The 130644-nt window shown below is 62.3% G+C and overlaps 12 protein-coding genes across 16 annotated transcripts in view; 5 read left to right on the top strand and 7 right to left on the bottom strand.

The window, feature by feature from the left end:
• The first annotated feature begins 3786 nt into the window (after positions 1 to 3786).
• MRPL4 (mitochondrial ribosomal protein L4) lies at positions 3787 to 7286 on the top strand. The gene is made up of 9 exons (XM_004595735.2): positions 3787 to 3876; positions 3974 to 4025; positions 4207 to 4357; positions 5102 to 5153; positions 5568 to 5685; positions 6401 to 6507; positions 6611 to 6720; positions 6816 to 6892; positions 7049 to 7286. The coding sequence occupies exons 1-9, from the start codon at positions 3814 to 3816 to the stop codon at positions 7249 to 7251; spliced, it is 933 nt and encodes a 310-aa protein (XP_004595792.2). The 5' UTR covers positions 3787 to 3813; the 3' UTR covers positions 7252 to 7286.
• A 3639-nt stretch (positions 7287 to 10925) lies between these two features.
• Positions 10926 to 19300, top strand: ICAM1 (intercellular adhesion molecule 1). Its single transcript, XM_058657745.1, has 7 exons — positions 10926 to 11348; positions 12934 to 13197; positions 16676 to 16984; positions 17246 to 17536; positions 17760 to 18014; positions 18107 to 18358; positions 18710 to 19300. Exons 1-7 carry the CDS (start codon positions 11270 to 11272, stop codon positions 18883 to 18885), a joined length of 1626 nt encoding a protein of 541 aa, XP_058513728.1. The 5' UTR covers positions 10926 to 11269; the 3' UTR covers positions 18886 to 19300.
• An 809-nt stretch (positions 19301 to 20109) lies between these two features.
• Positions 20110 to 21228, top strand: ICAM4 (intercellular adhesion molecule 4 (Landsteiner-Wiener blood group)). The gene is made up of 3 exons (XM_004595737.2): positions 20110 to 20434; positions 20536 to 20841; positions 21007 to 21228. Exons 1-3 carry the CDS (start codon positions 20110 to 20112, stop codon positions 21123 to 21125), a joined length of 750 nt encoding a protein of 249 aa, XP_004595794.2. The 3' UTR covers positions 21126 to 21228.
• Positions 21229 to 22352: 1124 nt separating this feature from the next.
• Positions 22353 to 28593, top strand: ICAM5 (intercellular adhesion molecule 5). Its single transcript, XM_004595496.2, has 11 exons — positions 22353 to 22805; positions 23622 to 23891; positions 24085 to 24405; positions 24559 to 24846; positions 25026 to 25280; positions 25383 to 25631; positions 25868 to 26110; positions 26196 to 26474; positions 26570 to 26809; positions 27470 to 27736; positions 28241 to 28593. Exons 1-11 carry the CDS (start codon positions 22439 to 22441, stop codon positions 28498 to 28500), a joined length of 3039 nt encoding a protein of 1012 aa, XP_004595553.2. The 5' UTR covers positions 22353 to 22438; the 3' UTR covers positions 28501 to 28593.
• A 1630-nt stretch (positions 28594 to 30223) lies between these two features.
• On the bottom strand, positions 30224 to 33296 carry ZGLP1 (zinc finger GATA like protein 1). Of its 3 annotated transcripts, none has more exons than XM_058657840.1 (6): positions 33134 to 33296; positions 32916 to 33010; positions 32098 to 32403; positions 31050 to 31174; positions 30646 to 30739; positions 30224 to 30468 (listed from the first exon to the last, which is right to left on the bottom strand). In XM_058657840.1, the coding sequence occupies exons 1-6, from the start codon at positions 33293 to 33295 to the stop codon at positions 30345 to 30347; spliced, it is 906 nt and encodes a 301-aa protein (XP_058513823.1). In that variant the 5' UTR covers position 33296; the 3' UTR covers positions 30224 to 30344. The 3 variants fall into 3 exon arrangements, with proteins under 3 accessions (XP_058513823.1, XP_058513822.1, XP_058513824.1); XM_058657839.1 differs by having other exon boundaries at positions 33110 to 33296; XM_058657841.1 differs by lacking the exon at positions 33134 to 33296 and having other exon boundaries at positions 32916 to 33046.
• Positions 33297 to 33358: 62 nt separating this feature from the next.
• FDX2 (ferredoxin 2) lies at positions 33359 to 36645 on the bottom strand. The gene is made up of 5 exons (XM_004595497.2): positions 36498 to 36645; positions 36369 to 36420; positions 35616 to 35722; positions 33874 to 33961; positions 33359 to 33778 (listed from the first exon to the last, which is right to left on the bottom strand). The coding sequence occupies exons 1-5, from the start codon at positions 36643 to 36645 to the stop codon at positions 33622 to 33624; spliced, it is 552 nt and encodes a 183-aa protein (XP_004595554.2). The 3' UTR covers positions 33359 to 33621.
• Positions 36646 to 37506: 861 nt separating this feature from the next.
• RAVER1 (ribonucleoprotein, PTB binding 1) lies at positions 37507 to 48664 on the bottom strand. Of its 2 annotated transcripts, none has more exons than XM_058658055.1 (13): positions 48326 to 48664; positions 46970 to 47036; positions 44771 to 45240; positions 42706 to 42897; positions 41871 to 42000; positions 41687 to 41781; positions 40164 to 40233; positions 39772 to 39983; positions 39382 to 39675; positions 38315 to 38389; positions 37990 to 38133; positions 37745 to 37840; positions 37507 to 37657 (listed from the first exon to the last, which is right to left on the bottom strand). In XM_058658055.1, the coding sequence occupies exons 1-13, from the start codon at positions 48542 to 48544 to the stop codon at positions 37511 to 37513; spliced, it is 2211 nt and encodes a 736-aa protein (XP_058514038.1). In that variant the 5' UTR covers positions 48545 to 48664; the 3' UTR covers positions 37507 to 37510. The 2 variants fall into 2 exon arrangements, with proteins under 2 accessions (XP_058514038.1, XP_004595555.2); XM_004595498.3 differs by having other exon boundaries at positions 40164 to 40236; positions 48326 to 48663.
• Positions 48665 to 48941: 277 nt separating this feature from the next.
• Positions 48942 to 52908, bottom strand: ICAM3 (intercellular adhesion molecule 3). Its single transcript, XM_058657610.1, has 6 exons — positions 52836 to 52908; positions 51944 to 52210; positions 50702 to 51010; positions 50143 to 50457; positions 49735 to 49989; positions 48942 to 49642 (listed from the first exon to the last, which is right to left on the bottom strand). Exons 1-6 carry the CDS (start codon positions 52906 to 52908, stop codon positions 48942 to 48944), a joined length of 1920 nt encoding a protein of 639 aa, XP_058513593.1.
• A 2195-nt stretch (positions 52909 to 55103) lies between these two features.
• On the bottom strand, positions 55104 to 67240 carry TYK2 (tyrosine kinase 2). 2 transcript variants are annotated; one of them, XM_058657897.1, is made up of 24 exons: positions 67134 to 67240; positions 66210 to 66420; positions 64468 to 64591; positions 63536 to 63683; positions 63063 to 63226; positions 62575 to 62941; positions 62284 to 62481; positions 62033 to 62190; positions 60889 to 60997; positions 60608 to 60803; positions 60403 to 60506; positions 60117 to 60293; positions 59922 to 60009; positions 59595 to 59722; positions 58345 to 58480; positions 58092 to 58246; positions 57395 to 57545; positions 57222 to 57319; positions 56771 to 56963; positions 56551 to 56669; positions 56013 to 56185; positions 55745 to 55862; positions 55346 to 55456; positions 55104 to 55252 (listed from the first exon to the last, which is right to left on the bottom strand). In XM_058657897.1, the coding sequence occupies exons 2-24, from the start codon at positions 66403 to 66405 to the stop codon at positions 55118 to 55120; spliced, it is 3546 nt and encodes a 1181-aa protein (XP_058513880.1). In that variant the 5' UTR covers positions 66406 to 66420; positions 67134 to 67240; the 3' UTR covers positions 55104 to 55117. The 2 variants fall into 2 exon arrangements, with proteins under 2 accessions (XP_058513880.1, XP_058513879.1); XM_058657896.1 differs by having other exon boundaries at positions 57222 to 57545.
• Positions 67241 to 72288: 5048 nt separating this feature from the next.
• CDC37 (cell division cycle 37, HSP90 cochaperone) lies at positions 72289 to 80036 on the bottom strand. Its single transcript, XM_058657719.1, has 8 exons — positions 79823 to 80036; positions 73898 to 74173; positions 73478 to 73586; positions 73237 to 73352; positions 73039 to 73161; positions 72769 to 72951; positions 72607 to 72678; positions 72289 to 72512 (listed from the first exon to the last, which is right to left on the bottom strand). The coding sequence occupies exons 1-8, from the start codon at positions 79922 to 79924 to the stop codon at positions 72354 to 72356; spliced, it is 1140 nt and encodes a 379-aa protein (XP_058513702.1). The 5' UTR covers positions 79925 to 80036; the 3' UTR covers positions 72289 to 72353.
• Positions 80037 to 90213: 10177 nt separating this feature from the next.
• Positions 90214 to 116718, top strand: PDE4A (phosphodiesterase 4A). Its single transcript, XM_004595741.2, has 15 exons — positions 90214 to 90527; positions 105114 to 105305; positions 105634 to 105670; positions 105777 to 105847; positions 106401 to 106450; positions 106611 to 106723; positions 111013 to 111106; positions 112528 to 112748; positions 113434 to 113532; positions 113622 to 113786; positions 113989 to 114088; positions 114184 to 114338; positions 114458 to 114580; positions 114821 to 115003; positions 116053 to 116718. The coding sequence occupies exons 1-15, from the start codon at positions 90229 to 90231 to the stop codon at positions 116716 to 116718; spliced, it is 2568 nt and encodes an 855-aa protein (XP_004595798.2). The 5' UTR covers positions 90214 to 90228.
• Positions 116719 to 126555: 9837 nt separating this feature from the next.
• KEAP1 (kelch like ECH associated protein 1) overlaps positions 126556 to 130644 on the bottom strand; it is a 6247-nt gene continuing 2158 nt past the window's right edge. Inside the window, exons 3-6 of the mRNA XM_058658036.1 lie at positions 128795 to 129480; positions 127313 to 127518; positions 126880 to 127056; positions 126556 to 126772 (exon numbers count right to left, since the gene is read on the bottom strand). Of these exons, the coding sequence (XP_058514019.1) occupies positions 126606 to 126772; positions 126880 to 127056; positions 127313 to 127518; positions 128795 to 129480 (1236 nt within the window). The 3' untranslated portion in view covers positions 126556 to 126605. The remainder of the gene's footprint in view (positions 126773 to 126879; positions 127057 to 127312; positions 127519 to 128794; positions 129481 to 130644) is intronic.

The following is a 130644-nucleotide window of genomic DNA, read 5'->3' on the forward strand; positions in this document are numbered from 1 at the left end:
CTGGAGCAGGAGAGCCGGGGAAGGTGGGGGGCCTGGTCCTGGAAGAAGAAGTGGGAGAAAGGAGCGGTGCACAAGCCCCGAGGTGGGAGGTGATGCCAGGTTCTGGCAGGAGGCCAATCTCCCAGCCTACCCAGCAGGGGAGGTGGGCGAGAGGGCAGAGCTCCAGGCCCCTAGTGGGCTGTGAGAAGGAGGAAGTCATCTGACCCAGCGGCTCCAGCAGCGCTCCCCGGGGGTCCAGGAGCCTGAGGAGACAGAGGCCGGGGGCAGGAGGAAGGAGAAGCCGATTTGCCCACACAGCTCAGGGGGCGGGAGGGGTGGGGCCGCTGCTGGGGCAAGGCAGGTTAGGCCACTGCTGGCGGCGATGGAATCTCAAGGGCCTGCATGCTGGTGCGGCTCCCTGTGAAGGCACCTGGGAAGGCAGCAGAATCAAGGGCTTGGGCCTCTGCACCCACGGATTGACTTGCTTGAATGAGGGAGGAGGACGGGCGAGCCCCTGCACCCCCGATTCACTCCCAAATGGCTCTGTGTCTAGCTGTAGAGTCAGGGGGCTAGCTCGCTCTGATAAGCCAGGTGTGCACGACAGTCAGTGGCGGTTTCACTGGCTGCACTGGCATTGCCGTGTTGCAGGGCGTGTGTGCTGGGCCGGTGGGGACAGGCTCCTCCTCCAAGGACTCAGTGTTGGAAGGAAGCAGGGCATGGAGAGTGGGGGGAATGTCGCAACAACAGCACAAAGAAAGGGTCAGCTTTCTCCTGGTCACTGCAAAGCCCCCTTCCCCCAAAACAGAGGTGCTTTTTTCTCTGGCAAAGCCCCCGGAGGCCCTCAAGCCTCAGTTGTGCCTGCCAGCCCTGAGAAGCCCCCTCTGAGTTGAGGGTTCCCGCAGACCCGGTATATGCACCCACCACCCAGAAAGACAAAGTTTATGCCTCAAGTGGCTGCTACCGCCAGGGCCACTTCAACCTGAAGCCAGGAGCCAGGAAGTGTCCGTCTGGGTCTCCCCTGTGGCTGGCAGGGAGCCTGGTAATGGGGCCATGGCCTGCTGTCTTCCCAGGCCGTTAGCAGGGAGCGGGAGGGGAAGTGGAGCAGCCAGGACTCAAACCGCTACCATATGCGATTGCGCTGGGGTCTCAGCACTGCACACTGCTGGTCCCGGGGCCCACAGCCGAAGGGTGTCCCCGACGGCATGCAGCAAGTGCCGTTGCATCATTTGCTGCATAAACTCTCCCATCCAAGTGCAAACCTGCCTGTCCCACGACAGATGCTGGGTGCTTCTAGAAGAGAGCCTGGGGGCGGGGTGAGCAAGCGGGGACAGTAGTGGGAAGACATGCCCTTGTCTGTAGTTTGCCCAGAGGTGGGCGTGACCTATGAAACGGGTAGGGAAAAAAAAAAGCATAGGTCAGAATGTTCTAAAATTGCAAAGAGATTGGCCCAGGAATACATGCTGGAAAAAAAGGAAATTGTGCAAGCATCACTAACCATCAGAGAAATGCAAATACAAGCCCCACGGTGACGGGCAGGTGGGTGGCTCCCTCGCCTCACTCCACCTGGAGAGTCCTGCTGAGGGGAAAGAGGAACTGGTGGGGACACGCACAGCGCGGACAGGGAAGCATGTAAATCAAGCCGACATGATGACATCAGAATGAAAGTCACCCCCACCTGCCAGAATATTAAAAGCAGGGGCAAGCACGTGGCTGTGCCGTTGGGACACCTGCCTCACACAGGAGAGTCCAGGTCAAGGCGCGCATCCCCAGTCACGTGCACGCCCCAGAAGGCAGCAGGGGACAGCTCAAATCCTTGGATCCCTGCCACCCACCTGGGAGACCCAGCTGGAGCTGCTGGCTGTCCCCTTGGCCACCGCAGGCACTTGGGAGTGACCCAGCACATGGAAGCTCTCTCCCTGTCCCACAAATAAGTTCAGGAAAAAAGAAAAATGGGGGCCAGCATAGTGGCTCAAAAGGCTAATTCTGTGCCCCTTGGGTCCGGCATCCTATAGAGGTACCGGTTCGTGTCCCAGCTGCTCCACTTCCCATCCAGCTCCCTGCCTGTGGCCTGGGAAAGCAGTGGAGGACGGCCCAAAGCCTTGGGACCCTGCACCCGTGTGGGAGACCTGGAAGAAGCTCCTGGCTCCTGGCTCCAGATCGGTTCAGCACCAGCTGTTGCGGTCACTTGGGGAGTGAATCATCGGATGGAAGATCTTCCTCTCTGTCCTCCTCCCTATATATCTGACTTTCCAATATAAATAAATAAATTTTTAAAAAATAATTTCCCAACACAAAGAGAGGATGTTTATCCAAGAAGAGGCAAAATGAAGGAAGGATTCATGTCCCATCCATATCTCTATCACTATTTTATATAATCTGTGTCATGTCTATAACCTATCATCTACATCATCTACATTTATATAGAAGCTGAATCATTTATGTCATCTGTATCTATATAAATGAGATAACCTATAATTTATATCTATATGATATAGCTCTACAAGCTGCATAACGAACATCATCTGTATATGTATATAAGCTCTTCGTAGCTATAGAGTCTGTGTGTTCAGCTCCCCGGTTACCACGCCCTGGACAGGGGCTGGCTGTGGGACGCAGTGGTCAGCCCAGCCCTGGCGTCCTGTCACGGAGGACCCCATTCCAGGTTCCCGCCCACGCCCACCAGCAGTGACCGTGTCTATGCATGAAAGGCTGCCTCTGGGGCCGACATGTGTTCCTGGAATCAACCCTTCCCTGAGGTGAGCCACTAGGGTCCCACGATCATGTGAGTTCGAGTCCCGGCTGCTCCCTGTCCACCCGGGCTGCAGCGGGAGGCAGGTCGAGGGCCTGGGTGCCTGCCACCTGCGTGGGGGCTGCAGAACGGACTCCTGGCTCCTGCTCTCAGCCGCACACAGGCCCAGCTCCTGCAGCCCTCTGGAGAGCGAGCCGACCGGCAGACAGAAGACCGGCCCCCCATCTTGTTTCCTAATGCGACCTGAGTGGTTTGCCCGGGTGCCAGGCCGGGCATGCTTGGCCTCCAGCGGGAGGGACTGCAGGTGGCCGGCTGGCTCTCGGTGCTGTCCACCAGGTGGACCCCTGGACGGCAGTGGCCAGCTGAGGGTTCGTGGCGCCCCCTGGCGGCCCAGCGGGGACACCGGGTAGAAACAACAAAAAAATCCTAAAACTGAGCGTTCTAGAACTCGCCCCGGGCTCTCTCCCCTCCAGAGTCGGGGCCCCCCGAAGGCGAAGGTTCGGGGGACACTTGGTCCTCAGCGGAGGCGATTCCGGGGTGAGGTGGGGAACATCTAGGCGACCCCTAAGAGCGAGGTCCTCCTCAGCACCTGACTCTTTTCTGATTCATGTTTGAAGTTTCCACGCGTAGAACCGGAAAGGCAGGGCGGCCCTCGGCTCCTCCGCAGCCGTGGCCGCCTCACCTGGGGGCGTGGACCGCGAAAACGACGACCCGTGATTGGCTGTAAACCCCTTAGGGCCCGCCTTAGAGCCGCCCCCGGCTCATGCTCATTGGCTAAACCCACAGGCCCTTGGAGAAGGGCAGGTCTCATTGGCTGGACTCCTAAATCAAGGCCTGTGGAGGACGAGGCCTCTTGCCGAGGGGTCGCGTTCCCACCGGTTGCTCCGCACATGGAGACAAGCACCCGGAATTGGCGCTGGGCATCTCGCTGAGGATCCACCGGGATCTACCAGGATCCACCGGGATCCACCGGGATCCGCGCCCCGGGGGAGTCCCGCCCGCCTCGTCCGGGCGGCGCGCGCGTGTGACGTCAGCCGGCGGCGCCGCGCCGGGCCCCGAGGTCCGGTCCTTGGGCTGGCGCGGCCATGGCGCTGTCCGCGATGCTGGCCGGGGCCCGGGCCTGGCTGCGACGCACGCCCGGCGTCCGGGTGAGACCCAGCGGGGACCGGCTGAGCAGAGGGGCCCCGGGCGGGGAGGCCCTGGGGGGACCCCGCGTGCCTCACTGTCGCCCCCCGCTTCGTGCAGGGCCTGACCTCGCTGGCCGGAGCGGAGCAGCCGGCGTGGGGGACGAGCACACGTGAGCGAGCAGCCCCGGGGTCACGGGGGGTGACCCCCGGGGGTGACGGGGGTCGGCTGGGGGCGGTGACCCCCAGGATCACGGGCTGGAGGTGGAGCGGTGGCCCCCGGGGTCGGTGACGGGGTCTGGGCGGGGGCCCCACCCGCGGGCTGACCTGACTGTACCTCCCTGCTGGGTCCAGGTTCGCTGCAGCCCGTGCTACGCACATGCGAGCTGCCGGTCCCCGCGCACCGGCGGCCGGTGCAGGCCTGGGTCGAGTCCCTGCGGGGCTACGAGCAGGAGCGCGTGGGGCTGGCCGACCTGCACCCTGACGTGTTCGCTCTGACGCCCAGGTGAGCGGGTGGCAGGGGTGCGTGCTGCGCGGCTGGGACAAATCGCGGTGTTGTGGCTGTTAGCCTGCCCGGCCCAGCCTCGCTGCAACCTCTGAGTAATGACTTAATTCTGTTGCATCCTAAGACACATGGAATGCTGGATTACCATTCCTGTTCCAGATTTATTTTGAGTGGGAAGGCAGATTTGCAGAGAGGAGGAGAGACAGAAAGAACTTCCATCCGCTGGTTCACTCCCCAAGTGGTTGCCACGGCACCAGCGTGGGAGACCTGGAGGAAGCTCCTGGCTCCTGGCTTCGGATGGGCTCAGCTCCAGCCATTGTGGCCACTTGGGGAGTGAATTAGCATCCTTCTAAGTAAAATAAAATAAATCCTTTAAAACAGCAAGAAAAACACACATGGAGAAGACAGCCTTGGTGTGCCCGACCACCAGCCTGGTGCCGATGGCGTGGCACAGGGCATCCCTGTGTGGCATCCATGCCCTGACCAAGCCACCTCACCCTGCGCTCGGCATCTGTTTGCCATCATTGTTCGGTGACACGTGGTGCAGGACTGGTGTGTGTCATGCCCTTGGCACACTGTGCCCCAAGGCCGTGGGGCAGGCCGTGCCGTGGCCTCCCTGAGGGGCAGCATATGGGCAGCGCTGGGAGCAGGAGGGAGGGCCAGCCCCCGCCGGCCACAGCCGGGGCAAGGGCAGGTGCAAGCGGGCTGGTGGGTGTGCGGCCTCAGGTCTCTGTCCCCCCCCAGGCTGGACATCCTACACCAGGTGGCCGTCTGGCAGAGGAACTTCAAGAGAATTGTGAGTGAATCCGTGACAGGCGGGCAGGGAAGGCGAGCCAGCAGGGCCAGTGACATCTGTCCCCACCCTGCCCAGGCCTTATTCCCGTCCATTCTGTGGGCACCGTGCCACGTGGGAAGGCAGGCGCGGCGCCTGCTTCCACAAAGCGCACAGTGTGGGGTCAGGGAGTGAGCCAGCAGCTTGCACCCCCCTTATTTTCTGATCCTGGGCGGGTTGTCCCAAGGAAAGGCTGGGGGCGGGGGCAGCCACCTCCTACCCACATGCTTTCCCCGCACCAACCCTTTGTCTCACCGAGCCCTGCCCGTGTGACAGCCCAGTCCCTCCCCAGTGCTCAGCGCTCCTCCTGTGACAGCCCCAACAGACCTCGCAGGGTGGGGGAGCCTGACCCCCAGCACCCACTCCCTGTGCCCACAGAGCTATGCCAAGACCAAGACTAGGGCCGAGGTGCGGGGCGGCGGCCGGAAGCCCTGGGCGCAGAAGGGCAGCGGGCGGGCCCGGCACGGCAGCATTCGCTCCCCGATCTGGAGAGGCGGTGAGTGCGGGTGGGCTACCCAGCACCCACCTTCCCTGTATATCTGAATGGCCTAGACAGATTCCTGCAGCAGCTGGTACTGGGCCAAGCAGGTGCCTACCACCCCGACTTCAGCCCTTCACCCCCACCAACCCCGCCAGGTACAGCGGGAAGAGCAGAGGCAGGGCCTGGTCCCAGGCGTTACAGTTCCTGTGCCCGCCAGGGTTTCCACACTGTACCCCTCGGGCTCTGACCTGGGGCCCAGCCCTGCAACAGCCTGCAGGCATCACTTTACAGTGGGGAGTGTCGGGTAGGACCCACACCTCCTGCAGGAAGCCCTCCATCACCTCTTTCCACAGCCCCTGACGCTGCCCTTGGCCACCCCCCCAGCGCAGCCACCATGCATGTCCTGTGGGTTAGTGAGGGGAATGACCCCTGGCCACCTGTTGTTTTCTCAGGGCAGACCACCAGCACCCTCCCCTGCTTGCTTAGGGTTTCTGTAAGTGCAATGGATCAGGTCCCCCCCAGGCTCTCCACGGTGATCATGCAGCCCAAGGCTGGCTCTTGCAGGCCTCTGAGGCTGGGCCAGTGGGTGGCTAGACCTCTATCCCACGCTGTTACTCTGCCATGCAAATAAGTGAATAAAACCGATAGAAACCAACGTTGGGGCAGCGCAAGAGCCTGCATGGCCCACGGGGCTCGAGCCGCAGCCCCCACAGGAGCCGTGTCCCCGCAGGGGGCATTGCCCACGGCCCACGGGGCCCCACGAGTTACTATTACATGCTGCCTATGAAGCTGCGGGCACTGGGCCTGCGGGCGGCCCTGAGCGTGAAGTTGGCGCAGGTACACAGCTGGTCCGCCCACACAGGGCACACCCTGGAGGGTGGGGAGCCTCTAGGCACCGGTGGGAATTGGGGAGCCCCAGCTGGACCTCTCTCCCTGCCAGGATGACCTGCACATTGTGGACTCCCTGGAGCTGCCCACCGCCGAGCCGCAGTACCTCACCGAGCTGGCCCGCTACCGCCGCTGGGGCCCCTCCGTGCTCCTCGTGGACTTGTGAGGGCCGGGCAGGGGTGGGCGTGGTGGCAGGGGGTGGCAAGATGTTGGCTTCGGCAGCCATGCCCAGCTCAACACAGGACCCCGTGTTGCAGGACTCATGAAGACATGCCCCAGAGCATAGTGGAGGCCACGGCGGCTCTCAAGACCTTCAACCTGGTCCCAGCCGTGGGTGAGCCCCTGCGTCCTCACCACTGCCCCAACCCCCAGGGCCTGCACCTGCAGCTTTGCCCCAGCGGCCATTCTCGGCCTCGGCCAGCAGAGGGCGCCCGTGAGCGGGCAGTTGGCAGCCGGGGTGTTGACCGCTGACCGCAGCCCTGCCCCGCAGGCCTCAACGTGTATAGCATGCTTAAACACCAGAGCCTGGTGCTCACGCTGCCCGCCGTGGCCTTCCTGGAGGACAAGCTGCTGTGGCAAGAGTCGCGCTTCACTCCTCTGTATCCCTTCCGCCTGCCGTACAGCGACTTCCCGGGGCCCCCTCGGCTGGCCGGGCGGGCTGGCCCCGCTGACGCGAGCCCTGGCTCACTCTGACTCTGCTTTCTAAGGAAATAAAGTTTATTTTATAATCCAACAGCAAACGCAGCAGCTCATCAGGTGCCAGGCTTGGCCTGCTAGGTGTGCAGGGCGGCTCATGCCTGGGCACTGGGGCTGACGGACAGGGTGGCAGGAAGGCAGCCGCAGGGCTGCCCATGGAGGCTGCCAGGGTGGCCCTGTCCCCGACACGGCACGGCCCCTCCCGGGCACTGTTATCTCAGTGCAGGGGGCGAGGGGAGCCAGCCTTGCACAAGCAGGTGTCCTGGCCGCCCTGGGATCCCAGCACAGTCCCTGCTAACTACAGAGACAGCTGCCAGGTGGGCTGTTGTAGGTGGTGTCACGGGCTAAGCCTCCACCTGCAGTGGCACATCCCACACAAACACCGGTTCAAGTCCCAGCTCTTCCACTTCGACCCTGCAGCTGTGTGGGAGACTCGGGGAGCTCCGGGCTTTCTGAATTCTGCCTGGCCCAGCTCTCGTGTTTATGCAACGAACCACTCCATAGCAGAGCTCTGTTTTTCTCTCTCTAACTTAAAAAGAGACCCCCTTTTGGGGTGCATCGCTGGCACCCCACCCCTCCATTCCCAGTCCCGACTCTGCGGCAGGCGAAGGCTCGAGTGCCCCAGACCCTGCTGCCCACACCGGAGACCCTCGACAGTGGTGCAAGTTTCCCGCACAGGCATGGCCCCAGTCCCCAGCTGCTGGGCCGGGGTGACACTGTTCTGTCCAGCTCTCAGTAAACAATCTGAAAGAGAAGCAATGCATTTCAAAAGCAGACGCCTTGCCAAAAATGTGCACACACACGCACACACCCCAAGCCAGTGCGGAGTCAGGAGGCATTTACTCACCAGGCAGATTTCACTGAAAACTTGACAGATTATAAAACAGCACGGGGCTGTTTACTTAAAGTCGGCCAGAACCGCCCCCTGTGTGTGTGGGTGGGCGGCCTGGGCACACAGCCCCAGCCGCCTGCTGCCCAGGGCCAAAACACCCCCAGAATGTCCCTCCCGGGATGCCCTGGCTTGCCTGTCCGGTCTGGGCCGTTAACGGGGAGCTGAGTCCTAGCTGGGGGAGCCAGGATTGGAACAATGGGATCCAGTGTATCCTTGGATCCTTTACAGCTGTGCCCACTGAAGGGCAAGCCAGGGGGAGTGGCACAAGGTCCTAGCAGTGACAGACACCAACCCACCGTGCCCACCACGCCCGCCGTCCTGCCTGCCCCCTCAACCCCGGGTAGGGCGGAGGGTCGGCCATGGTGCAGGTGTCGACGTGGAAGTTAAGACGGTGCTTAGAATTCCTGCACCGGCTCCGCTGCTGACGGTGTGGGACAGCGCTGGGGGACGGCTCAGTCCTGGAGAGCTCGCACCCACACCAGAGACCCGGAGAAAGCTCCTGGCTTCAGAGGCCCAGCTCTGCCGCTGTGGCCGTTCAGGGAGTGAACCAGCACATGGTCTTTTTCTCTCCATTAACTTTGCCTTTCCAATAAATATTTTTAAGACTATTAGAGCAAGAAAGAGGGTGCGGCCTGGGATGGGGTGGGGACACTGGGGAGGCTGCAGGCGGAAGCCGTGGCCACAGAAGGCAGGCATCGGTTGTGACAATGAGGATGGACACTGAGGGAATGGCAGGGTGATCACGCAGCCACTGAGTGCGAGGGGCAAGGGCTCCGGCTGCTCCCGCTGTGGGTGTAAGGCCCGCGGCTGGCCTGGCAATGGGCAGGAAGCCGTGCCCTTCCTGCAAGCAGCAGCTAAGAGCGGGCAACAGCTGCCTCCTTTACTGCAGGAAACGCCCAGGGGACCTAGACAGGAGCCCACCTGCCCCCTCCCAGGGCCTCCACCAGGAGCCCACCTGTCCTGCCCCCTCCCAGGACCTCGACAGGAGCCCACCTGCCCCCTCCCAGGGCCTCCAACAGGAGCCCACCTGCACTTCCCGGGCTCAGAGCCTCACCTCACCCTGGACAGCCCAGCAAGTTCCGGGCAGGGCCATCCACATTTCCAGCGCCACTCCCCAGCCTGCCCCTCCGGCCCGTGTGACTCTCCCAGGCGGCAGCCATGGCCAGCCAGCCTAGCCCTGCTCCCAGGGCTCCCACTTCACTCAAAGCACAAAGTCATCCCAGGTGACCCGCACTGCCCACCCCCCAGCTCCCTGCCTGTGGCCTGGGAAAGCAGTGGAGGACGGCCCAGAGCCTGGGGACCCTGCACCTGCGTGGGAGACCTGGAAGAGGCTCTGGGTTCCTGGCTTCGGGTCAGCTCAGCTTTGGACGTTGTAGCCATTTGGGGAGTGAACCAGAGGATGGAAGATCTTTCTGTCTCCTGCCTTCTCTCTGTGTATCTGCCTTTTTCAATAAAAATAAATATTTTAAATTTAAAAAAAAAAACCCTTTTAAGTGAAAGTTCAGACACTGGTGGCACCAGGGGGCGCTCGCCCCCCGCGCACCTGCTGGGTGGGAGGGCCCCGAAAGCTCCCGAGAAAAACCCAAATTCAAAGAACCTGCGGCGTAGGATTTTCCCAACTTAAGCCACCGGAAGGTCGCCGGTCCCACTCTCGGGACTTGGCCCAGGCCGTTCCGGGGCGGGGATTCAGGATCCCCTAGCCCCGTCCTCCCCCCCCCAGCCCAACACAAAAAGATCCCCGTGGAAATTCCTTAGGAACAGCTAGCGCGCGAGACCCCTCCCTTCCCCTTCTGCCGGGAGACCTCCCAGGTTCCGGGCAGGTCTCCATGCCAACGCCAGGCGCGTCCACAACAGGAAGCCTTAGGCGGCGCTGCTCGGTGTCCTGGGAACGGGGGTGTCCAGCACTGGGCATCTGGGGTCACACGCGCCACTCTAGCCAGTGCGCGTGCCCGGGGTTGGAGGCTGCAAGCGCAGCGCCCATGTCGGGGCGAAAGGCCGGAGCAGCAGCACCCCCACCCACACACACCCCCAATCCCATCCCGAGCGCCCCTCCTCGGTCGCTGTCTGCTTCCCCGCAGGGTGCAGGCCCGGAGCAGACCTGCGTCAGGACCACGCGGCTTCGTTCCTTGTTCCGAGGACCACGAAAGACGCCCCAGCAGCGCAGACCAAATGAAAAAGGGGAAGCAAAGTGGGGGAGTAGGGGAATGACGCAGGGCCACTTTTGGGGAAGTCTCAGCGTGGTGTGGGGCATTCTGCATGCAGGGCGCTCCAGCAAGACTCCTGAAAATCCTCCCCTCAGCCCCACTCTAGCAACAGGCTGTTTGGTTAAAGAGGGCTTGGCAGGTGCTGGAATGCCGGGGTTGTTTTCCAACCCTTGCCCCTCACACACACACACTTTCCGGGTGCAGCCTGTTTACCCATGGGTGAGATGGGAACAGCCGGGGCTCCACCTCTCCGAAAAGCCGGACAGGATTCAGTGAAAGGCTGAGCGGACCGGCGCCGAGGCGTCACCTGGGGCTGCTCCGTTTCCCATCCAGGTCCCTGCTGATGAGCGTGGGAAAGCAGCAGAGGATGGTTCAAGTGCTTGAGTGCTTGCACACACCCCCGTGGGAGACCTGGAAGAAGCTTCTGGCTCCTGACTTCAGACCAGCCCAGTCCCGGCCGTTGCGGCCATTTGGGATAGGACCAAGCAGATGGAAGATGTCTTACTGCCTTTTCAATAAATAAATCTTTGAAAAACAAAACCAAGCCCAGATCCCAGCTCTGATTGCATGCAGAGCTAACATGTTGTGACTGGAGACCAGCCCGGCCGGGGTTGGGGATGGGAGTGCGCGCGCCCGGGCAGCCTCGCCGTCGCCCGGCCCCCGCCGCGCCCTCCTTACTCTTGCTAGGAAATTCCGCCGCTCCAGCGGTCAGCGCGCCAGGACCACCCCTCTCGGGGCAAGGCACCCTCTCGGGGCCGGAAATGCCGGAGTCCTCGTTCCGGAGGGGCAGGCCACGAGGTTTCCGGGAAAGAAGCGCCGCCCCCCTTCCCCGGCCCCCTGCGACCCGTGGCTATAAGAGGCGGGGAGGGCGCGCGCTCCACACCTCCCCAAGCCGCTTCCTGGCCTCGGTCCTTCCGCTATGGCTCCCGACGGTGCCCTGCCCGCGCTGCCCGCGCTGCCCGCGCTCCTGGCCCTGCTCGCCGCGCTGCTGCTCCCAGGTGAGGCGCCCACGGGGTGGGCGGGCTGCGCGCCCTGGGCGCAGGTGTGGCGGGGACATCCAGGGAGAACGTGTGCGCCTCCGCCAGGCCAGAGATAAAGAGGCCCGTGGGAGCCGCCGATTACCAAGACAGCGAGCGGCCCGGCGGGTTCGAGCCCCATCTCTGCATGTCCCTCTCACGCCCCCAAGCCCGGGTAGCGTGAAACTGCACAGATTCCGCCGTCCCAAGCCGGAATTCTCGGCTGTGGAATGACTCAGGGGTCGGGGGTGTGTGAGGGCGGTGGTGATGACGATCGCTGGTCACCTGCCTCGCTGGGGATTGGCCCCACGCAACCTCGTTCATCTTGGGGACCCCGGCCTCCCCCCACTCTTTCCCCAAGGCACGTCGGGTTCCTCCTCTTTGGCGCACCCCGGGGAGGGGGGAAATCCAAGGTTACAACTGCTTGGGGGGAATTCCAGCGCTGGCCTGCTTCTGGGGCTGAAAGCTGAGAAGTGGGACGCCCCGTGCGCATTCCTCCCGCGGAAACTCCAGCCTCCCCGCCACCCCACCTTCCCGAGGGTGGAGGTGGGGGGCGGTGACCAGGGTGCAGACGCAGGAGGGATGCGCACACCGGGGCCAGGCGACCCATGCACTCAAGCCTCCTGTCCCCTTGTATAGCTCGGTCTGCTCCGCGCGCCCCGGGGCCTCGCCATTTCCCCCTAGCAATGGGCCATTTCCACAGCTGACTTTCTCCCACGCTTCCCACCCTCCCCCCCACCCGGATCCAGATAAAACGGATCTGAGAACCGGAATCTTGGGGCCCCTACAGGTGGGAGGGGCGGCCTCCGGGAGGGTTTTTTTTTTTTTTTTCCTAATTTGGAGAGTTTGAGGAATTGCAGGGGAACAGCCGCTCTTCCTCCTCGCATGCGCCAGCACAGCTGGGTACCCGCCCCCGCGCTGAAGGTACTGGCACTGTGGCTGAGTAGGTTAAGCTCCATCCATGGCATTGGCATCCATAGGGATGGTGGTTCAAATCCCAGCTGCTCCAGTTCTGATCCCGCTGCCTGGGAAAGCAGTGGAGGACGGCCCAAGTGCTTAGGCTCCTGCACCTGTGTGGGAGACCCCGGCGAAGCTCCCGGCGGCTGCTCAGATCCATCTGGGGAGTGAACCAGCAGACGGAAGATCTCTGTCTCTTCCTTCCTCTCTCTGTAATCCTGCCTTTCCAATAAAAGTAAACCTTAAAAGAAAAACCAAACACCAGATTGGGCCTCTCTGCTTGCAGCCAGCTACCACTGCCTCGACCTTGCAGTGAGGCCCCTGTCTCCAGAGCAGCCGCTGCCTGGTCAGGGTGGGGGCGGGGACTTCCTGACCCTGCGGTCCACCCTCCTCCAGGACACTTGGGGTTCCCTTCCCTTTTCTCGTCTGTCCTGTAGTTTTCTTTCTCTGCCCCCTCTCTGGTCAAAGCCCTCAGCTCACATCCCTTCCTAATTATCTCTGCTGGCTCATGCAGTTTTTGGCGGAGCTCATGGTTACAGTCAGTCAGGGTCATGGTCACATGGCTGATTCCCGATCCTTCTCTCCCTCCCCCCATCTCCCTCCATCGCAGGACCTGGAGGTGCCCAGACATGGGTGTCCCCGCAAGAAGCCACCCTACCCCGAGGAGGCTCCGTAGACCTCAACTGCAGCACGGCCTGCCCCCAGCCCACGGGGCTGGGGCTGGAAACGCCGGTGGACAAGGAGCTGGTGTCCGAGGGCGACACCTGGAAGTTGTTCAAGCTGAAAAATGTTGACCGTGACAGCACTCCGCTCTGCTTCTCCAACTGCCCGGGGCAGGCGCAGACGTCTGCTACTGCCTCCCTCACCGTGTATGGTGAGTGCCAGGGCCTGGGGACCACACGGGGACAGCCCTGGGGAGTCCCATGGTCTTGTGGGAGGCCCTCTTGGAAGGTGTCTGTGTTTTGGGAGGGAATAATTGAGAACATTCGAGAATGTCATCTGAGTGGGCCTTGCTCCTTGTAACACAGGACAAGGCCCTGAATCAAAGGCTTGGGTGGGGGGTGGGGGTGGGGGGACCTGCAAGGGGCGGGTGGTATGGGCTGTGGGGCCACTCGGGCACCCATGGCCTGTGCCACGGGCCTGCTGCCAGCCAGGGTGCCCTGTGAAGGCAGCACATGGAGGCCCGAGTACTTGGATCCCTGCCACCCTCAAGGGGGACCCGCATGGCGCTCCTGGCTTCAGCCTGGCCCAGCTCTGGCCCAGCTCTGGCTGCCGTGGGCATCTGGGGAAGTGACCAGCGGACAGAGGCTCTCTCTCTGCCTTTCAGACCAATAGTCTTAGAAGACCAAGGTTAGGGGTCAGGTATAGTGGTTAGGCATCCCTGGGTTTAGTCCCAGGCCACTTCCAAGTCCGGCTCGCTGCTGACCTGGACTCTGAGAGGCAGCAGGTGCTGGCTCAAGGCCGTGGCTGCTCCCCACCCACCTGGGAGAACGTTCCAGGTTGCTACTGGCTTCCCAGCCCTGGCTCTTGGAGGCATTTCGGAGTGAACCAGGCAATAGATAATTCTCTGTCTCTCTCTGCACCTTCAAATACATTTTTTTTAAAGATGTATTTTATTTTTATTGGAAAGTCACGTATACAGAGAGAAAGATCTTCTGTCTAATGATTCACTCCCCAAGCAGCCACAGTAGCCAGAGCTGTGCTGATCCAAAGCCAGGAACCCAGAGCCTCTTCCAGGTCTCCCACGTGGGTGCAGGGTCCCACTGCTTTCCTCCACTGCTTTCCCAGGACACACGCAGGGAGCTGGATGGGAAGTGGAGCAGCTGGGATTAGAACCAGCGCCCGTATGGGATCCCGGTGTGTGCAAAGCGAGGACCTTAGCTGCTAGTCTACCACACCAGGCCCTCTAAATACATTTTAAATTTTGAAAAATAATATCTGGGGAATGGGGCAGGGTGTCGGATCTCAGGGGAACAGGTGCCTGGGTCCTGGGAACCAGCCCTGGGGTGTGGAAGTGATGAAGGCAGTAATTGATGGGCAGAAACCTGCTGGCAAAGTGAGGGGCGCCTTGGGCACAGGCGGCCAGCCTGAAGGGGGAGGGAGCACAAGGCAGCAGACGCCCTGTCAGGTTGGCAGGGCCCGCCGAGGCAGGGCGCAACACACACCTGCCAGGACTGGCATTGGCCTCGAAGCGACTGTTGGTTGGGAGGTCCTTCAACTTTGGGGCTGAAAACGGGTCGCCAGAGCAGGTCCAAGTTCAGAAACAAGAACAGACACATTAGTAGGGAGCTGGCTCGGAAATGAAGCAGCCAGGATTTGAACCAGAGCTTACAGGTGCTGCTGGCACTCCAGGCTGTGGCCTGACCCACTGTGCCACTTTCGACCTGACCGTGGCCTGTACTAGCCGAGTGACCTTGGGAGTTTTAGGGTTTTTTCATCCCATGGAAGCCCCACCCCCCAGCCGGGGCTGACTAAGCACAAGCTATGCCTGTCCCTGGTCTCCCAGCCTCCCTAGGGGGAGTCAGGGAAAGCCCCAGACATCCCCAGGAGCCCCTGTAAACCCCCCAGGAAACCTCACCGAGCACCCCGTGGGCCTCCTCTGCCTGACAGATAAAAACCCAGGACTCTGGGCTTCAGGCCTGACTATTCCCTGGGAAATTTGGGTACCTCTCCCCGGCCTGAAGGCCCACCAGCGCAGGGGTCGAAGGGGAGGCTTGGTGTAAAGCTGACGTCCCTGGGTCACAGAACCTGCTCTGCCAAGGTGGGGCAGGTCATACCCAGAGGATGAGCTTGAAGGTTGTATAGGAGTTTGTTTAAAACAAACAAACAAAAATTTTTTTTTTCTTAAAAACCAAAAGCCTAGACTTAAGGTGGGGGAGGGCAGGAGAAGCTGCTAGCTTGTAGGGAAGTCTGGATGGAGGTGCCCTGGGTGGCAGCTCCATGCCAGCTGGGCAGCTGAGTGCCCAGGGGAGCCGTGGAGGGCGTGACGCGAGGCCCGGGAAGCCGGGAGGACACGTGGTGGGCGGTGCGTGCAGCCATCCCAAGTGTTGGGCCCTGGCGGTGCCCACCAAGGGAGGGGCCAGACAAGCATTTGAAGAATGGAGCAGCAGGATGTGGAGACGCATTGCAGTTCAGCTTAGAGGCCAAGAAGGAAGGGCAGGGCCCACTTCCCTCGGCTCCCGGCAGTCACGGTCAGGGCAGGGAGCTGCTCTTGGCAGAGGGAGAGTGGTGGCCGGGTCCCTGCGTGGCTGAAGCGCGTGCAGGGTGGGAGGAGGGCAGAGCTGGGCTTAGACTTTGTGTGTGTGTGTGGGGGGGCAGATGCAGAAAGTTGGAGGTTCCAGGAAGTGGTTGGAGGTAAGAGCTGACCTTGAGGTTCCTCTTGAACTTTTTTAAAAAAAAATTTTTTTGAAAGCTTTTTTGAGATAGAATTTACATAGCACCCAATCTGGCGTGTGCTTGTCAGGGCACTCCAGAGTATATTCTTAGCCTTGTATAGCCAGCACCGCAAACGAACTTTACACCATGTCCCTTGCCCTCAGAAAGCAGGCTCACGGCCCCATTGCACAGCTCGGTAAGTGGAGGCTGACAGAAGCAAAGTCCCCCAAGACTGAAAGTAAAGTGGCAGCAAGGCCCTCGAGACTTCACCACCCATACCCCTATCCTGTCTGGGCCTCTGAGAAGGGGCCAGGGCAATGGGAAACATTAGGACCCATCAGGGGAAGCTGGGCAGGGAGGGTTAAAGGTCTATTTACGGAGAGAAGAAATAAAAACATTTTCCATCCGTTGGTTCACTTCCCAAAAGTCCTCAGTGAGTGGAACTGGGGCCGATCAGGAGCCAGGAGCCTCTTCCGGGTCTCCCACACAAATGCAGGACCCAAGGCTTTGGGCCGTCCTCCACTGCTTTCCCAGGCCACAGGCAGGGAGCTGGATGGGAAGTGGAGCAGCAGGAATTAGAACCAGCGCCCACATGGGATCCCGGTGCGTGGACCTTAGCCACTAGGCTGTCGTGCCAGGCCCTATCTGACTTTCTAATAAAAATAAAATCTAAAAGAAAAAAAATTGCACTGAAATGCTTTCCGGGACCCTCCCTTTCTTTGGCACCTCTGTAAGGAGCACCTGCATATTGGCTGGGCCAGGCACCTTAGCTGCCCGCCAACCAGGCTCCTCCCACCCCGACATGATGACTAAAGAATGTGGTGGTTTTCCCAAAGCCCTTGTGGCCTCACCCAAGCTCCTGGCATTCCTGTCTGCTTAGGTGGCAGACATGTGGGGCCACTGGACAGTGTGGCACCGAGGGCGGGGTGGCCGGCCAGCGGGGAGCTCAGGGGACTTCCCTGTTGTGTCACCTGCAGCGTTCCCACAGCACGTGGAGCTGGCGCCGCTGCCCGCCTGGCAGCCCGTGGGGGACAACTTGACTCTGAGCTGCCGGGTGCAGGGTGGGGAGCCCCGGGCGAGGCTCTCGGTGGTGCTGCTGCGCGGGCAGGAGGAGCTGAGCCGGCAGCCAGCGCCCCTGGGGGAGCCCGCGGAGGTCACGGCCACCGTGCAGGCGGGCAGAGAGCACCACGGCGCCAACTTCACGTGCGTGGCGGAGCTGGACCTGCAGCCCCAGGGCGTGGGCTTGTTCAGGAACGCGTCGGAGCCCAGGCAGCTGCGAACTTTCGGTGAGATGGGAGCGGGAGGGATGGTGGGATAGAGGAGGGTTGGAGGAAGCTGCCTTCCCGTGTGAGATGTGGAGTTCCTGGGGGGCTTTGAGACATGAGGGAGAAATAAGATGGCATGCCCCGGGCAAGTGGGGCATGGGCTAGCACGCCCAGAGCCCCTGTACCCATGGGGGTACGGAGGAGGAGGGACATTCCCCTGGAAGCACTGCGTGCCTGTGTGTTTTTGTTCAGCCCCATCTTCTCCTCCCTCGTCCCCACCAGCCCTGCCCCAGATGCCCCCGCACCTGGCCGCCAGCCCCCAAATCCTGGAGGTGGGCTCACAGGGCCGCGTACACTGCTCCCTGGCTGGGCTCTTCCCCGCCTCAGAAGCACAAGTCCAGCTGCAGCTGGGTGGCCGGGAGCTGAACACTACAGTCTCGCACGCCAAGGACTCGGTCAGGGCCACAGCCTCGGTGGAGGTGACGGTGGAGGAGGAAGGCCCCCGGCCACTCGTGTGCACAGTCCTGCTGGGTACCAGGCAACAGGAGGCGAGGACCACCCTGACCGTCTACAGTAAGAAGGGGCAAGGCAGGGAGTGGGGCTTTCCCGAGGAGCCAGTGCTGTGGTCACCTGCAACTCCTGCACCCCACAGGGGCGCCGGTTCGAGTCCTGGCTGCTCCACTTCCCATCCAGCTCCCTGCTCATGGTGGCCCAAAGGCTTGGGTCCCTGGGACCCGTGTGAAAGACCCACAGGAAGCTCCGGGCGCCGCCTGGTTCATCACATGCCCTTCCCCAGGTTTCCCGGCTCCCAACCTGACGCTGAGCCAGCCAGAAGTCTCTGAAGGGACGGAGGTGACCGTGGAGTGTGAGGGCCACCACGGAACCACGGTGACCCTGGACGGTGTCCCTGCCCAGCCGCCATCCCCGCGGGTCCAGCTGCAGCTGAACGCCAGCGCCAACGACCACGGGCGCCACTTCCTGTGTTCCGTGGCCTTGGACGTGGCTGGGCAGGTGCTCCACAAGAACCAGACCCGGGAGCTACGGGTGCTGTGTGAGTCCCGCCCCCGTGAGCTCCCCTAACACCCTTCCCCAGTGCCACAGCTGGGGGGCCCCCATGGGTCTCACCAAGCTGTGTCTGTGCAGATGGCCCCAGACTGGACCAGAGGGACTGCCCGGAGAACTTGACGTGGCCAGAAGGCTCCTGGCAGACCCTGAGATGTCAGGCCCGGGGGAACCCGCTCCCGAATGTCTCCTGCCAACATGAGAGCACCCGAAGTCCTCTGCCAATTGGCAAACCGCAGCCTGTCGAACTGCAGCTGGCTGGCACCTACTGCTGCCGGGCTGTGAGCCCCCACGGGGAGGTCACCCACGTTATCTCCATCCATGTGGTTCCCAGTGAGTGTGTCCCCTGGGTGGGGCAAAAACAGGGAACAAGCAGGACCCTTACCAGCCTGGGGGTGCCGGGGTCTAGAGGGTGAGGCTTGGCTTGGGACACCTTGGGGACTCCATGTCGGAGGGCGTGGTCCCCAGCTGCCTGCTCCTGCACACGCTGGCAGGTAGCAGAGGCTGGCCAAAGTCCTTGGGCCCCTGCGACCCACATGGGAGACCCAGACCGAGCCCCTAGCTCCGGCTTCAGCCCGGCCCTGGCTGTTGGCAGGTATTTGGGGGAAGTGAACTGGCACATGGAAAATCTTTCTCTCATTGTGCCCTTCAATTCCTCTTACCCAATTGCCACCTCCCCTACAGAGCCCCTGCTGCCACCGGTACTCATCATCCTGGTGGTAGTCCTCGCCCTGCTGGGCATCGTGGGCACCGCTGGCTACATCTACAACCGCCAGAGGAAGATTAAGAAGTATAAGCTACAGCAGGCCCAGGAGGCGGCCGCCATGAAGCTAACTGCCGCCCAGCCCTCGCCATCCTGAGCCCAGGCTCTCTGTTCCGGATCAGGGGCTCCGGCAGAGCGGGGAAAGGCCTCCCTACCCCAACATGGACAGAGCAGCCGTCCACCTGCAGAGGCGGACATAGGCCACTAAGCTACAAGCCAGTTCCTCCGGACACCAAGGGGTGGGGGGTAGATCAGTGGCCTCCCAGGTCAAGGTCATGGTTACCTGTGTACCTGGGACTGCCTCAAGCTTCGCACCTGACCAGGTGCAGACCAGGCAGGAGGGAGAAGCTAGGGGCGTGGCAGAGGGCAGGGCCTGGGCCAGCCGGAGGGAGAGTGGAGGGCACGGCCATCCCGGACGTGCGGCGTGAAATGCTGACGCTTGCCCCGGGGCCGTCTGGACACGAGTGGACAACGCTGAAACACACCCCTGTCCTCAACCCTTGACGGCAACTTTATTTATTCACGTCCATGGCTATTTATTCAGTGCCTGTCACAGACTAGCAGGGTGGACCAGGCAGCTGTGACCAGAACTGCCCAGGCGCTCTTGGGCTCACACTCAGGGTGGCCAGGTCCAGGTCCAGCTGTAGTGGCTGTGCAACACGCCTGGCCAAATAAACCACCCGAGTGTGGCTGGGAGCTTCCGTACCATCAGCCAAGCTGCCTCCCCCTGTGCCGCATGAGGGGGCGCTCTCTCTGCTACTAACACACTGGATGGACGTGGCAGTGGGCGCCAACCTGTGGCCCCCAGCTCCGGTGTCGGCCCCTCCTCACCCGCTTTGCACCCACGTCCACCATTGTGTGCTGGTGGAGCTGTGCCGTGGCCAGAACCAGACGTGAGCGGCCACGGAGCCACGGTGTCACGAGGACCTGCACCCACCTGTCTCGCCCGTGTTTGCTGTGTCTTGGGGCTGTGAGACTAGGCAGGGAGGGGGGCACTTAATTCATGTGGTGGGGGAGGGAGCCTATCTCTGGACACCCCGTCTCCCACCTCTACCAATAAAGGCTTTTCTCTTTGTCCCTGTCTGCTGCGTGAAGTCCAGCTGGGAGCCTAGGAGTCCCACCCCTGAGGCTCTGGCTCAAACCTGGGTTTGGGTCAATGGCATGTGGCTTACCTGGGGGGTTAGGACCCCCTCTCCTGAGCCGAGAAAGGGCTCCTGGGGCCCCCTCCATGCCAAGGGCGGAGTTAGGGGCGGGGCTGTGGGGTTCCCTTTCTTATCTCTGCAGCCAGCTGGGGGGAGCCCTGGCACATTGGCCCTAGGCCATGGGGTCTGCGTTGCTCCTGTGGCTGGGGGCCTTTGGCCTGGGAGCCACAGGCACGAGGGAACAGGTGCCCTTCTGGGTGCGACTCAGCCCAGAGCAGGTGGCCGTGCTGTCGGGACACTCCGTGTGGCTCAACTGCAGCACCAGCTGCCCCCTGGTGGAGATGCCCAGCTTGCAAACGCAGTTGCAGCTAGGCCAGACGCTGAGGGGGCCATGCTGGGTGTCCTACGAGCTCCTGGACGTGAGAGCCCGGAACTCCACCGCATCCTGCTCCATCACACGCGCGGGAGAAACGCGGGGGGCCACGGCCAGCATCACCACCTACAGTGAGGGCCCGGGCGAGGGGGAGGGAGATGGGGGAGTGGACAGTGGCCCGAGGGGGTGCGCCCGGAGGACCTGACTGGGTGTGGGTGCCCTCTCCCCACAGAGCCGCCAGGCAGTGTGATCTTGGAGCCCCCGGTCCTGGTGGGCGGCATCTACACTCTGCGTTGCCACATTATACACGTGTTCCCGGTCAACTCCCTGGTGGTGACCCTGAGGCTCGGCGGCCGGGTCATCTCCTACGACAGCCTGGAGTGTTTTGAAGGCCGGCACATGGCCAACGTGACGGTGACCCACCAGTGGCCTGTGAGGCCTCGCGATCTCTGGCAGCCCCTGACCTGTCACTGGAGCCTCCAACTGCCCGGCCGGGTGGTCCTCAGCAGCTCCGCCCCCGTGACACTCGCGGCCATAGGTGAGGTGTCCCTGCGGGGTGGTGGGTGGGGTGCGGGCGGATGGGTTAGGATCCTCCCCGTTCCCAGGCGTGCACCCACACCAAGGTTTGAGTTCCTCCATGGATCTGGCTGTTAATTCTGTTCCCTTTCCTGCTCCTGTCCTCACTCCTGCCCCCACCCCCCAGCTTGGAGCTCCCAGTCCAAAGCTTTGGCTTGCACCTCCGTCACCGCCCTGGGGGGACTCCTCCTCGCCGTGGGAGGGGCCTACCTGCGCAGGTGCCTAGCGAGGAAGTCGCAAATGTAGACTCGGTGCCGGATGACGGATGAGCAGAAAGAACAATTTCAATGAGGGGTTTGGGGGGAAGGAGGGGACCCTGTTCAGATCAATAAAGCTATCCTGAGCCAGCCTCGGTCCTCTCCCCCCCAACACACACACACACCCGAGAGGGCACTCCAAGGAAATAGGTTCTTGTTTGGGGGGTCCCTTTAGCCACTGGTGTTTTTCTCCAAGTCGCTCATCACACTCGCCCCGACTCCGGCGTCTGACTGCTAAGGTCTCCGCAACCGCACGGCCGATGGAGCTGCAAACTCCCGGCCAGGATTATCGCGTCGGCACAGACGCTCAAAGCAAGGGCCCCCCAACCCCAAGCCTGGCCCTGGGCGCGCCTCTTGCTGATTGGCTCCGCCTTCCTCAGCCAGCGCTCTGATTGGATGCCAAGTTTCCTTCCCCACCCAACCCCCAACCCCACCCCACTTCGCGGAAGCCAGCCGTGGAGCAAGCCCCCTCTGGGCCCCCGAGGCAGCTCCTGGCGAGCGCTGGGAGACCCCAGATGGGCAGCTGACAAGGGCATGTTGAGGGACACGGATACGCACGGACGAGGTATCCCTTGTAGGGTCAGCGGGCAGGGCTAAGCCGGAAGGCCCATGCGGTATGCAAGTGGCAGACGCCCCCGGGGCCAGGTGCGCGCATGGCAGGGGTGGTGGGCCATCGGCGTGTGGGGGTCCGGATGCAAGGTCAGAGCCTCAGGGTGAGTGTCGCGGTCGCTCGCGGATGCAGACTCCAAGGCCGGCGCTGGCCACCTTGGCAGGGCCTCGCCCGCCGCCGCGAAGGTGGGCGCTCCTGGGCGGCTGGTGCTCTCGGCAGCCGAGCAGACACATGCCCGCTGCACGCTGGGTAAATACAGCCCCGGAGCCGAGCCGGCTGTAATTTAGCCGCCCGCGAACGCGGCGCGCACGCACACGTGTCTCCGACTCGCTGGCACTTTCGTCTCCGCCCCCCTCCCCCGGCGCGTGCCGGGAGTGGGGAGTTGGTGGTGGGTAGGGAGAGAAGGGGGACCACGGGTATGTCAGCTCCGCTGGGGATCCGAATGAGACGACCCCCTCGTCCTCTCCGCCCTAGTCCTGTCCTTTATCCTGCGCCGGCGCTGGTAGACAAACCTCTCCAAGCCCCCCCAAATCCACTAAGGGGGCGCTGGCGGGTGGAGCTAAGTATAGAGGCGGAGCTCCGAGTCCAGCTGGTTACCCTGGCATCTGAGGCAAGGGTGGGTGGGTGGGGTTTGGAGAAGGGCGATCCAGCATCTACCCGCGCCCCCCGACCTCCGCGCCCGCCCGCCCGCGATGACGCCGGCACAAAACGGGCCTGCCTGCACGCAGCCCCCCGGGGGTCGCTCGCTCCCGCTCGCTCGCCTTCTCCAAGGCCGAGAGCCCAGCGCACGCTCGCCGCCCGCCCCCCGCCGCCCCTGCCGCCGCCCCCTCCTTGGAAACCAAGTTACCAACGTTAAACCAATCCCCGAGCGCAACTCCCCCACACTCCTCCCGCCGCGCCACGCCGCGCCGCGCCGTCCTCCTGCCCAACTCGTCACTCGCGCTCCCCTCGCCTCCGGCAATTTCCCCGCGGCGGCGATGCCAGGGCCTTCGCCAGGGCTGCGCCGGGCGCTACTCGGCCTCTGGTTTGCCTTGGGCCTGGGGATCCTCGGCCTGTCAGGTAAGAGCCCGACCCGGCTCCGGAGGGTGCTGGTGCTGGACCAGGGCGGGGGCGGAGTTCCCAGCCCCCTGCTGGCTCCGCCCTCGCCTCCCACGCTCCTGCCCCTCCACCTGGAGCCTGTCCCCACCCCCCAACACAAACTGAAGACTCCCGGCTCCGGGTCTCCACCCTACTCCCTTCCATCGCCATCCGGGCCGCTCGACTGCACCCAGCCGTGCGCCCTGGAGACCCTGGGTCCTCCGCGGGTACTGCATCTTTTGCACTCACGGATCCGCCATCTCCCCAGCCGTCGTGACTCACACGCGCTGTTCGCGACTCTGGCCAGAGCTGCTTCCACGAGCCCCGGCCACGCGCGTCCTCTCCCCACCATGTTCCTCACCTAGCTTCGGGGTCCTCCTTTATTTTGGACCCAGCCTCATTTCTGTCTTGCCTCCGCCCCAACCTCAGTCTCTCTCCTGGAAGTCGGCCAGGGGAGCCCGGAGAACTGGTCTATGTCCCCAGTCCTCGCGTGTGGGGTCCCTTCCTCCCTGCCTTGCTGTGCGCATGGAAGACACCCCCCCCCCCCCGCATCTTGCCTCTTGCCTTCTTCCTCCCCCATGCATGCCCATCGCCGCATCGGCGGCTTCTTGGAGGCTGGGGCTCTGGGCTCGCATACCCCCAGAGGCACCTGCAGCTGAAGGCTTTGGGAGCGTAACCCCCAAACCCGAGGCTTGGGCAGGGCGCGGGGACTCCTGGGGTCATTCCCGACTGTGGTCCCCTCCCTGCTCGATCCTCCGGAGTTAGCGGCCCAAGCTGAGCCCGCATCTCCCCGGGCAGCGGTCGCGCAGGAGCCCTTCTGGGCGGACCTGCAGCCCCGCGTGGCGCTCGTGGAGCGCGGGGGCTCGCTGTGGCTGAATTGCAGCACCAACTGCCCACGGCCGGAGCGCGGCGGCCTGGAGACCTCGCTGCGCCGGAACGGGACCCAGCGGGGGCTGCGCTGGCTGGCGCGGCAGCTGGTGGACATCCGCGAGCCCGAAACCCAGCCCGTCTGCTTCTTCCGCTGCGCGCGGCGCACGCTCCAGGCTCGTGGGCTCATTCGTACTTTCCGTGAGTTCTGGGTGGCCACGCTCCCACTCCACTACTCTCACTTGCTTCCAGGTCCCGCCCATCCAGGATTCCAGGGCCCGTCCCATCGGGCTCCTCCTTCTGGACCCTTAATGCCTTCTCCTCTCATCCCCGGCTCCCCAAAGCCCCCTCTAAGCCCGGGCGTTTCCAAGAGCCGCGACTCCTTACTCTGCAGAACGCCCGGATCGCGTGGAGCTGATGCCGCTGCCTCCCTGGCAACCTGTGGGCGAGAACTTCACCTTAAGCTGTAGGGTCCCCGGCGCGGGACCTCGCGGGAGCCTCACCCTGACCCTGCTTCGGGGTGCCCAGGAACTAATCCGTCGCAGTTTCGCGGGAGAACCGCCCCGAGCGCGAGGCGCCATACTCACGGCCACGGTCCTGGCGCGGCGGGAGGACCATGGAGCTAATTTCTCGTGCCGGGCGGAGCTGGACCTGCGGCCGCACGGCCTGGGACTGTTTGAAAATAGCTCGGCTCCTAGGCTGCTCCGGACCTACGGTAGGTGCGCTCGCGTGCGCACGCGGGGTGGCCAAGGGGAACGGCAGCGGATTCTTAACTCTGCACACACACCCCCGAGCCCCTCTGTGCCCGGACAGCCACGGGAGCGCTCCCCCGCCCCTAAAGGGTCAGCTCTGTTGTTCTGCCCCCTAGCCCTGTCCCCGGACCCCCCGCGTCTCGTCGCCCCTGCGCTCCTGGAAGTGGGCTCCGAGAGGCTCGTGAGCTGCACCCTGGACGGGCTGTTCCCGGCCTCGGAGGCTGCCGTCCACCTCGCGCTGGGGGACAGGAGGCTGAATCCAGAGGTCACCCTGGAGGCGGATGCTCTCGTGGCCACCGCCATGGCCATGGCTAGCGTGGAGGAGGAGGGCACCAGGCAGCTGGTGTGCGCTGTGACCCTGGGGGGCGAACGGCGGGAGATGCGGGAGAACGTGACCGTCTATAGTAAGAGCTATAAAAGGGAGACGGACGTGAAGGGGTGGGGAGCTGCTCCGGACAGAGCGGAGCGAATTATGGGTGGGGGCGGTTGGAAAGACCCCAGGAGGAGTTTGGGCAGGTGATGGGAGGGCCTTGACCCAGGGAGGCGCTGAGGTCAGGGGATCCGGTCCATGTTCGGCTCCTAGGCTTGCCAGCGCCCCTCCTCACCCTGAGTGAAGCCAGCGCCCCGGAGGGCGAGTTGGTGGAGGTCACATGTACACCTGGGGTTGGAGCGCTGGCCACCCTGGACGGGGTTCCAGCGGCAGAGCCAGGGCAGCCCGTCCAGCTGCAGTTTAATGCTACTGAACATGACGATGGACGCAGCTTCTTTTGCGACGCCACCCTCGACGTGGGCGGGGAGACCCTAAGCAAGAATGCAAGTGCGGAACTCCGTGTCTTATGTGAGTCGCCCCAGCATGCCCATTTCCTGGGTGATGCCCAAGGACCGGGGCGAGCTACTCCCAAGCCAGTGTGTTCCCGCTCCGCTCCCCTCCGCCCCGCAGACGCCCCCAGGCTGGACGACGCAGACTGTCCCAGGAGCTGGACGTGGCCAGAAGGCCCCGAGCAGACGCTGCGCTGCGAGGCGCGCGGAAACCCGGCACCGTCGGTGCACTGCGCGCGGCCCGACGGAGGGGCGGTGCTGGCGCTGGGGCTGCTGGGCCCGGTCACCCGCGCGCTCGCTGGCACTTACCGCTGCACGGCGGCCAACGTCCTGGGCGAGGCAGTCAGGGACGTGACGCTGACCGTGGAGTGTGAGTCTGAGGAAGAGAAGCCTCAAACCAGGATGGGGGGAACGAGAGTGGGTTTTGCCCCTCGGATCTGGTTGGAGGGGTGGGGGACGTGTCCTGTCGCGTGGGATGTGACTTTGGGCAGAACTTTTCCAGGTGGGCGGAGTATGGGGGCAGTGATGGGGGGAGGAAAGGGATTAACAGCGTCAGCCTGAACCCCCAAGTCTCCCGCTGACCCCTCAACACCCGCGCCTCTGCAGACGCGCCGGCGCTGGACAGCGTGGGCTGCCCGGAGCGCGTGACCTGGCTGGAAGGTACCGAGGCCTCGCTGAGCTGCGTGGCGCACGGGGTCCCGCCGCCCAGCGTGAGCTGCGTGCGCTCAGGGGAGCCCGAGCTCATCGAAGGGCTGCTCCTGGTGGCCCGGAAGCACGCGGGCAGCTACCGCTGCGAGGCCGTGAACGCCCGGGGCTCCGCAGCCAAGAATGTGGCGGTCACGGTGGAGTGTGAGTCCTCCCCGCACCCTCGGGGCCACCCCAGCGTCTGCCAGCGCGGCTTCCGTGCGAACCCAATCTCCCGCTGCTTCCCCAGACGGCCCCAGCTTCGAGGAGCATGGCTGTCCCAGCAACTGGACGTGGGTGGAAGGGTCGGAGCAGCTGTTTGCCTGCGCCGTGGAAGGGAAGCCGCAGCCTCGCGTGCAGTGTGTGGGCTCTGAAGGCGCCAGCGAGGGGATGCTACTGCCTCTGGCGCCCCCCGACTCGAGCCCCCGAGGCCTCAGCACCCCCAGGGACCTGGCACCCGGCGTCTACATCTGTAATGCCACCAACCAGCACGGCTCTGCTGTCAAAACCGTGGTCGTGAGCTCGGAGTGTGAGCGGGGCCCAGGCGGGTGCGAGGGGCGGAGGGCGGGGTGTCCAGGGTTCCGGCCCCTCCCTGACGCGCCCCTCCGGCCCCCACCCTGGCAGCGCCGCCGCACATGGATGAATCCACGTGTCCCAGCGACCAGACGTGGCTGGAAGGGGCTGAGGCTGCAGCCCTGGCGTGCGCTGCCCGGGGTCGCCCTTCTCCACGCGTGCGCTGCTCGCGGGAGGGCACGCCACGACCCCCTCGGGCGCGCGTGTCGCGGGAGGACGCGGGCACCTACCTCTGTGTGGCCACCAACACGCACGGCACGGACTCCCGCACCGTCACCGTGGGCGTGGAATGTGAGTAGGCCCCTGGGTCCCCGGAAGGCCGCCTGCACCTTGAGGCCCTAGTTGCAGCTCCACAGGGCTTCTCACTAGGGGTGCGTCATTTTAGTTCCTCACAACCGCCCAGTGTCATTTTTAGAAAAGATTTGTTTGAAAAGCAGAGAGAAAAATAGAAAAAAATCTTCCATCTGCTGACTTGCTCCCTCAGTGGCCCCAAAGGCTGGGGCTGCGCCAGGCTGAAGCCAGGAGCCAGGAGCTTCCTGCAGGTCTCCTGTGGGTGCCAGGCCCCAGCACCTGGGCCCCAGCACGTCCCTCTCCCAGGAGCATTGACAGGGAGCTGGATTGGAAATGGAGCAGCGGGGATTTGGACCAGCTACAGGTGGTGGCTTAACTGGCTATGCCACTGCATTGGCTCCTTGGTTAACTGCTCCCAGGTCTCCCATGTGGGTGCCAGGGACCCAAGCCCTTGTGCCATCACCTGACCCCTCCTCTGGGGTACACATTATTAGCTGTGAGCTGGATGGTGCGAGGTAGAGTAGCTACAAAGCCTTAACATGAAGCATGTTGGGGTAGGAGGCCTCCCCTGCCTGCCTGCCAGCCTCCGGAGGGGTGTCCTAGGCCCTATTGGGGCTGCGGGGCTGCCACGCTGCTCTCTGCTTCCCTCGTGCTCCGCAGACCAGCCGGTGGTGGCTGAGCTCGCAGCCTCCCCTGCTGGAGGCGTGCGCCCTGGCGGGAACTTCACGTTGACCTGCCGCGCAGAGGCCTGGCCTCCGGCCCAGATCAGCTGGCGCGCGCCGCCGGGGGCCCTCAACATCGGCCTCTCCAGCAACAACACCACGCTCAGCGTGGCAGGCGCCATGGGCAGCCACGGCGGCGAGTACGAGTGCTTGGCCACCAACGCGCACGGCCGTCACGCACGGCGCATCACGGTGCGCGTGGCAGGTGAGTGGCCTGGAGAGCTGCGTGGGGGTCGCCCACCAGCACCTGGCTTCCCATGCCCGTGGTGGATCCCAACGGAAGTTGGGGACAACTGATGACCCAGGCTGGGTGTGTCAGGGAATTCTGAAAAATGAAAAAAAAAAGGAATTAAAAAAAAAAGCAACTTGGTGTAAAAGTGGGAAATCCACGCGGGGTGGCTCATCAGAGTCCCCGAACTTTTTGCAACAGCAGGCATGAACTTGGGGTGGGTTCTGCGTGGGGGGAACCTTGTCACTTCCGACAAGGGGGCTTGGGACGTCCACCAGCTAACGCCCCCTCCCCCAACTTCCTGCAACTTGTGGGGGTGGGGTCTTTCTGGAGCGGAGGCTGGTCCGACCTGAGGTTGCACAGGCGCGGAGACCCCTCGCCGCCATGTGGGGGAGGTGCCAGCGGCAGCTCCGGGCCTGGGGGGCACGGGGCTGGGAGGAGCCCCGACTTTGCCCACCCACCCTGGGGGTCTCCCTGCAGGTCCCTGGCTGTGGATCGCCGTGGGCGGCGCGGCGGGGGGCGCGGCGCTGCTGGCCGCGGGGGCCGGCCTGGCTTTCTACGTGCAGTCCACGGCCTGCAAGAAGGGCGAGTACAACGTGCAGGAGGCCGAGAGCTCGGGCGAGGCCGTGTGCCTGAACGGCGCGGGCGGCGCTGGGGGCGGCGAGGGCGGCCCCGAGGCCGGGGAGGCCGAGTCGCCCGCGGGGGGCGAGGTCTTCGCCATCCAGCTCACGTCGGCCTGAACCTGCTCCCCGCCAGCCAGCCTCTCCCCGCGGGCCGGGGGGCGCGCCCTACCCCCACCCCAGGCGCACACCCTGGGGGGCGGGAACAGGAGGGGCTTCTCAGCGCTCTCCTTCTCCATTATTTATTAATTCACCTCGGGGTGGCCAGCCCTATTTTCTACCCACCTCCCCCAATAAAGTTTATAGAAAAGAACTGGCCCTTGGCTGCGTTCTGCTTCCGGACCCGATCATCGATGGCGGGAAGCTGGCTCTGAATTCCAGTCCTAGCCTCCCAGGTGATTCGCACGCCCGCCCCCCCCCTTCCTGTTCTCACCAGCCCCTAGGGCAGGGGTGGGGACCCAAAGCCTTCCTCCTCCTCCTCCTCCTAGTCTCTGGTGACCTGCAGTGCTGTCCCCCAGATCTGGTTACTGGCACCACATGGCCTGGATAGCTGGGACCCACTTCCCCTCAGCCCCCCAACATTAGGAGATGGGGGAGTCCCGGTGGCTGCAGTCACAGGAAGGGGGCAGTGTGTGTGTGTGTGTGTCAGCTATCGGGGAGGCCCCACCTTCCCAGCCCTCCGTGCCTCCACACGCTTGCTCACGGGGTGTCAGCTGCACCCCCACTGTGTATCGTCATCTCGCCCACCCCCGCGCACGGCGCAAGGCAGCATACGGAAGGAACAGCTGGGCCTCCCCCGCCCCTGCCTCAGGAGCCCAAGCGAAGGAAGCCGGCCTGGTAGCTCCCAGCCCTGCTGGCAGCTTGGAGCAGTTTATGAGCTGAGAACAGGAAAAGAAGGCAGGAAACGGCTGGCTGATGCCAAAGGCCGCCTCCCTTCTCCTTAGCCACTCAGCAGAGGCCAGGGAATCAGCATTTCCAAGGCCCAAGCACACCCTCCTGTCCTCCGGTTCACCTCCCACAGGCCCCGAGGGGCTCTGCCCGGGTGGACAAGACACAGCCCAGCGAGGTGAGCCCGCACCGACAGGCTCTCCAGGTTGCACAAGGACCCACAGGCCAGAAGCAGGGGAGCCAGGAACTGCACCCAGGCACGGACATGGGGTAGCACACTCAGCCTACGCCCGGCGCAATGGCTGAGTGGTAAAACCTCGCCTTGCATGCGCCGGGATCCCACATGGGCGCTGGTTCCTATCCCAGTTGCTCCACTTCCCATCCAGCTCCCTGCCTGTGGCCTGGGAAAGCAGTGGAGGACGGCCCAAAGCCTTGGGACCCTGCACCCGTGTGGGGGACAGAGGGAAAGATCTTCCACCTGCTGTTTCACTCTCCAAATGGCCACAATGGCTGGAGCTGAGCTGATCTGAAGCCAGGAGCTCCACCCGGGTCTCCCGCATGGGTGCCAGGCACTGGAGCCATTACCTGCTGTCTTCCAGGGCTGGGCACCAGGAGGCAGCTGGAGGTGGGAACTGAAGATGGGCACCGAGCCCAGGTCAGGCACAGGCACCCTAACTGCTAGGCCCAGCGCTCACTCCTGGGAGAGTTGCTAACTTCCCCATGTACACGTGATCAGGCGGGTGTCTGTGCGTGTGCCCCTCCCGATTCCGATGAGAAACCAGTTACCACCTGCCTACTTAGGCTGGGGGAAGGGGCACACAGGGCAGGGTCCCCCCAATCACACTGCTATCGTGGCAGTAGCTCTGTGGTTTATTTCGTTGCCAGTTACAACAGGAGTGTCACTGCAAGGTTGACGGGCAGGTGGCCTGGGGGGCTCTGGGAGGGCTTGGGGGGGATGCTGAAGCCTGCATCTCCCACCCGGGACCCCCGAGGGGAAGGTAACTGGGACAGAGGCAGCGGGCACAGGGTTCCCACTGCCCCGCTGGTGGGGGGCAAGGAGAGCCAGACGTGTAGGTTTACTCAGTGGGGCCGCTGCGGGAGCCCCAGGAGATCCCACACCTGCCGCACAGCCTTCGTACCTGCACGGTCTTCCTGGGCACCAGCCAGCAGCTGGAACACCGCGTGCCGTATTTCTTGTACCTGGCGTTGGGGGGGGGGGAAGAACTGTCACACAGCAGGAAGGGGGTGGCAGATACCACCATCCCCCCGGGGGTGTCTGTCTTCCCTGAGTCCACTACCCTGGCTCAGCATGCAGGAGAGATCTGGGGTTGGAGTGGGGAGGTCCTGCACCCCGACTTCCTGCTCCAGGCTAAGGACCTGATTCCACAGGCATTGCACAGCGGGGTGCCGTCCTCTGCGTCTCTCCAGAGCGGGGTCCTCTGTGTCCCGCAGGAAGCGCAGCGCCGGGGCCCTGAGGGGTCGGGGGACAAGGGGCAGGGGTCGCAGGTATGTGCAGTAGGCAGGGAGGACGGGTGTGCTGGGCTGTGGCGGTAGGGGGTGGGGCTCCTCTGAAGGCCCCGCCTGGCAAGGAGGCACCAGACGGGAGGGCAGATGGCGGCAGCCCCGGGGAGGAAGCCGGGGGAGCGGTGACTCAACCTGTGGGGTGGCGGGAATGCGGGTGCTGCCACTCCCCTTGGCTGCTCTAAATGGGGACGCAGGATGGGCAAGGCGGGGCAGGAGGAAGGCTGCTGAGGACAAGCAGCCCCAAGCCCAGGACTCACCCAGGGCCTCGCTGGGTCCTGGGGAGTTCACTTCAGGAGCCGCAGCAGGGGCCGGAGGGGGCTCCTGAGCGTGGCTGCCACTGCTGCTGCTGCTGCTGCCGCCGCCGCCAACATGAGCCAGGCCACTGCGGGGAGATGCGGTGTCGATCCCGGGGAAAGCCCCCCAAAAGCAGTGTTTACGGCCAACGTGTCACAGTGCCTGAAGATCCACTTGGCTTAGCGGCCTGGCTCCGAGACCCCGTGGTGGTGTAGCTTGTAAAGCTGCCACCAGCGATCCTGGCATTTCATGGGCACTGGCTCCAGTTCTGGGTGTCCCACTTCCCACCCAGCTCCCTGCCTGTGGCCTGGGAAAGCAGTGGAGGACGGCCCAAAGCCTTGGGACCCTGCACCCGCGTGGGAGACCCGGGGGAGGCTCCTGGCTTCGGATTGGCTCAGCACCAGCTGCTGCCGCCATTTTGGGAGTGAACCAGAGGAGGGAAGCTCTCTCTCTCTCTTAATTCTCTTTCAAATATATATATATATATATATATATATATATATATAAGATCTATTTATTTTTTTAATTGGAAAGTCAGATTTACAGGGAAAAGAACAGAAAGATCTTCTATGTGTTGGTTCACTCCCCACGTGGCTACAACAGAATTGAGCCGATCCAGAGCCAGGAGCCAGGAACCTCTTCCGGGTCTCCCACGCGGGTGCAGGGTCCCAAGGCTCTGGGCCGTCCTCCACTGCTTTCCCAGGCCACAGGCAGGGAGCTGGATGGGAAGGGGAGCTGCCGGGGTATAAACCAGCACCCCTATGGGATCCCGGCGCGTGCAAGGCGAGGACTTTAGCCACTAGGCCGCCACAATGGGCCACTCCAATATGTTTACAAAGCTTCTTCACCCACAGCTGCATCTGCACTGAGCAGATACACACACCTCTTCCCCAACCCTATTCAGCTGCGTGGCGTGGCGATGCGGGCCCTGCGTTAAGGGGGTCACCGGGTCCCACCCCCAGCTCCTGTGATCTGCATGAACCAGGCATAGCCCCCCACCCCGCCCCGTACCTGTAGCTGGGGACGATCTGCAAACTGGCGTCTGACTTGATCTCAAAGTTCAAGGTCACCCCTTGAAACCGAGGGTCTGCCTCCTCCATTCCCTTCCGAGGATGCGGCTGCTTCCGGGGCCTCCTCAAGGCGAGGGCTGGAGCCTTTGGGGGTTCCAGGCCCTGGCATCTCTGTCTGACCAGAGGCGGGGTGTCCGTGGACTCCAGGGCCATGGGCTCCCAGCCAGGCCTGTGCTGGGCGGGGGGCCTCTCCTGGTGCTCATCCAGGGCCGTGATGGGGTCCTGGCAAACGCGCCACAGGTGTAACCTAGGAGCAAACAGCAGAGCCGATCACCGCTGTCCTGGCTGGCTCCCGGCTTGAAGGCCTTCCACCAGCACCACCACCACCTGGGTCTGCTCCCCGCGCTGGCGTCCTGGCCTGGAGCAGGTGACGCGTCCCGGCCCGGAGCTCAGTCACAAAGTTACAAAGTAGTCATCCGAAGAGTCCCTGCCCTGGGGGTGGGCTCTTCACGTGAGCTCACGCGGCCGGGACCCCCTACCCAACAAGGCGCCCAGACCAACCCCTTCATCAGGCCTGTGTGGCTGGGGCTGGGGGGTGGGTCATGGGGTCGATGGAGGCCGGACTCTCCGCGACTCCGATCCACATCTCAATGCACTCGGCGTCCCAGCTTGGCGCAAGGACCGGGGTGCGCACCCCCAAGCGCGCCTGGGGTCCCACAACCGCCTCTGGCCGAGTGACCTCTGGCTGACCCCAGACACTGGCGGTCAGGACCCTTAGATCGGCGGGGCGGGTGGGCAGGCGTGCTAGAGCGTCTGTACCTGGGCTGCAGGTACGCTGGTGTCATCTGCTCCTGCCGTGGAGGGGGTCCTGGTGCTGGCTCGGGGTCCAGACAGGTCGGCGCCAGCAACTCCAGCTGCACGGAGACGTCCGTGGCCGCGTTGGCCTCCATGGCGCCCGTGCCCAGCCCAGCCCCCCGCCCCGCGCCCCCCAGCTCGGGGAAGATGCGCCCCACCTGGGAGGGCACCGGGACCCTCACCCCGAGACGGGATCGGATCCGATCGGGCTGCGTTGGGCCGGCTGCACGCGAATACCACGCCCCAAGCCCTTCTTCCTCGCACGCACGCACGCACAGCCCACGGCCGAGGACCACCTCCAAATCCCTCCGCGCCTGCCGGGGCGGGGCCCTGGTCTCAACCATCGCTGCCCAGGAAGAGGGGGGCAGTGGGCGCCCCCCAAGGACACGCCACCGCCAAGGCTCTGCGTGACAGTTTTATTGCAGCTCCAGTAGAGTCTGCCCCCTCCCCACTCCCATTCTTGGGGACGCGGAGCGGGGGCTGGCTGCTGAGGGGCCCTGTTTCCACCACAGCCTGGACTCCCCTCCCGGTCTCCAAAGTGCTTCCGACTCTTCTCGCTCTCCCTTCTCAGGCCTGTCCGCGCTCTGGGCTGGGCCCGCAGTGGTGGCCATGGCCTTAGTCCTGGCCCTGGGGCCATGCTGCTCCTGCTGGCTTGGGCTGTTGCCCCAGGTCAGTGGGGCTTGGGCACGTGGCCGTCGACGTAGAAGTTCCTGGTGATCTTGGGCAGGGTAAACTCAGCGCCTTCCAGCTCGGGGGTCAGCAGGATCTGGCAGCCCAGCCGGGAGTTCTCCTGCAGCAAGGGGGCCATGTCCAGCAGGTCGTCCTCCCTGGGGTGAGGGGGTGGGCAGGGGGGCGGTGAGCAGCAGCAAGCTGGGCCGGGCAGCCAGGAGGGGAGGCGAGGAGTCCAGCTCTGCCCGCTCACCTCTCCTCCGGGGGCGGCAGGATGTCCAGGTGGCCTTCACTTACATACACGTGGCAGGTGGAACAGGCTAAGGAGGCTTCGCAGGCCCCTAGTGTCAGGGTGGGGGACAGGGGAAGGCCAAAGTTAGGCCCTGCCATTCAGCCCTGGGAGGAAGCCGGGAGACTCCAGGGTTTACTGTGCCCCCATCTCTCTCCAGCCTGCTCTACTCAGCTACCCGTCCCCAAGCTGAGAGGCCCACAGTGCCACATGGGTGAACGTGCACTTCAGGGGGGCACTGGGGCTGGCAGAGAACGCAAGGCTTTCCATGGACCACCTGCCCAGGCAGGCACCTAACTCCCAGCTCTCAGGTTGAACATGGAGAGCCCGTGCCTGGGGACAATGTCCCTTGTCGCCGTAAACCTTCTAAAGGGTTTTGCAACCCTCTCGTCCCCCTTCCACAGGCTAAGCCAGGGCAAGGACACCAGCTGTTCCCACCTCACAGATGAAGAAAACAAAAAGGCCCGGTGCGGTAGCCTCGTAGCTAAAGTCCTCGCCTTGCATGCGCCGGGATCCCATATGGACGCCGGTTCATGTCCCGGCTGCTCCACTTCCCACCCAGCTCCCTGCCTGTGGCCTGGGAAAGCAGTGGAGGACGGCCCAAAGCCTTGGGACCCTGCACCCGCGTGGGAGACCCGGGGGAGGCTCCTGGCTCCTGGTTTCAGATCGGCTCAGCTCTGGCCGTTGCGGGCACTTGGGGGGTGAACCAGCGGACAGATTTTTCTGTCTCTCTTCTCTGTAAATCTCACTTTCCAATAAATCAATAAACAAATAACTAAGTAAGAGGCCCAGGGAGGTGAAGTAGCTTGCCCAGGGACACACAGTGGGGAGCAAGGTGTGGACACAGGCTGCTGTCCTCTCCGGCTCGTGTTTTGCCGTGTGCCCTGCGGCTGGGCCACACACGCCAGGGCCTCAGCTTCCATACGGCTGGCCAATAAGACCCCTAGTTTTACCATTATGCTTAAAGTCCCATTTTTAAAAATTAATTATTTTAAAGGCAGAGAGAACAAGCACCGGACGGAAGTTGCCGCCTACTGTTCACTCAAGTGCCGTTAGCAGGAGCCCCACCCTGGTCTTTGCTAGCGGGCAGTGGGGACCCCCGCTCCTTAAGTGGGCTGTCCACCGGTACACCTGCAGCGAGAGGGGACTGGGGCAGAGCCGGGGGCCCCAAGGCAGGCACCCCGCCAGCGTGAGACACGGCGTCTCCAGCGCTCAGGGCTCAGGGATGCCACCTACAGCAACCTGGAGTCCCCAGAGTTGCCGTGATGGCGCCACCAGCGCGTGGCAGTGAACATGCTGCAGTTCACGGCTACTGTGCTTCCCTTCACAATAAGCTAATTTAACGTTAAAGGACCATGACGGACAACAGGCGGCTGTGGACGAGGCTGACTGGGAGAAGGGACGAAGGGAAACACTTCAGTAGGACACACACGCTTGGGTGTACGCCGACCACAGGGCTGGGGACCCGCGGAAGGATGCTGGGGAGAGTGGTGTGGTGCATCAGACGGGAACTGCAAAAACCCTGGGGCCAACCTGAGGGACAGCGGGGCAGTCCATGGGGCTGGACCTGGGGCCTGAAGGACGAGGGGGACCCCCAAAATACTCAACAGGTAAGGTGAGGGCTGCACGAGAGATGAGCGGCTGTGGTGAGGGGGCTTTTCTGAACGGATAGACAAAGGCCCGCTCACTGCCCAGTGAGCCCATACCTTCCAGGTCGACCCCATGGCGTTGGGCCAGGTGGAGCACGTTGTCTCCGACTTGGCCGCTCACTGGGATCCGCTGGCCGGACCGGTCTATGAACACCACGTTGACTCTGAGGGACAAGGGATGAAGAGGGGGTGTGTGGGGGTGCAGGCAGGCAGAGCGTGGACTCTGGGGGACACCATGCAAGGGGTAGGGTGGGGGTGCAGGCGGAGCGTGGACTCTGGGGGACACCATGCAAGGGGTAGGGTGGGGGTGCAGGCGGAGCGTGGACTCTGGGGGACACCATGCAAAGGGTAGGGTGGGGGTGCAGGCGGAGCGTGGACTCTGGGGGACAGCATGTAAGGGGTGGGGGCGCAGGTGGATCGCGGGCTCAGGGGGACACCATGAAAGGGGTGGGGGCGCAGGTGGATCGCGGGCTCAGGGGGACACCATGCAAGGGGCGCAGGTGGAGTGTGGGCTCAGGGGGACACCATGCAAGGGGCGCAGGTGGAGTGTGGGCTCAGGGGGACACCATGCAAGGGGCGCAGGTGGAGTGTGGGCTCAGGGGGACACCATGCAAGGGGCGCAGGTGGAGTGTGGGCTCAGGGGGACACCATGCAAGGGGCGCAGGCGGAGCGTGGACCCTGCGGGACACCATGCAAGGGGTGGAGCGCAGGCGCAGGGTTAGGGCATGGGGACGTGTGAGGGACTGGATGAACGAAGCGGCTGCGGGGTCTGGGCCCCGCGGGGAAGGACCCGGCCCTCCTTGCACTCACACGTCCCCCGGCCGCTCGCATCCGCCCTTCTCCTCTCCCGCTCGCCGCGAGCCTGGATAAAACACGGTTAGGGCGAGCGGCTGCGCCCGGCCGGCAGGCCCGCACCCTCCTCGGGGGGCTCCCCGGTACCTGTCGCCCAGAGCGTCCTGGCCAGCGCCGCCGCCACCCGCAGCCTCAGCCCGGAGCCCGCACAGCTCCCGCACCGGGCCCAGCAGGCGCTCCGGGCCGCCCGCAGCCTCAGCCCGGCACTCACGCCACGGGCCAAGGAGGCGGCCATGACAGGCGTCACGTGACTCGGCCACCGGGCATGCGCCGAGCCGTGCAGCCGAGCGGGCGGCCCGTAATCACCCGAGTAGGCGCGCAGCCACAGCACCTGCCGCCTAACGAGGAGCGCGCGGCTGTGACTGGGGGCGCACGGTTTATCCCCAAGAACCAGCCGGCTCAGATTTCTTTATTACTTACAAACTTTAATTCGCAAAAGTCTGTGTGGGAGGAGATGGGGGGAGGGAGAGGTCCGCAGTGTTCTGATGCAGACGGGGTGCGGATGGCGTGGCCCACCGGGATGGGCGCGGTGCCGAGCTCGGGGCTCCCGGCTCCCGGCCAGCAGGTGGGCAGAGCCCGTGGCCGCCCTCCCCAGGCCAGAGCTGGTTGGTCCCCAGTCAAGCTGCTCCTGGCGCCTGGCGTCCGAGGGGCTCTGGCCCGGGGCCGGCGGGCCTGTGGCCCAGGTTTAAGGCATCATGAGGCGAAGGGAATGGGGAATGATAAAAACCATTGTCAAAGTTAAAAAAAAAGGAGGGGGCAGGGCGACAGTCTTGTTTCTCGCGGGAGGTCTGGGACCCCCAAGGCACTGGAAAGGCCCCGTACAGGAGGGACAGGTTGCAGGGTGGGGTGGGCCCCTCTCTTAAGGCTGTGGGATTTCAGCGTGGTGAGCGGGGGTCCAGGGCACAGGCTGGCCCCCCTGGTGCCCCCACACTCCCTGGGCTCCAGCCACTTGGTCGGTCAGCAGTCTCTGAGATTTCTCTACTACCGAAAAGAAGAAAACCCAAAAGAAAAAAAAAAAAAGCTAAAAACGCAACACCAGAAACCCCAAAGCGAACTGGTGTGGAGTCCCGGGGAGCTGGGCACATCGGGCGCCGGGTCCCTTAGAAAACGCGCTTCCGCTTCAGGTAGGAGTCTGCGTAGTGGCCACCAAGACCCTGGGAGTGCTGGCCCACGTAGCTGCCTTCCGGGCTGGGCTCGGGTGAGGGCAGCAGGTGGGCAAAACTGCGCTTCTGGCCGCCCAGCGGGGTCTGCAGATAGAGGGCAGGGCATCTGGGTCAGGGGCAGCCCGCTAGCCAGGCCTCCCGGGCCCTGGGCGGCCCCAGCCCCGCCGGTACCTTCAGCAGGTGGCTGTGGCTGTGGCTGTGGCCGTTGGGCCCCGGGCTCAGGCCCAGGAGCCCTTCCCCGGAGCCCAGCGGGGAGGAGCCGACCGCCTGGGAGAAGCAGGAGGGAAGGGGGCGCTGGTCAGTCCTGGGGGGCTGAGACCAGCAACACCATATCCTGGGCAGCAGCAGGAGCTGCCCGCTCCCCACGCCTGGCCCCCAGCTCTCACGTTGGGGGTCGGGGAAGACGGACCACGCACCTTGCTGAGCTGGCTCTGCTTCAGGCCGGCCTGCAGGCCGCTGGTGAAGTAGGAGGTGGGGGAACCCGAGTAGAAGTGAGACAGGGGTCCGCCCCCCCCAGCGCCGCCACCCCGCTCACTGAAGCCACTGGATGGGGGCGACATCTGCAGAGAAGGGGGCAGCCGAGTGAGCTGGGCCAGGCTGCAGAGCCTCCCACGGGAGCTGCTGGGGCTGAGCTCCACCTGCAGCGGGGTCAGGTGGCCTGGGCCCCGCCAGGGATGAGGCATGGGAAGCAGCAAGCACTGAGGGCTTCCGGGGAGTGGGGCCGCCCAAGGGCAGCTGTACCTTGTGGCGGTTAGGTCTGTGGTGTCCGAAGCCGGGCTCCCGCGGGTGGGGGTAGAGACGCCGAGGTCCCACGTCCTGAATGAGAGCAGGACAAGCACTTGGGGTGACATCCCGGCCCAGCACGCCCCAGGACTGAGTCCCACCACATTTAGCTGCTGATGGCCTCGGGCCCAGAGGACAGCAGGGCAGGGAGGCTGTGCCCGGCTAGGGGGGATGGCAGCCTCTGGGCCCAATGACGGCTGCCACACACATGCAAGCCCTGGCGGGGCAGCTGGGCCGAGCATCCCAGGGAAGCTGGGAGCCAGGGCGTGTGAACCTTGTTTAAAAGTCCAATGGGGGGCCCGGCGGCGTGGCCTAGCGGCTTAAGTCCTCGCCTTGAACGCCCCGGGATCCCATATGGGCGCCAGTTCTAATCCCGGCAGCTCCACTTCCCATCCAGCTCCCTGCTTGTGGCCTGGGAAAGCAGTCGAGGACGGTCCAATGCACTGGGACACTGTACTCGCGTGGGAGACCCAGAAGAGGTTCCAGGTTCCTGGCTTCGGATCAGCGCGCACCGGCCCGTTGCGACTCACTTGGGGAGTGAATCATCGGACGGAAGATCTTCCTCTCTGTCTCTCCTCCTCTCTGTATATCTGACTTTGTAATAAAATAAATAAATCTTTTTAAAAAAGAAAAGTCCAATGGGGCAGGTGGGGGAGGGTCTGCAGGGGACCGGCTGCAAGCCCTGGCCTGAGCAGCACCAGACCCCCAGACACAGATGGGCAGGGTCAGACAGAAGCCCTGCAGGTAGGGACCAAGATGGCCCCGCAGCGTTGACCCTCTAGGGGATGGCAGGTTGAGCAGCCCTCATTGCGAAGACAGGGTTGGGGTGGTTTGAGATTTGGGATCTGTCCAGGAGAGAGGAACCAGGTCTGACTGGGACATGCTTTCCAGTCGGACACTTGGCCTGAGGTGTGCTTGGGGTACTCGTCCCTTCAGATTCCAGCGCCCCAGGGAGGACTTCAGATTCTGGGGTTCTGGGTGGGGCCTAGGGATGGGCTGAGGGACCTGGTCTCAGGGTTACTCACCGGGGGGCACTCAAAGCCACCGTAGCCGTCGGGGGGCCCTGGCTCGGGGGGCAGGCGGGAACTGGAGAGGGGGCTGAGCAGGTGGGACTTGAGCGGGAAGGCTTTGCTGCCCCCACCCCTGGGGGCCGGGGGGTTGGGTGGGGGGCCCTCAGGCGGGTGGGGGCCTCTGCCAGGGCCTCCCCAGCCACGGGGCTCCCTCCCCGCCAGGCTGCTGGGCGGAAGCACACTGTGTAGATTCAGGTAGGGGTTCAGGGGGATCCGGTAGTCTTTCGGGGGCTCCCCGAGCAGTGAGACCTGTGGGAGGAGGGTGTGATTGGCAAGGTGGGCCCTGCAGGGCGGGAGGCTGGGCTGGTGCCGGGGGTGAAGGGGTGGGGCCAGGCAGGGCCTTACCCCAGAGGAGGGAGGCAGAGGCCCGCCACCTTTCTGCAGGCCCCTGAGGCTGCTGCTGCGGGGCCCCCCGGGGGCAGGGGGCGGCGTGAGCTGGGCTGCTGGGGGACCCAGGCCCAGGGGCTCCCGGTCACCCCCTGAGGGGCCCAGCAGGGGCGGCATCAGTGGGGGTGGTTTCCCTCGCCGAGGTGGCATCTCTGGGGGCAGGGCCCCTCCTACAGAGAGAAGTTGTATCAGCAGCCCAGCCCCCCCCCCAGGACCCTTCTTCGGGGTGTCTCACAGGCCATCTACTCCCAGCATGCTCCCAGCTGCCCCCACAGGGGTCACCCTCACTCAGGGCCACACAACGGGGGCCTGACCACTTGCCAGGGGGAGGGGAGGGCAGGGCTGATTACCTGCAGGCCCTTCCCCCAGGAGGGGGTTGGCCGGTGGCACCCCCAGAGGGGAGTCTCCCAGGATCCCCGGCTTCTAGGAACAGAGCAGTCAGCCAGGATGGGGTCAGTGCGGCCTGGGCGGCAGTCAGGTGTCACAGTGCCCACACTCCGGCCCAGGGCCAGGCCTGCGCCACGACACAGGGCGGCCCCTGGTGCCTGCGACACATGGCCCGTCACCCACCTGGCCAACGATGGTGACGGAGGGCCTCCTCTGTGTCCTGGGGCGACACAGGGAACACCTGGGGATGTCACCTCACTGCCCACGTCCATCCCAGAGCCCACGGTCACACTGTCAGCTCAGTGTCCACACACACCCACGGTCACACTGTCACCTCACAGTGTCCACACCCACGGTCACACTGTCACCTCACAGTGTCCACACACACTCACGGTCACACTGTCACCTCACAGTGTCCACACCCACGGTCACACTGTCACCTCACAGTGTGCACACACACTCACGGTCACACTGTCACCTCACAGTGTCCACACACACCCACGGTCACACTGTCACCTCAGTGTCCACACACACCCACGGTCACACTGTCACCTTAGTGTCCACACACAGCCAGGGTCAAACTGTCACCCCACGGTGTCCACACACACCCTACGGTCACACTGTCAGCTCAGTGTGCACAGCCTGCTCAGATTTTAGTCACACAGGATGGGCACGTGGAAGCCCACAATCAGGCCCAGCAGGCAGCCAAGGTGGTACACATGTATCTGTAAATCTAATGACTGTGTCTCTGGAGGCCTGTGGCTCTGGATGCCAGAATATTCCAGAAAGTTCACGATAAAACAGAGAGAGGTGTTCTCTCTGGGCAGAGGGCAAGACCAGAGCCGCAAGCCAGGAGCCTCCTGGGGTCAGCACGGTGCAACAGTCAGCAAAGTCTCTACCTGCGACACCAGCATCCCATATGGTCACCAGTTCTAATCCCGGCAGCTCCACTTCCCATCCAGCTCCCTGCCTGTGGCCTGGGAAAGCAGTGGAGGATGGCCCAAAGCCTTGGAACCCTGCACCCGCGTGGGAGACCTGGAAGAGGCTCCTGGCTTCAGACTGGCTCAGCTCCAGCTGGTGTGGCTATGTGGGGAGTGAACCAGCAGATGGAAGATCTTTCTGTCTCTCCTCTCTGTAAATCTGCCTTCCATACAAATAAATCTTTAAAAATGCCAGCACCCTTTGAAGATGTGCAGGAAGCATGGCCAGGATCCAGGCACCCGAGGGCACGTGGGTGCTGTACCGGGCTGGCACGCCTTCCAGACCTTTACACCAAGAGCAGATCAGCATTTAATTTTGCAAACTCTTGTAAAGTTGTCTTGGGTATGTCTGTGTGCAGGCTGTGTGTGCATTGAGGGGAGGGGTCCACACTCTCCTCCCAGTCATGCTCTGTCTCTGTGTCCGGGGTCCTTCACCACATGTGACCGTCCAGGGAAAGGCACAGGGCTGCGGGGCTGGGGGATTGTGGGCGGGCCGGGGCGGTTACCTTTTGGCCCTGGTTCTGCAGGGCGAGCTGCAGCAGTGCTGTGGACAGGGCAGGCCCGTTGAGCAGCGGCATGGCCGGTGGTGCGCCCAGGAGGCCTGGGGAGATGCAAGGAGGTGGGGACCGGTGTCCCCAGAGGGCGGCCCCACCCGCCGCCCCCAGCCCAGCTCTCCAGCCTGCCTCTTACCCTGCTTGCCGCCAGCGCCGCCCTGCAGCAGGGGGTTAAGCAGCAACTGCAGCGAGGCGGAGGGGCCCAGGCTGCTGAGCAGCTGTAGCAGGTTCGGCTCGGGGAGCAGCCCCTTCCCCCGGTTGAGGGCCTGAGCGAAGGAAGGGGGACAGGTCAGCTTCTATGGACCTCCATGGACGTTCCGTGGACCCTCTATGGACCTCCATGGTCCCTCATGTGTAGGACATCAGTGACCGTAGTCAGCGAGCACAGGATTACAGTTGACGGGACAATATTTGTATGATAAACAACTGAATGGATGTCTTGTGTGTGACTGATTGGATATCCTTTGCATGAGAACAACTGTATGGCTACCTTTTGTATACCTGCTGAGATATCATTTGTATAAGAACAGTTGAGTGGGAAGTAATATACAAGGCAAAAGGACTTCCAAACTAAGGCACAGAAACAGTTGATGGTTCTGTTGATGAACTAAGTATCTCTACCCTAATCCTGTATGACCCTCAGCATATAAAGTCTGTTGCCCCTAATAAATTTTGGCTACTGATCATCAGTCAGTAGTCCAAGCGTGTTATTATCGGCTCCGTGCACCAAGTCCATCGCTGCAGGACAGCGACACTCATGGTCCTCCACGGTCCCTCCACGGTCCTCCATGGACCTCCACGGTCCTCCACGGTCCTCCATGGACCTCCATGTTCCCTCCATGGTCCTCCATGGTCCCTCCATGGTCCCTCCATGGTCCTCCATGGTCCTCCACAGTCCCTCCATGGTCCCTCCGTGGTCCCTCCGTGGACCTCCATGGTCCCCTCTCTATCTCCTGCCCATGCGCACTCACCGTGGCCTGGGCGGCGATGAGCGCAGCCAGCATGCTGCGGCCAGGCGGCCCCGGGGCGCAGAAGGACACGCGCAGGTGACTGCCACCCAGGGCCAGGCCGTCGGCCCGCTGCTGCACCTCCTCCGCCATCTCGGCCGTCTCATACTCCAGCACCGCGAAGCCCTTCAGCTGCCCGTCCTGGCCGCACGCCAGCTGCAGGGGAGGCAGTCTTGAGTGCTGGCAAGGGCTGCGACCCACAGAGAGCCCCCTGACAGTGACCCAGTGCAGCTGCACAGGTTGGGTGACGGTGGCCAGTGCGGAGGCTGAAGGCCTGGGCCTGAGCCCCCACCAGCTCACCTGAACTGCTGCTTGGCTGCGAGAGACCACACCGGACCCAGTTCTCAGAGCAGGTAGCTGAGGCACTAAAGGGCGCGCGGCCCTGGGCACACAGCGGGAACCCCAAAGAAGCAACTCAGACTGGGACCCGGATCGCCGCCTGACCACAGCCCTGGCTGTGGAAGCTTGCAGTGGGACCGGGGAAGGGAGAGCCAGTGGGAGCGAGGCATGCGGCATCCCGGCTGGGCCACAGTCTGGCGGGGACAGGCTGGTGGGAGGCCACAGGACAAGATGCAGCCAGCACAGAGGCCAGGTCATGACCAGGCCAGGGAGGACCTCCAGGGCCACAGCGCTGTATCAGGAACTGCTGGCCAGCATGGGATGGTGGGAGGGTGAGGTGGGTGGGTGGGGATACCTGTTCTCCAGCCCACCAACACACAGGTAAATGGCTGTGGGTCCCAGCCACCCACACAGGGGAAATGGACAAAAATCTCAGCTCCTGGCTTCAGTTCAGCCCAGGGCTGGTGGCTGTGGCCACGGGATGGGAAGGTCTCTCCCTCGCTCTCTGTAATTCCCTCCAATAAATCACAAACCTTCAAACAAACAGAACAGAAGTGGATGGGGCCGCGAGAGCCCTGGCTGCACAGAGCGAGCCAGGATGCTGTCTCACAGTGCCAGGCAGGCAGAGGGCACCCGGCTTCCACCTGCTGGACCCATGCCAAAGGGGCCAAGGTTCCGACCTGGACCTGCCCCACTCCCGAGCCTGCTCCCTTTCCCAAATATGGCCACGAGATCCCTAGGAGGGGACTCTTCTCAGCGCCTGATGCCTAGAGGGTGAAGGGAGGGAGGGAGGGGGCAGACAGCCGCCCACAGCAAGGCCCCCATCAGGCACAGTCAGTCCTGGGGAAACTCTGGGGCTCAGCAGGGGTGGCAGTGCTGCCTCGCCCTGGCCAGCAGGCGGCACACTCCTGGCAGAAGGCGCGGTCCTACAGACGCCTGCTCCCCTGTGGGGGCTCCAACACCCCACTGGACTCTCTCGCCTGCACACAGGGCCGCCACCTGCCTCTCAGGATGCAAGCGCGGCTGAACCAGTCATTCCTCTCAACCTGAGGTCACCTCCCGACACGCCGCTGGGCCTGGGGACACATCTTGCAGCAGCCAACCGCTGAGCGCACTCACTTGACCAGAAGGCAAACCTCCCACCCAGGCATGCCTCTCTTGCCTGGCTGACTGGAGCAGAGACACGGCGGCTCCGTGGGGAAAAGGTGCAGCTGTCCCGAGCCAGGCCCCGCTGCACGCACCAGGAACCCACAAGGCCTCCCGGGCAGGGTGGCGCCACTTGGGACGCTACAATGGACACGAGGCACACACAGACGTGCCTGGCACAGGAGATGCAAGCGGGTGCAGGGTCGTACTGCCAAGCTGACCCCACCACCAGCACTGAGCCCGGACAGAGCAGGCGGAGGGAGGCTCCGGGTCAGGAGCCAAGCAGCGCCCAGTCCCATCCAGGCCCATTCTGGCATAGTGGGAAACCCACCAGCAAGAACGGGGCAAGGAGACCCCTACAGCTTCGGACATGGGGTGACCCAGCCACTCCCACCCCTGCAGCCAAACTGGATTCTAGCAGTTTCTCTCCAGACCCCCATTCCGAGTTGCCCAGAGCCCAGAGAAGGCCCCACTGAGGAAGGGCTAGTCCTGGTGCCCACACCCCAATGCCCTCCCGCTCCATCTCCACCCCAGCCCCGATCACCTGGCAGAAGGTAGGCGTGTGGACGGCAGACAGCGCCTGGCGCAGGGCGTCCACGTCGTTGAAGCCAGGAGGCAGGCGGTCGACGCAGAGGCAGCGGGAGTGCAGCAGGGCGGGCGTCAGGTGCCCGGCGTCTGTCCAGTGCACGTACAGCGTGCGTGAGCCCAGCGGCTTGCCCAGCAGGTCCGACTTGGCGCGAGCGGCCGAGTCCTTCTTCATGTACTCGGCAAAACCGTAGCCTTTGGAGTGGCCGCTGCGCTTGCTGTAGACCAGGAAGCAGCGCTCCAGGCTCCCAAAGGGTCGCACCAGTTCCTCGAACTGCGCCTGCGTGAGGCTGGGGGGCAGGTTGGCCACGCACAGCAGGGCGTCCGTGGGCTGCAGCTGCACCGACAGCTCGCGCTCCCGCAGGCGGCTAAGGTGGAAGGTGCGGATCGCCGCCTCCGCCTGCTCCCCGTTCAGCAAAGTCACGAAGGCTGGGGTGGGGTGCAAGGTCGGGAAGGGACGCAGGGTTAGTAGGGCCCTGTCCCTCGTGGCCTCCCAGCCCCTCAATCTAACGCGATCTCCGAGGATACAGTGCCTGGGAGCACTCGGCACGTGTCACTGCCGACAGGTGCCACGGCTTAGCCTGCGGCCTTCTCAGAGCCGGACCTCTCCCACCCCTCCCTGGGGGACGGGCTCTGCTTCCCAGAGTGGAACGGCTGAGCTCTGCCGCGGCCTCTCGGCCACGGCCACCCTCCTTCACATGCCACATCGTCCTTGAAGCCTGCCCTCCGTGGTCTAGCCCAGCCATGTGGTTTCCACCTGTGTCCGCGACACACGGCAGGCACCAACTGGTCTGTGCTGGAAGGCTGTGTAAAGGGTCACTCAGCTCACACCGGGGGCCGCCCACAGCCCTCCTCCACGGACTCAACAAGCAGAGATCGCCAGGTACCCAGGGAGGGCTGTGGGCTTGGCCTGGTGGCTGAGGCGTCGAGAGTGGCATGTGCGTCCCGCAGCAGGGAGACCCTGGAGACAGGTGAAGGCTCCGGGGGCCGGGTACCTGCCTCCCACGAGGGAGTCCTGGCCTGAGATCCTGGCCCCAGACCCAGGTCCTTGCATGCACTCAGGGAAAGAAACAGGAGGTGGGAGCTGTCTATCTGCTTCTCAAACAAACTTAGATTCATTTATTTTTTTGAAGGCATTACAGAGAGAGGGATCTTCTATCTCCTGGTTCACTCCCCCACATGGCCACAGCATCCAGGCTTGGGCCAGGTGGGAAGCCAGCAGCTTCTTGCGGGCCTCACAGTGAGGCACAGGGACCCCAAGCCCTTGGGCAGTCTTCCGCTGCTTTCCTGGGTGGGTCACAGGAACTGGATAAGAAGCAGAAGAGCCAGGACTCGAGCTGGTGCCCTTATGGGATGCTGGTGTTGCAGGCAGCTGCTTAACCTGTTGTGCCACAACCCAGGCCCCATTCAACCCGCCTTGGGCCTTGGGCTATGCCACCAAGAATACACTGTATTGGCATTTATATCCAGTGACTTTAAGCTCTCACGGAACACTACAAACGCTCAGAGCCCTGCAGGCATTTGCACAGTCCGGCTTCCCTGTGTGATATGAGCAGGTGCAGTGACCGTCAAGGCCACGGTCCACTCAGGGGAAGAGAATGCAGCCCCAAAAGGGTGAGCCTCTTGTACTCACTGTGGCCTTGGAGAGGATGGCCAGGGCTGGCTGCCTCCTGGGTCCAGCCACTCTCCTGGCCGGGCAGGTCAGGCTGCAAGGGCACGACCCCTGTCCTCAGGGCCGTCCCACCGTGGCTCAGCATGCACGGGGACGCCCTGGGAGGGCTTGCAGTCAGCACGTGCCTGGCATGGCAGGAGGGCAGGCCCAGAACTGAGCCGGCTCTCACGAGCTGACCATCCAGTGCAGGGGGCACACGGGGGAGTGGGCACCAGCACCCCTGGTGGTCAGGGTTGTGCTGGAGGCCGGCTAGCACCTCTGAGGGGGCAGGGCCTGGATGGCGAGGCTGGGCACGAAGTGGGAGTCTGGAGAGCGGTGGGCACTGCTCCTTCCAGTGGGCTTGGGAGGGAGGCCATCAAGCAGGCCTCAAGACAGGCACTGGTGATGGGCACAGACTGGAGCCCCCTGCGGCTCTGGCGTGGGGTGTCACATGGGGCCCAGGAGGGGGCAGGACCTGAACCCTGGCCCGCCCCGCCCCCAACCAACCTGTGCCTTTGTATTTGTCCACGAAACAGTACTTGAGCTCATAGTCACTGAGGAGATCATGCACTTCCTGTGGGGACACATGTGGAGGGTCAGGGGTCAAGAGCAGCTGACGGGGACAGGATGCAGAGGTCAGAGGTCAAGAGCGGCTGACAGGGACATGATGCAAAGCCCCCCCTCCCCCAGCTTCAGGATGTCCATAGGCCGCTTTTAACCCAGACACCTGACTGCAAATATCTTTTCTTGTATTAGGGAAAAAAAAAAAAAAAGTCTACCCCATGGCCCTAGGTTGCCTAGCGCCTCCACCCATACCTACCCCCAGGCTCTGGACCTCCCACCATCACCTCCATCCACACCTGCCCCAGGCTGCCCACCATCACCTCCATCCACACCTGCCCCAGGCTGCCCACCATCGCCTCCCCCACACCTGCCCCAGGCTGCCCACCATCACCTCCATCCACACCTGCCCCGCCCCCAGGCTGCCCACCATCACCTCTGCCCCAGGCCCCAGAGCGTCCCCAGCTGCTCAGACAGGATGTCTTTGGGAGAGACATCTAACCTGTCTGCCAGTGCTACAGCATCCATCCGCCCTCTCCCATGCCCACTGGTGCTCCTAGTCCCACACAGGCGGGGAGGGCACCCGCTCAGCGCTCCGCCACGACCACTCCCATTGGAGATCCCACGTGGTGCAGCCGCACACCCTCCTACACCCTGTGTGCGCCCGCCTGCACCCCTCCAGCTGAGAGACCCTAGGGCACCAGCAGCGCGCGCTTGGGGCACCTGCCCACTGTGTGTCCCCCACAGCATGCTCCTCCAGCCCTGGCCCCTCGCCACGGGCCCACGTGTGGGCAGGCACGCAGAGGCGCTCTGACCGCTGCTGCCGCAGGCCACGGGGCAGGACGGTGTGTGTGTGTCTTTTCCTGGGTCCAAAGAGCGCCCAGGGAAGGGCAGGAAGATCAGCCGAGGGTGGGGGCTCTAGCAGAGCACATGGCCTTCCAGCCGCGACGCCCCGCACTAGGCAGGGTGGGTTGGGGACAGGGTGCGGGGTAGCAAGGGGACGGAGACAGAGTGCGGGGTGGCAAGGGGACAGGGACGGAGTGCGGGGTGCAGGGGACGGGGTGCGGGGGACGGGATGCGGGGTAGCAAGGGGACCCGCGACAACTTCCGACAGTCTCTCAACAGCTGCAAGAGGAGAGGGGGCAGCGGAGGCCGGGCTGGCCGCACCCACCGCCCCCCATGCCCCAGGGCCGGCCGCCCCCCACCCTGCATCCTCTTGGTCTCGCCCAAGCCGCCCGCGGTCGCCCCGGCAACGCCGCCCACGCAGGCGCACTGCCCGCCGTCTCCCCCTCCGCCCGTCACCTGGTTGGTCACGTCCCCCGGGAGGCCCCGGATCAGTATCTTGCGGCGGTTGCGGAACTGGCGCTCGGTGTGCTCCAGGCGCCTCCGGATCTCGTCGGGATCCAGCTGCGGCAGCTCCCGCTCGGGGGCCCGGCGCTCCGCGGCCTCGCCGCCGTCCCCCTCGGCTCGGGCGTCCGGGCTCAGCGCGGGCCGGTGAGTAACGGACACGTCGGCCGCCATCTTGGGGAACCCGGCGCCTTCTGGGACCAGCGAGCCGAAGCGGAGCGGCCTAGAGCGGCAACGCGGACTCGCCCGCCGATTGGCGCAGCGCGGCCCCGCCCCCGGCCCGGTCCCTGCGCTCATTGGCTGCGGGTCGGGGTGACCCGCACAGACCCCGCCTACTTGCCCGTCCACTTCACGGACGGGCCCCGCCCACTCCGCTCGGCGACCCGCGCATGCGCAGGGCGGGGTCCGAGCTGCATGGAGGCGCCCAGTTGGAAAAACATGGCAAAACCAGCCGCCGGGTTCCCTACTGGAGTTGGGAAGTTTTATTGGGACGGCACCCGGGGGAAGCTTCAGGGAGGCCTCGGGGCTCTGCCGCCGACTTAGGTCCGGAGTCCACGGTGGCCCTGGCAGCTCAAGGCGCCTGCTCTTCTGCCGAGGCTTCCTGGGGCTGCAGGGGCTCCTCAGGGTGCAGGGGCTGCAGGGGCTCCTCAGGGTGCAGGGGCTCCTCGGGGTGCAGGGGCTGCAGGGGCTCCTCGGGCTGCAGGGGCTCCTGGGGCTGCAGGGGCTCCTCGGGCTGCTGGGGATGCAGGGGCTGCAGGGGCAGCCAGGGCTGCTGGGGCCGGGGCCGCTGCACCTCGTAGCTGCCGCTCCGTTTCTGCATCCCAAACACATACAGGGAGGCCGCCAGGATAGCCAGCAGGCCCAGGGTCCCCAGCACGCCCATGATGATGTTGATGTTGGTGGTTGCCGAGTTCACACCTGTGTGTGTGCAAGCAGAGCACATGGCGTGGGTGGCTCCTCCTGGGCGCTTGGCAGGACGAGGGACACCCCGCTTCCCTCGTCCTCCTGGGGCGCCAGGCTCACCCTGCACATCCATCACCACGACCAGCGTGTGCATGCCCCGCGGGCTGACCGCCTGGCACTCGTAGGTGCCACTGTGGTTTAGCCTGACGAGGAACGGGGTGCCCACGGGCACCTGGCGCCTGGAGTGTTCCTGCAGACACTGCAACCGAGGGGTCGGGTTGCCCCGAGCCTGGCAAGGCAGGACATGCATCGTCCTCTCCTTCCACACCAGGTGCTGCGGACACGTGGCTCGGTCAATCCTGGGGCCATCTGGTGGGGGCACAGGTGGTCAGGCCCCCAGCACGCACACACACACACACACACACACACACAGGGCATGCAGAGTGCCTGGCCAGACGCACACTGGACACGCAGCCGGACGCTGCTGTTGCGGTGCAGGAAGACCCCGTCCACCTCGAGGCTGGCATGACACCAGAAGTCACGCGCATCGTCTTGGTCCGTGGCATTGAGCTGCAGGTGCACGGGCTGCCCCGGGGCCGCGGCAGGAACCCCTTCCAGCAGGAGGTGGACTCGAGCCCCCGCGCTGCAGGTCACGGTCACTACGGAGCCCTCGGTGGCGTTGGCCTCGCTCAGGTTCAGGACCGGCCCGAGGAAGCCTGCAGACGGGCGTCATCCTGGAGCGTCCAGACCCGCAGGGCCCAGTGGTCACCTGGCCCCGCCCCGCCCTGCCAAGGCCCCGCCCCGGTTGCCGAGCCCCGCCCTCGCCCTGCCAAGGCCCCGCCCCGGCTGACGAGCCCCGCCCCTCTTACTGAACACCGTCAGCTTCCTCCGGGCCTGGCGGCTCTGGCCCCCCAGGCTCACGGTGCAGACCACCTGGAGGGCGCCCTCCGGGCTCGAGCGCGCCGTGCCCGTGGCCTGGGCCCTGAGCACGTCCCCTTCCGTGGTCACGCGAGGACTCAGCACGCGGTCGCCCAGCTGCACGTGGATCTGGGCCTCCCCGGCAGGGAACACCCCAGACAGGGTGCAGACCACCGGGCCCGAGGTTCCTGCCTCCCAGAACCGGCTGGCCTGGAGGTGCGGGGGGAGTGTCGGGCAGGACTGGGGCGGGTGGGGGAGAAGAAGGCCTCAGGGGGCGGCTGTGCTCCGGGGGCCACACCGTCCCCCACCCCAGCCTGCACGGAGGGACTGCCTTCACCCAGGCCCAGGCCCCTCCCCAGGAACGCCAGGATCTTGGGGTCACACCCACCCGGTGGCGCAGGGTGCGGTTTAGAGCAAGACCCCCCCTGCAAGACTCAGGCCAGCCCCTTCCCGGGACCCCCGTGCAAGGTGCCCCTACTTCACTCAGGCGATTGTAGCTGCTTTTCTCACCGAAAGTTCGCAGCTGCCTGGGCTCCGACGCGTTCCTGAACAAGCCCACGCCCTGGGGCTGCAGGTCCAGCTCCGCCACGCACGTGAAGTTGGCGCCGTGGTGCTCTCTGCCCGCCTGCACGGTGGCCATGACCTCCGCGGGCTCCCCCAGGGGCGCTGGCTGCCGGCTCAGCTCCTCCTGCCCGCGCAGCAGCACCACCGAGAGCCGCGCCCGGGGCTCCCCACCCTGCACCCGGCAGCTCAGAGTCAAGTTGTCCCCCACGGGCTGCCAGGCGGGCAGCGGCGCCAGCTCCACGTGCTGTGGGAACCCTGGGGTGGGCAAGGAGTCAGGAGGAATTGGGGGTTATTTAGCCAGCGTGGAGTACCGGGGAGCAGACCCAGGGCTTGGCCCCTGACAAAGGCCTGGGGTCAGCATCAGAGCCCTTGGCCCTTCCCCAGTCCCGTGGGGCAAAGCCTCGTAGTCACACCTGACCCTCGCTGACGCTGGCGCCCTCGGCCAGCTCTGCATTGCTGGTCTCCCCCTGTGACACACACTGCCCACACTTCTGTCCCGGCCCCAGCAGGGCTGCTGGACTGTGTCCAAATCCAGTTACCCTCGCTCCTACCTTCTCTGTCTCTTATTTGTTATTTTTTAATTTAGCTGCAGAAGTTATGGAGAAAGAGAGGCAGAAAAACAGCCAGAGGTCTTCCCCCTGTTGGTCGCTTCCCAGGGGGCCGCAAGGGCCAGGGTCGGGTGCAGCCGGAGACCAGAGGGGACATGTCTATCTGTGGCCACCATCGCCTGTCTGAGTGGCTGGTTCAAGGCCCGGCTGCTCCCCTTGTAGGGCAGGGCCCTGCCCATGCACCTGGGAGGGTAGCGGGGGAGGGCAGTCCACGTCCCTGGCCTCGGGCTCCCCACGGGGGAGACCCCGAGGGAGTTGCTGCCTCCTGGCTGTAAGCCTGGCCCAGCTCTGGTCATTGTGACCATTTGGGGAGGGAACCAGTGGATAAAAAAGCTCCATCTCTCTCTCTCTCCGTAACTCGGTCTTTCAAATACATTTATGTTTAAAAACTGAATATGCCCCAGCACACATAGGATACCTCTTTCTGTCTGTCTCTCCGTCATAGTCAAGTTGTGGGTCACAGCCCTGGTCCACTCCCGCCACGCAGCCCACCCACCCTCTCCCCAGCTGTTCCTCCCCTCGCTTGCCCCCCACCGGGACCCCAGAGCCACTTCCACCCAAGCCCCGCGCATGTACTCACTGTACACTGTGACTCTGGAGGTGCCGGTCATTTGAGACCCGTTGCAGAAGCCGGAACAGAAGATGGGGTTGTTGCTAGTGACCTTGTCCAGCCAGAAGGCCGTCCAGCCGGGGCCCTGACCGGCCTGCCGCTTGGAGAAGGACGTCTCCAGGGTGATGTGGCTGGCATCGGGGCAGTCGGTGGTGCAATTGACCAGGACGGACCCCCCGGCAGCCAGTACCAGGTCTTGGGGCTGCGCCTGCAGCGTGAAGCCCTGCTCCAGGGTACCTGCAGGACCACGGCAGCCCGTAGCCAACGTCAGCAGGTCGGCCCCCGCCATCCAGTAACCCAGGGTATGGGGGGACAGAGAAACGGGATGGCTCCAACTGTGGGAGAAAATCCAGGATGGCTTCCTGGAGGAAGGGCCCAGATTTGAAGTCAAAAAGAATAGTGGTGCTGACCGGAAGAGGCACGTGACCAGTGGTCAGGGGTCCTGATGGGGCCAGGACGAGGGCAGGGCCCGGGAAGCGTGCCTGGGGGGCGGCAGGTGCTTGTTCCCGGGATGCCCACACGGGAGACCCAGATGGAGCTCCTGGCTCCCGGCCTGTCTGGCCCAGCCCTGGCCACTGTGGCCATTTGGGGAGTGAACCAGTGGATGGAAGATCTCTCTCTCTCTCTCTCTGCCTTTCAAATACACACGCAAGTCTGCTTTCTAAAAAATACGAAGGCTGGGCCGAGGACTCCCACCTCCTCCGGGGAGCCCCTATCGGCTCACAGAAGGGTTCGCAGAGGCCAGGGCGACTGCGGGACGAGGGGGGAAGTTGGCATTGTCTGAGCCCGCAGCCACCGCCTCTCACTGCCACCTCGCCACTCCCTGCCCCAGCCCTCACCCCTTGACCCCAAGCAGCCTCACCTGGGGGCAACAGGCACCAGAGGAGCAGCGAGGTCCAGCAGGCCCCGCCTGGCAGCTGCACGGAGAGCGCCATGGGAAACGTGCGTTCAGGGTGTGCCCGGGGCCGAGGGGGCGCTGCTGGCGGCGGTGGCTGTGGCTGCGGTGGAAGTGAGGCTTGCAAAATTCTGGAGGTGGCACCTTCCCCAGGCCTGGAAGGTGATGGAGAGGAAGTGTCTAGAATGGGGAGGAGGGGCGGCCGTGTGTGGGGGGGAGGCGGGGAGGGTACGCTACGATGCAGGCCTCAGTGGCACCGTGAACCCTGGGGAGGTTTGAACAGCCACTTCCTCTGTGTTGTCAGCATCGGGAAGCCCTTGTGTGTGGTGGGGGCAGGGAGGAGCGTGAAACACCACTCTTCCGGCAGGGGAGGGGGAGAGTTCCGTCCCTGAGGCTTCAAGGAGAGATTTCAAAGCAGCTTCAGGGCTTGAACTTTTATTGGAAAGGTAGAAGACACAAAAGACAAATCTTCCCAGCAGCTGAGTCAGCCCCCAGTGCCCCCCAGGGCTGGCCCAGGCAGAAGCCGGAAGCCCTCCAATTGGAGCTCCAGCCCGGATCTCCCATGCAGGCGGCAGCCACCTGAGGACTCGAGCCACCGGGCGCTGCGGCCCGGGCTGTGCGTGGGCAGGAAGCTGGATCTAAAGTGGAGCTGAGATTGGAACTTGTGAGAAGGCAGAGTAGCCCGGCTTCCCCGCCGAGTCAGGCACGCTTTCTGTGCCATGCTTCCAAGCCATGCCTACTCGAAAACTTCTCAGATAAAGCAGTGTTCCCCTCCCCCGGGCCCCAGGGGTCTGGGCTGCTCTAGGGTTCCTGTGAGAGCACCCAGCCGCCCACAACGGACACTCGCCTGAAAAGCGAAACTGGTTCGAGACAGTTGGCAGTCGGCACCTGTTGCCACAAGATGGCATCAGGGTGGTGACGCTGCAGGAGTGCGTGACAAATGGCAGGAGTGGGGGAGAGAGAGGAAGCCGGAGAATACCGCCCCGGTCCTGCTCCCAGCTGGTGCCCCCGGGAAAGCAGCCGAGGATGGCCCCCAGTGCTTGGGTGCCTGCTTCCACATGGGAGAAACAAGCTCCTTGCTCCTGGCTCCAGCCTAGCCCAGCTCCAGCTGTTGCAGCTATTTGGGGAGTAAACATAAATCACTGGATGGAAAATTTCTTTCCCTGTTACTGTTTTAAATAAATCAATGAACAGTTCTTAAAAAGAAAGAAATTGCCCTGGACTAAAGGCAAACGTGAACAGGTTTGGATTTTTGCCTTGTTTTTTAATCTTCACATTTTTTTTAAGATTTATTTATTTTTATTGCAAAGTCAGATATGCAGAGAGGAGGAGAGACAGAGAGGAAGATCTTCCATCCGATGAGTCACTCCCCAAGTGACCGCAACGGCCGGTGCTGTGCCAATCCGAAGCCGGAAACCAGGGACCTCTTCCGGGTCTCCCACGCGGGTGCAGGGTCCCAAGGCTTTGGGCCGTCCTCCACTGCTTTCCCAGGCCACAGGCAGGGAGCTGGGTGGGAAGTGGAGCAGCGGGGACTTGACCTGGTGCCCGTATGGTATGCTGGCACTGCAGGTGGAGGATCAGTCAATTGAGCCATGGCGCTGGTTTTCAGAGGTACAAGTGGAGAGGGCTGCTGCCTGCTGGGTTACTCCCCGAACTCCTACAACATCCTGGCTCTCGCAGTCAGACTCAACCTGTGGCCCCGGAGGTTCAGGTGTCACTCCCTGGTGGACATGCCGGTCTCAGTCCCGGCTACTCCACTTCCCACTCAGCAGGTGCCCCAAATGCTTGGGACCGGGACGGAGTTCCAGGCTCCCGGCTTCAGCCTGGCCCAGCCCCGGCCCTTGCGCCCATCCAGGGAGCGAACCAGCCAGATGGAAGCTGTCCCCCCCGTGTAACTCTGCCTTTCAAGTACATAAAGAGAGAGGTAACACCAGAATAAAAAAAAATAATATAAAAAGTTTATTGAGTACTTGTGTGTGTGGTGCTCATGCTACGCGTTTTGGAAATGACACGTCACAAGGCTTCGCAGGCAGCCTAAGAGGGGCGGTCCCTCATTGGGAACTGAGCACAGAGCAGGAGCGCCGCCCTGGGAAGCCTGAAGGGGCTGGGGGTCTGCTGCACCTTTCAGACACTGCAAGGGGCATGGTGGCCCGACCAGTGCCAGCGGGACAGGCCGGCTCCCGCGAAGGAACCAAGAGGGCAGGCCCAACCTCAGGGTCCCGTCCCTCGGGGCCCTGCCGCCCGCCACCTCAGCACACGCTGAACACAGAAGCCGACTGGCCCTGGTACTTCTCGTGGGCCGTCTTCAGGAGGGGCGTGAGGTTCTGGAAGGTGGGGCGGAAGGAGGCCTCGGTCTCCCAGCAGTTCTTCATGAGCAGGTAGACCTGGGGGTGGGAGAGGAGCGGAGGGGAAGGTGCTGCCCTGGGGGGGCGAGGTAGAAAGGCCGGGGGCGCAGGGAAGGGACGAGAGGGCCTCACCTCGCAGGGACACTTGTCGGGCCGCGGCAGCCTCTCCCCACGTTCCAGTAACTCGGTCAGCCTCAAAACCGTCATCTGGCCTTGAGTGAGCCCTAGGAGCTCCTCGAACTTCTAGGGTACAAACCAAGACAGGCCGGGTCAGGAGGCAGTGAGGGACAGCCGCTGGGCTGCATGCTCTAAGGGGCCTCGGCTTTCCTGATCCATGTAATGGGTCGCCAGCACCCTCCACCACGGGTGGCAGTCTGGATCAGGCCACAGAGCAGGTCACTCTGATCACCTGTGAAGTTCAGGGGGCACGGACCCTTCGAGGAGGGGACGCCCTCCTGCCCAAGAGGGGCGCCTGCCAGTCAAGGGCCCCTGCCCTGTGCCCTCCCCACCTGTGCGGGCGCTGGTCCTCACCTTCGGGGGGCTCAGGCTGGAGTCACAGTGCGTGAGCAGTTCGTACAGAGTGACACCGAAAGACCACACGTCGGAAGCGTAGTAGAACTTGGATTCCTTCAGGCATTCGGGGGCGTACCTGGGGGCAGGAGAGAGGGAGCCCTCCCCTGGGACTGACTCAGCCTGCAGCAGGGAGGGACCTTGAGCCCCGCCCACTGTCCCGCCCCCACACCAGGCCCTGTCCAGCTCCACCCAAGCCCAGGTGTCCAAGGTCCCCCAGCCTGGTCACCAGAACACGGGGCTGTCGCCATCCTCGCGCACGCGGTAGTACTCGTGGCCTTCGGGCATGGCCTTGGCCAGGCCGAAGTCCCCAATCTTGACCAGCCTGTCATGGTCCAGCAGCACGTTGCGGGCAGCTAGGTCTCGGTGGATGTAATGCTGCCCATGCAGGTAGGCCATGCCCTGGGGACGGCACGGGGTGGGGGTCAGCACTTGAAGAGCAGGGACCAGATGGCCGACCCGGAGGGGAAAGGGCAGGAGGGCAGGGGCTGGACAGGCACACCTAGCATGGGGACCCACGGGAGGGCAGCTGGCAGGGGCTGGACAGGCACACCTAGCATGGGGACCCACGGGAGGGCAGCTGGCTGGAGACAGGGTCTGGCATGGGGACCCACGGGAGGGCAGCTGGCCGGGGACAGGGACTGGCATGGGGACCCACGGGAGGGCAGCTGGCAGGGGACAGGGACTGGCAGGGGGACCCATGGGAGGCAGCTGGACAGGAGACAAGCCCCGCGGGTGCTGGAAGGGGACAGGCCCTGCGGGCACACCTCGCAGATCTGCTGGGCGAAGAGCAGCAGCTGGGCCAGGCCGACGCTGTGCCGGGGCAGGTAGTCCCGCAGGCTGCCCAGGGGCACGTACTCCATGACGAGCTGCACCGACTTGTCACCTAAGTGGACACAGGAGCCTGACTGCGGCTGGGCCAGGGAGCCCCGCCCACCACCTGTGGGCCCGCCCCTCCAGCCCAGGCCCCGCCCCCGCCCCGCCCACCTGGGTCCTCGCAGCTGCCCTTGTAGTTGACAATGTGCTGGTGGTAGAGCGCGCGCAGGATGTGGATCTCGCGCCTCCAGCCCGAGCGCAGCTGCGGCCCGCAGCCGGCCTTGAGGGCCTTCACCGCCACCATCTCGCCCGTGCCGTCGTTCGTGGGGTCGTAGCAGTACAAGCTGACCTTGCCGAAGTGGCCCTGGAGCGTGAGGGACAATCAGCCGCACCCCGCGGAGCCCCTGGGGAAGCCCTGCGCCCCTGCACCCGCCACTCAGGTCTGCGCTGTAGGATCTGCAGCCCTACAGGGAGCCAAGGTGCACTGGGGTCCCAGGGCTGTGCAGGGCGGACGCCCCCGCTGCATCTCAGGGGCCTGGGCCTCCTTCCAGCTGAGACTCACTCGGGCCCCAGTTCCCCACCAGCACCCGGCGGCCTCTCCCTGCAGGCTCACCGCCCTCACCTCACCCAGGTCCCTGATCTTCTTCAGGTAGCGCTTGTGGAAAACCGTGGGGTCACACGCCGGGGAGTCTGGGTTCATGGTCAAGACACCCACCAGATCTGGAGGGGTACCGGGCGGTGAGGCCAAAGCTGGCTCTGTCCCCTCCCACGCATGTGCCCAGCCCCGGCACTCACCCCCGGGCTGCAGCCGCGTGAGGTCCCGCAGGACGGTGCGGAAAGACGGGCGCTGGGCAGGCTCGTAGGCCAGGCACCGGCCCGTGAGCGCGGCCAGCTCAGGGCATGAGGGCACTGGCAGCCTGTGGTGTTGCTGGTAGAACCGTTCTTTCTGCAGGGAAAGGTGCCAGTGGGGGGTGAGCGCCTCAATGCTGGGCATGCGCACCCAGGCAGAGCACACCCCTACACACAGGGACACAGACACAGGACACACAGGGACACAGACACCCCTACACACAGGGACACAGACACAGGGACACACAGGGACACAGACACAGGACACACAGGGACACACACACAGGACACACACACAGGGACACACAGGGACACAGACACAGGACACACAGGGACACAGACACAGGGACACACAGGGACACAGACATAGGACACACAGGAACAGGGACACACAGGGACACACAGAGGACACACGCAGCAGTGAGGCAGACCAAGCGGGTGCCTGCTCTGTTCATTTCCATTTTATAGACGAGACACCTGAGGCTGGGCAGGGGAGACCCTGCCCATCCCAGTCGACTTCCCGCCACGTCCCCAGGCCACAGCCCCCTGAGCACCCAGAGCCTGTGCCCTTCACACGGGCTCCTGGCTGCCTCTCCCGGGCCCAGGCCTGCTCAAGCCCCCTCCTGTGGTGAGCCCCACTGACCTCGGAGGGGCTGCGGCCCTGCAGGGGGGCCTCCCCATCAAAGCAGATCTCCAGGAGCGTGGCCCCGAAGCCCCACTTGTCAGCGGCAGGGCTCAGGCTGCCGGCCCCGGCAGGCAGGCACTCGGGGGCTGTCCAGGGAATGCGATCCACCCGCTCTGGGGGCAAGGGTCGGAGGTCACCAAGGACGCAATGGGGGACAGGAAAGGTAGGGTAAGTCTGTCCCTGTGTCCAGCCACACTGCCAGGCCACTCACCTTCTCTGGAGAGGACCCCCAGGCCCACGCCTGGGTCGCTGAGCTTGACAAAGGGACTGGTCCCCTCAGCCAGCCCAGGGCGGGCCAGCAGGATGTTCCGGCCACACACGTTTCCATGGGTCAAGTTCTTGTCCTCCTGGGGGGTGAGTTGGGAGGGATACAGAGCAGGGCTGAGGCTTCTACAGAGGGGTACAGACCCTACCTATCCCCCCGACCCACGGGGACAGCCCTACCATCACTATGACCAGGAGGTAGCAGCTGGGGCCCCAGCAGGGGCTGTCTTATAGAGCTGCTGGCCGAGGGGCACGAAGGCCTGAGCAGCCCAGCACATGCCCATCCCAGGGGCGCTGGACCAGCCCCCTGCACCCTGGGCCTGCAGCAGCTGCACAACGAACCAAGGAATGAGGTGTGGGTGGAGGGGTTATTGGGCGCAGCGGCTAACCCACAGCCCTAGCAGGAGCAAGTGCCAGGGTTTGCATGCCAGCTCTGCTTCCGACCTGCAGTTTCCTGCAAACCTGCACCCTGGAGGTGGCGACTGCTAAGGACTTAGGGGCTATTTCCCACCAGAGCCCTGGGTTTGAGCTCTAGGCTCCTGGCTTCAGCCTGGCCCAGCTCTGGCTGTCCCAGACACTTGGAGGAATGAACCAGGGATGGGACAGCTCTCAGATTCTCTCTCTGAAATAAATAAAAACACATTTTTAAAAGTTTGGCCCAGTGTGGTAGCCTTGTGGCTAAAAGTCCTTGCCTTGCATGTGCTGCATCCCATATGAAAAGTGGTTTCAGTCCCGGCCGCCCTATTTCCCACCCAGCTCCCTGCCTGTGACCTGGGAAAGCAATGGAGGACGGCCCAAAGCCTTGGGACCCTGCACCCACGTGGGAGACCCGGAAGAGCTCCTGGCTCCTGGCTTTGGATTGGCTCAGCTCCGGCCGTTGCGGCCTTTGGGGAGTGAATTATCGGATGGAAAATCTTCCTCTCTGTCTCTCCTCCTCTTTGTATATCAGACTTTCCAATAAAAATTTAAAAAAATATATCTTAAAAAAAAAAAACCCTAGAGACACTGCATACAGGGATGAAGGAGAGTCTGAGAACGTGGGGTGCCCAGGCCATGTGGGGGTGCTCAGAGGCAGCGTCAGAGAAGGGCAGTGCCCATCCAGGGTAAGTAAGCCCTCACGGGATCTGTGGGAAACTGCAGGACACATCCTGGGCCCCCCACCCTGACCAAGGCTCCAGCAACAGCCTACACACGTACCAGATAGCTGAGGGCGCTGGCCAGCTGCTGGGCCACCACCACCTTCCAGGCCATGGGCACGCGGCCCCGCTCCCGCCGCAGCCACACATCCAGGGGCCCGTGCTCCACGAACTCAGTCACCATGATGTCTGCAAGGACCCAGCCACTCAGGTCGCCCGGCCCCACCCCGCCACCCCCGTCAATATGGAATTGGGGCATAGCCAGGTTTGGGATACAGGATCAAGGTTAGGATAATCGGGGGCAGGGTTAGGTTAAGGTCAAAGGGTAGCCCAGGGTTCTATCAGGAAGGGAGCCAGGGGCTGTCGGGGCGGCGTGGAGCCCACTCACTCTCCGAGCCGCGCACACAGACGCCGTGCATGAAGGCCAGGTGGACGTGGGACACCTGGCTCATGAGGCTGGCGGTCTCGTAGAAGGCCTGTGAGGACCGGGCTGGCCAGGTGAGTCAGGTGGCAGTGGCAAGCCTGACTGCCCCCTGTGCACTGCCAGCCCCGCCCCAGCTCCGCCCCTGCCCACCAGGCTCACCAGGGCAACGTCATGGTGGCTGACATCCAACACTTTGAGCACCACCCGTAGCTCCTGGCCCTGGGCCCCGGCTGGGGCTGGCGGCTCCCCACTGTCCACCTGGTCTTCCTCGGGGCCCCCCACGTGCAGGAGGCCCTCGTACACATTCGTCCTTGTGCCCTGGCCCAAGTGTGACAGCTGTGGACAGCAGGTCAGAGGACACTGGTACTGGCTGGCCATCGGGCAGCTGACCTGGTCCCTAAGGGCTGATACCCGCCCTCTGCCACATCTGCACCTGCACACCCACCTGGCAGATCTCATCCTGGCGGATCCGGTGGAAGCTGAGTTGGCTGAGGCTGAAAGGCCTGGACGTGGCCTGGGGCCCACGCATGACAATGAGGTTCGAGAGCTCTGGTCAGGGGTACGAGGACAGGTGTGAGGCCACACGGCCCTTCTGTCTCAGCCCTGCCCTCCCCAGCACCATCGCAGGGATGGACCCTGGGCCCGGGTACCTCTAGGCCCTGGCAGGCAGCAGCGTCGCAGGGGGAAGCAGTCCTCCCCGGTTCGCAGCGAGCAGCCATGCAGGGCCGTCTGCAGCTCCCGCACGCTGGTGAAGGAGCGGGCCCAGCCCTCCAGCACGAAGGCTCCATCCCGAAGCTCGATGGGGAATTTGCGCAGACGCAAGCTCTGTGCGCTGTCGCCAGGTGCCTGGGGGACCGGGGCGGGGGCTATGAGCAGGATCCAGGCAGGCAGGGGAGCCAGCCCCCGCCCAGGGCCCCCCGCCCGTGCCCACCGGGTCGCGCTGGGCCACGGTCAGGATGAGGCGGTAGAGGTGGCTGGCACTCCAATGGATGAGGTAGAGGCCATCCACGGGTTGTAGCTTAGCCCGCACAAACGGCTCCCTGCGGGGACGGGGGCACCATCAGGCTGCCTGGGCCGCTGCTGGATGGAGTGTGGACATTGTGCAGGCACGCACACACACGATGCCACTCATTGTGCATGGCATCAGACATGCCAAGAGGCACGGAGTGGGCACTTAGCCCAGCTGGTGGAATCCCTTCTCCTTGGGGCAAGAACCGGCTGGAGTTCTGGCCTCCTGGTTTAGGCCTGGCTAGGCTCTGGGATGTGGCACGCTTGTTCATGTTGCTGCTCTTCCATGCAAACACATAAACGTAGACATGTGCACAGAGGGCCTGGCACTGTGACACAGCAGGTGAATCTCTGCCTGCGGCACCAGCATCCCATACAGGTGCCGGTTCAAGTCCCAGCTCCTCCATTCCTGATTCAACTTCCTGCTAGTGGCCTGGGAAAGCAGTGAGGGTGACCCAAGCACCTAGAGCCCTTGCGTCCATGAGAGGGACCCCGAAGAAGCTCCTGGCTCCCGGCTTTGGACTGCCACAGCTCCGGCCGTTGCGGCCACTTGGGGAGTGAACCAGCGGAGGGAAGACCTCTGTTTTGTCTGTCTCTCAAATAAGAGTAAATAGAACTTAAAAAAAAATTTTATTACAAAGTGAGATATACAGAGAGGAGGAGAGACAGAGAGGAAGATCCTCCATCTGATGACTCACTCCCCAAGTGGCCGCAACAGTCTGTCTGACTTTGCAATAAAAATTAAAAATCAATCTTACAGGGCTCGGCAGCGTGGCCTAGTGGCTAAGGTCCTCGCCTTGATCCCACATGGCCGCTGGTTCTAATCCCGGCAGCTCCACTTCCTCTCTATCTCTCCTCCTCTCAGTATATCTGACTGTGTAATAAAAATAAAATAAATCTTTAAAAAAAAAATCAATCTTACAAAACATATACACAAGCACTTAAGAGAACGCGCATGCGAACACACGGGCTCATGCACAATGACACAGACTTGTCCACACCCACATCACCAACCGAGCCCCACGGCTGTGGCGACCCTTCCCTCCCCAGCAGGCCAGGCCGCTCACAGCAGGGGTCCGTGGATGCCGTTCTGAATGCTCATCACCACGCGCGGGGGTGCCACCTCATGGCACAGGTAATGGCTGGAGTCGGTGGTGAGCCGGAAATAGCCGTCCACCAGCGCCGCAAAGGACAGGGCCGCGGCCCGGGAGGACAGGCTCAGCTCCTGGGCGGCAGGGGCCGGACACGGCCATCAGACCTGCGTCGCAGGACGCAGCGGCCCTCCAGCCTCCCAGCCCGGCCCCACCAGGGGCCCCACCAGGCACTGGTTATCCTGCAAGTGGATGCTGACATGGTGTTCGCCCAGCACCAGGTGCGTGATGTCCTGAAAGTCGCAGAAGTAGGTCCATGCGGGCTGCTCCGAGGGCGCGTCCTTGGGGGCCCTGCCTTCCTTCCCAGACAGGCTGGCTCTGGCCCGGGGATGCCCCTCTCTGCTGTCGCTGCCCCCGCTGGGATCCTGCCAACCCAGGAAGAGGCACCGAGCGTGGAGCAGGCAATGCCCTCCCACCTGGGAGGCCGCAGGGTGGAGGGAAGGCGCCCTGGCTCTCACCTTCTCCGGGACTGGGCGCCACTGGATGCCACCCGTGCCCGTCACCAGCACCTCATGCGTGGGGGGCTTGGGGGTCACAGGGTCACAGGGGTCCGCAGGGCTCTGCCTGTGGTCGTGGATGTAGCAGGCCTCGGCCTCGGCCTGGGCCAGCAGGCGCAGGTGGCAGGCGGGCACGCGCTCCGAGCCAAAGCGGGGAGCCAGGCGCTCCAGGGTGGCCAGGTACTTGATCATGACCGCCTGTGGTGACAGGTGGCCCGGCTGGAAGGCCCGCAGGAATCTGCGGAAGACGCGGCGCAGGCGCAGGCGGGTGAGGGCGTTGTTCTGGCGGATGTGCTGGCGGAAAGAGCGCGGGATGCAGTGCTTGAAGCTGTGGCCAGAGCAGGGCAGAAGGAGGGAGGGACACCGAGCGGCCGGTCAGAAGTGCAGAGCACAGGGCATGGACCCCCAGGCACCTGCCGCCTCCCCGAGGGGCGCCCCGGCCCAGGCACCTGATCTTCCCAGCCACCTCCTCCAGCGGGACGCCCCAGCCCAGCGCCAGGTGGCACAGATGCAGGAAGGCCATGCCCAGGCTCTCATTCTTGAAGTGGTGGATCTCCTCCTCGCTCGACAGCTCCCACAGCGAGGCCACGTCATTCACAAACTCATGCTTGCCCTGGTGGAAGGGAGCAGGATGGGGGAAGGTGGGAGGTAGCCGGACAGGGGTCTTCAGAGTCCCGTGGTCTAGGCGCTGAGGGGAAGGGGGCCACCACCATGTTCCGGACCACCCAGATGCACAGCACACCCCCCCACACCTTCTCTACCCCTGCCCTTGCCTGCGGCAGGCATTGCTAAGCAATACCAGCCAGCGTCCTCGGTCCACCCTAACGCTTTTGGTTCACACATCAGCCGGCCTGTCCTGGGGAGGGAGGTGGGAGCTTGGGAATCCACCCGCAACCCCAGACAGTCGTCACTCTGCTCAAACCTGCTCGAAAAGGTACTCAAACGAGGCAGAATCCAGGAGCTGGAGCCCCTGCTGTGCCCGCTCCGATGTGGCCTCGGTCCCGGGTGGCCCGCAGCGGTACACGGCCGGCTCCTGGCCATTCATGCCGTGCCAGTTCCGGAAGTAGAACCTGCCGGAGCAGGGAGAGCAGGGCACCTGAGACCCCTACATCCCACATGGCAGCACCTCGGGTCAGCTTCCGGCTCTGAGCGTGACTGGCTGCCAGCCAAGACACACGCTGGCAGGCAGCAGGGAGGACCGTGGCAGGCCCCTGTGCCTGGGTGCCTGCCACCACCCCGGCAGGAGACCCAGGCTGCACCGCTCTGTCTTTAGGCTTCAGCCTGGCCCAGCTCCGGGTGCGGCAAACATCTGGAGATGGCCTCGTCTCTGCCTTCCTGCCTTTGCAATAAATACAAACTTTTAAAACAAGTTGAGTGGGGGGAAATAAGCGTGCAGCGAATGACTCAGTGACTAAGTCCTCACTTTGTAAGCGTCACGATGCATATGGGCACGGTTTGGGTCCCAGCTGCTCCACTTCCCACCCAGCTCCCTGCCTGTTGCCTGGAAAAGCCACAGGCCCAAAGCCTTGGGACCCTGCACCTGTGTGGGAGACCTAGCGGAAGCTCCTGGCTCCTGGCTTCGGGTAGGCTCAGCTCCGGCCATTGCGGCCACTTGGGGAGTGAACCAGTGCATGGAAGGCTTTTTTTCTGTCTCGCCTTTCAGTCTGTAAATCTGCCTTTCCAATAAAAGTAAATAATAAATTGTAAAAAAACAAAAAGAAAGCAAACACCCAGCACAAACCTACAGGAAACAGCTGGGACCGAGCTAGGACTTGGCCAAGCTGCCAAGGGGACAAGGCTTCAGGAGGGTGTGTGTGTGTGTGTGTGTGTGTGTGCGCGCGCGGCCTCACCCACCTCATGCGGAAATACAGCGTGAGACCCGCGTCCCTGGACACCTCCAGGACGTGGTTTGGAGGCAGCCACACTTGGGCCTGGGCATCAAAGAGAGCGAAGAGATGGGAGCAGGGTGGAGTGATGCCTGGAACAGACGGACAGCAAGTCAGGGCTCCCAGAGCCCCCGTGCCCCAACACACACGCCCTCCCTCATCATAGCTTCAGGCTCCGAGCACATGCTGACCAAACTGTGGCCTCCCAGGAGGACTACAACTCCCAGCATCCCTTGCAGCTAGGACACAGCCATTGGATCGGACGCTGATGGTGAAACCCCTTGACCCACATCCAACTGTCCACAAATCTACGTTCTCTTACCCCAGCAGGAGTCAGGGAGGTTCCCTGCTAGGACAGCAGCAACACCCACCCTAGGATAGCAGCCCTACACGCTGCTGGGATCGGGGCACTGAATCATGGCACAGCAGGTAGAGCTGCCACCTGCAATGCCGGCAGGGCACCAGTTCACGTCCCGGCTGTTCCACATCCGATCCAACATCCCTGTTGATGAGCCTGGGAAAGCAACCGAGGATGGCTCAAGTGCTTGGAACCCTGCCCTCCTGTGAGAGACCCAGAAGAAGCTCCTGGTTTAGGCTGGCTGAGTTTTGTGGCCCCCTGATTGGAGGGCCTGTTTCACTGTGGCGTAACCGCAGCAGCTCCCTACCGTCTCGCTCTGCACTACTTCCGCTTTCAGTTTCTCAGAATCAACAGCCGGGTCACCCGGCCAGGCACGACAAGCTCTTTGTGCCTCTTCCTCCTTCCGGTCACGTAGGCGATGGCCGGTGAGAGCTTACTAGGCGGAGCTGGCGGGGGCTCATCAGGCCCCGTGACCCCACATCAGCCTCACCACTGGGGGACAGTTCCTCTTTAGCCCTGCAGCCTCTTGGGGGGGCACTGGGTGCACCTGCAGCTGGAAGGGGCAAGGCGGCCTTCCCAGCCAATGAGAGCAGCCACCCCAGGCCCGGCAACCAATGAGCTGAGATGTCACAGCCGGAGCACTGCCTACATCCCCAGGGTTCAGCCCCAGATGCTGCTGTGGAGTGTGTGTGGAGGTGCCGGGGTTCCGTGGGGTCATGAGGGTGGGGTGCTGTGAGGGCCTCCATACCTCTGCTTTAGCTGTTTCTATTCACTCGGAAGCCAGAGCGACAGCGGGTAGCCGGGCGGGGTGGTAGTTTACCAGGCTAATCTACCTGCCCTACCAGCGTCCCATATGGGCCCCGGCTCATGTCGGAGCTGCTCCACTTCCCACCCAGCTCCCTGCTTACGGCCTGGAAAAGCAGTGGAGGACGGCCCAACGGCGTGGGCTGCTGTACCCATGTGGGAGACCAGAAGAGACACCTGGCTCCTGGTTTCAGCCCATGCTATGGCAACCACTGGGGCAGTGAACCAGCAGATGGAAGATCTTTCTCTCTGTCTCTCCTCCTCTCTGTAACTCTGCCTTCTCAGTAAAAGCCCACAGCGCCCTGTTGTCACAGCAACCTGTCTCCTTCACATCTCCCCCCACCCCACTGATAAACTTCTCCCAACAGCCCTGGCTTCCTACAGTGTCCTGACAGACTGTGCCCAACAGTGGCAGAGATGGGGGGGCTGACCACAGTAGGTGCCCACTCGGCCAAGGACCCCAGGAGAGGAAGGACAGACGAGTGACGGCCTGCCTCTGCCCATGCCCACCCCTTGCCCCCACCACGCGGCCAGCGCCCCGCACTCACCGATCCTGTGTGCGATGTGGATGCAAGCCTCCTCGGCTGTCAGCGAAGCCTCGCTGAAGGTGACCCAGGGCTCCCCGCCGCGGGGCCCGGCCCAGTGCAACAGCACCTTCACGCCCCCACTGGCAGCCATGGGCGCAGCTTCCTCCAGGTCCAACTGGCCACCCCTGGGGGTGGCCCTTCGCTGGCACAAAGGCATGCTACCTGCAGGAGGCTGGGAAAGGAGTGACCATTAGCCCCAGGTGTCCACTGAGCCCCCACCACACGGCCGCTGCCGCCTTGTTCAGTCATTTATTTAAGATTTATCTATTTGAGGACTTGACACGGTGATTCAACTGGCTAATCCTCATCTTCAAGCGCCAGGATCCCATAGGAGTACCAGTTTGTGTCCCGGCTGCTCCACTTCCCACCCAGTGCCCTGCTCACACACACCCCAGAAGGCAGCAGGTGGCTGAAGCAGCTAGGTCCCTCCTCCTACCCAAGTGGCAGACCCAGAGGGAGCTCCCAGCATGGCTGCAGCCGGGCCCCGCAGGGACCTGGAGGAGCTGGGGGCCGTGGGGCTTGAACCAGCAGACCCAGGGGGAGCTCCCAGCATGGCTGCAGCCGGGCCCCGCAGGGACCTGGAGGAGCTGGGGGCCGTGGGGCTTGAACCAGCAGACAGGCACTGGCTCAGTCAGTTTGGACAGAAAAGCTCCATCAAGGACTTGGAAACACTGGTTTTCTCCGGTGTCTCCAAGAGTCGCTGCGGATGGGGTCGGAAGGAAGTCTTCGCCCCAAAGGCCACCCGGACGCCCTCAGAAGCAGGAACTGCCACAGCCCCGAGACATCACACGTCCGGTGCACCGCGCAGCCGAGCTCAGCCCGTCCGCGCGCCTCCTTCCTGATCACCGCCCCGGGCGCGCCCCTCTAGCGCCCGGAAAGGCTCACCTCCTTTCTCCCGGGCCTCCGGCTCGAACCCGGGACCCTGGTCGGCCTCCGCGGAGAAGCAGCTGTCAGCTCGCGGCCGAGACGCCGCCGCTTATTGGCCACCTGAAACGTGCACGCCTACTGGTCAGTCTCCGCTTCCCCTCTCTGCTTCACGCCGGCGGCCGCGGCGCTCCGATTGGTGCTTGGTTCTAGGCGCTGACTCGAACCGCAGCTTCGATTGGGTGGTTCAGCCCACGGACGGGCTGTGGCGTCTCCCATTGGCTGGAGCGAGAGGTGGGCGGTTCGCCGAAGGCGGTAGCGGCGGCGGGCGGAAGAGGGTGCCTTGTGGCTAGCTCAGGCGGGTCCAGTCCAGAGTGCAGGTTGCTCCGGGCGCCGGTCAGCCCGCCAGCAGCCCTGCCGCGGGGCTCGGCCTGCGGTGCCTGGCCCTTCACCCCGGGCGTCCCCGCCCGCTCCCTGCACCCCATCCCGCCGCCTGCAGCCCTGGCACCCTGGGGGGAGGACCCCTTGGGTGGACAGCCTCCCCTCCTGTGCCACAGTGCTGGCCTCCCCTGTCCCCTGCAGGCCCACCCCCGCCCCTCAGCCTGGTCTGGCCGTGGTGTCGAGTGAACCAGAGGATGGGAGATTCGTCTGGAAATCTGCATCTCCAATATAAATTAATCGCAAAAACAAAACAACAACAAAACACGGGCCTGGTGCAGTAGCCTAGTGGCTAAAGTCCTCGCCTTGCACGTACCAGGATCCCATGTGGGCACCAGTTCGTGCCCCAGCAGCCCTGCTTCCCACCCAGCTCCCTGCCTGTGGCCTGGGAGAGCAGTGGAGGACGGCCCAAAGCCTGGGGACCCTGCACCCGCGTGGGAGACCTGGAAGAGGCTCCTGGCTCTTGGCTTCGGATCAGCTCAGAAACGGCCGTTGTGGCCACTTGGGGAGTGAACTGGCGGACAGAAGATCTTTCTCTCTGTCTCTCCTTCTCTCTTTAAAATCTGACTTTGCAATAAAAATTAAAAAAAAAATACTACTAACTGCAGGGAACAGAAAGCAGGGGCGTTGAGGCTGGCCCGGCAGGCGGGAGCAGAACGGGCGGGCAGGGTCCCAAGGCTGGGCTTCCGGCGGCCTCCGTGGAGGGCAGAAACAGGAAAGTCCAGACGCCAGATTCTACAGCAGCCGCTTCCACCGGGAGAGGCGGGGGCTGGGGGGACCCACGGGAAGTGCAGGATGGCCAGCAATCATAACAATGATGGTAATAATCTCGATAATACAATGAGGCCATTTCCCCAGCCTGCCAGCGGGGCCAAGGGTCAGCTGCCCGGCCGTCCCGGGCTTTCCCCTGCTTCATGTTTGAATGAAATCACTTGGTGTCTTTTTTTTTTAATTTCTAGTTTTGTTTAGTTAGCTTTTAACAGAATTAATAGGTAAATAGATTATTAAAAAAAATTTTATTGGAAAGGCAGATTTATAGAGAGGAAGATCTTCTGTCTGCTACAACGGTGGAAGCTGAGTCAATCCGAAGCCAGGAGCCAGGAGCTTTTTCTGCGTCTACCCTGCGGGTGCAGGGTCCCAAGGCTTTGGGCCGTCCTCCACTGCTTTCCCAGGCCACAGGCAGGGAGCTGGATGGGAAGTGAAGTAGCCAGGACTCAAACTGGCACCTACGTAGGATGCCAGAGCCACAGGGTGGAGGATTAGTTTGCTGTGCCACCAATCTGGCCCCACTAAATAAACATTTTTTTAAAAAGAAAGACAGACTCCACTGTGAAGTGTGAAAGGGAATATAACTAGCCTCTTAGAATTTTATCTACCATGGGCTTTTCCAATGACTCAGTTGACTAATCCTCCCCTTGCAGGTGCCGGGATCCCATATGGATTCTGGTTCTAATCCCGGCTGCCCCACTTCCCATCCAGCTCCCTGCCTGTGGCCTGGGACCCTGCACCCGCGTGGGAGACCTGGAAGAGATTCCTGGCTCCTGGCTTCGGATCAGCTCAGCTCTGGCCGTTGTGGCCACTTGGGGAGTGAACCTCTCTTTGAGCAACTCTGACTTTTAAAGAAAGAAACCAATTATCAGAGTTACACCAATGCCAGAGCTTCCCACCTCATGTTCTTTGAAGTGGCAGCCATGCCCCTTTGTGGAGGCTATGGCCAGTACCCCAACATAGCATCCCCACTTCTCCCTACTGACCCCAGAAGCTTGTACATGTCCCTTCTGGAACTTCCGAATTCCAGGCCCATCGCGTGACCAACAGGTAGGGTTTGCCCAACATCAAGGGGCTCCCCGCTGCCCCCATGAGGGACTTTCCATGTCAAGGTAGAGACAGGCCTGGGCGGGCTGGGATGGCAGCCCCAGGAAGCAGGTTGTCCTGGGGCAATCCCCTGAGCCCACGGAAGTGGGGAGCCCGTGGAGGAGGGACCTGCCAAACCCACGTTCTTCCCACCCAGGCGCCCAAGGCGCCCAAGGGAACCCCGAGACGGGTATTCTCCAGGGATCAAGGATTCCCAGCCTTGCTGGCTGGGCAGGCGTATGGAGCTACCGTCCCCAGAAAACCCACCAGCGCATTCTAGAAAAGTTAGCTGCCCTGTAAACTTTGCTGTGTCTCAGAGGCACGCTGTGTGCACGGGTGCTATCTAAAGGGCCCCAGCCCCGATGGCGTCCCAGGGATATCGGACACATTCACCCGCGGAAAGACTTGGAGGTATTGGTTCACTCCCCAAATGTCCACAGCCCGGAACTCCATCTGCGCGTCCCACGTGGGAGGCAGGGGTCCACACACTCGTGCCATTTCCATCAGAAACGGGGCAGCAGGGACTGGAACAGGTGCTCTTGAGCTGGGATGCACATGCCACCTAACGTGCTGTGCCAGCCTCACCAGCTGCTGCACAAAGTCCAGGGGCAAGGCACGCAGGAGAGTGGCCAGGAGCTTAACACGGCCTCAGGAGGCCAAAGTGAACACAAAATTATCTAAGAGGAACCTAGTATTGAAAGTTGTAGTCCTGATGGCGCCTAAGAGATAAAAAGCCAGCAGGTGATACAGTCTTTGAGCTGTTTCCCAGGAGAGGTTGATTAAGGGGTTCGGGAACCGCCACCTGCCCAACGCCAAGAAGGGATGGTCGGCTTTGCGCTCCACGGCTGCCCCCTGCTGCCCGGCCTGGGCACCACAGCCCATCCAGGACTTCTGTAATTTAGCCAAGAGATTCCCTTCTCAGGGCTCTGGACTTTTTTTTTTTTTTTTTAAAGATTCATTTATTTTTATTGGAAAGACATACAGAGAGAAAGATCTTCCGTCCGGTGATTCACTCCCCAAGTGACCGCAATGATCGGTGCTGGGCCGATCTGAAGCCAGGAGCCAGGAGCCTCCTCCAGGTCTCCCACGCGGGTGCAGGGTCCCAAGGCTTTGGGCCGTCCTCCACTGCTTTCCCAGGCCACAGGCAGGGAGCTGGATGGGGAGTGGGGCTGCCGGGACATGAACTGGCGCCCATAGGGGATGCCAGTGTGTGCAAGGTGAGGACTTCAGCTGCTAGGCCACTGCACCAGGCACCGGGGGCTGTGGGTGTCGTGGGGATAAAGCGACTAGCTCGGGCCCTGGCAGACTCTTCCCCTTCCTGGTGGGGAGATGACAACACTGAGCTTTGAAAAGTAGGGTGCTTGGGCAGTCTGCATTGTGGAAGGTTAAGGAGGACTTCCCTGAGGAGGTGGTACTGTGCTGTGGGGTGCCGTGAGCTCCTGCTCATGTGCCCAGGAAGGCAGCAGAGGCTGCCCCCGTGGGGGACCCTGGAGGAGCTCCCGATTCCTGGCTTCTGCCGGGCCCAGCCCTAACCGCTGTGGCCCTCTGTGGTGTGAGACACAAATGGGAGATGACTCATTCTCAAGCAATAACAAAAGTGTCAGGAAACATGCACCATCTTTGATTTATTCTTTATTTGAAAAGGCAAGAGGGAGAGACACAGTTTAGAACTTCTATCTCTAAACAGCCACACCAACCAGGGCTGTGCCAGGAGCCAGGAGCCGCTCTGAGGTCTCCCATGTGGCTGCAGGGGCCCTGCTGCTTTGCTGGGCGCATTAGCAGGGAGTTGGATGGGAAGTGGAGCAGCCGAGACTAGACTTGCTGCCCCTGTGGGACACAGTGAATTAGGCAGTGACCTGCCATGCACAGCACGGCCCCAGAGCAGACTCCTAACCCTCTTGCCAGGGCCCCCTTTCTTGAAGTATTGTGTGGACCATGCTGAGGGCGAAGCCCCGTGGCTGGCACACCCCAACTGTGGACGGTTCCTCCCCCATCCTTGCAGGAAGGGCTTGCAGCAGCAGGCACCTCCCTGGTCACGGGAGGCCCGAGAGGGTGGGCGCCCGGTGCGCGTGCGTGCTCACGAGCACCCTCTGCCAGGGCGGGCTGAGCCAGCCGCGTGGGAGGTGGGCAGTCCAGGAGGGCAGCGAGTGTGTGTGAGTGTGTGTTAGGGGCCGACTGGTGAGGGAAGAGGCCGAAAGACAGACAGAACCGAGGGGAGACGAGTCCCAGGCAGCGGAATCCGTGTGAGCCACAGTGGAATCAGCCATGGGTATTGAGGGCTGGGTGGCCAGCAATCCCTCCAACCTTCCTCCCATCCACCCACTTGGCCCCAAATGGCCGCAACAGATGGAGCTGAGCTGATCCGAAGCCAGGAGCCAGGAGCCTCTTCCAGGTCTCCCATGCAGGGTCCAAGGCTTTGGGCCATCCTCCACTGCTTTCCCAGGCCACAGGCAGGGAACTGGATGGGAAGTGGAGCAGCTGGGACTTGAACCAGCGCCCACGTGTTATGCAGGCACTTGCAGACAGAGGATCAGCCACTGAGCCCTGTGCCTGGTGAAGTGTCTGAAATCCTTTATTGGAAGATCACTGCTGTTTCCAAACAGGAGACGAACAATGCGGACGGGACTCTGCGGTGAGCGCCTGGGCCCCAGGGCCCGAGAGCCTCCCCTAACGGTGGAGCAGTCCTGGGACCCCCTGCCCCTCCCTGGACCCCTGGGCCTTTGGCATGATGCTGACGGGGCGGGGGCAGCCGGAGCAGCCCCTCGAGTCAAAGCAGAGAGTGGGATGAGAGCTGCAGGAGTGAGCAGGGCGCGGGGAGGAGGGGCGGGCAGGGGTGAGGCCCCTGGAGCGGCAGGGGGAGCAGCCAAGTGGCAGGAGCCGGGGAGCTGGGAAGATGGCATCTATATTTTCAACTTCTGAAGAGGGGACACAGAGGGAGGCGGTGGCGGGTCACGCGCTGGCATCTCTCTGCTCGCGGCCCTTGGGGGTGGCGGCGTCCAGCGATGAGTCCCCGGGGCCCGCCTCCTCTCCCTCCTTGGTCTCGCTGGGCTTGGAGTTGGGAACCCAGAGGCCGGAGTCGATACAGCGCTGCATGTGGTACTTGGCGTCCTGGGGGGTTGAGGGGGGTGAGGCGGGCTGGGGCATGGCCAGTGCCCCCCCTCCCCGCGTCCCCAGAACTCCCGGCTGGGGGCGGGGCACTCACGGTGGGGTCCATCTTGCTGATGGCATCTTGGAGCATCTGCACGTCCTTCACGTCAAAGCACTTTTGGAGTTCCTAGAGGGGTGGGGGATGGTGGGGTCAGTGAGTCCCCCTCCACCCGCTGCCCGCCGCCCTCCGCCCTGCCACCGGCCACCAGCACCGCACCTCCGGCAGGGACTCGTAGACCTCCACGGGGTCCAGGCCTCCGGGGCCCAGGCGCTTCCGGCGCTCCTCCTCCTCGTACTCCTTCAAGGCCTTCTCGACGCGCAGCTTGGCCCGGCCCCGCACGCGCTCCTTGAAGGCCTCCAGCTCGTCGTTGAAGCCCTCCATGTACTGGCGGTCAGCGGTCTGCGGGGTGGGGGATGGCGGTGACCCCAAGGCCCTGCCGCCCCACTCCGGCCTGCCCGGCCCTCCGAGTCCCCTGAGGGCGCCCACCTTGATCTTGGTGAAGAACTGCCGGAAGCAGGCCCGCGGGTCCACCTTGAGGCTCTTGGCCAGCTCCAGGATGAACTGCATGACGATCGTCTGGTGGGCCACCTGCTCCATCAGCGCGCATTTCTGCGGGTGGGGGACAGCGATGACGTCACAGGCCTCCCCTGAGCCCCATCCCCACCAGAGGCCCCGCCCACTCACCTCCTCCACCTCCAGGTCAATGCACCAGATGACCAGGTAGTTGGCCGTCTCCTCACACACCAGGTGCACGTTGTCCGACAGGTACTTCTGGCTGTCGTCCCAGCGGCGGAGCATGCCTGCCGGGAGGTATCCGCAGGAGGGGGTGGCTGGCGTCCCTTGGGGTCCGCCGCACCGCTGGCTCCACCCTGCCCTCCCCTGTGCGGTCCACGACCCCCGCACGTGCGCACGCACACACACTTACCGAAGTGCTTGATCTGTTTCTCGTACTTCTCCACGAAGGTTTTGTGTTTCTGCTCCTTGGCCTCCTCCGAGTCCTCCTCGGCCTTCTCGGGCTTGGTGTTAACCATGCTCTGCGGTGGGGTGAGAAGGGTGGTGGGCTGGGGGTCGGCAGCGGCGGGGCGCCGGGGGCGCGGGGGCCTTGGCCGTCGCGCCCAGCCCAGCCACGGAGCAGGAGGTGCATCAAGGAGGCGGGAGCATCAAGGAGGCCGGAGCATCAAGGAGGCGGGAGCAAGGGCGTGGGCCTTGGGGCAGATCAGAGGGGACAGGAGGCCGGTGGGGTGCGTCCTCTCCAGCCCCGGCCAGTCCCGGCGCCCTGCGCACGCGCCCTCCCAGCCCCGCCCAGCCCCGCCCAGCCCCGCCCAGCCCCGCCCAGCCCGCGCACCTTGCTGAAGCCGTCCTTGCTGAGCGTGTCCACGTTCCAGGGCATGCTCTTCTCCTTCTTACGCATCTCCTCCAGCTTCTGCTCCCAGCTGCGCTCCTCCTTGCGCAGCTGCTGTGCCTCGGCCTGCAGCCGCTCCAGCTCTGCCTTGCCGCCCTCGGCCACCTCCAGCTGCTTCAGCTTCCGCTGACACTCGGCCACCTTGCGCTTACACTCCCGGCAGCCCCGGTCCAGCTCCTCTTTCTCCTTCTGGAACTGCTCCATGCGCTCCACACGGGCCTGCAGGGCAGCCACGGCCCGTTACTCGGGGCCCCTGTGCGCACGCCAAGTCGGGCAGCTCAAGGCCCTGTCGCCCACCTTGCGGAGGAGCCTGAGTCCTCAGCGCTGTCCCCTGGGACCTGCACCAGCCCTCTCCAGCCCTCTCTGCAGCCGACCCCTGCCTGGCTGGACCAGAGCAGCTGAACCGGGATGTCCCCTCTGTCAGTGACCCCCATTCAGATTGCGGGTGGGCCGCTCGGCCCCTGGGCGTGCAGTGCCTGACCCAGCTAGGCTCCAGCGGGCGCTGTACATGCGGAGTGCCCAGTGGGGCTGCTGCCCGAGATGCTGGCAGGCTCTTCAAGTCCCGGCTGCCCCTCTTACAATCCAGCTCCCTGCTCATGCGCCCAGGGAAGCAGGAGGCTGGCCCAAGTCCCTGGGAGCCAGGGAAGAGGCTCCTGACCTCTGCTGGTCTAGCTCCAGCCACTGCAGCCACTTGGGCAGTGAATCAGCGGCTAATAATGACTTTCAAATACATAAATCTTAAGAAAAAAAAAATCAAATGCACTTAATATATCTAGGCAGCCAAATGCCACAGCTTAGCAAATAAACAAAAACCTAACCAAGGGCCAGAGAATCTTCCATGTGGCTCACACCCCGAATGCCCGCAAGTCAGGAACCCAGAACTCAATGCAGGTCTCCTATGGGGCGGTTGGGGTCCTCCACAGGGCGGTTGGGGTCCCACAGGGCGGCTGGGGTCCCCGTTACTGAGAGCACCATCATCTACTGCCTCACACGATGTCCGCTGGCAGCAAGCTGCCCCGGAGTTGGGTCAGCCAGGACTGGGACCGGGCCCTCTGACCGGAGTGCAGGTGTCCCCAAGGGAGGCCTCACTTGTGGGGGTCCCCCACAAACCTGCCCAGACCTCTCCACCTTAAACGTGCTCAGGACAAGCTGGGCCTTGTCATCGGTTTTGCCAAGGAAGTATTTGGCGGTGCCAAGTGATGGACGGTTGGACAGCTGGACAGTGGTCAGGGCCGGCTCTCACACCACTGAGGAGGCGACCCAGAGGGAGCTGAGCCATGTAAGAATGTGTGGGGGCTGTCCAGGCTGGGTGTTCATCCCGAGGACCAGCAAGCTGGCTCGCACACTCTCTCGCTCTCATGCTCTTTTCTGGAGTGCAGACAAGCAAAGGCGCCGACTGGCTTTCTACTGGCTAACGAACTCAGGGGGGCTGTTCCCACACTGCCCCATGCCCAACTCCGACTTCTTGCCGGTGCCACGTCACTCAGGTCTCTGGCACCTCCAGGACTTGGTCTGCTCCCTCTATGAAATGGGTTGTCGCCCTGGGTGACTGCAGTGATCCTGGCGCGCGGTCAGGGGTGTCTCATGGTTGCCACCGTCCCCACAATGACCGGCTAACTGACCCCTGGGCCTCATCCAAGGCTGTGCCACCACCGCCCTCCCCACGCGCACTGCGCGGAAGGCCGGGCACACGGAGGTGAGAGTGGGAGGCCCAGTTGGACCTCCCAGCCAGTCCCCAGCCACACATGTGTGTGCACACACACACCCGCCAAGAGTCAGGCATCAAAACAGTCCATGCGGTGGGCATAAGTCAGGGAAGAGATGAAAGCTGTCCTGGTTCCTACCACCTCGTCCCTGGGCTAGGGGACACGGGCTGGTGCCAAGCTGGGTGCAGGAACCTGTCTCCTCCTCCCGCCCCCCACTGCCAGCGTCCTCTGACTGGCCGCCAGGGAGGCCGAGGCTAAAATAGGCTTTTTGGAACCAGATGGGCAGCAGCCTGCCCGGCTCAGGCTTGGCACCTCTCATCCGGGAGGGCGTGTGGGAGCCAGGGCAGCTTTGAGGGGCCACCTGTGTCCCTGCCCTCTTGCCGTGCAGATAAGGGAGACCGAGGCTTGTGGCAGTTCAGGACGTGCCGACTCCCTGGATGCAGCATCGCAGGCAGCTTTCTCTGGGCAACAGAGCTGGGGAGCTAAGGAGAGAGCTCCGTGTGTCCCGTTCTGGAACCTTTCGGACATTTCGGGGGTGGTTACTATGAGCAAGAAATTACCTATATAGGGGCTTGGCGGCGTGGCCTAGTGGCTAAGGTCCTCGCCTTGATCCCATATGGCTGCTGGTTCTAATCCCGGCAGCTCCACTTCCTCTCTGTCTCTCCTCCTCTCAGTATATCTGACTTTGTAATAAAAATAAAATAAATCTTTAAAAAAAAAAAAAAAGAAATTACCTATATGATGATGCAGGCGGCAGCTATTGCCAAAAGCACCACAGATTACACAAACTATAACATTGCCCTGCTACGTCACCCGGAAGGCAGCAGATGACGGCCCAGAGACCCGGATGGAATGACTGGCACTGGCTCCGGCTGGCCCAGCCCTGGCTGCTGTGGCCACTTGCGGAATGAACCAACGATGGACCATCTCTCTGTAACTCTGCCATAAGGAGCCGTCCCATCAACCCCACGGGGTGGACACACTGAGCCACAGAACAAGCCCACGATGTGCTGGAAGCTGCGTGGCGTTCTAGTGTTCCGGGAGCTGGGCTCTGAGCCCAGGCAGCAGTCCCCCCGGGAAGGTACTTAGAGAAATGCAGGGACAGCCTTCGGGGCCGGCCTCCCACACGGGCTGCTCCGCTTTCGATCCAGGCCCCTGCTCATGCAGCCGGACAGGCAGCAGAAGCCGGCGTCTGCATCCTGTGGGAGCCCCGCCTGGAGCTCCAGGTTCCTGGCTTCAGCCTGGCCCAGCGCTGGCTGTTTCAGCCACTTGGGGAGTGAACCAGCACATGGGAGATCTCTCTCTCTCTCTCCTGAACTCTGCCTTTCAAATAATAACGACTGGCTTTGTGACACAGCACAGTTTTACTTTGTCTTTTAATTTTTTAAAAAAGATGTGTTTGTTTTTATTGGAAAGTCAGAGTTCCAGAGAGGAGGGGAAGCAGAGAAAAAGATCCTCTGTCTGTTGATTCACTCCCAAGCGGCTGCAACGGCTGGAGCTGAGTTGATCCGAAGCCAGGAGCCAGGAGCCTCTTCCGGGTCTCCCACGTGGGTTCAGGGTCCCAAGGCTTTGGGCCGTCCTCCACTGCTTTCCCAGGCCACAGGCAGGGAGCTGGATGGGAAGCTGGAGCAGCCAAGACACGAACCGGCAAGCACAATGGGATGCTGGCACCTGCAGGTAGAGCATTAGTCTGTTGAGCCACTGTGTCAGCCCCATAGCACAGCATGTTAAACTGCCACGTGGGACACCAGCGTTCCCCATGGGCACCAATGGGGTCCTAGCATTCTGCTAATGTCCCTGGGAAGGCAGCAGATGGTCTCCTACCACCCAGGGAGAGAGGGAGCAGACCTGGCTGCTGTAGACAGTGAGTGGGAGAGCTCTGTCTGGCCTGTCCCTCCCTGTAACTCTTCCTTTTCAAATAAACTAAGGCGTTGCCAGCACCATGGCGTTGCCAGCTAACCCTGGGCCTGCAGTGCCGGCAACCCAGAGCCGCACCAGTTTGCGTCCCAGGGGCTCCACTTTCCATCTCACTCTTTGCTAATGTCCCAGGAAAGCTGCAGAGGGAGGCCCAACTCCTCGGGCCTCTGCTCCCATGTGGGAGACTCAGAGGAAGCTCCTGGCTTCGGCTGGAATCAGGCTGTTGCAGCGCTTGAGGAATGAACCGTGGGTGCAACAGGTCCCCGTCTCTTCTCTAACTCTGCCTTGCAAATAAACTAAATCTTACATAATAAAACACTTAAAAGAAGAAACTGAAAAGTTTTTAGAAAATATTTCCTGGGAAAATTTGGTTCAACAAAAATAAATCAAAAAAAAAAAAAAACTTCTCTCTTGGAGTGCAATACAGTTTGAAGTTCACGCATACAAGGAATATTCAAATTCATAGAAAATGAGTCTTAGAAAAAAAAATTATTACTGTTTGACAATATTTTTTTCTTGTTACATCTTCAACAAAAAGACCTTGCTAATTTCATTTTTTTAATTTGGAAGGCAGAGAGTGCGCGTGAGTTCCCATCTCCCAGGTGAGTGGTCCACAGGGCGGCGGAAGCCAGGAGCCAGGAACTCAAACTGCATCCCCCTGGCCCGGGTGTGTGTGCCCTGGCAGGAAACGGGGTATGGAATCCCGGCCCTCTTACGTGGGTGGGTGTGGAATCCCGGCCCTCTAACGTGGGTGGGTACCCTGCCAGGTCCCCTCCCGGTTTGTCCCCTGCCAGAGCCCTCCTCATGGTCTCACTTTCCTGGAAGGGCCTCCCAGAAGTAGGGGACCCGTGTTGTCCCCGTTTCAGCACCTGGAAAGATCTGGAATGTTCCGGCCTCATACACACACCCAAACATGGGGAGCGCAGGGATCAGAACCCAAGCTTGCCTCCCCCACTCTGCACCACACCGCCTGCCCGCCTGCCTGCCAGGCTCCGGGACAGGAAACGTCCCCTCGCTGCCAGCACTCCACCCCGCAGGACCAAACCGTGCTGCCCCCACTCAGACACAGTCAAAGATTAACCTCTTTATGGGCCAGAAATAAATAGGTGTTTCCAAGAATAGTCTTCGTGGAGTTCTTAAATATTTCCTAATAAGATGCTACACACACACACACACACACACACACACACACACACACGGCAAGAGATGCAAGTGCTACAACTTTCTTCCCAGACTTAGCACAGCAGGTCCACTTGGGGGGAGGCTTGGGGAGGAAGGCTGCAGAAGGGAGTTTCTGGATCAACACCTGGAGGTGCCAAAGGGAAGAGGTGTGTGTGTGAGGTGCGGAATTCCCACCTGGCGGGTCCTGGGAGGTGCAGCCCAGCACGGGGGACCTGGGGGTGCACTTGCGCTGAGAAGGTGGGACCCTCATCATTCACAGCTGGGATTCTGGGATGTCTGGAGTTTGGGGGGAGGTGGCTGGTTCTCTGTCCTGAGTGAATCTATAAATGGAAGGGTCACAGGACGGGGAATCCAAACGGGGGCTCCCCCAAAGGACAACGTGGATCCCCCTGGGGTTTCGGGGTGCAAATGGGGTCTGTGGGAGGTGTGGCCTAAAGGTCAAAGGTGGGACTGGAGTTGCTGGTTCCAAAACCCTGCACGCTCCTCGGTGGGGGACTGGGGGGGGTCCTTGTCAGGAGCGGGAATTAGGGAGTAGCCATTCAGGAAAAGGAATTTCAGGATTTAAAATATTATATATATATATATATATACATATGTATGTATTTGAGGAATTGAGATCTGCATGGGAAGCCCTAGATGTCCCCAGGAAAGCAGGTTCCAGGATAAAACCCAATTATTGGGGGGACTGTGGGGGTGGGGGGTCTAGCTCTCACAAGCGTCGGTGGGGGGCACAGCACGAGACCCCACCCCAGAAAAAGGGTCTCCGAAACAGGAATTGGATGCTCTCTAGCAGAATTCGGGGTCCGGATCCTCAAGTTCAGTTCAGGTGTTTGGAATTAGGGGGTGCCTTTGGGGCGGCCCCTTCCAGGGCCCCGGGCGATCGCGCCTCCAGGGCTGGGGTGGAAATAGGAGGCGCCCCGGCGGGCCGAATCGAGGGGTGCGAAGCTCCGACCGAGAGCCCCCCAAGTGTCCAGAGCGGGGTCCCCCGGGCAGAACGCTGCCAGCGGTCCCCGGGCATGTGGGGGTGCAGGGCAGGAAACGGGGGGCGGCGCGCGCACCCTACCTGGTGCCTCCAGCGGAAGAGGCTGGCCGTGTCGATGTTGGGGTGCGTCTCGTCCTCATCATCCGACACTTCGATGTGGTCCCACACGCTGTAGTCCACCATCTTGCCTCCGACGGCCTCCCCGCCCGCTCCGGCTCGGGCGGCGGCAGCAAGCAAGAGCTGGACACTCGGCCCACCGAGACCCGCCCCTTCCGCTTCCGCCCGGCTGCCGACCCCGGCCCCCTCCGCCCTCACAATACGTCACATCCCTAGGAACCGCGGCGGCGGCCATAGCGACCGAGCCCGCCTTAAAGGGGGTGCGCCCCGAGCACCCCGTCCCCACCCGAGGAGGTCCCTCCATGACCTAGCCTCCCTGGACAGGGCGGAGGGGGGGTTCAACCAGGCACCTCCTGGGCCGGGGCGAGGGGGTCCCTCAGAGAGAGGGGACGCGGCCCCCAACAGCGCCTCTCCACGCCCCACCCCAAGTGGGCAGTTGACGGGGCCGAGGAGGATTGTCCGCTTAGCCACGCTGCAGTGACATCACCCGAGGCCCCCCTGCAGGGGCGGGGCCTGGACAGGAGAGCCCGGGCCTCCCCCTGGCCGCCCAGGCCTCAGCCGGGCCCAGAGAGGGGTGCCCAGGGAAGGGCGCGGGATCCTGGGGACGGGGCGCCCCGGGTTGGGGTGCTGGGGAAGATCCTGCCCTGGGGGTCGGGATGCGAGCCTGGGAGGGGTGATAGGATCCTGCTCTTACCGTGGTGGGGGGACCCCGCACAGCCTTAGCCCCTCACTGGTCACCCGTAGGCGAGGACCCACGCGCGCACACACACGCGCGCCCTCGAATCCCCAGCCCTCCCCACTGGGGCGCAAGGCTGCTGGCTGTCGCTGGGGTCCAGCAGCCGGTGTCCAGCGCCCCAGTCTGGGTGCAGAGGACGGAGGCGGACGGGAGAGGGGTGCAGGGTGGTTTTCCTGACCATCCCGGACTGGGGAGGGGGCAGCTGTAGGGGAGACCCCGTTTTTCCTCCGCAGGGACGCTGAGCCTGCGTACCCCTCCTCCAGCACCCCACGCCAGCACCCGGCCTGCACTTTGATACTCCGGGATTAAAAAACAACAACAAAAAGGCTGCATCTTGCAGCCTGGGCGCGGGATTATCTCAGATTAAGGGGTGCCCTGAGAGGGGCCAGTGGAGTGGAAGGAGCTCCAGGGTGTCTCTGAGGGTCCTCCAGCCTCTGAGGGTCGTCGTGGAGCAAATGGAGGGGGCAAATGAGGTCTCCAGATTTTGGGAGGAGGGGAGGAGGAGTGAAAAAAAGGGGGTGGTGGTTCCCAGGCGCCCCGAGATGGACGCTGCCGCTGCAACGTCTCCCCATTGCTTTGCGTTCAAAGCTGCCCGTGGGCGGGGAGGGCGAGCGGGCAGGGTGAGGGAGAGCTCTGGGGGAGATGGGGAGTCCCCGTCATCCCCCCACTGCTCCCAGCACCTCCCACCGAGTCCGGCACCTCAAGCGCGCGCTCGCGGACGCGCGCGCACACACACACACACACACACCAGCCATAAGGGTTGGGATCACACAAGCCGGAGAGGGAGAGGGCGGGACATCCCCTTCCCCACCCCTCTGTAAAGGTAAGCTTTGGGTTGCCAGCTTCAGTGTGGAGAGGGTCGGGTCTGGCATCCAGGAAAGAGGGATCTGGGATGATGGATGGGGGGATGGAGGGAGCTTTCGCCAACCCCAGGATTCCCAGGAGAATAGCTGCCCGTTCCCCCCCCACACACACACACCCAAGCCTGGGGGTACCTGGAGAGAACCCCCATGCCTGGGAATCCTCAAGTAGACGCAGGTCTCCCTCCCCTGACCAGCCCCTGGGATACGGGGTGCGGGGAGTCCCCCAGCTTCCAGAACTGCGGACTGGGCGCCTGCAGCTCCCCCATCAGCGCTAAAGATTGCTTAGTGTGCCTTCGGGACTGAGACCGCACCTCTGCCCGCCCTGACACCCACCCACTCGGTGTGGGGCAGCAGGGGTGGGGAGGGAGCCCTGACCCATGCTTTGGGGGACTACCCTGGTCGCTGGGGTTGTTGAACTGCATCGCTGGGCTGCCGTGCAGTGAAGGACCAAGGAACCCCAGACGGGGGATGGCACCTCCAGGGTTCCCTCCTCCTTCCGCCAGCCTGCTGTGAACCTGCAGGGGGGTGGGGTGGGGGTTGGCGCTGGTGTGGGATTAAATGAGATTTCTGGCTGCCCGTCTGCCCGTTTTCCTTCTCTTTCTGTAGGGGTGGGGGGACAGCACACAGCAAGTGCTGGGTCGCCAGTGGAAGGTATTCCATAGGATTTACAGCCAGGATTGCTGTAATTTGGCATCGAGATGGAGACTTGGCCTGAACCCACCCAGCCCCCTCCAGTTCCTCCTTGCTGAAACAGCGGAATGGATATGGGAACTGACCCCGACCCTTCAGGACCCCGCCCCCGGCCGTGCCCTGCAATCCTGCCCCTCTCTTCACGCCCCCTCAGGCACAGTTCTGCCCAGCGCCCACCCAACAAGTGGGCAGGGACTTCCAAAGGTCCAGGGGTGTGGCCACTGCAGCCGAACCAACCACAGGCCTGCTCCTGGCTACCAGCTCCCCCCTCCCACAAAAGTGCAGACCCCGGGAGGCTGTGCAGACAGTTCGGGGACTCAGATGAGCTCTCTAGGTCTTTCTTATTTATTTATTTATTTATTTATTTATTTATTTATTTATTTAGGACATAGCACAGTAGCCTAGCAGCTGAAGTCCTCGCCTTACTCGAGCCGGGATCCCATAAGGGTGCTGGTTCTGATCCCTGCGGATCTTCCTCTCTGTCTCTCCTCCTCTCTGTATATCTGACTTTCAAATAATATTTTTTTTTTAAAAGGGTGTATTTGCTTTTACTTGAAAAGCAGATTTATAGAGATAACAGCTGGAGCTGAGGTGATCTGTAACCAGAAGCTGTGCAGGGTCCCAAGGCTTTGGGCCGTCCTCCACTGCTTTCCCAGGCCACAGGCAGGGAGCTGGATAGGAAGTGGAGCAGCCGGGATTAGAACCAGCGCCCATAGGGGATTCCTGGGCATGTGAGGTGAGGGCTTTAGGCTCCACCTGGGCCCTATTGCTTTTTTTTTTTTTTTTAAGTTTATTTGTTTATTGTGGCCTGGTGCAATGGCTTAACTGGCTATATCTTCGCCTTGCACATGCAGGGATCCCATGTGGGCACCAGTTCTAAGCCCAGCTGCTTGGACCAGGAAACTACACAGAGTAACATCCCTCCCTGATTTCCTCTTCTTTTTAAGATGTATTCATTTGAAAGTCCAAGTGACAGAGAGTGGAAGCAACATAGAGAGAGAGAGAGAGAGAGCTTCCATCTGCTGCTTCATTTTCCAGTGACCATCAGGGCCTGCCTGAGACTGTTAGACTCGCTGCTCACCAAAATGTTAGATTCGCCGACCACCAGGGAGAGAGTAACTCAGCCGAATAGATGAAAAGCATTTAGATGGCCTTTATTTCAGGGAACCACGGCCGCGGGCGTCCCTTCCCTGTGCAGCAGGAAGACAGACATGAAAGAGTGGGCTGAGGAGGAAGAGCGCGGGAGAGACAGGGAAGCGGCCCTTTTAAACTCTCCTTGACCCGGAAGCCGAGACGGGTTGCCTCAGCCCTTATTGGTGGGCGGTATGGGTCTGTGCCCCTCATTGGTGCAACGGTGGCCTCACGGCCTGAGGGGCCCCCCAGAATTCCGCCATCCCTTCTGGGTCTGGTTGGAGGCAAACTCCACCCTTCTCTGGTTACCATGGTAGTCATCAGAAACCAGGGCTCAGGGACAGCCTCTGGTCTCCCACAAGGGCCAGGAGCCCAACCAACTGTCGCTTTCCCAGGGACACAAGCTCGGAGCCACTTCGGAGAAGGGGCGCAGGCAGCATTCCAATCCGGGATCCTGGGGTTACACATGGGCAGGCGTGCAGGGCATCTGGGACTTGTCTCATCAGCAGCGTCAAGCAGGTGCCAAGGCGCCAGGGCTGACAGCCCAGCGTGGAGGCCAATGCAGTGAGGTGGCGGGAGGAGGCAAGTCAGATATACAGAGAGGGGAGACAGAGAGGAAGATCTTCCGTCCGATGATTCACTCCCCAAGTGAGCACAACGGCCGGTGCTGTGCGGATCCAAAGCCAGGAACCTGGAACCTCTTCCGGGTCTCACACACGTGTGTAGGGTCCCAAGGCTTTGGGCCGTCCTCAACTGCTTTCCCAGGCCACAGGCAGGGAGCTGGATGGGAAGTGGAGCTGCCGGGATTAGAACTGGCACCCATATGGGATCCTGGCACATTCAAGATGAGGACTTTAGCCGCTAGGCCCATAAGGGAGTTTTAAACACCGGTTGACACACAGGCTGAAGCGGGGTTTGCTTTGGCCCTTACTTGGTGGGGGCTGTTAGCATGTGCCTGTCATCGGTGCAGGGTGACCCTGTTGCCTGAAGGGTGCCCCATTCCCTTCCTGGTAGTAGCCTGAGGTCAGAGTGATATACCAGGCTTGAAGCAGGTGCCTGCCCTTCTCCGGTTACCCAGTTACCGTGGCAACCATCAGGTCTGCTACCCCTAGGGTACAGAGGAGCGGGAGGCGTCCTGGGAGGCAGAATGGTTCCTTCTGCAGCCCACACACACCTCCGTTTCAACGTCCCAGCACGCGGCTGGCTTCCCCCAGGCCTGTGCACACAGGTGCACCTGTCAGCACACACAGTGTGCCCCTCCCGCTAGGTCTGCCTCGTTCTGTCCTTCCTTCATTGAGACGGTGTGTGGGAGGAGGAAGTGGGGATTGTCTACCTCTTTCGCATTCACTGCCAGCAGCTGGCTTTCAGCCACAGCCCCAGCGAGAGCCTTAAGGCAAGACAAAGAAACTTGCTTGGATAGGAGGTGGGCCTTCTGCTGCCCTGTAACACATTTAGGGTACCTATAGTCTACAGTCCTTTCTGTTCAACTTCATTAAAAAAAAAAAAAAAAGGCAGAGTTACAGACAGAGAGACTGTCCATCTGCTGGTTCATTCCCCACGTGGACCAGGCCTAAGCCAGGAGCCAGGAGCCTCTTCCGGGTCTCCCATGCAGGTGCAGGGTCCCAAGGCTTTGGGCCGTCCTCCACTGCTTTCCCAGGCCTCAGGCAGGGAGCTGGGAGGGAAGCAGGGCTGCCGGGATTAGAACCGGTGCCCCTATGGGATCCTGGCACTTGGAGGCAGACGACTAGCCAGCTGAGCTGCCCCTTCTTTTTTAAGTGAAAAAATGGCTAAGTGGGAGCGGTGTCAAAGCTACTGGTAGGAACATGGCAACTGTGTTTCCAGCCCTCTCAAAGCCTTGGCAAGGCGCTGAACAAACACCCATGGATAATCTGGGGTTTCCGTTTCCAGGCTGAGTTCTGGGCCCCCAGCAGACCTTAAGGAAGGAGAGACAAGACAGCCCCGCACTCTTGCAGGTTACGGGCCACGCAGGGAGGCAGAAGCAACACATAGAAGGTTGGGGCGCACAGCAGGGTCTCGTAAGCAGGACCCCTGCAGGAGGGGAACTCGTAACTGAAATGGGGGGTAAAGCAGGGAGGGAAAATGTCCCCCCTCCAAATGAGACCTCGAGGAAGCCAGACGACACAATGCTGCAGAACTGGGGCAGAAACAGTCGGTGCGGGGGCCTGAGGTCGCAGCTGGCCTGAGGCGTCCGCACACAGCCCAGGACAAGGAGGTGACTTGGGGTGTGCTGGAGGGGGCAAAGCGGAGGGACTTGGGCCTCTGAGTTCTCGTGAGTCCTCATGACAGCCCGGGAGGGACACCACGCATCTGGAGCGCTAAGAGGGTCCCTGAAGGCGCAATATGGTGCGCTTGGCACTGCATGGCTGCATGCTCAGAGGGCCCCTGCACGGGCGGGGGTCGCACGGGCAGCAGCAGGACGAGCACCCGCGTCCCTGTCTGTCCCTGTCTGTCTGGTTGCTATTTCCAAGCGTCCCTGTCTGCCTGCGCGGGGCCCCCATCTGTGCCCCAGCCGTCTCTCCGCGCCCGGCCCCCGCACGCGGCAGCTATTTCGGGTTCGGGCCAGGAAAGCGCAGCAGCAGCAGCTCGGAGGAGACACTTCCTCCACACCCCCAGCTCGGCCAGCACGCGGCCAGCGCTGCCCGGGAGCGCCCGCCTGGCCTGGGCCGAGGGATTCCCGGGCCCGGGGAAGCCTGGGGGCGCTGGGGCGACGACTGCATCCCACCCAGCAGCCGCCCAGGCCCCGCCCCAGCGGCCAGGCCCCGCCCACAACCGCCCGGCCCCGCCCACAGCCTCACTCAGCCGCCCAGACCCCGCCCACAACCGCCCGGCCCCGCCCACAGCCTCACTCAGCGGCCCAGGCCCAGCCCCCAACCCACCCCATAGCTGCCCAGACCCCGCCCACAGCCGCTGAGGAGCGGGGCCTGGGGAGAGGCGGGGCTTAGGTAGGGGCAGGATGAAGAGAAGCCGCAGCTTCCTGTCGGTGGAGGCCGGGCCTGAGGGGCGGGGCCTGGACTGAGGCGCGGGGGGGCGGGGCCTAGAAGTGGGGCGGGACGAAGAGCCGCAGCTTGCTGTGGTTGGTGGGCGGGGCCTTGAGGGGCGGGGCAGGTGCAGGGTGCGAGGGGCGGGGCTTAGGTCGGGGCGCCCTCAGCGTCTGAGGCAACTTCAAGATGGCGCCCTTCCCCGTACCTCAGTTTACCTGGATTCAGTTTTTATTTTTAAATGCCGCTGCCCCATTTGTTTTAACTAAGAGGTCTGTGTGAGGAGGGTCTTCCATGGGTTTTCTGAAGTGCGAGGGGATTTTGGAAGCGAGGGTGGGGGAGATTCTCTGAGGGTCTCGGTTGGGGGCGCACAGAGGGGGACCTCCTGGCCGTGAAGGGTGGGGACAGCTGCCCCTGGCCCAAGAGGCGGTGTCCTCGGGGGGTCCCACACGTGTGGAGGCCCTAGGAGTCGGGGTGAGGGGCAGGGCACCCCAACAGGGCTACCTAAGGCCTGAGGTGTGTGCGCGCTGGGGAGGCCTCAGCCCGACCCCGGCCCTCCTGTCCCTCCTCAGAGGCCCCTGGACACCCCGAGCCTGGCCGTGCCACCATGTTGGGGGCCGACCTGCGCCGTCCTCGGCGTCGCCTCCCCTCTGGTCCTGGCCTGGGCTGGGTGCAGCCTGAGCCCGCCGACCCCGCACACCCTGTGCCACCTCGGCCCACCACGCTGCCCCTGCTCCTGCCACCGCGGATCTGCGTCACCAAGGCCTCGGCCCACAGGTAGGGGACAGGGCCGGGAGGAGAGGACCGCAGGTGGGGTGGCAGGCAGGGCAGGGGGGTGGCCGGCTGGTGGCGGGCAGGGAGGGGGGTGGCCGGCTGGTGGCGGGCAGGGGGGTGGCCGGCTGGTGGCGGGCAGGGAGGGGGGTGGCAGGCTGGTGGCGGGCAGGGAGGTGGCCGGCTGGTGGCGGGCAGGGAGGGGGGTGGCGGGCTGGTGGCGGGCAGGGAGGTGGCCGGCTGGTGGCGGGCAGGGGGGTGGCCGGCTGGTGGCGGGCAGGGAGGGGGGTGGCCGGCTGGTGGCGGGCAGGGAGGTGGCCGGCTGGTGGCGGGCAGGGAGGGGGGTGGCGGGCTGGTGGCGGGCAGGGAGGTGGCCGGCTGGTGGCGGGCAGGGGGGTGGCCGGCTGGTGGCGGGCAGGGAGGGGGGGTGGCGGGCAGGGAGGTGGCCGGCTGGTGGCGGGCAGGGGGGTGGCCGGCTGGTGGCGGGCAGGGGGGGTGGCGGGCTGGTGGCGGGCAGGGGGGTGGCCGGCTGGTGGCGGGCAGGGAGGGGGGTGGCGGGCTGGTGGCGGGCAGGGAGGTGGCCGGCTGGTGGCGGGCAGGGGGGTGGCCGGCTGGTGGCGGGCAGGGAGGGGGGTGGCGGGCTGGTGGCGGGCAGGGGGGTGGCCGGCTGGTGGCGGGCAGGGAGGTGGCCGGCTGGTGGCGGGCAGGGAGGTGGCCGGCTGGTGGCGGGCAGGGGGGGTGACGGGCTGGTGGTAGGCAGGGAGGTGGCCGGCTGGCTCCCACCCCAGCTTCAGCTTTGCCTATGTTTGACCAAAGTGGCTGACACTTGTCCTGCAAGCATTGGGGGTCTGGCTGACCCGCAGGTGGTGTGGGCACGGAGAGGGTGTGCTGGGGCCTACCCAGGGCTGGGGACAGGATGCCTGCAGGGTGGGGCCTGAAGATGGAAGGGCAGTCCTGTGATTCCTGCTCCTTTGGGGTTCTCCCAGGGCACCGGGGACACCTCCTCCCCACTGTCCCTGAGGACGACTGGGAAGGCAGACCAGCAGGGGACTACTTGGGTCCCCCACAGTGTGAGGAAGTCAGCCACTGCCTGCCCCCCCCCCCCCGTCTCTTCCCCCTAGGCTGTACCCTGCTTTGGATCCGGCTGGTTGGATGCTGGGGGGGGGGCAACTCGGCTCTAACAGCCCTGGCTTGGCCCCCGGAACCTTCCAGGTTTTGCAGCGCCAGCTGTGTCCAGATGTGCGCAAGTGTGCACCTCTGTCTTTCCAAGGCCACAAGCCCTCCAAACCCCCACCGCTCTTCTCACTTCCCAGCAATCCCTCCAGCTCAGGACCCTCCTGGGCTGACCTAAAGCCCTTGAAAATTTCCTCGAAGCCCGCGTGGAGTCGGGTGTCCTGGATGGGGGAGTTCCCGGCGAGGTGGTGGCGGGAATTGGGCAGCCCTCTCTGATGCCCAGTGAGGGGAGGGGCTTGCTGGTTCTCGCTCTGCGCTCGCCCACGCTGGGAGCCCCCTCTGGCGGGAAGAAAATGGCTGTGAGAATTGGAGACCGACACATGAAAATAAAGGGAGAAGAGCGCGTGGGGGAGGCGGTGGCAGACGGCACGGCCTGGCCACGGGAGCCCCTCTATGGGAAGGAGCGCGCACGCGGGCAGGGAGCGGTGTCCGGTTACGCCTGGGAAGCACTTTGGGGTGCTCCTCGCAGCCCTACAAGCCGCTAGGGCTCGGCCAGGCCTCGGAGAGGTGGGAGCCCCCCCCGCCCGGCCCCGCTGTCTTTGCTCGCTTGCTTGGCGCGGCGCTGGGGGAGGCGGGTGTGTGAGTCACGGCGAAGCCCGATTTAGGAGCCGGAAGGGGGGCTCTGCCGGCGGGGGCCGCGGGGAGGAGGCTCGGCTGTTTACTCGCCTGAAAAGGGCACGGCGGGTGCGCTCTTTGCCATCCGACACCTGCCTCGGTTTACCTGTCGTAGTAGTGCCTTGGAGGAGGCAAGGATATCTTGAAGGGGGGTGGGCGGGTGGCCGGGGTATCAGCCACCAGGGTGTCCCCTCTGCGGCCAGCCGCACAGGGCTACCAAGTGGGCACATTCCAGGAACACCCCCAAAGAAGCCTCAGGTTCACACACACACAACAATAACAACACGCAGCCTTCCTTAAACACTCCGCCAGATGATGGAGACAGACTCTCAAGCCGACCACAACATACACCAGCGCCAGTGTGGGTGGGGAACAAACCAAACACAGGCCCACTCCTGCCCCTCACTTCCAGGCCAACGGGACGGACCCCGCAGAGGCGCACACCCTCCTGGCAGGCAGCGCACGTGCGCACGCGTCCCTCACCCACGGACGCACAGACACCCAGAGAAAGCCAGAGGCGCAGGCAGACGGCAGCAGCCGACCACGTGCGCGCACACACACTTCCAGCCGCCACTGAAAACAGACAGCACTCGCCAGGGGCCACGTGCCTGCACATCCCGCCCCGGGCGCGCACCCTCGCCGTCCTCCATCCCGCGCGCACACACACACTCCCCACTCACAGGCCACAGGTCCCCATGGTGCCCGCTGCCATTCCCGGCGCCCGCGGCACCCCGGACCACTCCCCAAAGCCTCCCACCGACCCGGGGTAGCGGTGAGGACACGCCAGCGCCGGGCTCCGCCCCCGTCGTGATGAACGACTGAGTGACACACCGCCAACCAGTCGGCTGTCTTCTTTCCGATCGGATTAACCGCTTAGGGCCCGTGCGCGCCGCGGCTAAGGCAGAGCGCTCTGGGAGACAGCCGAGTTCCGGCGCCCCCTCCCCGCCGGGAGCGGGGCTCGGCGTGGGCGAGGAGGGCCCCTCCTTGGGTGGCTGCCCCCCACTGGCCCGGTCGCAGGAGTGGGGGGGCGGCGCTGACAGCCTCGGGAGGGAGGGGCGGGACGGGGCGGGGGGAGCCGGGGCTGGCGCCGAGCGCGGAGAGCGCAGCCGGGCTTGGAGCCGAACGCCAGGAGCCCACAGGAAGCTGCGGAGCCCGGCCCGGTCCGGCCCGGGTCTGTCCCAGGGGCGCCATGGCCCCACCGAGGCCGGGCGCACCCGCTGCATCCCCGGCCGGTCGACTGGCGCGCGGCTGAGCCGGGGGCTACAAGCTTGGGAAGGCCGGCCCCCCACCCCTACCTTTCTGCCCCCCGGGGCGCAGGTGGGGGCCGGCGCCATGGAGCCCCCGGCCGCCCCCTCGGAGAGGAGCCTGTCTCTGCCCGGGCCCCGCGAGGGTCAGGCCACCCTCAAGCCGCCTCCGCAGCACCTGTGGAGGCAGCCGCGGACCCCCATCCGAATCCAGCAGCGGGGTTACTCCGACAGCGCCGAGCGCGCCGAGCCGGAGCGGACGCCGCACCGGCCCATCGAGCGCGCCGATGCGGTGGACACCAGCGACCGGCCCGGCCTGCGTTCCACCCGCATGTCCTGGCCCTCGTCCTTCCACGGCACCGGCACGGGCGGAGGCAGCGGCAGGCGGTAAGACGCGCGCGCCCAGTCTATAGGCGCGCGGGGAGGGCGCAGCTCGTCCCGCCGGCCGCAGGAGGCGCTGTGTGCGACTGGGGTGCGACTGGCAGGGAGGGGGCGTTGTGGAGGCCCCCCAACACTGTCCCCGAGCTTGAGGTCGGTATAGGGGGTGCCCTGCTGCGTGTGGCGGTCCTTGGGTCTGGGTTAGGGGAAACGCTGCTGCTTCGGGGTCTCGGTCCCTGGCAAGGCAGTGACTGGACAGGGCACAACTTGGTGGGGACTTTGTTGGGGGTTTTGAGAGCTGGACTGATTCTGCATGGGATGTCCTGGGGGCACTTGACTGCCACCCGTGCGGCATTGTGCACTCCTGCAGCAGCTGGTTCCACAATTTCAGAGGGGACTTCTTGGGGAACCTTCTTTTGGGATCCCTCTCCTAAGTGGGACATTTGAGGTTGCAGTAGCTGCCCAGAGGGGGTGAAGTGCAGGAGGGGGTTGCTGGCTGGTTTGCTCCCGCTGTCCTGTGCCCGTCCGTGCCTGCCCAGCCTGGACCTCCGGGGCCTGCGATGATGACACCATGAGACTCAGGGCTGGCTGCTGTGTGCTCTGGGACAGTGGCCATAGCAGCCATGGGGGTGCCCTGACTCGATTGGTGACAGGGTGACCGCGTCCCCATAGAACGCAGGAACAAAGTGACCGTATCTGCTGCTGGGGCCAGCATGACAGTTACAGGGGACTCTGTGTCCCCCACAGGACAGAGTGATGATGATGCTTCCGAGTTAGCGGTCAGGGACACCCTGTGGCCGGGAGGGCTCCCAGGATGCAGGCCTTGAGCCCTGGAAGATCTGAGAGACCCCCTCACCGCACATACACGCAGGTGCCTGTCCCTGCGACACTGGGGCTGACTGGGCTTCACCAGCTGCACGCAACATCCAGAGTCACTCGGTGGCCTGCATTCTGTGTGTGCCCCCCGGCAGCAGGGGGTCCTGGATGTGGCTGCCTGCACCTTCCGACAAGGGCCTGATGGACAGCCCGCACTAGCGGTGTCCTCTGCGGTCCCATGAAGGCTCCTCATAGCCCGAGGGGAGGCTGAGCGCCTCACACCTTCATTTCCAATACCCCAGCCCCACACTCTGTCTGGAAGCCAGGGTCTGTCCCAGCCCCGGCTTGGACAACCTGATTTTTTTCCCCCAGAGGGAATCAGAAAGAACGATAACAGAGCTGGAATTGACAGGAAATGCCACAGGGCCAGGGGCTGGGAGCCTAAATGCTCCTAGCAAAACCAAGGCAAGCACTGGGGGGATGGGACCTGGGCCCCTCGAAGCCCCTGGGTCCTCCCTGCAGTGGACTCTGCCTGAGCTGAGTGGCAAGCATCTTGATCTCCTGCCAGAAAATGAGGCCCAGAAAGTTGCTGTTTCCTTCTGTACTCCTTGATCAGGAGATAGGGCCACCCCCCCCCCCCCCCCGCTGCCCAGGGGCTGTGTGTCCTCCCGGTGAGTGCTTTGCAGTCTCTGAGCTGTCTCAGGGGAGCTGGCGCTGGCGCTGCTCGGCCCCCAAGGGATCCCTCTGAGAGGTTCTGTGAACTCTGGAGACGTGTGTCCAGGGACCCTGAGGAGTGTTGTTCTAGACACGGTCCCTTGGGGGGGGCGCGGAGGACGGAACGGAGGGAGGTGGTGGTGGTGGGGAGCGCTGGCCAGGGAGCAAGCTGAGTGAGAAGAAAGGAAAGGAAGGTCCGCCGCATCCCCTGCCTGGGCTCAGGCTCAGGTTTGTTTTCCTGTGGGACTGAGCAGCCTGCATGCGGCGGGCACCCAGGGGTGGGCTGAGGGCTGAGGGCAGGCACTGGGCCTGAAGGAGGAAGCCAGAGCCTTCCTTATGAGCGAGCACTGGCTGGCTTCTTGCCAGGGAGGGGCTCTGTGGGCCCACACAGGTGCCCACACCTCCACCCCTCCATAAAAGGGGGTCCCCACGGGCACCCCCACCCACCATGCTCGACCGCAGTCACAGCAGTGCTCGGAGACAGGATGCGGCCCTCTTCCTCCCCACCCTAAAACAAGGTAGCACTCACAGCCCCGGCCCTTCCAGACCTGGGGATGCATGAGACAGAGTTCTTGACGCCCCGCGGGGCTGAGTCACGCACCCGCCACGAGCTGTCAAGAGCAGATGGGGGAAGAGGAGGACTTGGGGAGGGGAGGCGGTGGTGATGGCGGTGCCTCAAGTGGGAGGGGGCGGGCCAATGCACCGCTCTGCCCTCTTCTTTGTGACCCTAAATTGTTCCCCGTGGTCTCAGGGGAGTTTAAGTCCCTCGGGCCGGGTGGCACTCAATCCTGACTCCACTTGGGTCCCTGGAGTGTGTGTGTGCTTGGGGAGCGGGTCTCTGCGCGCGTGCGCGCCCCCTCTGCTGGCCTGTCGGGGCTGTGCGCTCCCAGCCTGGTGCTGCCCGCAGGACGCGAGTCCCCAAGCCACCGACGCGCGCCCCGCATTATCACTTGCTGTATGTTGAGCGCTTGAGCGGGAACGGACATCAAAACGGCCAACTGCAGACTCCCCTCCTGGCCTCCTTGCCCTGCTGGACCTGGGCCTCTTCCCCTACAGTCCTAGCTCGCACCCGCACCCTAACACGACACGGCGGCAGACGCAGACACCTGGCAGGCGCGAGAACTTGGCGCCAAAGTTGCGGACGCGGAGTTCCCATCTCGCCTCCGCGCGCGCCCGCGCGACACCCCTCTCCGGATACCAGGGCCTCCCAACACCCTGGCTCTGGCCTGCTATCCGAGGAGCAGAGACTGCAGGGTGACAGGCCCAAGGTTACACAGCCTGGAAGGGCAGGCTGGGGTTTGGAAACCCAGGTTTCGTTCATGCCACTGAAACTGCGCGCCGGCTCCGTGTATCGCCTGCGAATAACCTCATCTTCCTCATTTGTAAAGCTGGGTTGAAAAATAAGAACTAGCCCGCTAACTCCTGCTCTCCCACCCCCCTGCTCCCTTCCCTGGCCTGGGCCCCAGGCTCGCGGTAGCCCTGGACTCCATAACGTCCAAGCTGGGCAGCCCGGAGCTGGTATTTGGCGAAAACACTTCCTTCCAATGACGTCAGCAAGGAGAAAGGGGCGTTCCCCAAACCACAAACCCTGCCCATCTTTGCGCGCTGGGTGTGTGTGTGTGCGCGTGTGTTTCTCCCTGCACCCCTCCAGGGGCTTTTTGCATCTGGGGGAGCCCCCAGCTGGCGGCGGGTGGGGGAGGGCTGGGGGCGGAGTTCTAAGCAGCTACTCCCCAATACGAGAAAGTTCAAGTCCAGCTTTTCCCGCGCCCCCTCCCTGGCTCTGTGGCTGAGCCTGGGTTTCTTCCCTGTGTTCCTGCACACGCGGGGGAGCAGTGCGCAGGGGGCTGCGGCTTGGCCTGCAGCGGCTCCAGGCCCTGCCGTGTGGCGTTGAGGCAGGATTAGCTGGGAACGCAAGAGGATAATTTTAGAAGGTGACTCTGTCGGGTAGGAAGGGAAGAGGGTCCCTGAGGTCAGCGAAGGGCTGTCCCAGAAGCTGACGCGTGAGCAGAGATGTAAACAGATCCAGGGACGGGTCTTGTGCGTCTGACTGGGGAGGAGCAGGTTGTATACAGCAGAAGTGACCGGAAGTAGATGAGGCCAGCAGGTGCCAGCCGCGGCTCCCCTAGGGCTTCCTGGGCCCTAGTTTACATCTGGCTGCCCAGGAAGGGTGGCGTTCTGGTGGCTGGCTGGCTGTGGTGCGGGCTCTGGTCAAGTGAGTCTCCTTGGTTTCTGCAACATGGTCCCAACAGGAACCTGTTGTCCAGGGCTGCTGGTGGCGGGATGCACCTGCGCAGGTGTGCGGGGAAGGCTGCGTCACGAAGCAGGCGGGCCTCCAAGCATCCTGGGGGTACTGTGCCCGGTTGTCCTAGACCTGGGGCTGAGGCGCTAGGTCCCACTGCCCACTCCACCTCAGCCGAGGGCGTGACTGACCTCTAGCGGCCAGAGGCCAGGTACGCAGCGGTGCCCAGCTCCGAGTCTACACCCCCTGCACCCCTCATAGCAATAAGATCCAGGTTTAAAAGCCTTGCCTTCTCAGTAACACAGTCACCTCCCCGGGTGAGGATCGCTTCTTGCCAATGGTGATTTTAAAAAACTTACATTTTTTATTGGAAAGTCAGATATACAGAGAAGAGGAGATCTTCCATCCAATGGTTCACTCCCCAACTGGCTGTAATAGCCAGAGCTACGTCCACCCAAAGCCAGGAGCCAGGAGCCTCTTCTGGGTCTCCATGGGTGCAGGGTCCCAAAGTCTTGGGCCATCCTCCACTGCCTTCCCAGGCCACAGGCAGGGAGCTGGGTGGGAAGTGGGGCTGCCGGGATATGAATCGATGCCCACATAGAATCCTGGCACCTGGTGCTGCAGGATTGAGCCAATGTGCACGTTCCAAGTGAATTTAACTTTAAAAATAAATAAATAAGTAAATAAATAAATATTTTCTCAAATAATGCTACCATCATTTTGTGAGTGCTTCCCATGCCGATGGCTTTTCGGGCTGTGTTCTGTTCATGCGTGAGGTGGGTGTTGTCACATCCATCACAGAGCTGGGAAAGCCCGAGGCTCCAGGAAATGAAGTGACTTATCCACACGGGGAGAACAGGAGAGGGTGTTTCAGAGTGACGAGACCCTAGCCAAAATACGTTGGACTCCTTTTAAAACTTAAACTTGGCCTCCTATCGAACTCTCATGGGCTAGCTTGGTTCTAGGTCTTTATCTGAAATGCCCGTTTACCCTCTGGTTCACTGCCTGGTCTAGGCCAGGCTGAAGCCATCGGCTCTCCCAGGTGGGTGACCAGGACCAAGGTGTCGCGTCGTCACCTGCTGCCTCCCAGTGTGCATGAGCTGGGAGCTGGAACTGTGGGACCAGAGCTGGGATTCGAACCCAGGCCATCCAGGGTGGGATGTTGGCACCCCTGAGCCAACACAATCCCTCTCTGGGGTATTGTTAGAGTGCTAAGACATGCATCTTGATGTGTGGGCACCTTCTGGAGGGAGGGAGGTGTCTCCCAGGATTGTGGGTGTACCTTGGAGCCTGGCCTAACTCCTGAGACTGGCTTGGGAGCCGTGGCGGAATCGCTGTGCTCTGAGCGTCATCCCAGGATTCTGGTGGCATGTGCCTACACAGTAACAGGGTACCCCCCAAATCGGAAGCACTCGTGAGTTTGTGTTGGGGGCCTGGGCACTTGTAGGGATGCTGCAGGAACTGTGCGGGACTTTAGGAATTTGGGGTTCACCTGTGTCTGTGTGGCTCAGAGATTAGGGGGCCACTCTAGGGAGAACCTGCTAGTGGTCCTGCAATGGACAGGGCTTTCTGCTGGACACACAGCACCCCTGAGATCCGGGAGGAGCGTCCTGGGATCCATGGGGTACCTCTGGGGTGTTTATGGATGTCCCAGGGGAATAGGGAGGACATTGCTAGATTTTCGGGGTCATCTTGGAGCTGTGAGGGTTCACCCGAGCCTGTGGGGGCCACCGGAGCACATCTGGATTATGTTGAGGGAGTCCCGGGATTTGAGGGTCTCCCGGGACTCTGAGGGCACTACAGAGCTTGTGCAGATGTTTGAGAGTCTCTGGGGGCACCCCCAGAAAGTGGAGGGACAACCCCCGTGTTTGCAGAGACGCTCCCCGGGAATGTGGGCACGTGAGCAGGACGCCAGGATGGTCTTGGGGTCTGCGGGCCCTGGTCCGGAGTTCCGGCGGTGGCCTGCGGGCGCCCCAGACCCGCCCCGCCCCGCCCTGCCCCCGGGGGCGGCCCCAGCGCCCAAGAAGCCGGAAGGGCCGGAGGCGGCTGCGGGGCGGGGTGCGGCCCCCCTGCAGGCCCCGGGGGCCTGGGGCTCAGGCGCGCACATGCTGGATGCCCCCGGGGCAGCGCAGCTCCCAGCGCCCTCGGAGGAGGGCCCAGCCCGCGCCCCCCGGGGGCCATGGCACGGCCACACGGCCTGGGCCGTATCCCCGGGCTGCGGCTGGCGGCCTTCCCGGTGGCGGCGGCGGGAGCAGCTGCTGCCGAGGAGGAAGCGTTCCTGCCGGAGCCCGCGACCCCGCGGCCTCCCCGCCGCCCACGGTCGCCGCCTTGCTCGCCCGTCTTCTTCGCCAGCCCGTCCCCGACTCTTCGCAGGCGCCTCCGGCTGCTCCGCAGTGCCCACGATTTCGGCCGCCAGGCACCGGCCTGGTAAGTGTGTCCCTGGTGGCTGCCAGTCGCCTGCTTTGGCCACCTGGGGCGCGGCCAGGTCTGGGAGCCCTGTAACTTTCCCTTTCTGGCCTCACTTTTCCGTCACGTGGCCCCCGATAAAGATCAGCCATTGCTGTCGAAACGTCTGACAGTGCATGCAGTAGGCGCTCAATAAGCGTGGGGCTGCTTTCTTCTTGCTTCCTGTGCGAACCTCAGGCCGGGGGAGTGCCCCACGCTCCAGGCACCTGCCATCCCGAGGAACCTGGGAACTTGCGTTCATCAGCCTGCCCATCTTTAGCGTGAGGCCAGCAGTACCCTCTGGGGATGGCACTGCTGGGTATGCTCACCGCCACAAGGATGGACGCCAGTAATGCAGATTTTCTTTCTGGCCAAAGCCAGGGTGGGCTAGGGCCGAGTGGCAGGCCTGGCGAGCACTGCCCCTGTGGCTTGGTAATGTCCCTTCATCCTGCAGGCAGAGGCTTCGTCGGTGCCCCAGCCTCCCCTGCTCACCTCTGCGCCCCCCCGGGGGAGCCCTCGTAGGGGACAGAATCCACCACAGACCTTAACCAGGACACTAGAGGGCCAGGGCCAGGCTGGGGACGAACTGGGGCGGAGCAAGGAGAAGAAAGGGGCGGGCCCTGGGAGCTGCCTCCCTCCCTCCCTCCCGGTATCTCCTGTCTTCCCCGAGCCCTCGCCAAGGTCCCCGTCCCTGCGTGCGTCCTCTGTCCCCTTGGGCTTTCAGCCACCCGTCCCTGCACTCCGCCCGCCTGCTCCAGCAGGTCGCCTCCCGTCCCCAGCCTCTCCCTCCGCTAACCCCCCAAGGCGTGCGTGCTGGCGATCTGGGACCTGGAGTGGCCCGGCTCGACGTCAGGGTGGGGAGTGGGGAGAGGCGGAGCCGGAGGCGCCCGAGTGTCCTGGGGGCAGGGGGATGGGCCCAGGAGCCCAGGGCGCTGCTGGGGGCCAGAGAGGAAGGGTGCTGGAGGAAAATTGTACGTCCAGTTTGGCAGGGTGGGAAGGCACGCGCAGGGCTCTCCCTGGCTCTGAGGACGCGGGGACGCCTGGCCACCCGGGGGCAGTCCCTCGAGGGTGTGCTGGGGAGGTGGGGCGGTGCCAGCGGCCGCGGCAAACACCTTGGTGATCCCTGCGAGCCACACACCTCGGTGCTGCGGTCCCCATGCGCGCCCCGACGGCGGCGCTGGGCCCCCATGCGTGCTGGTGCGGTGCCGCGGGCTCGGACCCGGCCCCCTGCCCTGGCACTGCCCTCTGCGGGCCCCGATTCCCTGGCCCACTCCTTCAGCGATGAGGACAACCAGCAGCATCCGCTGGGCAGATCTGTCAGGTGGGTGGCCCCGAGGCCAGGCCCCTCGCTTTGCCTCACTGCTTTGGAGGTGCAGACCCCCTGTCCCATTCTGCCTTCAGGGAGTCCCCTAAGTGGCTACTAGGGGCCTGCTGTAACCCCACCCTGTTCCCTGCCCCTAAAGGCCTCAGTGTTGCTGCAGAGGGCTTCCTGGAGGTGGCAGCTCCCCAGGTGGGAGCTAGGTCTTTCTCCCTTCACGCTCCCTGTGCCCTTAAACACGGGCCTCAGGCCCTCCCCGAGGCAGCAGCCGTGGGCATCCAGTTTCACCTGGACCGCACTCCAGGCCACTGGCCACTGGCCTGAAACCAGCTCTCCAGGGAGCCTCCAACCTTAGCCCTCCTGGCTGGGGCTGCAGGTTGAAAACCAGGCCGGAGCAGGGGACAGGAGGGGTGGTGGGGACAGGGAGAGCGGGTCCGGGACAGCCGGAGGGCATTTGGGGAATCCGCTGGCCAGACGCGGCAGGGCAGTGGGGCTTATAGTGCTCAGGGCATTCAAGGTGCTCCTGTGCTTGGCAGCATGCGGACTATCCTGGGTGCGCAGACCCCGTGCCTACAGGGCAGAGCATGTGCTTGCTGTGCCAAGAGTGGCCACCCAGAGGGTGGCGCAAACCTAGCCAAGCCTGCAGCTGCATAGCTTCCTGGGACCCCACTCTCCCACCTACGCTTGGACACGGACTCTCAGGGACAGTCATAGCATCTGGGACCTGTGGTGACACAAATCGCAAGGAGCCACCTCCCCAAGGCACCCGTGCACGGCTGTCCCTCACACACGCGCAGATGGGACCGTGCGTGCACGGATGCCCACGGCCCCACACACTTCTCCCCCATGCCCGACGCCCATGCGTGAACCATCACCCCTCTTCTTGTACACCCAGCTCCACAAACAGCTGTGTCACCTGGCACCGCGTACCCGCCTGGCAGACACGCGCCAGCCCGACACACGTCAGTCTGCCGTCAACCTCTGTGTGACCTTCAACAGAGCAAATGCCAGGACTTTTTTTTTTTTTAATTTCCTGAAGGCTGCTTGGCACCTCTTGGGCAGGAGTCAGGTTGGGGAGGGGAGGGCGGTTGGCGAGCCAGGGAGACACCAGGCTTGCGGCCTTCTGGGCGGTTGGCGAGCCAGGGAGGCACCAGGCTTGCGGCCTTCTGGGCGGTTGGCGAGCCAGGGAGGCACCAGGCTTGCGGCCTTCTGGGCCGGCCCCGGTGTTTCAGCCTTCAGTTTTGTGCTTGCCTGGCTCAAGTCCAAGTCCACATTGTTTGAGCAAGTTCATTGTACTTTGTGTGCCTCTCCTAGGGGGCGTAGGGGTGCTCACCTGCTTGTAGGTATAGCGTCTACTTTGTGTTACTGGCTGTCATTGCCTCCCCCCCTCCGCTTGTTTGCTGTTTCGTATCTGTCCTCGCTCAAGTCCCTGTGGCTTAGATCTGTCCCTGGACTGGGACAGTCCTCCAGGGCTTCAGGCTGATGCTTGGGGAGCCCAGAGGGGCAGACTTAAGGGGCACGCAGAGGTGAGGTGGAGATGTGCAGTGGAGGATGAGGCCACCCGGCCACCTGAGCCTACGCGGGGTGGGGGACTTGCGGTGCGTGGTTCGGGTTACCGCAGATGGAGTATGTATGTGTGTGGCTACGCTGTCAGCTGTCCGCAAGTGTGGTTTGTGGCTTTCGGGGCCCCTGGGTACGTCGCTGGCTGTACCGGGGCCACCCTGAGCGGTGGGAGGCAGGTGAGGCAGGAGCGAGCTGTGGTGGCCTGGAGGCCCTGCCCGGTCCCAGCGCCACAGCCCTGATCCGTTCTCCTCTACCTTCCTGCTGCCCAGCAGACACCTGAGCCCTGCTCCCACCCCTGAGGGAGTGTCCTTTCTCTCCTCGGGCCCCTGCTGACGTGAGCTGAGTCCCCAGGGGGTTGTGTATCTGCGAGCTGTGCTGGCTGGCTTCACTCCTGGGACCTGTCTCTTTGCTTTCGCTTGTTGGCATTCCCCGGGTGATGTAAAGTGATGGTGGTGGTTTGTGGGCTGGGTAGTGGTTCGTTCGTGGGGAGCTGCCCTGCATGGCCTGCCTTCCTTTCCCCTCCCCAGTGGCTCCTAACTGGACCCCCCAAAAGCAAGGCTGGGCTCAGGGCCACCAGCCGCTCGTTGCCACTCCATGGCTTATTCTCATAGAACATGTGTCGGATTTGTCTCCTGGAGTCAGTGGCCCTGCCTGGGCCAACGTGTAGAAGGCATTTTTTTTAAAGCTTTATTTATTTTTATTGCAAAGTCAGATATATATAGTGAGGAGGAGATTCAGAGAGAAGTATCTTCCGTCTAATGATTCACTCCCCAAGTGACCCCAATGGCTGCTGCGCTGATCCAAAGCCAGGAGCCAGGAACTTCCTCCAGGTCTCCCACGCGGTGCAGGGTCCCAAGGCTCTGGGCCGTCTTCCACTGCTTTCCCAGGCCACAGGCAAGGAGCTGGATGGGAAGTGTAGCTGCTGGGACACAAACCAGGTGCCTGTTCTGTGGGATGCTGGTGCTTGGAAGGGGAGGGTTAGCCACCTAAAGCATCATGCCCGTGGGAGGCATTTTGAGGACTGTGGTTCATGGCAAAACCTTGATAAGGATTTTATTGTGACGAGTGGATCTTCCGTGATCTGAAACACACAGACATGTGCACACACACACACACAATGCCTCTGTTTATTCTACATGCCTGCAACGGCCAGGCCAGAGCCAGGTCTCCCTGTGGAGTGGGGCAGCCCGGGACACCTGCCGCCCAGAGCCGAGAGCCTGGATTGTGTCCCGGCTCCTTGATTCTGGTCCTGGCAGGCAACAGGTGGTGGCTCTCCTATGTGGGCCTCTGGCGCTCCTGGGGGAGACCCCAACATTGTCCCCGGTTCCTCTACAAGCCTGCCCCGGGCCTGGCCGTCGTCATGGACATAGAGCGGACCAAGACGGAGATGAGGGACATCTCTCTGGCTCACGGTCACTCTGCCTTTTATGTGCAACATTTTAAAGATAGATAAATCAAACATTTGAAAGAGTGCGCATGGACGCGCTGTGTTAGCTCTCCATCCGTTGGCGGCACTTGAGCTGTTCCCTCTTCGGGTCTGTCTGAGTCAGGCAGCTAGGAATGTGGGCAGACACGGTTCCGTTTGAAGCCCTCTTTTCCAGTTGTCTGCACTCTATATACATGGAAGTGGGATCAGCGTGTTTAAATTCTTTTAAAGATTTATTTATGAGGCCTGGCACGGTAGCCTGATGGCTCAAATCCTTGCCTTGCATGCACCGGGATCCCTTATGGGCGCCAGTTTGTGTCCCAGCTGCTCCACTTCCCATCCAGCTCCCTGCCTGTGGCCTGGGAAAGCAGTGGAGGACGGCCCAAAGCCTTGGGACCCTGCACCCGCGTGGGAAACCCGGAAGAGGCTCCTGGCTCTTGGCTTTGGTTTGGCTCAGCTGTAGCTGGTGCAGCCACTAGGAGAGTAAACTAGCAGATGGAAAATCTTTCTGGCTCTTCTCACTGTAAATCTTCTCACTGCCTATAGAATAAAAATAGATAAAAGTTTTTCTTTTAAACATTTTTATTCATTTTATTACAGCCAGATATACACAGAGGAGGAGAGACAGAGAGGAAGATCTTCCGTCCGATGATTCACTCCCCAACTGAGCCGCAATGGGCCGATGCGCGCCGATCCGAAGCCGGGAACCTGGAACCTCTTCCGGGTCTCCTACGCGGGTGCAGTGTCCCAAAGGTTTGGGCCGTCCTCGACTGCTTTCCCAGGCCACAGGCAGGGAGCTGGGTGGGAAGTGGAGCTGCCGGGACTCGAACCGGTGCCCACATGGGATCCCGGGGCGTTCAAGGCAAGGACTTTAGCCGCTAGGCCATGCCGCCGGGCCCAAGATAAAAGTTTTTTTAAAAGGAGGTTTGGAGATTTTAAGGACAAGGTCCCGGGTACCAAGGGGCTTGGGCGGCACACAGAGCCTCATCAGGGCCCTCCCAAAGATCGGACTGTGGACCTCGGAGCGGAGGCCCTGAAAACCTGTCAGAGGCCAAGGGTGGGGCGGGCAGAGCAATGGGCACCTTGCCCAATGACCCAGAGCCTTGTGTTGGAATGAAGCGCACCCCCCACACCCACACACACTTGTCTGAAGGTGAAGGCTAGCAGAGGCCGGACAGCAATACGGGCTTGTGACATGACCGTCCTGGGAGCCAGGGTTTGACACGGCTGACAGTGGGCTGGGTTGCTGACTAATGCACCTGCTTCCTAAACCCCGGCCCCACCCCAGGCAGATCCCCCCACTCCCAGCCAGAAGTCCCCCACCCCCAGCCAGAAGCCCCCCACCTATGCCCCCAGTCACATCCCCAGTGAGATCCCCCCACAACCAGCCAGATGCCTCCCACCCACAGCTAGATGCCTCCCTCCCACAGCCAGATGCCCCCCACCTATACCCCCACACCTACCCCCAAACAGATGCCCCCCACCTATACCCTCACCCCCACCCCCAGACAGAGTCCCTGCTTGAGTCCCAGCTAACTGTCCTGACCTGGCTCACTGCTCATGCACACCCCGGGGACAGGAGGGCATGGCTCAAGTGCCTAGACCCCTGCCCACCCACACAGGAGACCCGGATGGAGCTCCTGGCTCCTGGCTTCGGGCTAGCCATCACAAGTGAACCAGGGAGTGGGGACTCTGTCTTTTTTTTTTTTTAAAGTTTATTTATTTTTATTGGAAAGTCAGATTTTTTTTGGATATTTATTTATTTATTAATGTATTTTTATTTTGAATTATGTGGTACAGTTTCGTATAGGCTGGGATTCCCCCCCAAACTCCCACCCTTGACAGATTTTCCCCATTTTACTACAATAGTGTAGTCCTTCATAAGGAATCATAATTCCATCAGTCTCTTATTTAAGTGTACCCCAACATCGCTGGTACAGACAATGTCAGACAGTCCAGCGTCCCATCGTCTACACATGCCCAACAGTTTTTTTTTTAAAGATTTATTTATTTTTATTACGAAGTCAGATATACAGAGAGGAGGAGAGACAGAGAGGGAGATCTTCCATCTGATGATTCACTCCCCAAGTGGGCCGCAACGGCCGGTGCTGTGCCGATCCGGAGCCAGGAGCCAGGAGCCTCTTCTGGGTCTCCCACGTGGGTGCAGGGTCCCAAGGCTTTGGGCCGTCCTCCACTGCTTTCCCAGGACACAGGAAGGGAGCTGGATGGGAAGTGGAGCTGCCGGGATTAGAACCAGCGTCTGTATGGGATCCGGGCGCGGTTTAAGGCGAGGACTCTAGCCGCTAGGCCACGCCACCGGGCCCGTCTAACAGTTTCGTTAGGAATCCATCTTTTGTCTGGAAGCAAGGATGTATGTTCCATTATTCCCCCACATCTGGATATGGCAGACTCTAGTACTCCATCACTATACATTTCCATAATTGAGAAGCCATAAAACAAGGTCAACAACGTATGAGTTGAAAGACAGATTTTTTTAAAAGATTGATGATTGTTACTATTTTTTATTTTATTTACTTATTTTTTATTGTAAAGTCAGATATACAGAGAGGAAGAGAGACAGGATCTTCCATCCGCCGGTTCACTCTCCAAGTGGCCACAACAGCCAGAGCTGAGCCAACCTGAAGCCAGAATCCAGGAGCCTCTTCCGGGTTTCCCACACAAGTGTAGAGTCCCAAGGCTTTGGCCCGTCCTCCGCTGCTTTCCCAGGCCACAGGCAGGGAGCTGGATGGGAAGTGGAGCAGCTCGGGTATGAGCTGCTGCCCATATGGGATCCTGGCACATGCATGGCCAGGATCTAACCATTGAGCCACTGCTTATATATTTTATCTGTGTGTGTGTATGTGTATAGAGAGAAATCTTCCACCCATTGGTTCACTCCCCAAACGGCTGCAGCAGATAGGAGCTAGGCTGGTCAGAAGCCGTAGCCTTTGCACAGTCTCCCCCTGGGTAGGAGGAGCTCAGGCTTTTGGGTGGTCTTCCGCTGCTCTCCCCCACCCCCGAGCAGCGGCTGGCAGCGGGACTGGCACTGAGATGGGGCAGACATCAGTCTCTGTGTGACAGTAACAGCTTCCTGTCCCTGCCCCCAGCTTGGCTCCCTGGCCCCTGGATGTTGGGGTGTCGGGGCGTCAGGCTGGGGAATGCACTCTGCTGGGGGTCCTTCTCCTGCTGGGCTCCCTGGAGGTCTCCAGTCCCAGGCTGTAGGTTCATCCGTGCCTGTTGCCTGTGGGTTAGGGGTCCGCTTGCTGCTTGGAGTTCACCGGTCCGGTTTGCCTGCTCCCTGCTTGTGGGCGCTGTGGAAGGCAGCAATTTTGACTTCAGGGCTGGGTCTCCTGCCAGCCCCGTGGGTCTCCCGACTCGGCTTCCGCCTGGCTCAGCGCAGCTGTTGCCAGCATCTGCGGGCAGAGAACCAGCAGGGGAGCATCTCTGTTTTCTCTGCCTTTCAAATCAAGGATGATGGCAGCCCAGTCTCTCATCCCCATCCCAGGAGTGGCCCCTGGAAAATGGCTCCTGGCACAGAAGCTGCTGCTGGCGCAATGAGGTTTCAAACTCAGGTCTTGGTGCAAGAACATGCAGGCAGGATAGCCCTGGAATGGCTGTCACAGGGCAGGAGAAGGTCTTCCTCACAGCACACTCATCCTCATAGTGGATTTGGGATTGGGACCCAAAGCCTTGGGACCCTGCACCCATGCGGGAGACCCGGAAGAGGCTCCTGGCTCTTGACTTCGGATCAGCTCAGCTCCAGCCGTTACAGCTGCTTATGGAGTGAACCAGTGGGTGGAAAATCTTTCTCGATGTCTCTCCTCCTCTCTGTGTGTCTGACTTTCCAATAAAAATAATCTTTTTAAAAATTTCTTTACCACAAATCAAATGGCCTGTTTGCCCCACATTTCGCTCGCAGCAGTGGTGGGGTGGTGGTATTGCCCCTCTCGCGTCTCTTCCGAGGCTGTCTCTCATGCCCTCCACCTGCCAACCCCCCTCTTACCGAGAGTGTCCCTGGCTGCGTGACGCCCCTGCCCCACTCCCCACCTGTAACACTCCCCTCCCCCCGTACAGCTTCGAAGCTGAAAATGGGCCGACGCCGTCCCCGGGCCGCAGCCCCCTGGACTCGCAGGCCAGCCCTGGACTCGTGTTGCACGCCGGGGTGGCCACCAGCCAGCGCCGCGAGTCCTTCCTCTACCGCTCTGACAGTGACTACGACATGTCGCCCAAGACCATGTCCCGAAACTCCTCGGTCACCAGCGAGGCGTGAGCAACCCTCCCCACCCCGCACTGACACACACCTACCTGCCTGCTGTCCCACCTACTCCTGCTGCCCCCACCTGCATGGAGTGCCCACCCACCCAATACTGCCCAGGCCTCATCCAGCGGGGGCACCCCCAAATCCACTCTCCTTACCTCCTGCCAGCTCCCAACCCACGTAGACACTCAGCTCCACTCACCTCCCCCAGCCCCTGCTCCCCTTCCCAACCCCTCCCCCAGCCCGGGGGGGGGCAGTTTCCCACGGTGTCCATCCCAGAGAGAGCCCCTCCTCCGGGCCCCTCCTTCAGGACCTGACACTGTCTTCCAATCGCAGGCATGCCGAGGATCTCATTGTGACCCCCTTTGCCCAGGTAAGGACCTCTCCCTAGGTGGCGGCAGGTGGACAGGACTGCCTCTGGGCAGCAGACACCTCCCCGTCTCACCGTCACCCCACCCTACCACCCCCACATTCCCCAGGTGCTGGCCAGCCTTCGGAGCGTACGCAGCAACTTCTCGCTCTTAACCAATGTGCCCGTTCCCAGCAACAAGTAAGTTGAGGCTGGGCCCCGTCGCCTGGGGTCATGGGGTTTAGCTCTCAGACCTGCTGGTGACCTCTCAGGACCTCTGAGCAGGCGCTGCTGCACCCTCGGGGGACCCCCAAAGACAGGTTGTTAGGGTACAGACACAGGGGTGTAGGTGCATGGTGGTGAGATCCCCCCATGCCTGCTTGCTGGGTGAGTGGCAGATCCTGGGCAGGGTCCTGGGAGGTAGTGTCTAGAAAGTGCTAGAACATTGCCCTGCATGTGGCAATGGCTCCATCAGTAGCAGTGGCTCGTAGGATCCTAGGGTGGGGGGAGGGCAGAGAGCCGTGCCCGAGGGTTGGAGGGCTGCGGGGAGGGGTGATCCAGAGGGAAGCGAGGACCTGGAACTGCTGCCCCTTGCTTTTGGAAGTCCTGGCTGCAAGGCAGGGCTCACGGAGTGTACTAGCAGCATAGGACAGGGCAGTGTCGGGGGCTGCAGGGGGGCTCAGAAGGGTGCTGACTGGCCCTGCTGGTGAGGAGAGCAGGCAGCCTCTGAGCTCTGAACCCCTTCTCTCTGTAGGCGGTCACCGTTGGGCGGCCCGACCCCTGTGTGCAAGGCCACGCTGTCAGGTAGCTGAGCCTGGCGGTGGGGAAGGCTCCCGTGGGGATCCCTGCTCCTGGGTGGTCCCGCATCAATCACCCTGGGCTGCGGTGGCTTCCCATTCCCCACCCTGCCTGGTTGGCCTGTGGGTCCTCTCGCTCACGACCCCCCCGGCCACCCCATCTCCAGAGGAAACATGTCAGCAGTTGGCCCGGGAGACGCTGGAGGAGCTGGACTGGTGCCTGGAGCAGCTGGAGACCATGCAGACCTACCGCTCCGTCAGCGAGATGGCCTCGCATAAGGTGTGTGTGTTGGGGGTGCTTGGGAGGGGCTGCCGGGTGGGCCAGCAGGTGGAGCTCTTGGCTGAGCGGAGCCGGTGGGTGGGGCCTTTGGGTGGGACCAGGTCCTGGGAGGTGGATGGGGCATGACCAATCCCCCTGGCAGGGCCGGTGAAATGGAGCCAGCACCTGGTTACAGCTACTGTTCACGCTTAGAGCTGATGTGTGTGGGGGGGAATCACTTCCGGTTGTACACTGTCCTTGGCTTTGGGGTCACAAGCTTGTTCGCTTGTACAACCTGTTGGAGTGAGTCTGTGGCTTCGGGCCTGTGTGGAGGAGGTGTGTGGGTTAGCTGCTTGTAGCACTGGTGTGTTGGGGCGTCACTGTGAAGGGTGAGGTGGTGGTGCAGGACTGTGGGGATGTGCAGGTGTGGGGCGTGTGTGTGTGTCCGGGGAGTTTCGGGGTGCAGATCCAAATGTGCACTTTGGAGAGGAGAGGGTGACTTTGTTGGGGAGAGGGTGCAGGTCTTGTGGCTGTCGCACAATTCCAGGGGGCGTCCTTCGGCAAGCAAAATGGGTGGAGGTGTGTGTGTGTGTGCTGCCTTGGCTGGAGCAGGAGGGGTGTGTGTGTGTGTGTGTGTGTGTGTGTGTGCTGCCTTGGCTGGGGCAGGAGGTGTCTGTGTGTGTGTGTGTGTGTGTGTGCTGCCTTGGCTGGGGCAGGAGGTGTCTGTGGGTGGAGGTGTGTGTGTGTGCTGCCTTGGCTGGGGCAGGAGGTGTCTGTGGGTGGAGGTGTGTGTGTGTGTGTGTGTGTGTGTGTGTGTGTGTGTGCTGCCTTGGCTGGGGCAGGAGGTGTCTGTGTGTGTGTGTGTGTGTGTGTGTGTGTGTGCTGCCTTGGCTGGGGCAGGAGGTGTGTGTGTGTGTGTGTGTGTGTGTGCTGCCTTGGCTGGGGCAGGAGGTGTCTGTGGGTGGAGGTGTGTGTGTGTGTGTGTGTGTGTGTGTGCTGCCTTGGCTGGGGCAGGAGGTGTCTGCGGGTGGAGGGGTGTGTGTGTGTGTGTGTGTGTGCTGCCTTGGCTGGGGCAGGAGGTGTCTGTGGGTGTGTGTGTGTGTGTGTGTGCTGCCTTGGCTGGGGCAGGAGGTGTCTGCGGGTGGAGGGGTGTGTGTGTGTGTGTGTGTGTGCTGCCTTGGCTGGGGCAGGAGGTGTCTGTGGGTGTGTGTGTGTGTGTGTGTGCTGCCTTGGCTGGGGCAGGAGGTGTCTCTGTGTGTGTGTGTGTGTGTGTGTGTGTGTGTGTGTGTGCTGCCTTGGCTGGGGCAGGAGGTGTCTGCGGGTGGAGGCTGTCTGGGAAGGTACGAGTCTGAGGGCGGGGTCAGGTCTCGTCCCGCGGGGTGTTCCTATGCTGGTGCCAGCCTGTGTTTGTGTGTGTTTGTGTTGGGGTGAGGGTGTGTCATACCTATGTCTAGCACATGAGTCTGGGTGTCTGTTCCCGGGCGTGTGTATGTCTGGGTGTCTGAGTGTCTGTCCCCGGGCATGTGTGTGTGCAGCGTGGTGTGTGTGTGTGTCTGTCCCGGGCGTGTGTGTGTGGCACGTGTGTCTGGGTGTCTGTCCCAGAGAGTGTGTGTGTCTGGGTGTCTAAGTGTCTGTCCCTGGGTGTGTGTGTGTGGTGTGTGTATGTCTGGGTGTCTGCCCCTGGGTGTGTGTATGTCTGGGTGTCTGTCCCCGAGTGTGTGTGTATGTCTGGGTGTCTAAGTGTCTGTCCCTGGGTGTGTATGTCTGGGTGTCTGTCCCCGAGTGTGTGTATGTCTGGGTGTCTGTCCCAGGATGTGTGTGTGTCTGGGTGTCTGTCCCCGAGTGTATGTGTGTGTCTGGGTGTCTGCCCCCGAGTGTATGTGTGTCTGGGTGTCTGTCCCCGAGTGTATGTGTGTGTCTGGGTGTCTGTCCCCGAGTGTATGTGTGTGTCTGGGTGTCTGTCCCAGGATGTGTGTGTGTCTGGGTGTCTGTCCCCGAGTGTATGTGTGTGTCTGGGTGTCTGCCCCCGAGTGTATGTGTGTCTGGGTGTCTGTCCCCGAGTGTATGTGTGTGTCTGGGTGTCTGTCCCCGATTGTATGTGTGTGTCTGGGTGTCTGTCCCCGAGTGTATGTGTGTGTCTGGGTGTCTGCCCCCGGGCGTGTGTGTGGGGGTGTGCAGCTTGCTTCTCGGGAGGGGTGTGCCTGGACACACATATGTCGCTCTGTGTTCTGCTGTCTCCCTGTAAATGGATTGTGGTGGTGTGTATGTGTGCACCTGCGTGGGTGGGGTAAGTGTGTCTGTGTCTGTGGCAGGGACCTGTGTGGGCCTCGCTTCCTCACCCCGAGCAGCGACACCCCCAAGTCCTGGCTGAGGCCCTGTCATCCCGGATGCCCCTTTAATGCCCCCCCACCCCCGCCACCACGTGACATGGCATGCAGTCTGCCAGTGCTGCAGTGAGCACGACCGTACACACAGGGACGGAGCCCCGCGGGCCTCCACCGCCTCCTCCCCCCACCCCTCCCTGCCCCTCCATGGTGGGCAGGGACCCCCGGCCGCCGCCTCCCCCTCCAGCCTCTGCCGCGGCGGCGCCCGACTGGGCCAGGGGCCGGCAGCGGAGGATGTAACCAGGGCTGCGTTGCGGGAGCGCGGAGGGGAAGGGAGCCCCCAGCCTTGCTGGGCCGGCCCAGGCCCCTCCGCAGCTCCCCGTACCGCTGCCCCCACCTGCCCCACCCCGTCCCTGTGTGACTGTTAACCCCGGGGACTCCCGAGCCCAGCTTCTGTGTGCAGCAGCCCCGAGCGGGGCTAAGACGCCAAGATGCCCTTGGTGGACTTTTTCTGCGAGACCTGCTCCAAGCCCTGGCTGGTGGGCTGGTGGGACCAGGTAGGGGGAAGAGAGGGTGAAGACAGGGTCTCTGGGACCCTGCAGGACCTGGAGCAGGGTGGGTGGGAGGGGATCCTGGGGCAGGGGGAGGGGAAGGGGTAGCGTCATGTGTGAGCCTTAGACACGTGCCTGGTGCTGGCAGTGACCCGGGGCTGGGTGTGCATGGCGGGTGCTGGGGTGTGTGGTGACTGCAGGGTGGGAGTTGTGCTCTGCGCTGAGGGTGGCTGTGTGGAGGCCTGGCTCCTCAGCGGGTCTGCGTGCTCCCAGGCCTCTTGACCGGGTCGTGGCATGGCCCTGCCTCCGATCAGATGCCATGGCCCTGGCTGCGATCGGATGGCTGTCACCAGGCTGTCCCTGCGGTGCCAGGACGGAGGGGGCTGGTTCATGTCAATAGTCCCGATAACCTTCTGAGTCTTGCGTCCCCGCCAACCTGCCCAGGACTGCCTTGCTTGTGGGTGCCCCTGGATTTGAGGGGTTAGGAGGAACCCCAGCAGACTGGGCCTCTGTGTGCGTGGGGTGTGTGTGTGTGTGTGTGCGCACCCATTTATGCCTTTGGGGAGCAGAAGTGGCCCCTTGCAGCCTGGGGTCCCTGCTGCCTGTCTGGACAGTCTGTTTCTGATTTGGGGGTGCCTCAGCAGAGCTTGGGGCGGGGATCAATGCCCTTCCTCCTCCCTGCACAATGTCACAGCAGAGGCTTGCGACGAGTGGCGTGAGGGGTTCAGCAGGGGCCCCACAGCAGATTCCGGGCACACCCCATGCATCTGCTTACCTCTCTGAGGCTGGGGGGGCTGTGATGGGAGCCCCCTCCCCCCTCCTGGGTGACTGAGCTGGGGGTTCCTGCACTAGCTCACCCTTCTCTCTTGTCATGACTGAGAGCTGGGGGACCTGTATGTCCTTTTTAACCTAGCCTGGGCAGAAGGGCGTGCAGGGGAGGACAGAGGTACCACCCCCCACCTCCGCACTGCTCCTCAGCCAGGAACTGAGGTCCGTGTTTGGGAAGACCTGGGCCAGGGTAGCTCTGGGAAAGCAAGGGTTAAGGGGGCCTCCTGCTTGCCCCCCCTTCCCCTCAGCTCAGCAGCTGGTTGGAGGGGGAGTTGCTAAGGAGACTCCTGTTACCATGGCGACGGAGTCTCCGGGTACCTCATTGGCTCCCTCGGAAGCAGGAGCCCCTCCCTTCCACAGGTGCTCCTGGGGTCCTGCTGCGGGTGGGAGTGGATTAGGGGGAACAGGGAAGTATATGCTCCCCCCTCCACTTCCCAAGCCTGGGGTTCCTCTCGGTTCTGGAAGGGTGACAAGGGCTGAGTTTTCTGCAGCCTAGTGGGGGTTCTGCTGTCAGGAGAACGAGCCGCATGACTCATGGGGTCTTTAGAGTTTCTGGGCCCCATTCAGGGCCCCCCTCATCCCTGCCTTCTTCCCTCTTTCCCGTTAGTTCAAGAGGATGTTAAACCGTGAGCTCACGCACCTGTCAGAAATGAGCAGGTCAGGAAACCAGGTCTCCGAGTACATTTCCACAACGTTCTTGGGTGAGTGCGGGGCTGTAGCAGGTGCAGAGGACAGGGCCCGGAGTCGGTGTATCAGGGTGCGGGGCTGCTGTGCCCGCGGGGCTGTAAATCCTGTGAACACCGACTGTCATTTCCCAAAGGTCAACGTAATCACACAGGTTCCCATTCGCGCTGCCCCCCAAATCAGGAGCACCCCCAAATCCTATTACCCTGCCACAACACGATGGAACCCTCAAACTGCAGGTGCCAAATGGAATTCCTAAAGGTCAGAAAGCACCCCACCGACCCACCCAGTGGAACCCAGCAGATCCAAAAATGAAATAGACGTCAGAACTTGGATTGGCACCCCCGTGGGAGACCTGGCTGGAGCTCCTGGCTCCTGGCTTCAGTTTGGCCCGGTCTCGGCTGTTGCAGGCATTTGTAGAATTCACCTGCACATGGAGGATTTGTGTCCCTGACCCTGTCTTGGTGTCTCTGCCTCTCTAATAAAATGTTTTTACAAAGAAGCCTGCAAAAGCCTCCCAAACGTTAAAGGATCTTCAAGCTAAAAACAATACAAAACAAAGCAAAAGCTGCAGCTAGAACACCCCTGAACTGGGTTTGAATACTTCCACATTCAACAGATCCCCAAACTCAATGGCATTCCCAAGCTTAACAGCCTGTGAGTCCTCAAAGTTAGGAGAATTTCCTATTCCAGTGGAGCCCCCAGTGCAACAGAACACCTCAAACTCCCCAAACTCGTAATATGCCCAAGTCCAGGAGATCCCCCCAGGTCCCGAGGTGTACACACACCCCCCTCCAGAAGTTCCAATGCTGCATGAGGGTGTGGCTTGTTCTAGATGTGAGGGTGCAGCCAATGGGAACACCATATGCAAATGCCCCCCTTGGGCCCATTCATTGGCCAACCACCCACCACAGGTCACAATGGGTGGTCTTGGCTGGACTCCGGAGACCCCTTGGAAGCTTTAGGAAGAGGTTTCTCCCGGGGGCGGCTGGCGCCCAGCGGGGTGGGGGGCCATGGATCCCCAAACCCCTGTCCCCTCCCTCCTCCCAGCTACGGCCCCCCCCAGCAGCCCACTCAGCCAACACAGGGGCATCTTCCCTACTCTCGATTCTGCCCTGAGTATCCGGGGCAAGCAGCTTCTCTCATTCACGGCCCCGCCCCACCTCCTGGTCCCCCAGCACCCCAGCTTCCAGCCCAACACCGTGATGGGAGTAGGTCCCCCACATAGCCCTGGGCTGGCCCCAGGGTCCCCACTGCAACCCAGCACTTCCCAAAGGGGGACGTCTGTCTCTGGATGGCAGAAGGCGTCTACGCTGCATGGTGATTATGCCAGGGTGTGCTGGGTGGGCCGGGGAGTGTGCGGGGGGAGGCACATGTGCCGCAAGGGGCGTCGGGGGTGGGATGTGGTGCTCACCCCGGCCCCTCCTGCCGTCTTCAGAGAAGCAGAATGAAGTGGAAATCCCGTCGCCCACTTCCAAGGAGCGGGAGGCAACACTGCCGCGACAGAAACTCTGCCAGCAGCCCCCGAGCCCGGCCCCCCAGCTGCAGTCCATGTCTCAGATTACGGGTGTGAAAAGGGTCACTCGCAGCAGCAGCCTCACCAACACCAGTGTCCCCCGCTTTGGGGTGAAGACCGACCAGGAGGAGCTCCTGGCCCAAGTGGGTGTGGGCTGGGCACGTGAGGGGCGCGGGGTCGGCTGGGGCCCCCAGACATGCTGGGCATTGAGTCACGTCTTGCAAAGAGAGAGAGAGATTTAGCACCTGCTGGTCCATTAGCCAAATGTTTACTACAGTCTGGGCTGGCTCGGTCCAAAGCCAGGAGCTGGGAACTCCACCCAGGGCTTCCCCCCAAGGATGGGCAGCTGGATTGGAAGAACTTGAAGCAGGCATTCTGGAATGGCCGTTGGATCTCAGTGGCCCTGTCGTCACCCATGTGAGCCCGCTTCTTGCAAATGACCCGTCCAGTCAGGCAGTGCTTGCTAAACACTGAGCCTGTGCACTGTATCTTTTCTGTCTCTCTCCCCACAAGCCCCAAGCACTCAGGAGCAGTTAGCACAGCTTAGAGGCCCAGCTGTGGTCGGGGGTCCCCATCCCAGCCTTGTCATTCGGGGGCCGGGAGCTCCTGGAGGCGTCGCTGCCCTGCTCTGAGCCGTGCGGTCTCCTTACCTGCCAAGCGAGACACACAGGGCTTGGTGACGGGGCCTGAGGCCGCTCTGTGCCTCTGCAACCAGGGTGGTGAGCAGTGAATGTTGTGTGACGCTTCCTACCGACTCCCAAAGTGTGGGTCGCGAAGCCCTTGCGCCTGGCCGGTCCCTGACCCCTGACCTCTGACGTCTCTTGTCAGGAACTGGAGAACTTAAGCAAGTGGGGCCTGAACATCTTTTGTGTGTCTGATTACGCCGGAGGCCGTTCCCTCAGCTGCGTCATGTACACCATCTTCCAGGTGATGGGGGGCCTCAGAGAGGACAGAGCTTGGGGCATTGTGTGGCCAGCAGGGGCCACCACCGCCCTGTCCCCCTTGGTGGTCCCCAGGAGCGGGACCTGCTCAAGAAATTCCGTATCCCCGTGGACACCATGGTGACGTATGTGCGGACCCTGGAGGACCACTACCACAAAGACGTGGCCTACCACAACAGCCTGCATGCAGCCGACGTGTTGCAGTCCACCCACGTGCTACTGGCCACGCCTGCGCTGGATGTGAGTCCCGCCAGCTCCCCCCGGCCACCTCCCCTGCATGCCCCTCTTCTCTGTGTGTCGCCGACCCCTGACCCAGCCCTCCCTCTAATCATCCCTCTCCCCACCCCACCCCTCCATCTGGCCCCCATCATCCCTCCTTGGAACCCTGCCCTGCATGGCCGTCCCTCTGACCTCTCCTCCCACCCCTTGGCCGTGTCCACAGGCCGTATTCACGGACCTCGAGATCCTCGCTGCCCTGTTTGCAGCCGCCATCCACGACGTGGACCACCCTGGGGTCTCCAACCAGTTCCTCATCAATACCAGTGCGTGGGTTTACCCGCCGTGGGGACTGGGCTGGGGGGGTGGCCTGCAGGCTCTCCCCGCCTGGGCTCCGTCCTCACCGTCCGCGGGCTTGCAGACTCGGAGCTGGCGCTCATGTACAACGACGAGTCGGTGCTGGAGAACCACCATCTGGCCGTGGGCTTCAAGCTCCTGCAGGAGGACAACTGTGACATCTTCCAGAACCTCAGCAAGCGGCAGCGGCAGAGCCTGCGCAAGATGGTCATTGACATGGTAGGTGGGCCAGGCGGGAGAGGCAGAGAGTGGGGTCGGGGCGGGAGGCAGCTTCCAGCAGGGAGCCAGGGGGCTCTGCCAGGTGGCGGCCCCGTGACACCCCTGCCCCATGCCCACAGGTGCTGGCCACGGACATGTCCAAACACATGACCCTTCTGGCCGACCTGAAGACCATGGTGGAAACCAAGAAAGTGACCAGTTCGGGGGTGCTCCTGCTGGACAACTATGCCGACCGCATCCAGGTGCCCCCACCTCGCCGCCGGAGAAGATGGGGCCCGCTCCCCTCCCCGCGCCCCGCTGGCTCCCATGCGGCCGCTCCTACTTCTGTCTCCACTTCATCTTCCCAAACTCCTGTCTTCCTGCTCTCCACCATGGCCCTTGCGTCTCCGCAGCCCCCTCCTTCTGCCCTGACCCTCCCCGACTTCCCCGGGCCAGGTGCAGACTCTGAGGGTCCCTAACACGCTGCACCCCGTACCCCACAGGTCCTAAGGAACATGGTACACTGTGCGGACCTGAGCAACCCCACAAAGCCACTGCAGCTGTACCGCCAGTGGACAGACCGCATCATGGCCGAGTTCTTCCAGCAGGGCGACCGCGAGCGGGAGCGGGGCATGGAGATCAGCCCCATGTGTGACAAGCACACGGCCTCGGTGGAGAAGTCCCAGGTACCGTGCAGGGGCCGTGGAGAGGGGAGGCAGGCAGCACGGGGCTCCCCACCCGCGGGGCCCTGGAGGTCCTGAGCTGGCCGTCCCCTACGTCACATTTTCTTCTTTTGTGTGAGAGATTATTGGTTCTGAAGAGCACAGTTCCAGCATTCCTGGTTCTCTCCCTAAGGGCTGTGATGGCTGGACCCGGGACTCGCACTTGGGTGCAGGGCCCTGGTACCTGTGCCACCCTCCACTGCCTTTCCAGACCCATCCGCAGGGAGCCGGGTGGGAGGTGGAGCAAGGGGCTGAGTGTGCTAAGGCGACAGGGCCCCGTTTGTTTTGTCGTGCTGGACAGAACGGGCTGAATGTCTGAACCCAGCCTTGGCAGCATTCTCACGGTTAGGACACGCACCAGGCTTGCTCTCTTTTTTTCTCCTTCCAAACTTCCTTTTATTGGAACTAGTAAGAAATGGAGATTTGTTTTCCCCGCCAGCTGGTTCAGTCGGTTGGGGCTGGGCCGAGATGCCAGCGCTCCTGCGGGGCACCCCTTGTCACAAGAGTCTAGGGGAGGGTGGGGCCGGCCTCTCCTGCTCCCCTGTGGCCGGCACTTCTGTTAGAGGATGTGCCTGCTGTGCTCAGCGCGGCTGCCTCACAGGAGAGAGGCCAGCCGAGGGAGCCCGTGGGGGCTGCTGCAGGCGGTCACATACGGACCAGGCCGCTGGTCATGATGTCACTCACTCCTCGTTGCAGACAGTGCTGTAATGCTCTGTCCTAAGCCAGCCACTTGTTGTATACGCAAAGCTGTCTGCCATTTGTGTGTTTCCGTCTTACGGGTGATGATTTTTTTGGCTGGTGCCAGAATAAGCCAGGAGCCAGGAGCCTCTCCCAGGTCTCCCACGCGGGTGCAGGGTCCCCAGGCTGTGGGCCGTCCTCCACTGCTTTCCCAGGCCACAGGCAGGGAGCTGGCTGGGAAGCAGGGCTGCCGGGATTAGAAGCGGCGCTCCTGTGGCATGCTGCCATGGGCAGGCTGTGCTGTGATCTCCGTGTCTGCACCTTCTCCCCGCCAGGTGGGTTTCATCGATTACATTGTACATCCCTTGTGGGAGACGTGGGCGGACCTGGTCCACCCGGATGCCCAGGAGATCTTGGACACGTTGGAAGACAACCGGAGCTGGTATTACAGCGCCATCCGGCAGAGCCCGTCGCCACCCCCCGAGGACCAGCTGGGAGGCCCAGGCCGGCCTGGCCTGCCGGAGAAGTTCCAGTTTGAGCTGACGCTGGAGGAGGAGGAAGAGGAGGAGGCCTGCACGACCCAGATCCCGTTCACACCATCCCAGGGTGCGTTGGCGCTGCAGGAAGTACCCACGCCTGTGGAGAACATCACAGCCACCGCCCGGGAGGCCCCCCTGTTGGTGGCGGCTGCTGCTGCTGCGGAACCGGTAGGAGTCGCAGAGGACCAGGACAAGACCTCAGGGATGCGGTTCCGTGGCATGCACCTGCCACAGCTGGCAGACTCCGTGTGCGGCCTCCGCAAGTCCCCGGATGCCCAGGCCCTGGAGAGCCCCCCTCTGTCTGGCTTGAGGACCCCGCCTCTCCCAGAGGACACGCCGGGCCTGCCGGGCCTCCCCTCCACGGCAGCCGAGGTGGGGGCCCAAAGAGAGCAGCAGGCTGCCCAAGGGACTCCCCGAGACGCCCTTCCTACAGGCCCAGCCCTGCCGGGGGACCCCCCTTGAGCCCCCCTTCACCCTGCTGCTGCCCCCAACCCCCTCCACCAGTGCTGCCCCCCGACCTCCTCTGCCTCAAAGACTTGTGTCCCGCCCTGAGAAAAAAAGAACAGGAAAGTGGGGTTTTTTCTCTTGTTTGCCCCTTTTCCTCTCTGCCCCCCACTGCCCCAGCCATGGGTTTTTTTTCTCTCTCTTTTTTTTTTTTTGTGAATTGTGGGGTTGCGGAACAAGGAGGCTGAGGTGTGTCCCAGAAGGGATTTTATTTTTTTGAATTTAATTATTGTAACGTTTTTAGAAAAAGACTAAAAAAAGAAAAAAAAAGGAACACAGAAGCTGTAGACACCCCCATTCCTGGTTCCCCAATTCTCACCCCGCCCCCTCCACAAGTTCAAGGCTCCGTCTTCCAGCCCGAGGCCCACGAGCAGGGGTGGGGCCTTCTGTTGAATCCTGGAAGGTTCTAGAACCTGGCCAGACATAGCCATTTCCGGCAGAGCCAGCTGAGGGGCTTCCCTGGAGGAGCTCCTCTCTGGCCCACCGCCCCTCGCCCCCCGCCCCTAAAAGTCTTCCACCTCATTTTGCACAAGCCCGGCCATGCCGACTGGGAGGTAGGGGAGTGTCCAGGGGCCAGGGATGCCAGGCAGGAAGGCAGAGCCCCCCACACTCCCCGCTTGCCACCCAATCCCCTTTCCCCACGTCCCTGTCTGGGGGGAGGGGCAGCTTTGTAGGACACAGGCACCACCCCCTCTTCCAGCTGCTTCTCCACGTGTTTCTGCCTTAAAGATTCTCACGGCCATGGGACAGTGGCCAGCAAGTGGTTCCCAGCAGCACCCGGCATGGGGCCCAGCCGGGTGCCACTCGCGGGCCACCACTCCCCCTGCCCGCACCTTCCTGCATCATGACCCCTTTGCCCTAGGAGGAAGCAATAATGGGGCCCACCGCCATCCCCCTGCCATCCCCTTCATGGGCAGCCCTCCGTCTCCTCTGTCGCTAACCACCGCCAGTCCTGAGCGATAGGACAGTCAGCTAAAAGGCCATCTTTCTCCAAGCCATGGGGGACAATTGGGAAAGAGAGACCGCCCCCACCTGCCCCACGGTGCCAGCTCCCTCTGCTGCTCCTGCTCCTGGCAGGGCAGTGCCCATGCGGTGCGTGGCAGCCCCCACACACTCCCCCGGATCCGGAGCACACACGGTACTGTAACCCCGCTCCCCCAGCCCTCCCTGTCCGCCCTCCCCATTCCTGTGACGCTCCTCTACAAGGCTCATTTTGTAGCAAAAAGTGCTTGCTGTCCCAGCCGGGGAGCTCTTGTTTGTTTAATTCTTTCTTTTCTTTTCTTTTCTTTTCTTTTTTTTTTTTTTTTTGCACATACTGTCAGGTTGGTTTGTAAATTATTCTACAGAGTTCAAATGAAAACCTGAACCAGTCCTTCCTGTTGGGAAGGGGGAGGGGTCTCCTGCTGTATTCTCTCAACTCTTCCCGGCCCCCTGGGAACTCAGGGTGGTTGGACAGGAAGCTGTGTCCTCCCCCGGGGTGAGGGCTTGGTGGGTAGACCTGGACAGCTGGCACGGGGGTCCCTGGGAGTGGCCTGTGTGTGGTTCATTGACGATCAGTCCGTCTGTCTGTCGAGCGATATTCCTTCGATCTTGTCGCCGATTAAACTGAGGCTTTTGCCCGTCATTGGCTGGTGTGGCTTAATTTCCTGTGCTAAAAAAAATCATTATTTATTTATTTATATTGGAGCGTCAGATATACGGAGATGAGGAGAGAGAGGAAGATCTTCCGTCCCCTGTTTCACTCCCAAAGTGGCCAAAATGGCTGGAGCTGAGCTAATCTGAAGCCAGAAGCCAGGAACTTCCTCCGGGTCTCCCACGCGGGTGCAGGGTCCCAAGGCTCTGGGCCATCCTCCACTGCTTTCCCAGGCCACAGGCAGGGAGCTGGGTGGGAAGCAGGTCTCCTGGATTAGATCGGCAGCCCTATGGGATCCCGGTGCATGCGAGGCCAGGACTTGAGCCGCTGGGACTGCCCTGTGCCCGATTTCCCGCTTTGTTTTGCCTTCCTGAGGGGAAGAGGCGTCCGTTGCCTGTCCTGCCCCCTCCCCAGGAGTTCAGCCAGAAGCAGCTTCCCTCAAGCTGCCAGCTCGCGCCTGGGCCTCACGCCTGGGCCAGCTCCTGACATCTGAGCTCAAGGATGTCAAGTGTGAGTTCAGGCCATGGGTCATTTTGTCTCATCCTGTAGATGTACTACGCAAGGTGGGGCGTTTGCAGAAATCATGCAGCTGCCGCTGGGGTTCACTCTCCAGATGGCTGTGGTAGCTGGGCCAGGCTGGAGCCAGGAGCCTGGAGCTCCATGCTGGTCTCTTGCGTGGGCGGCAGGGACTGGCTGCTTCAACTGCCTCCTGAAAGCGCTAGCAGGAAGCTAGAGTGAGGAGCCAGAGCGGCCAGGGACACCCCAGGCCCTCAGGTGTGGAACAGGAAGCTAGAGTGAGGAGCCAGGGCGGCCAGGGACACCCCAGGCCCCCAGATGTGGAACAGGAAGCTAGAATGAGGAGCCAGGGCGGCCAGGGACACCCCAGGCCCCCAGATGTGGAACGTGACTCCTCACCACAGGCCAACCTCCAGAAACATGGATTTGAAAGATTTGTTTTTATTGATTTGAAAGCGAGAGTGAGGATGAGAGAGAAATGGCTGTGGTTTGCCAGGGCAGAGCCAGGCGGGCACCTGGAGCCTGCAGTTCCATCAGGGTTTCCCATGTGGGTGGCGGGGGCCCTGGGAGTGGTCCATCAGCGGTTAACCAAAGAGCTACGTAGGAAGTGGAACAGCCAGGACTCCACGTACACCATGCCAACATCTCATGAGGGGATTCACCCGCTCTGCCACGACCCTTAGCCCTGGGGGCAGTTGCATTTCCTTTGTATCAAGTAGCCACCCCGTCTGTCCAGTGGCTTCGTATCAGGCTGCGGTACTCCCAGTAGTAAGCCAAAGGGTTCCACACCCAGGGGACTTCAGCTCGTGCTGCCAGGAGGGGGAGGGGCTGCACTGACTCACGGTGGAGACAGGCCTGGGGCCAGCTGGGACCCAGAGCAGAGAAGCAAGCCTGGACAGCAAGGTGACAGGAACTTTGTGCGAAACATCCTCCCCGGGGAGCAGCTGAGGGAGGCGGAGAGTCAGGCAGAGGGCATGGGGCTGCGGGTCAGAAGTCGGGAGCGAATCCCAGCCGGCCCGGGAGGGGAACCCCCTCTCCCACGGGGTCTCCGTGTCCCCAAGTGTCACGGGACAGAGGGGATGTCCCCGATGCCTGGGTGTGTAGGGACACGGTGACACCCGGGGCATGTGGGTCAAAGGGAAGATGAGGTACATGTGACCAGTGTCTAGGCTGGCCTGGGGTGGGAGTGTGTTCAGCTTGGTTCAGGCAAAAGGTGACTTAGGGCAAGCAGAGAAAACTGGGCCCTGGAGACGGGGGAAGACGTGGAGCCAAACATTTTCTTTTTAATTTTTATTTTTATCGGAAAGTCAGATATACAGGAAGGAAGATCTTCCATTCCTTAATTCACTCCCCAAGTGACCACAACAGCCAAAACTGAGCCGATCCAAAGCCAGGAGCCTCTTCCGGGTCTCCCACATGGGTGCAGGGTCCCAAGGCTTTGGGCCGTCCTCCACTGCTTTCCCAGGCCACAGAGTTAGAAGGGAAGTAGTGCCGCTGGGATAAGAATTGGGTCCATATGGGTTCTGGGCGCATGCAAGACAAGGACCTTAGCCACTAGGCTACCGTGCTGGGCCCACACAAAATCTTTAAAGAGAATCAAATTTCTTACGTGTTTAAAAGACAAAGGGAGAGAAGGCATTTCCACATGAGAAAGACAGCCAAGCCAGGGGCCTGGCACTCCATCCGGGTCTCCCGTCTGGGTGGCTGGGGCCAAGCTCCTGGGCCCTCCTCTGCTGGCTTGCCTTCCAGAGGGAGCTGAATAAGAGGTGGAGCAGCCAGGATTTGAACCGGTGCTCCTACGGGATACCAGCTGGCAGGCAGCAGGCTGGCCCACAGTGCTATAGGCCGCCCCGACTCTTACAGCGACATCTGCATGCGGGCAGTGTGTCCCCTGCCTTTGGAGGGCGTCCACGTGCCGTGGAGCGCTCCCCCAACACTCCCCTGGCTCCTTGAGACAAGCATCACCTCGCATCACCAACTGAGAGGCACCCTGCTGCTTCTCTATTTCCTGTGACATGTATGTGGGTAGTAGTTTCCCTTCTTTGATAGCAAAACACAAACAAAAAAGCAAAACCAAGCCAGAAAGGAGCAGGTGTCTGTCACAACGGTGACTGCGCTGTGCTTGGGACGTGCACATCGGAGTGGGTGCCTGGGTCCCAGGCCCAGCGGTGCTCCGATGAGCGCATCCTTGGGGAGGCAGCAGGTGTTGGTCGCAGCCACCACCCAGATGTGGGCTCCAGATGGAGCTCTAAGACCCTCTGGTTTCCTTCTGGTTCTGCCCAGGCTGTTGCAGCATCTGTGAATCAATGGATGGAGATTCTCTCTCTGCCTTGCAAATGAAATCAACACCTGTTTTGCAAAAAAAAAAAAAAAAAAAAATATGTTCAAAGAAAAAGCAATTTCTCTGTCAAAATACGAACGAGGTCTCTCCCATTGGTCGGACGAGAGAAATCTGTGTTTTCCGTTTTGCAGCCTTGGGTGTTTTTGGAATTTGTTGTGTTTGCAGACAGGAGCTGCTGCTTTGATCCTGAGGGAGCTAAGCCCTGGCGGCGCTCGCCGTCTGGAAGGCGCGGGGTCTGACTGGGGGTCTGACTGCGGGTCTGACTGCGGGTCTGACTGCGGGGGCAGTACCTCGGTTTTTCCTGCACCTGCTCTGAGCTCCGTCCCCGCCCGCCGGGAACCTGCCAGAGGCAGGCCTCGCGCGCCCCCTGGCGGCGGCTGCGGGACATGCAGCGGGCGCCAGCCGCGGGCACGCGCAGCGAGGGGCGGCGGGTGGGGGCGTGGCGAGAGCGCTCGGACAGGCGCTGCGATTGGCCCGGGCGGTTGTGAGTGGCCGGGGAAGCAGCCAATGAGAGGCCGTGCCGCCTCAGGCCGGGCTCGTGACGGCTGCGGTGGGCGAGGAGACCCCGGGGTCCCGGCTTCCTGCCTTCAGAGGGTCGCGGCGTCGTGCCTGCTCTGTGTAAGTGGACCCCCGGCGTCGTTCTTCCCCAAGAGTGCCCTTGTCCCTGAGGTGGACCCCGGGGACAGTCCTTGGCCGGCTCCTGACGTCATCCCTCCGGATGGCGTCATCCCCGTGAGAACACGTCATCCCCGTGAGAACACGTCACCGATGGCCTTCCCTTCGCTGCTGCGGGAGGGCTGAGCGTCTTCCTCGGGGGCGTTACGGGGGCGGGCGGTGCTTCCCGCGGGGACTCTGTGGTCATGTCTCCCTCCCTCCCCCTCTGGGGAGGCGACCCCTCAGACATCCCACAAGGGCGCCGGTTCGAGTCCCCGCTGCCCCACTTCCCGCCCAGCTCCCTGCCTGTGGCCTGGGAAAGCAGTGGAGGACGGCCCACAGCCTTAGTCCCCAAAGGTGTGAGAAGGTTGGTCCAGGGCTGCCGCCTCCCCCCAAATCCTCCCGGGTGGAAACTGAGGCCTGGGGTGATGGACGAGGTCGGAAGGAAGTGAGGGGCTGGAGACTGTGGGGCCGGAGTGTGACGCCACCCCAAAAAGCCATGCTCCTGCACGGAGCTGACAAAAGCCACCCTAGGGAGAGAAGTTTCTGGAAGGCCCCTGAAGGGGCGTCTGTGTCTAGTGGGGCGGTGGCGAGTCGGCGAGTGAGTCCACGCGTGTTCCAGTGGGAGTGGGATTGAGTTGTGAAGGGCATGATGAAGGAGAGAGAGGATATTCTAGAGGAATATTCTAGAAGAAACTCGAATCCCGCAGGAGACAGGGGAAGGACTGGACACGTAGCAAGGGGTGGATGTGGCCTGGACGTGTGGGGTCCAACAGGACGTTTGAACTTGGCCGACAAGACGCCGGAATGAGGTGTCTGTTAGCTGCACTGTGAATATTTCATAATATCTATAGAAAATGCCGTCTCGGTGTCCCCTGTAAGCGTATGGTCATCTGAAGGGGCCCTCAAGTCACTTTTGGGAAAAGGAGGAATGGCTCTGGGGTGCGTTATGGTAAACCAAACTGCAGCGCCGGGATCCCATGTGGGCACCGGTTCGAGTCCCGGCAGCCCCACTTCCCACCCAGCTCCCTGCCTGTGGCCTGGGAAAGCAGTGGAGGACGGCCCAAAGCCTGGGGACCCTGCACCCGCGTGGGAGACCTGGAAGGGGCTCCTGGCTCCTGGCTTTGGATTGGCCCAGCTCCAGCCGTTGCGGTCACTTGGGGAGTGAACCCGTGGATGGAAGATCTTTCTCTCTTTATCTCCTCTCTGTAAATCTGACTTTCCAACAAAAATAAAATGAGAGAGAAACAAAGGCAAGGTTACAGGGAGAAAGGGTGGCACAATAGAGAGAGAGGAATTCACTCCCCTGCCGAGGCTGGGTCAGGGGGAACCTTAAGCCATCTGAGTCCCCCACGTGGGTCGCAGGGACCCAGGTGCTTGGAGCCATCCTGAGTTCATTAGCAGGGAACTAGATCACAAGTGGAGCCGCTGGGCCTCGGACCGGCGCCCTTGGGCGATGCCAACGCTGCAGGGGCAGCGTATCCTGTCTGGTTTGGACGTCCCTTTGCGTGTCTTGGCGCTGAGAGGAAAGGTTTAGTCTTTAGAGGCGTGGTGAAGCCTTGAGGGGGCGGGGAGGTGGGAGGTTCAGAGGTCGCTGGGATGTGGCTCTGGACAGATGCTTCTAGGAGCGGGTGGTTCAGCGCCTGTGTTGGATCTCATCTGTGCTGACCGGGTGACCCTGGCCCTGGCCACTGGCTCGGTCGCTCTCACTCAGTGCCCTGGCGAGGGACCAGACCCGGGGCCCATCCAGCTTCGGATTTAAACCCCCAGAACTGTTGCTGCTGTAAACTGTCCTCGAATGAAATCATATCATATTTCTAAGCAAACCATGTCAGTTTGAAGCTCTTAAACCATCTTATCATTGATGGAAGGTCTTGTTTAAAAATTTTTTCTTTCGGGCTTGGCGGCGTGGCCTAGTGGCTAAGGTCCTCGCCTTGATCCCATATGGCCGCTGGTTCTAATCCTGGCAGCTCCACTTCCTCTCTATCTCTCCTCCTCTCAGTATATCTGACTTTGTAATGAAAATAAAATAAATCTTTAAAAAAAAAAAAAAAAAAAAAAAAAAATTTTTTCTTTCTTTAAATTCTGGAAATTTCCATCAGGCATTTGTGTTTACGCGCAGACATGCCCTGCTGGCCTCACGTGACACCCACTGGCACCCAGGGTGCGCAGTGCTTAGCTGGTGCTGTCCAGTGAGCCGAGAGGGTGCCTGCTTGGTCAGCACGACCTTGAGCTCCTCTCTCCTCTGTCTCTCTCTCTCCATGCCTAAGTTCCTGGCTTCGGATTGGTTCAGCTCCGGCCATTGCAGTCACTTGGGGAGTGAATCATCGGACAGAAGATCTTCCCCTCTGTCTCTCCTCCTCTCTATATATTTGACTTTCGAATAAAAAAAATAAATCTGGACCTGGCGGCATGGCCTAGTGGCTAAAGTCCTCGCCTTGAACGTGCTGGGATCCCATATGGGCGCCGGTTCTAATCCCGGCAGCTCCACTTCCCACCCAGCTCCCTGCCTGTGGCCTGGGAAAGCAGTGGAGGACGGCCCAAAGCCTGGGGACCCTGCACCCGCGTGGGAGACCCAGAAGAGGCTCCTGGCTCCTGGCTCTGGATCGGCATAGCACCGGCCGTTGCGACTCACTTGGGGAGTGAATCAACAGACAGAAGATCTTCCTCTCTGTCTCTCCTCCTCTCTGCATATCTGACTTTGTAATAAAAATAAATAAATCTTAAAAAAAAGTCTTAAAAACAGAATCCAGTATCCCCTCTCTGCACTCCGAGCAGCCTGTGTGAATGCCCACGCTGGGCCCTCGTGCCATGTTTGCTCTATGCCCAGCACACATAGAAAGGCCTGCAAAAAGCTTAACAGAAACGTTTAGTAAGTTTAGGGGAAGGTGTTTGGTGCCCTGGTTAACATGCCGTGTAACATGCTTGTATCCCGTATCGAGGTGTCAGGATTCGTCTTGGCCGAGTGATTCCAGCTGCTGGCTCACTTGCCCCGCTAAGCCACAACGGACAGGGCCGTCCTAGGCCGAGGCCTGAGAATGCCATTCAGATCTCCTCCATGGCTGGCAGGGACCCAAGCCCTGGAGCCGGCTCCCCCTGCTCTGCAAGGAGAAGTGGAGCAGCTGGGAATTGAACTAGTATTCATTGAGGAGGCCAGCATTGCAGGTAGTAGCTTAAGCCACTGCGCCACCCTCCACCCTGGCCCCACTTGGGTCTCTGGCCAAGTGCATCCTGCAAGGCAGCGTGTGGTCACTCCGGCACGTGGCTCCCGACCCCAGGACGGGTCCTGTCCTGGCCGTTGTGAGTGCTTACGCCGGACCAGCAGATGGAAAATCCCCGTCCCTCTGCCTTTCAAGTCACAACTTCAAAAACATGATTGATTTGAAAGGCACTGTTATAAAGCTTCCATCGGCGGTTTATGCCCCATGCGCCACCATGGCTGTGGCTGGGCCAGGAGCTCCGTGTGGGTGTCCCCCTGGACGCAGTGGCCCAAGCACCTGGGCCATCCTCCTCCACTCTCCCAGGCCCTTTGTCCCTGGAGTCAGGAAGGAAGTGGAGCAGCGAGGACTCAAAGCGGCGCCCACAGGAGATGCCGAGTCCACAGGCGGCAGCTTTAACTTGCTACGCCACAGCACAGGCCCCACAACTTTTGAAAAGACTCGTTTTTATTGGAAAGGTAGATTTACAGAGAGGAGGAGAGACAGAGGGGAAGATCTTCCATTAGTTGGTTCATTCTCCAGACAGTTGCCATGGGCCGGTGCTGAGCAGGCCTGAAGCCAGGAGCCAGGAGCTTCTTCCGGCTGGCTTCTGCTGCTTTCCCGGGCCACAGCGGGGAGCTGGATGGGAAGTATGACTGGGACTCGAACTGGGGCCCTAGGGGATCCCAGTGCTTGATTGGGGAGGCCTAGTTAATTGAGCCACTGTGCCGGGCTCAACTGTTTTTTCTTTCAGATATTTATTTTGGTGCTAAGAAAATTTGAAATCCATGCACACTAGGGGTTCTTCAAATTGCTCAACAAAAATATATATATATATTATGGAAGACGGTGCAGAGGTTTCCATGTTTTCTCCCCACCAAAATAAAAGCCCTTTCTGTGTTCCGTTTTACCACGCAGCCTTTGGGTGTCCTGAGCGCACCTGGCCACTGCTGGCCGCTGCGTGCCAGCCTGTCACACCTCCCAGTTGAGAGCTCGGGTGGAAGACACTGGTTAGTTTGTTCTTTATTTGCATGGGAAAGTTACAGGGTTACTTATCAACAAAGTGACTTGTCCAGGGCAGAGAAATCCAAACCCTGCCCCTTCTCTGTGTCCCCAGGGACCAGGCCCCCGCCCCGAGGTCCTCACTTGGCCCCTTCCCCGGGTCCGGGGCCAGGGAGCCAGGCACAGGACGCCTGGCTGCAGGCTGCCTTGCGGGAGGGACCCGGGCTTTCAGTCTAGCTAGTGGGGCAGCTGGGCCTCCCCTGCCAGCCTTGGGCAGGCTGTGTGGGATGCCCCGGGGTGAGGGGTGCCCGCCTGGCCGTCCCCTTTAGTCCTCTTCCTGGGGGAGGTCTCGGTGTCTCCCCGCTGCCGTTGGGCCCGCGTGTGTGTGCGACAAAGAGAAGACAATACTCTTCAAGGGCGGGGCCTTCCGGGCTCTGTTTTTTGGGTTTTTTTGTTTTTTTGTTTTTTTGCCTTTTCCTGCCCATGAACGCAACAGGCAGCTTCAACAGGTGCAGTTCTGCTGGTCAATCTGCTTCCGGCAGGGCTCCATGGTGACCGCGACGCCCACCCCGCTGCGGCCGGATGTCATGCGGGTCACCTCGCTCCAGGTGTCCGTGTCCGGGTCGTAGCACTCCACACTGTCCAGGAAGGTGTGACCGTCGTAGCCTCCTGCCCAAGGGGACGAGGTGGATGGCCATGTGGCATGCCACCCCACCCCCGGGGGCAGAGGGGCCTGTCCAGCACTCCCCCTCCTCCCTCCACCCCCGGGGTCCTACCTAGGACGTAGATTTTTCCCTGGTGCACGGTGACCCCCAGTGCGCTCCGCCGGTGTCTCATGGGGGCCACGAAGCTCCAGGTCTCCGTCTCCACGTCGTAGCGCTCCACGCTGTTGAGCTGGTCCTGCCCGTCGTAGCCCCCCGCCGCGTAGATACAGTTGTGCAGCACGCAGACCCCTAAGATGCAGGAGGAGGAGGCAGTGTGCGTGGGGGGTCACTGCAAGGCCAGGCCCTTGGGGTCCCCAGCTGCCACCCACCCACCACACATACACACCAAACCCGTCCCCAGCCCGAGGAGACGAGCCGAAAGCGGGCTGGCACGTTCCGACTCTTCCATGAGGGTTGAAAAGGTGGGGTCGGGCTCCCCCAGGCCTGACCCGAGCCCTCCCCACCCCACACTCCCGGGGGGTCTTCCTGCACGCCAGGCACGCACCTGCCCCGCTGCGGATGCTGTTCATGGAGGTGATCATTCGCCACTCGTCCCTCTCCGGGTAGTAGCACTCGGCCGAGCTGAGGCGGTTCGTGCCGTCGAAGCCCCCGACCGCATAGAGGAGGCGGTTGAGCACAGCTACTCCGACCCCAATCCTGCGGGTCAGCATTGGGGACACCAGCTGCCACTCGTCGCGCTCCGGCTCGTACCTGCAAGGGGGCGGGCCCACACGATGCTGACAGCAGCTGACCCTGGAGGGGCGTCCCGGGGGTCCGGCTCCGCGGCTCCCCCCTCCAGGAGCCACCTGCAACTCCAGTTGCCAGATGAGAACGCTGAAGCCCAGGGGCCTGTGGCGTTCGAGGTCACGTCCTCAACTCCTGAGCCACCATCCCGGCCCTGGCGAACCCCTCAGCACCATCCGGGGCCCCCGGACTCGAGCACTGCTGAGACTGCTGCCTGTGTTACAACTCCACCAGTCCACCCACCCACCCGTGACGGGAGACAGGCAGGAGGAGCTGGGCGGGAACGGGGGCTCACTGCAGAACCCCGATTCCTGCATGGATGACAGTTAAACCCCCCCACCCAAGTCACAGACCGCAGACATTACAGGTCTCAGGTGAAAGCATCGGAGTGGGCTTGGAGGGGGACAGAAAACGGAGGGTAGGCTCCCAAAGGGGGCTGCAATCCCATAGGGCCTCGTCTGTCACCAGGCAGCGTCCGGTGCACACTGCATGAGGCGACCGGACGTCACCCATCTGAGGACACCTGGGGGGTCTCTGAGGTGTGACGGGATGATGGGATTAACTTAGGGAAGGTTGAACATCTCTAATCCCAAAATTAAAAAAAAAAAATAACAGAACTTTGCTCAAGGCCCGCCAGGATGCCATAGGCGCAAAATTCCACGCTGGGCACTGTGTGATGACCAGGTTGTGTGGAGTGTGGGTGTGTGAAGGTGTGCTGGACACACAGAGGAGCTTCCAGTGTGAAATCCCAAATTCCTGGGCCTGATGCAGTAGCCTAGTGGCTTCAGTCCTCGCCTTGTACGCACCGGGATCCCACAGGGACGCTGGTTCTAATCCCGGCAGCCCCACTTCCCATCCAGCTCCCTGCCTGTGGCCTGGGAAAGCAGTGGAGGACGGCCCAAAGCCTGGGGACCCTGCACCCGCGTGGGAGACCCGGGAGAGGCTCCTGGTTCCGGATCAGCTCAGAGCTGCGGCTGCTGCAGCCGCTTGGGACTCAATAGAGGGAAGACCTTTCTCTCCGACTCTCCTCTCCTCTGTAGGTCTGACTCTCCAATAAAAATAAATAAAACTTTAAAGCCCTCCCAGGACACGTGGTCCAAGGTCATGGATTACAAATCCCCCCAGGAAGTTAAACTTCACCTGGAGACTTCCTGGAGGGAGTTGGGGTGGGGGGCGCTCTCTGGTTCCCGAGATGGGACTTGGGCGTGGTGGGATTCCCTCCCCCAGGAGCCCAGGGCTTCACCTCTCCACGCTGTTGTGATGGATACAGCCGTGGGAGCCGCCCACCGCGTAAATGTGTCCGTCGATGACGCCGACTCCGATGCGGTTGCGCGGCACGCTCATGGAGGCGCAGGGCGACCACTGGTTGGTCATGGGGTTGTAGCAGTCCAGGGCGCTGGAGTCGGTGTTGCCGTCGGGGGAGTTGTTGCGTCCGCCCACCGCGTACAGCAGCCCGCCCACCACGCAGCCGGCCAGGCCGCTCCTGGGCACCTGCAGGTCCGCCAGGCGCAGCCACGTGCCGTCGCTGGGGTTGTAGGCCTCCAGGTAGCTGAGGGACTGCCGGTAGTAGCCGCCGGCCGTGTAGATGAGCCGGCCCACCTTGGGCGCCCGGCACGGCATCACCTGCGTGGGTTTGTGCAGCGTGAGTTCCTGGAAGATCTTGACCAGGTAATCCTTGCAGCGCGAGTCCGACTGCAGGATCTCACACTTCTGCAGCTGCATCTGCAGGAAGTGTGGCGTGAGCGAGTGGCAGCGCACGGCCCGCAGCAGCGCCTGCACGTAGAAGCGCCGCTGCTCACAGTCGTACTTGACCCAGTTGATGCAGGCGTGGAACACCTCCGACTCGCAGCGCACGTTCAGGTCGTCCCGGCTGATGAGCGTCACCAACTGGCAGTGGGACAGGTTGAAGAACTCCTCCTGCTTGGCCACCTGCAGGGGGGCGCCGGGGTCAGGGGGCTGGCCTGACTCCTGGGTACCTCCTCCAATGCCCCACCTGACCCTTCACCTAGCTGAGAGCCCTCCGGGCCTGGCGCGGTAGCCTAGCGGCCAAAGTCCTTTGCTTGCACATACTGGGATCCCATATGGGCACTGGTTCGATTCCCAGCAGCCCCATTTTGGGCCGTCCTGTGCTGCTTTCCCAGGCCACAGGCAGGGAGCTGGATGTGAAGCGGGGCCACTGGGATTAGAACCGGTGCCCTTATGGGATCCCGGCGAGTACAAGGCAAGGACTTGAGCCACTAGGCCACCGCACTGGGCCCAACTCTTGTCTTTTAAACTAATAAATAGATCTCTTTATAGAGGGAGAAGAAAAGTATTTGGGATTTGGAATCTTGGGTTTTGAAATCTCTGCACACACATAGCCAGGAGAAGTTAGGGACCCAAGTGTGCACACAGGGTCGACTCAGATCTATTCAAGCGCTCTTCAAAAGTCCACGCGGAGAAAAACACGGGGCTAAAAGGCAGGTAGATTTTGGTGCCAACATATTTTGAAATCTATGCACCTTTTTTTTTGGTAACATCTATTTCCTGTCAATATCCCGAAGGACCTTTCCTCGTGTACAGCTTGTCCACACAGCCCCAAGGTGGTTGCGTACGCGGTGTGCAGCGCGTCCTGGTCATGGCCGGTCAGCTGTGGAATTTTCCACGGGTGGCCAGCCTCCGGTCACTGCCTGGAGCAATCCACAGAGGGTGGAGCACTAGGGATCCCGATTAAGGTGCGACCTCTTCAAAGCCATCCTCACGTTAGCACGAAGCCAGTCACACCACAGTGACTTGCTTTTTTCTGTTAACTTCCTCCATAAACCAAAACGAAACCTAGCCGTGGCAGCGGGCCGAGGCGGTGTGGCCCCAGCATGACTCAGGGGTCAGCTGGGCGGGAAGCAGCCTCTGCCCCGGCTGTTGCGTGGCCAGTCTGCTGATCGGCTGCCAGTACAGCCCGGGCTTTGGCCACGGTCAGGGCCACCGCATCCTACCTGTTACCCTTGACCCTTGACCCCAGGGCAATCCCAGGGACCGGGGGCGGGGGGTTAAAAAAAAAGGTCTTTGCTCACTGTCAACCAGTTCTCAGCCACTCTCCCCGCCATGGAGCTGTGG

Source organism: Ochotona princeps, chromosome 33, assembly GCF_030435755.1.
Source record: "Ochotona princeps isolate mOchPri1 chromosome 33, mOchPri1.hap1, whole genome shotgun sequence".
In the NCBI taxonomy this organism is placed as follows: domain Eukaryota; kingdom Metazoa; phylum Chordata; class Mammalia; order Lagomorpha; family Ochotonidae; genus Ochotona; species Ochotona princeps.

Bases quoted from the DNA above. Each gene is read 5' to 3' on its own strand.
- MRPL4 (XM_004595735.2), top strand. From the start codon at position 3,814: ATGGCGCTGTCCGCGATGCTGGCCGGGGCCCGGGCCTGGCTGCGACGC. The intron at 4,026-4,206 runs GTGAGCGAGCAG...TGCTGGGTCCAG, and splicing joins GGCGTGGGGGACGAGCACAC to GTTCGCTGCAGCCCGTGCTA. The intron at 6,893-7,048 runs GTGAGCCCCTGC...CCTGCCCCGCAG, and splicing joins CAACCTGGTCCCAGCCGTGG to GCCTCAACGTGTATAGCATG.
- ICAM1 (XM_058657745.1), top strand. From the start codon at position 11,270: ATGGCTCCCGACGGTGCCCTGCCCGCGCTGCCCGCGCTGCCCGCGCTC. The intron at 13,198-16,675 runs GTGAGTGCCAGG...TGTCACCTGCAG, and splicing joins TGCCTCCCTCACCGTGTATG to CGTTCCCACAGCACGTGGAG. The intron at 17,537-17,759 runs GTAAGAAGGGGC...GCCCTTCCCCAG, and splicing joins GACCACCCTGACCGTCTACA to GTTTCCCGGCTCCCAACCTG.
- ICAM4 (XM_004595737.2), top strand. From the start codon at position 20,110: ATGGGGTCTGCGTTGCTCCTGTGGCTGGGGGCCTTTGGCCTGGGAGCC. The intron at 20,435-20,535 runs GTGAGGGCCCGG...CTCTCCCCACAG, and splicing joins GGCCAGCATCACCACCTACA to AGCCGCCAGGCAGTGTGATC. The intron at 20,842-21,006 runs GTGAGGTGTCCC...CCCACCCCCCAG, and splicing joins CGTGACACTCGCGGCCATAG to CTTGGAGCTCCCAGTCCAAA.
- ICAM5 (XM_004595496.2), top strand. From the start codon at position 22,439: ATGACGCCGGCACAAAACGGGCCTGCCTGCACGCAGCCCCCCGGGGGT. The intron at 22,806-23,621 runs GTAAGAGCCCGA...CTCCCCGGGCAG, and splicing joins GGGGATCCTCGGCCTGTCAG to CGGTCGCGCAGGAGCCCTTC. The intron at 23,892-24,084 runs GTGAGTTCTGGG...CTTACTCTGCAG, and splicing joins TGGGCTCATTCGTACTTTCC to AACGCCCGGATCGCGTGGAG.
- ZGLP1 (XM_058657839.1), bottom strand. From the start codon at position 33,295: ATGGTTGAGACCAGGGCCCCGCCCCGGCAGGCGCGGAGGGATTTGGAG. The intron at 33,011-33,109 runs GTGGGGCGCATC...GTCTCCGTGCAG, and splicing joins GGGTCCCGGTGCCCTCCCAG to CTGGAGTTGCTGGCGCCGAC. The intron at 30,740-31,049 runs GTGAGTCCTGGG...CCGACCCCTCAG, and splicing joins AGGACCCAGCGAGGCCCTGG to GGCCCCGGCGCTGCGCTTCC.
- FDX2 (XM_004595497.2), bottom strand. From the start codon at position 36,645: ATGGCCGCCTCCTTGGCCCGTGGCGTGAGTGCCGGGCTGAGGCTGCGG. The intron at 36,421-36,497 runs GTACCGGGGAGC...TGTTTTATCCAG, and splicing joins CAGGACGCTCTGGGCGACAG to GCTCGCGGCGAGCGGGAGAG. The intron at 33,962-35,615 runs GTATGGGCTCAC...CCCTGACACTAG, and splicing joins CCATGGGGTCGACCTGGAAG to GGGCCTGCGAAGCCTCCTTA.
- RAVER1 (XM_004595498.3), bottom strand. From the start codon at position 48,544: ATGGCGGCCGACGTGTCCGTTACTCACCGGCCCGCGCTGAGCCCGGAC. The intron at 47,037-48,325 runs GTGACGGGCGGA...GTGTCCCCACAG, and splicing joins CGGGGGACGTGACCAACCAG to GAAGTGCATGATCTCCTCAG. The intron at 37,658-37,744 runs GTACCGGCGGGG...CTCTATCTGCAG, and splicing joins GCCACAGCCACCTGCTGAAG to ACCCCGCTGGGCGGCCAGAA.
- ICAM3 (XM_058657610.1), bottom strand. From the start codon at position 52,908: ATGGCGCTCTCCGTGCAGCTGCCAGGCGGGGCCTGCTGGACCTCGCTG. The intron at 51,011-51,943 runs GTGAGTACATGC...TGCCCACCCCAG, and splicing joins CTCCAGAGTCACAGTGTACA to GGTTCCCACAGCACGTGGAG. The intron at 50,458-50,701 runs GTGAGAAAAGCA...CCGCCCCCTGAG, and splicing joins CAGGCAGCTGCGAACTTTCG to GCCTTCTTCTCCCCCACCCG.
- TYK2 (XM_058657896.1), bottom strand. From the start codon at position 66,405: ATGCCTTTGTGCCAGCGAAGGGCCACCCCCAGGGGTGGCCAGTTGGAC. The intron at 60,294-60,402 runs GTGGGTGTGCAG...TGCTGTCCACAG, and splicing joins GCCAGGATGAGATCTGCCAG to CTGTCACACTTGGGCCAGGG. The intron at 55,863-56,012 runs GTGACCAGGCTG...TCCTGCCCCCAG, and splicing joins GGCGACAGCCCCGTGTTCTG to GTACGCCCCCGAATGCCTGA.
- CDC37 (XM_058657719.1), bottom strand. From the start codon at position 79,924: ATGGTGGACTACAGCGTGTGGGACCACATCGAAGTGTCGGATGATGAG. The intron at 73,353-73,477 runs GTAAGTGTGTGT...ACCTCCCGGCAG, and splicing joins GAAACAGATCAAGCACTTCG to GCATGCTCCGCCGCTGGGAC. The intron at 72,679-72,768 runs GTGCGGTGCTGG...CCACCCCTCTAG, and splicing joins TCTACGAGTCCCTGCCGGAG to GAACTCCAAAAGTGCTTTGA.
- PDE4A (XM_004595741.2), top strand. From the start codon at position 90,229: ATGGAGCCCCCGGCCGCCCCCTCGGAGAGGAGCCTGTCTCTGCCCGGG. The intron at 114,089-114,183 runs GTGCGTGGGTTT...GCGGGCTTGCAG, and splicing joins CCAGTTCCTCATCAATACCA to ACTCGGAGCTGGCGCTCATG. The intron at 114,581-114,820 runs GTGCCCCCACCT...CGTACCCCACAG, and splicing joins ACTATGCCGACCGCATCCAG to GTCCTAAGGAACATGGTACA.